Genomic DNA, 141,148 nt, shown 5'->3' with positions numbered 1-141,148 from the left:
GAGAGGCTGGGTGGTCATCTATCTGAGATGCTCTACTGCAGTGTTTTTCAACCTTGGCACCTTGAAGAGGTGTGGACTTCAGCTCCCAGAATTCCCCAGCCAGCCATGCTGGCTGGGGAATTCTGGGAGTTGAGGTCCACACCTCTTCAAGGTGCCAAGGTTGAAAAACACTGGCCTAGAGAAAAGATGGCTGAAGGAGGAATATGCTTGTATTTCCAGGTCCCACTGGTCGAAAGAATAAAGATGGCTGCCACAACAGGGCATTGAAACTCTGTTTTTTATGCATATTGCATGTAAATAAGGGTGGGGCTTTGATGGCATGGGTGCAGACACCATCTTGACTTTTTTGACACCCCTAAGAGAAGAGCAGGGCCGCAGGGGAAGTAGCGGAGATTCAAACCAAGGCAAGATTCTCGGGTGACACAGAGAGGAGGAAGAACAATTTTGGTCATACAACCCATAAAGCCAGTTGGGTGACCTTGGGCCAGTCACTGTCTCTCAGCCCTAGGAAGGAGGCAATGGTAAACCACTTCTGAAAAACCTTGCCAAGAAAACTGCAGGGACTGGTCCAAGAATCTGACACATTGAATGGATTAAAAAAAAAACTTTAATGTTGATACTGTGATTATTTAGGGATGGATTTTTCTGAGATGGCAGGCAAGCAGTTCCCAACCTCCTTGTCTTCTGAGCTTGCTTCTCCATCATTAAACCCGCTGCTCCGCTCCACCTGCATCTCCGTCTGGCTGGTCCTCAGTTGCTCCATCCATCAACCACCGTCTTCCTTGATTTGTATCCCCCTCCTCTGCCCACTCTTGCCAAACTTGATCTGCAATTCTTTCTGTTGTAATCACCAAGCTGCCTTCTTGGCCCCTGAGATCTCAATGCCCCGCTCTTAGCCTGTGTGAGAAATTGCTTCTGTATTCTCAGTGCACCAAGCTAAAAGTTTTGTCTCTTTTTTAGGAGAAAAAAGGCAGTTGAAGAGAAAGGGGTGGTTAGAACTAGAATGGAAACCCTCCCCTGGCTAAGGCTGCCATCTGGTTTTAAAGGTATGTTTTGGGTGACCCAGGATGCAGCGGACCAAGCGGTATTTAAAGACGTCACCCCAAAGAGTGGGATTTTCTGCCCATTTCCCCCCTTTCCGTTTTTAAAAACTTTCTCAGTGTGTTAGGTCCATTTTAGCCTTAACATATTTGTTTTCTTTTGTCCTCTACCCAAAATTATATCACTACGTCTTTGGCGGCCTACCAAAAAATTCCAGCAGCAATTAAAACCAGCCTGGGGAATTTAGGTGGCGCATAGATCATCTAGTCTAACTTCCTTCTTTGTGCAGGATCCAACACAACAGCGTTCTTCAGCCTTAAGCCACACAACAGCATAGCTCAGGGTTTCTCAGCCTCAGCAACTTTAAGAGGTGTGGACTTCAACTCCCAGAATTCCCCAGCCAGCATGTTGGGAGTTGAAGTCCACACCTCTTCAAGTTGCCAAGGTTGAGAAACACTGCTCTAGGCAAAACATATCTGGATCCTTCAACTGTTCCTCAAATGCTGGTTTAGGACATACCAGGGATCTCCTTCATCCTCTCCATCCATCCACCCCATCCTTTGCCTTCCACTTCCCTCCATCTTGCAGAGCAGAGCAGAGCCATTTTTCTCCCCCCACTTACATCACCTGCCCAGACTATGCGAGATCCTCCTCATTCACCATCACATCAAGGACAAAGTCAACCTTGATCTGGATCGGCGCCCTTTGCAGTTGGTGGCCTCGTTAACAGTCTCCCATAATCATCTTTCTTTCGCTCTTTCAGGCCATATTTCTTTATTGTTCTGATCGTTATTGTCCTTGAAATGTCTTTCATGATCTGGAGCAAATTTCTCACTGCCTGCTGTCCTAGGGTTAATCTCTTTAATTTCTCTTCCTTCGTCTTTAATTTTCTCTAATCCCGAGCCTGAGAAAACACGGCTATTTCTCTTCTTCCCCTTCAACTCTAAGTTCATTAAACGGGTGACGTTCTCTTTGTCTTCTTAATATTTAACATTAATCCAGATGTTTCACTTTCCTGCTTTCAAAATAGCACTTCTAATCTGCGCTTGAGCAGTCAGTGAAACGAAACCATTGTTATTCAGCCTGACTAGAAACAAAGGATGTAATTTGGCAGCTCTATCTGCATTTTATATCATTTATATTTCTCTGTTTTACGACTCTGTTCTTCTTCCACACCTTAGCAAAGTAGTTTCATAATGTAGTGATTAGTTTTAAATGTTTAATCTTTTACCACTCTAGTGCTTGTATTTGTTGCTCCGTCTAATTTTTATTTTTCATCTTATTTTACTCCCTTCCTAATTTAATTAGACACTTTTAGGCATTTTCATGTATTTCCATTCAAGCCTCTTAACATAAAAGACATACTTTTCTGGTCAGCAACCATAATTAAGATGTTAACGTCCGTTCTAATGTTTACTTGCTTTCACTAACAATGGGGTATCATCTGCTATCTCAAATTTTAAGAAGGTTAACCTCCAGTTTTGATTCCAGCTGTCATAAATTCCGATCATTTCTTATAAGACATTCTCTGTACAAGTTAAACAGATATGGGCACAACAGGCATCTTCAGTGGCATCTGGGGTGCAGAAAGAACATTTACAGGAGGCACTCCTGGCATTGCACATGTGTACAAAAGGGGAAGGGCTTGGATCAGGATGCCAGGCGCACCAACTTCAAGGTTTTGACCCCTGCCCCGCCAACATCCCTGTGCATCCTTGTCTCCCACCTGTTTTCTAGTCTTCCTTTTTTATTTATTTTATTAAACTTTCAAACACTCCCAGGCCTGGCGTCAGAGTGGCGGTGGAGCCCCTACTGGGTTTTATGTATTCATTTATTTATTTAATACATTCATATGGCCGCCCATCTCATACACATGACGCCAGGTGGCTAACAGTTAAAAACAGAATAAAACCATTGTAAAAGACAAGCGAGTTTTAAAAACGACAGAGATAACATAAAATAACGTAGCAACCGAGAACACCCAGGGAACACAACCGAGGCCGAGCTCACCCGTGCTATTGGGGCATCAGGCTTGATGGCAAAACCAGGCTTTTGATGTCTTGCAAAAGGGCAGCAGAGTCAAGGCAGTCGGGGCGAAGAGCTGCTGCCGAGGGAATGGTCAGATAAGAAAGGGCATAGCCCACAGCTGCATAATGGGAGGAAAAAAAGGCTCAGAAGGGACCCTCCCTAAGTTATTGGGCTGTAAAGGAGATGGTGGGAAAATTGTACTGTCAGACTTGCACGATTCTGTCAACATGAAGTAGAATTAGCTCATCTGGTCGTGTTTCCTGTCTGGTCTACCTGGGAAGGCTGACAGGTAGATAGCCTGGCCCCAAGCCACGTAGGGCTTTAAAGGTACCACCAGTACCTTGAATGGCTCCCAGTAGCACACCAGTAGCAGCTTGCAGAGCAGGGGTGTCCCACGTGCCATGGACCGGCACCCCTAACTGCCCACACTGCCTCATTTGGCGCCAGTTGAAGTTGTTGTCATTAATATTAATTTATTTAACTCCTATTCATTTAAATTGATTGGCTGCCCAGCTCCAATGAGGTCTTCAAATCTGTTGACGACTCTTCAATAAATTCTTCAGATTTATGGGCCGCCCAGCTCCAACGGATTCTTGAAGTTACTCTTCAAGGGCAGCCCCATGTAGAGCTCACTGCAGTAATCCAAGCAGGAGGTGACTAAGCTGGGTTTGCTGAGCTGTTACATATTGGGGAGTGTTGTTCTGGTCTGAGCAATTATATGGCTTTTAGTGTGTTTTTAACGGGCATTTAATATATGCTTTGGACCTGCGTAGGCTGCTTTGGAATTGGAGTTTAGCCTCAACAAATCCAACTATCCATCGATTACAATTAACATTTCTTTGCAGGAAAACACCTTAGCATGTTACGACCTTATATATAATCTAAAGAGCAACCCATCGATATGACTATTTCATTTAATGTGTTGCATGAAATGTATTCATTCGTTCGTTCGTTCTTTTAAACAATTTATTTCACCACCCATCTCACAAATGGGTGCTATTTTTTTTAAAATCCATTCAATTGTGTCCGATTCTCCGAGGCTGCCTGGACAAGTCCCTGCAGTTTTCTTGGCAAGGTTTTTCAGCAGTGGTTTGCCATTGCCTCCCTCCTAGGGCTGAGAGAGAATGACTGGCCCAGGACCACCCAGCTGGCTTCGTGCCAAAGGCAGGACTAGAACTCACAGCCTCCTGGTTTCTAGCCCGGTGCCTTCACCACTACCCCAAACTGGCTGTCATCTATCTATCTATCTATCTATCTATCTATCTATCTATCTATCTATCTATCTATCTATCTATCTATCTATCTATCTATCATTCTAATCAATTTATCTCACTGCCCATTTCACAAATGGGTGTTATAAGGCCAGCTATGTGTGGAAGAGATTTTTAAAAAATAAACAAACAACCAAGGGAACAACAAATGCAGCATGCGACAAATAAAGCCCTTTCTTGGTGTGCGTGCGTGCGTTTTCCCGAAGAATGCCCTTGAATCCAATGTGCACTCACCCAGAACATATCACAGCAGGCACCAACACACACTCACCTTCTCGACTGATGCTTGTCCAGGAGGGGCTCCAACAGGGACTTGACGTGTTTTACAATCTGCCACAAATTAAAATTCTTGCAATGCTCCTATTTTTATAGCAGCAATGACTACCTAGGAAGGAGGGAGGGCGGTGGAGCTGCTGCAAAAGGCTCTTTTGCTACAAATGCTGCCTGCATTTATGTCACAGAATGAACGGCCATGAGGGGTTGGAAGGGACCTTGGAGACCATCTAGTCCAACCCCCTGCCCAGGATAGGAATCCACCACCATGGCACCTCTTCCATTATTCCATGGTTACAGTCTTCTTCCTCCACAGATGGCCATCCAGCCTTCGTTTAAACACCTCCAGTGGAGTCCACCACCTCCTGAGGCAGACTGATCACAGAACCCTAGAGTGGATGTGTTAAAAGGGACCTCAGAGATCGACTAGTCCAACCCCCTGCCCAGGGTAGCACACCACCACTACAGCTTCCCCACAGGTGGCTGTCTAGGCTGTGTTTGAACATCTGTAGTGAGGGACAGTCCCACTTATTCTGCCCCAGATCCCATGGCACTACAGGTAGTCCTCGCTTAACAAGCAGAATTGGGACCAGAATTTTGGTTGCTAAGTAAAGCAGTCATTAAGTGAATCTGACCCAATTTTGTGACCTTTTTTGCAGCAGTCGTTAAGCAAAGCATGCAGTTCCCCATTGATTTTGTTTGCCAGAAGCCATCTGGGAAAGTTGAAAATGGCGATGACATGACCACGGGACACTGCGACAGTCATAAATGTGTACTGGCTGCCAAGTGCCCAAATCATGCTCATGTGACTGGGCGGTTGCTGTGACGGTCGTGTGAGAACCAGTCGTAAGTTGGGTTTTTTTCAGCACCATTGTAATCCTAACTGTCACTAAACAAATGGTTGTTAAGTGAGGACTACTTGTAATTTAAAAGCAAGAATCCCCTCTCATTATTTACACATGGCTTGAAATGAGCATTGGGTGGTGGCCAAAGCTGATATCAATTTTTTCTGGGATGCTAAAATCCAAAAGAGGAACGTGAAGACCTCTGAAAGGATTTCTTTGAAAAACGGCAGGCCTATTCAAAGCGAACAAGCTGAAAGTCATGCTTCTTTGGTACCAAAAGAAAATGTAGACTTCATATGTACAATAATGAGATTGGAGTTGGCAGTGACGGATCACGGAAGGGATTTGGAGCTGCTGGTGGAAAACTCAATGCAAACATCAACCCGGTGCACGGCTGCTGCGAAAAGCAAAATCCTTGCTTGGAATTATTAGGAAGAGAATTAAAAATGAAATTGTCAATATCATTATGCCTTGATATCAATCTGTAGGGAAACCACCTTAGAGTGCCGTGTCCAGACTGGGCTGCCACACCTGAGAAATGCAATTTAGGGCTGGAAAAAATGCAAAAAAAGGTGGGGGTTAAGCAAAATGATTAGGGAATGGGGCAGATGCCAGCCAGGAAAGATGGAAAAGTCTGGGGCTTTTCTCGCTTGGGGCAAAGGTGGGGAAAGACAGACATGATAGAGATATAGAAAATCCCACATGGTGTAGGAAATGTGGATAAAGAGATTTTCTCTCCCTCTTGCATTGACTTAGAACTAAAAGGATCAAGCTTTAAAACTGAATGAAGAGTTAAATTACAAAATTTGCCGTCACCAGTCCTGAATGGCCCCCTGCGCACTCTTATTTAGAATTTACATGGTGGCTTACTTAACTCCCAGCTTCTGAGGACAACCGGCAAAGGAGAGAGATCCCCTTTTCTTACATGCAATCTCCTGAATGCACTTCTTGGCCACAGAGGGACAAGAATGATGACCAGGAAGGGTCCCTGGCCTGATCAAACCCCACCAATCTTCTAACAGTCCCTGTTCCCTAGCCCATGATGGCATGTGCAGTGTCCACAAGCTACCATTAAACCAACTTGGCATGTCACCTCTTTTTGCAGGCGTGGGCATAGTATGCGCTTGGGGTCTGAGTGGAGGACCATCTCATCTTCATTAGGGAGATGCATTAAAAAAAAAGCATGTTGAATGGCAAGTGAGTGATTGCATCGATCACAAACTACCAAACCCTGGCAGATGGATGGACGGTTGGAAAATTCAACCTTGCAGAGAACATTTTGTTCTCTGCTGTCTCGCGTGGGGTGGGAAGGTGGGCAGCCATTCATGGGGTTGGCTCGCACCTTAGAGAGAATTTTTTAACCCCTTGGATTTTATACTTATTTATATTGTATTTTATATTTGTAAATTGTTTTTTTATAGGATCTTAATTGTTTATTATTCTAGTTTTAATTTTACTGTAAACCTCCGAGAGTCCCTCATTGGGGGGAGATGGGCGGTAGCAAAATTTGAATAATAAATACATAAATAAATAAATAGTAAACATTTTCATCCAGCTTCCTGGAGCTCAGCAAGAGGACAATTAGGTGGCACCCAATGGTCAGGAATCCATTACACGCCTGGGATTGGCCACCTGGAGTCGTGGGACAACTGATGTGTAGCTAACGGGGAGGAAATGCCAACAGGAACACCATTTGCAGGTTTAAATTTACTGATGCATAATCTGAAATCCTCGCCCAAATGTTTCGAAGGAAGGTTGCACTGCCCATCAAACCAAGCTATGAGAAATCAGGAAGGGAGCATCGGCAGGGTCTCCTGTCCTTTTTTTAATGAAGTTTATTAATTTACTTTAAGCTTACACAACTAACAAAACAATCTTTCAATTTGAAAAAAGAACTGTTAAAAAATTAGGGAAGAGACAAGCCAGGACAAACCAAAAAAAGAAAAGAGAAAGAGAAAAAAAATCAACCTGATATTCATACTTATCAGTAGCCACTGGTTTGCTAATGAATACACTACTATAATATGATCAGGACAAAATATTATTGCAAAATGTCACACAATCTCTGCCACGGTAAGACATATTGCTGCATCCTTTGATTAGTAGAAAATACTGCCTTTTCCAGAACAGAGAGATCACACGTTTCTGACACTTGTTTGACCTCTGGAATAATATCACATTTCCAATTTCTCCATGTAATTCTTTCAGCTGCGCCCACCTGCTTGATACAACCATAATGCCTGATCAACTGCCAAACGCTGGGTCTTCTGTCCTGGTTGGAGGCCACTTGTACGGTAGAGGGGCAGTTTGGTGGACCCCCAATTCTATTTTCTGCTTTTTGAACGTTTGATCTTTTAACCAGCTATGACCAACCTTCCTTTAAACTCAGGGTACAGGTAGTCCTCACTTAACAACCATTCATTTAGCAATGGTTTGGACTTATGATGGTGCCGAAAAACCCAACTTACAACCAGTCCTCACATTTACGACCATAGCAAGCTCCCCACAGTCACATGATCACGATTTGGGCACTTAGCCACTGGTTCGCATTTATGACCATCACAGCATCCCATGGTCATGTGATTGCCATTTTCAACCTTCCCGGCCAGCTTCTGGTGAGCAAAACCAATAGGGAACCATGTGATTCGCTTAACAACCACATGCTTCACTTAATGCCTGTGGTGATTCGCTTAATGACCACCGCAAAAAGGTTGTAAAATTGGGTCAGATTGGGTTAATGACCGCTTTGCTTAGCAATCAAAATTCCAGTCCCAATTGTGGTCGTTAAGTGAGGACTATCCATACCTCCAAACAGAAGACTGTCTGCTAGGACAAACAGCCACCAAGTGACGTCACTGCATTAATAAACAAGCATAAAGACAAAGAAAAAACACTGAAAAAGAAGAAACAGAAGGTTGCCCTTTGGGCAGCCATACTCCAGAATAACTTTTCCCAAGTGTGCTAAAAGGCCGAGCTAAATGACAATATTCAGCTGACCTTGGCTGACTGGAAAGGCAGGGGTGGCCCTGCTTAGTACTTGGATGGAGACCACTAGGAGAGCCCAGGATTGTAGACTAGGCAGGAAAATAAAAAAACCCACTCCCACCACCTAGTCAGGCACCACACACAACAGACTGGTGAGGCGGACCAATCCAAAAACGCTAAGACCATTCCCAACCACCAATCCCCCGAGACTTTCCCAGAAGCCTCCAATCGCCAACCAACCCCGCCGAATTCCAATTCCATGCAAGCTATAATTCCTGTGGTTATTCCCACTTCTGAAGCGTTGCACTGAGGAAGCCTCGCTGGAATGCAGGGAGAAACCTCTGCAAAAATCGGGATCTCTGTGTCAGTCCTGACCTCACGGAGCCCAGAGAACCCCGACTCAAAATATGTGGAAAACAAGCTTTGTGGAAGAAAGTGTATAATCACCAGGAGCATCATAAAAGCCCCCAAAATTCATAAATCGCATCCGCCAAATGCAAAACGAAGCTTCTCTTCGAAGACCTCCAGTGAAGGGGACATATTTTGGAGGTCTTCTGGTTAGCCATCTTTACAAAGTGCTTCTGCAGTTCCTGCCCCAAGCAGGGGGTTGACTAGATGACCTCTGAGGTACCTTCCAATTCTATGATTCTATGCTAAAGCGTAACTCAGACAGCAGGTTTTATGAAGAAGAAACAAAATGTATTGGCAAAGCAAGAATGTGATATTGGCTGAACTGCTGCTTGGCGCTGGCAGCTGGATTAGGACACATCTTCTACCTCAGCTGTTTTATCTGAATTTTAAAGAAAGGTTTAATACATTCCTGCTTTGTGAGTATTGAACATCCAGCGTTTGAGGATTTGGGCTAAATTACAGATGCCGGCATTTTAGTTACTCGAAAGTGGAAACAGGTAATACCTTCTGGATTTGCCTGAGAATTCTCTTTTAAACAAAACTGAAAAGATGACAGGATGATTGAGATTATTTTTAAATCCAGTCATTATATCACTCTGCTGGGTTATAAATGGAACACTGACGAAAGATACAGAAATGGTATATCTAACAGTAACTGCAAGAACAACCTTTCATTTTAAAGGGACAAACGTTGAAAAAAACCCCACTACACTTGGACCAAGGCTTCAAAAGAATGTGGGAAATTAAATTTGTTACATTCAAATACATAAAGCATAATTTGAATAAGGGAGAAAGAGACCCCTCGCTTCATTGCGCCTACCATCTTTTATCTTTCCTTTTTAACGTTTTATTGATTTTATTGTAATTTCTTTGATTGTTGTCAGCTGCCCAGAGTCGGTGAGAGCCGGGGCAGCATAAAAGTTCAATTTTTTATTATTATTATTATTATTATTATTATTATTATTATTATTATTATTATTAAAGAGAATACAGCAAAATCATTTAGAGGGAAATGGAACGTATATACAATATTTGGCTTCCTGAGAGCTTCAGCCATGGGGCAGTTTAAATAAAAAAATAAAAAGAATAGATAACATACAGGAGTGAAGGCAGTCCAAAATGTAACACATCTGTAATGTGTGCGTGTGAGTGTGTACCCCACACCATGTATATATAACATAAATTAGTGTTTTTCAACCTTGGCAACTTTAAGATGCCTGGACTTCAACTCCCAGAATTCCCCAGCCAGCATGCTGGGAGTTGAAGTCCACAAATGCTGGCTGGGGAATTCCGGGAGTTGAAATACCTCACTGGGGTCTTCAAGATGCTTGTCTTGGGGCTACCCTTGAAAAACCTCTAGAAACTCCCATTGGTGGGAAAAGTGGTGGCCTAGTTGCTGACAAGGGACAGGGGCAGGGACAGGGACAATATGCTGAAAAACCCATGGTAGCTGCCCATTTAAACACCCTATACAATTCTGGGCTCAGCTCAGATTGTGGTTTGGACCTTCCAAGGCCCTCAGTGGCTTAGGACCAGGTTATCTGGAGGAGCACCCTTTAGATCTCCACTGCCCAGATCTTCAGATCATCGAATGTGGTCCTCCTCCAGGTTCCCCCACCAAGGAGGTGGGTGCCTTTTCTGTGGTGGCACCCCATTTATGGAATTTATGGACTGCCCTCCCTCGTGAGACTGAACTGGAGGCTGCATTAGCATCATTTTGGCACCCGGTGAAGACGTTTCCATCTTCCCCGGCTTTTGAATTAGCTTTAAATTGCAGTTCAGTTCCAGCTGTTCTAGTCTTCAAACAACCCCCTTGCAGCTGCCTAGTTAGCATGGTGTCTTTGTTTTGTTTTGAATTGGGTGTGTTTTATCTCACATTGTATTTTTTTTTCTTTTTGGGGTGTGCTTGTTGTAAACTACCCAGGCAGCTTCAGCTATTGAGTGGCTTGAAATTTTTAATGAATGAATGAATGAAGCCCTAAAATGCTTAGAGATAGATTATTTTGGGGCTACCTCTCCCACTGCAATTCTTCCCAATTACTCCTACTTATTTTTCATATTTTTATTACTGCCCATCTCCCCCACTCAGATTCTTCCCGTCTGAGAATGCCTGCCAGAAACTCAACTATTAGTTACACACGGCAGGGCCTTCTCTGGGGTGGCTCCCAGGCGGTGGAAGGTAGGCCCCAAGAAAGCATGTTTTGCCTCTGTTTTCCACATCATTCAGATGAGAAAACATGTCTCTTTCTCCAAGCATTTGATTCTTAATTACTGTAAAGGTTGTTTTATTTTTTAAAGGTTTCATTGCATTGTTGACGGTTTACACTCTTGTGTTTTTTATGATGGAAGCCGCTTCAAGTGCTGGAATAAACCTACGTTCAAGAAAAAACCCCACCATAAATGAAATTTGCAGCCCAACCCTCCTTACAAAGAGAAATGACTTTGTAACGCAGGCAGCCATTTCAGGGCCCAGTGTATCCCATGGCTGATTTTTCAGAAAGGCAAGACAGGATCGGAAATGTGTGCTTTTTAAATAATATATCATCCTGTCCTCCAAATCAAATTCCCAGGATGCCTTACATAAAAACTGACGTAATGAAACAACTGGTTTTACAGAGCACAATTGGAAAAATCCTGCCAGCCGAAGGGGGAAGAAAGAAAAACTGTCTGATAAAAACCAGCCGTAAAGCCACAGCAAGAAATCAATGCGGGCCTCCAGGAGCCACAGGCCTGGTGTGAGGAGAAAAAGACCTTCATCTGGTGCAGGGAGATCCAGAAGGAGAAAACCAGCAGGGGGACGAAGCCCACGTCAGGCCAACCTTCATCAGCAGAAGTTGCGTTGTTGGCCTTTGTCCTGAGATATGGCTGGGGATGATGGGTGTTCCATTTGCATTTGGGTAACACTAGGTTGGGGAAGCTGCCATACAAGCAGGCTGGGTTCAAGGAAGACGAGGGAGGGAGGGAGGGAGGAGAGATAGGAGGGAAGATGGGAAGACAGATAGATGGATGGGTGGATGGATGAAAAGGGAAGAAAGAAGGAGAGACAGAAGAAGGGAGGGAGGGAAGATGGGAAGAAAGAAAGAGAAAGAGAAAGAAAGAAAGGGAGGGAGGGAGGGAGGGAGGGAGGAAAGAAGGAAGGAAGGAAGGAGAGGGAGAATAAAAATAGATGATGGAGAAAGAAATGAATAAATGAATGGATCAGATAGATAGATAGATAGATAGATAGATAGATAGATAGATAGATAGATAGATAGATAGATAGATAGATAGATAGATAGATGATAGGAGGATGGATGGATGGGAGAGAGAGATTATATAGACAGATGATAGAGATGGAGGGAGGGAAGGAGGGATATAGATGATGGAGAGAGAGATGGATGGAGAGAGAGAGAGATGAGAGAAATATAGAGGGAAAGAGATGGGTGGACGGATGGACAGACATGGGAGCCTGGAAAGGACCAGCAGGAACTGGGGTTGGGGGGGCCATGCCATCAAATGTTATTTTGGGGGGAGAGGTGCACCCTTCAAAAACAGAGTAAGAAAAAGAGAGAACACAGGAGCCCGCAGCCCTTTAGCAACCACGCGGCTGGAAGAGGCCTCCAACCACAGATCCTGGCCCCGCACCCGGCCCCGCATCAGCCAGCAAGGAAGGGCGGCCGATTCCAGGGACGTTTCTAAGGAGGAACAGGCCGGACTCAGCAACCTTCCGACGGCTGGCTGCCCCGAGGCTGATTACAAGCTGGGTTAGCATCCATCTCGGTTGAGGTCCTGGAGGGCTTCATGCCTCAGGCCAACCAAGTGGATTTGGTGCAGCTGCAGTTCAGCCTCTCGAGTGAACTCAAAAACCCGGTTACTGTAATTCTTTAACTGGGTTAAGCAAGGGGCACGAAGCAAAGCCTCTCTCCAATGCCCCCTCGAAGACCCCCAGGTGGGGATCCAGCAGCCCTTTTCAAGGAGCTGAAACAGCACTGTTCCAGAGATCACGGTCAGTTTTCTCCTTCCAAAATGCCGGACGTGAATTCACCGGTCGAATTCCCAGGAAGGCAGATTCTTTGTAAATGGGCAGACAAACCTCCGGACCGTAAGAGTAGCTGATGCCCAGCTCAGGACATTGGTGAGCCTGCCTTCCCTGAACGCATTCAAGCAAAGGTAGACTGCTCCTGTCAGGGATGCTTAGCAGGGGGTTGGTCTAGATGACCTCAAGGGACATCAATGGCCACTTCTATGCTGGCTGGGGAATTCTGGGAGTTGAAGTTGCCAAGGTTGAGAAACACTGGCCTAGACCTAGACTAGACATCCCGTAGGGGCAGGGAGGGGGACCTCTGTAGCTTGCTTTATTTATTGATTTATTGATTTATTTCTGCAACCTGTTACTAGCTTCATTCATCAGAGCCCTTCTAGGTGAGGAACAACATTAGAATATTCACACCCGTGAGAAAGCAAGCATCAGAAACAATAAAAACAAAAAAAACCATATCTATTGCTATTTTACAGGAAGGAAGGGTCCCAAGGCCTCCTAAAATGGAACGTGGCTTGCCAGAAACCTATTTTTTTTGCCAGTGTAGACACAGCAATCCTCCTACAAGGTTTTTAAAGCTAGAAATGCTCCCAAACTCCACATTACTATAAATCCAGAACAAGTCACAACGTCCCCAACATCAAGGGCTTTCAAAAAGGTTATTTAAACATTGGAAGTCTCTGTAAAAGTGAAAATTTTATGTAATGTAAAAGAGACATGTGCACACCCCCAAGGAACACACCTCTGTGAGAAAGGCTGCACAGGGGCCATAACAGAATCAGAAGAGGACATGGCCAGAGTCTCTACATTTAAAAAAATATACAGCCCTTATTTGGTGTTTAAAAATGGCCTGTAAACCTTTGCTACAAACATCACCAATCTCAGTTTACTGACTGGATCTTGTCCCTTTCTGATGCAATCCTATGCAAATTTATTCAGAGAGAAAATCCTATTATGTTAAATGGAATTGAAAGCCCCCCATGTGGGGGAGATGGGTGGTGATAAAAATATGATTGATTGATTGATTGATAGATAGATAGATAGATAGATAGATAGATAGATAGATAGATAGATAGATAGATGTAATTAAGTAAATACATAAGTGGGCAAAGAGTAAGTAAATAAGGAGGAACAGCACGCACAGCAGCATTGTCCTGCGGGGCTGACTTCTCTCTGAATCTGATCTGGATAATTTGGGAGATGGGCTTTTTGGGGCAGAAGGACAGACAGTTCCCGGGGTCTGTTACAACTGATGTCCCTCATTCAAAGAAAAGTGCAGATGCCACTTTCAAAATCCAGAAAAGGAACCAACTTGGGAGTTTTCAGAAATGCTGGGTTCGCACAACTGCTTCACCTTTAATGCATTGCCCTTTCACACCACACCCTGAATCGCAACCTCCTAAACCCAGGTAAACAGGAATCGCCTTCAGCATTGGGTGCCAAGGCATCGATCAGCTATTCGATTTGCCCGGCGCGGTTCAACTGGGGCTGGGCTAGATGACCTCCGAGTTCCCTTCCAGGTCGACCGGCTGCCAAGGCCCTGCTTGTTGCCGTTCCAGCTAAACTGTCTTTTTCTGCAGCCTCAGGAAAGTCCTTGTCTGCTGGTTTGGCTAAATTCAAAAGCACGCCTTAAAAAAAAGAGAAAAAAGGGATATTTTTCCTGCACGCTTCGTTTGCTGCCAGGCCGAGGGTGCATGATAGATGTCACCGTTACCCGGTGACCTCCAGCGGTGCCAAAAGACAAAGCCGGCTGTGCCCAGCCACGGCGGCTGATGGCGTCCCCTCCCCCCGTCAGCCCCCCCCCCCCAGTCTCGGAGGAGGCTGGAGAGCGCTTGTCTTGCTTAATGGAGATTCATCTTCCCGCGTTACGGTTTGCTGCCTCCCGCCATAACTCATCGCGGAGACAGGGAGAGAAGAAAGACCCCCCCTGCAAAGCCATTAATAGAGCAGCCCCCCGCCCTGCTAAGAAGGAAAGAGGCCAGCTTCCAAAGAAGCTGTCGTGCGGCGGGCTTGACAGCGAGCAAGCCGGTTCCATTTTTCCTCCTTTTTTGGCAACAGATTGGAAAAGATTTTCAACAAGGAAACCCGGTTGGAAACCTTTCAACAGAATGGGGGATGAGGGGGTGGCAGGGGGGAAGAGAGGATTTCTGGAGACGTCCGGAGCTGTTCAGAACACCCGCAAAGCATCATCCCCTTGAAGCAGTGACTTCATCCTGAGAATGGCATTCACACAACAGCGCCAGCCCTAAACGGCAGGGTCGCTATCCTGCAGGATGTGCCAACCCATCAAACGTCTTTTCAGCTTGCAGTGCAAGACCCTGAGCTACAACCTACGAAGCTGTACTTTAGAGGGTTGTGTGAATGCAGCCTGGGTTTAGCCTAACTTATTTTAACCCCAGAAAATCAGGAATCCGGTAGCACCTTTTTTGACTCACAAATTCCACTATAGGCAGTCCTTGCTTAATGAGCACAATTGGGACTGGAATTTCGGTTGCTAAGCGAAGCAGTCATTAAGCAAATCCAACCCGATTTTACGACCTTTTTGTGGCAGTCATTAAGTGAATCACTGCAGGCATTAAGCAAACTACATGGTCGTTAAGTGAATCACGCAGTTCCCGATTGATTTTGCTTGCCAGAAGCCAGCCGGGAAGGTTGAAAATGGCAATCATGTTACTATGGGACGCTGTGATGGTCATAAATGTGAAGTGGTTGCCAAACACCCAAATTATAATCAAGTGACAGCGAGGACACTGTGACAGTTGCCAGTGTGAGGACTGTTCTCAAGTTGTTGTTTTTTCCAGCACTCTTAAGTCTGAACCGTCACTAAACGAATGGTTGTTAAGCAAGGACCACCTGTAAAACAGCCCCTATTTAGTGTTTAAAAATGGCCTGTAAACCTTTGCTACAAACATCACCAATCTCAGTTTACTGACTGGATCTTGTCCCTTTCTGATGCAATCCTATGCAAATTTATTCAGAGAGAAAATCCTGTTATGTTAAATGGAATTGAAAGACCAGAAAATACTTTTAGTCAAGTCTTCATTCAGCTAAGTGTCAGTGGCACATTACCCACTTAAGCCGTGGTTTATTTTAAGCATGCTCTGAATACAGTCCAGCTGGCTAGGTGCATTCAGTCCTAAACCAAGATTTAACAGACCAAAATTGAAGATGAGGTAATACACAGAACCAAAACCACTTGGGGACTGAGCCTATTAGACCTTTAACAGCCTCCACTGAAAGCCGCAAGACCTTGTCCTCACTCCAGTTTGTGCTATCGAAAGACACCACGGAATTACGCAAGGCGCCATCGCTAAAAATTCACCCCAAGTCTCGCTTCTAAAGCTCTGCAAAGCTTTCGAGCAAAGGCACCAGCCCTCAGAATATTGTTTAAAAAGAAATTACACCACCACCACCCCCATCCTCACAAACCAGTTCAAGAGACCTCTCAAATGCTCCTGCTAGTTCTTAGAAAATTACCATAGACGCCTACAATCAGAAGGGACCACAGAGGTCATCTAATCCAGCCCCCTGCTCAGGGCAGTCCTCGTCTGACAGCTGAGCATCCGGCTTCTGTTTGAAGATTCCTAGCGAAGGAGAACCCACCACTTCACGGCATGCAGCTTGTACGAGCAGAAATTTCCTCCTGATGGCTAACCTGCCAGGGACCAGAAGAGAAATTTATACTGCTCGGTCGCCATGCAAGAGCAGATGGAAAAGTGAGGTGGCCTGCAGAGAAGTCTGCGCAGCAAACAGGGGGCCAAGATCTGCTCTACGCCCAGGTAGATATTGCCTCTTCCCACTGAACAATGTCTCCCTTGTAAGCCCCCAGGGGCAGAGGCCTCCTTTCATAGGTTTTGCAGAAATCCAGCCTTCCGGGCCTAATTTTCACAGGCAAATGACTGTCTTTGCATGGCTGTGCAAAGACGGTCGTTTGCCTGTGAAAATTAGGCCCGGAAGGCTGGATTTCTGCAAAAACCTATAAAAGGAGGCCTCTGCCCCTGGGGGCTTACAAGGGAGAGGTACAAACAGACTCAAACCCAAGAACAAACGTTTTTTAAGGGACAGCCCCCTCCACCCCCGCCCCCAAAGCACAACCCAATGAAGTTTAAATGTGTCAAGTGGCCACGGAATAGTGCTTGGAGGAGGAAGGAAAAAGAGAAATCTGATGAGAGACAGGACAGAGAATCCTGGAAAGAAACCTCGTTGCCCGATGAATGGAGGAGCAGCTCGCACGCTGCAACACTTTGCTGCAGCCCTTGTGCCCGGGGCCTGCGTGAAATACGAGCGAATCTGTTGTTCCTAGCACGCCTGGGCTGTGCTGCCAGGTCACCCGGCCAGAAGCCAGCAGGGAGGGCCGAGGCCCGTTTGGTTCAGAGCTTAATCACTCCGCGTGTCATCCCTGCCAAAGCGTTCCTGGTGCAGATGGGCTCCAGATGGTCTGGGAACTCAGGGGCCACCGGGAAACCAGCTTGTTTCATCGGACTGGTTAGCCAGGCGAACTGGGAGGGAGATTAGGAATGGCCAACCTTTGGCCTACCTGCCTGGCCCCTCCCGCTGCTGGGGAAGATGGAGCTGAAGAGGAACGGCTGTGGCTGGGCTCATTGGCTGTGGCTGGGCTCATTGGCGCGAGATGCCCTCAGCAGGCTGCAAGGGGAACTGGTTGGCTACCAGGCTGCCCTAAGCAATAGGCAGGAGCCTAGCAACAACCACGCAAGGCTGCAACTCCGAAGATGGATGATGCGCAGGGTGGGCTGGGGGGAGGTACCCAGCTCGTTCTCCAAGGCCTTTGGCCACCCCAATCTGCAGGGCAAGTACAAGATCATCAAGCACACATCTGCGACGATACTGCATCACCCCTGTGCCCGGCTGCCAGCTAACAGTGGTGCACAACACATACCGCACTGGAAATCCTCCCAGCTCGAAGCAGTCTCCGTTCCAAGGTTCAGACAGCTGTTTAGCCGCCCCACGAGGCAGGCCAGGCCAGGAAATTGACTCCATGAAAGCTAAAACAACTTTGATTGCGGCAGGCAGCGATAAGAGAATCTTGCAAGCCGGAGGGTGCTGAATCTCCCTTTCCTTCTTACGCTTCAGTGAATTAGGGAGGCACGTGGCCACCAATCTGCACCTCGATACTTAATTTAGAATTTGCAGGACAGATACCAAAGAAGGAGAATACTAAGGGAGGTGCCAGGATGGAAAAATCTTTGAGAACAGTGTTTCTCAACCCTGGCAACTTGAAGATGTGTCGACTTCAACTCCCAGAATTCCCCAGCTGTCCATGCATCTTAAGGTTGCCCCAAAACACTGATTTACATATAAATGGGGTGTGGGGTGTGCATGCACTACAGATGTGTTCCATTTTGGACTGGCTTCACTCCTGTACGTTACCAATTCTCTTTAGTTTTTAAAAAACTTAAACTGCCTCATAGCATAGGCTCTCAGGAAGCCAGTTAGTATATATACATTCTATTTCCCTATAAAATTATTTTGCTGTATTCTCTATAATAATAATAATAATAATAATAATAATAATAATAATAATAATTTATTAAACTGTTATGCTGCCCCAGCTCTCAATGACTCTGGGCAGCTCCCTGTAGATCAGTGTTTCTCAACCTTGGCATCTTTAGGATATGTGAACTTCAACTCCCAGAATTCCCCAGCCAGCCACGCTGGCTGGGGAATTCTGGGAGTTGAAGTTCATGTATCTTAAAGTTACCAAGGTTCAGAAACACTGCCATAGATACTTGCAGGGCCAGGGGTCCTTCCCCAATCTGCCACATCAAGCCCAAGCGACAGGGACAGTCTCCAGAATTTGACTCACAAAGTTTTGTAGACCTGTAACTTCTGCCCCCACTCCACCCCCAAAGCTGCTTAGCTTAGGCATCAGCAAGGGAAGGTGACTTAGTAATGAGGATTAAGCGTCAAGCAAAAAGAGGTAAATAATGATCTAACCAGAGTTAGAGCAGAACTGTTACCTCGCACCGCACAAGAGTATATCAGCAGCACTGACTTGTCTAAGCAGGCTCTCTTCCAGGGGTTAATTTAAAAATGCAAGGCAATCACAGGATAAGGTGCCTGTTTGATTTGCTTCCAAATGTTATCCTGTTTCCCAGGACTTAAAAATCTTTCAGCCCCCTTTGCCTAGGTAACAGTTCTTGCCTATTTCCATCAAGCTCACCTTCCTCTCTAGACTGTTCCCACCTTCTGGAAGTGTTTTGATGATATTCCGGGCCTGTCCTGAGCTCAACATGGTCCACTGGGGGCTCAAAGCCCCCATTTTGACCTCAAAACACTTGTGGAATGGCCAAGGCAACGTTCAGACTTCTGGGGATCTAGGAACAACTTCTTCTGAAGCTGGAAGAACAATACTGAATTAGAAACAGAATGTTTTGAACTTGAAACCTTTCAAATTGAAAAATACTTTGCACCTCCCTACCGGCCAAGACCGAGATGAGCTACATCCCAGCGGCATCTGCCAAGGGGTGGATTCATCTCCTGTTAGCTAGGGCAAGGTTGGGTCCCCTTTGGGTAGCTGGAGACTGGCAGTACCCAAATGCTTCACACTGGAAAATACTGCAAACTCAAAACACCCCGTTACACGTCCAGAATGGCTAGTCCAACCTTATTGGCAGTGTTCTGATATTTTCTGATCGATCTGGGGGCATTCTCGGCCCAGAAGTGGGGCTGTTTCAAGCTCAGGACAGTTCCAGAATGGCAGGAATATTCTCACTAAGGTTGGAATAACCTTCTTTGAACTTGAAACTGCTGTTTCGAGGGCAAAACCTTTCAAATCCTAAATATTCTGTGTGCCTTTCCTGCAGATCACGTTGAGGATTTTAGGAGGGCAAAGGAGGATGAGCTGTGTTAACATATATGGGTGGCCCCAACAAGTGTGTGTGTCATGTCAAAATCTGCAAGATGGCAGACATGGTGCTGCAATCAAAGCCCCCCCCCCTTTTGCGCACACATACAGAAGCAACAGGGCTTCAATTCCTTGGCCATCTGCTTTTTCTGAGTTTGACAAGAGAACGTGTTTCTTTTCCCATTTATTTACAAGGCTTGCAAGCCATTCCAGTCAAAGCCAACTCTGAGTAGCTTCTGTGATTATTAACCACACCAGGCCTATTTTACGGCTCACGTTACGACTTTTCAGCAATATAGTTTTGGACAAAGGAGATTGGAAAGGCTACCAAAAAGGGATGGGGGCTCACAGGGGATGCCGGCATCCTTGTGGCCATCCCTGATCTGCAAAAACAGAGAAGTTTCTTGTTTGGGGAAAAGGTCACCTGGCATCAGCCTGCGACCTCAGATTCTCATTTCAAATACGAAGTTGAACAGGTGAGAAATAAACAGCACGCACGCTCACCCGGCAATCGTTTATTAGGTTATATGCTGATCTCGCTTGAGAACACAGGTGGTTGAATCCATGAACTCTGTGGTCACGGGCAAAACTCTGGGGAGCTTGGGATTTATTTATTACCAACTGCCATGAGCAAGACGCAGGCTGGGAAAACAATGGGACGCAGGGGATTTAGCCTCTGTGCCCACCATTTCCCCAGCCTAGAAAGGACAGCCTTCTTCTGAAAAGCTGCTGTTTAAAAAAAAAAAAAAAAAATCCACGCAACCAGGGTGAACTCTGGCATCTTCTCTGCTTTGGAACAGGCCCATCTGATAGACCGAAGCAGGACTGGTTTGCTCCAAATGTTTCAGGTCCATTAAAGTAGTTTCTCAACCTTGGCCACTTTAAGATGGGTGGACTTCAACTCCCAGAATTCCCCGGCCAGCATTCTGGGAGTCGAAGTCCACGCATCTTAAAGTGGCCAAGGTTGAGGAACACTGCATTAAACAACAGGAAGAGATTGGGGGGAGGGGGGACGAGTGAAGACGGCTGTTCTTTTCATTCAACTGAGACCGTCAGAAGGTACTTCAGCAAGAGCTGCGCTAGGAAATGCTTGAGGGAGGGCACCACTCTGCCCACCATCTTCATCCTCGAAAAAGTAACGGTCCTTGTTGTACTTGCTGGTCACAGGGGTGACGGTGACAGGCATCAGTCTGGACCAATCGGGCATCCTGGATTTCAGCCAGCACCCCACAGGACGAACGCCCCTCTGCTCACAGGCCGTTCAGAAGCAGGGGGCTGGAGAAGGTTTCCTCGCAACCTCACAAGCCTTCCTCGTCCCAAGAATTCAGTCGCTTTTGCTGTCCTCGCTGTCGGAGTAAGTCCCCAGAAGGCCGAGGGAAGAGACCCCCGTGCCCGAGCCAGGCGGGGTCCCTGTAGAAGTGCCTTGAGCACTCTGCTTCCCACCTCCTAGAAGATTTGAAAACTCAGCTGTTGCAGAAAGGCACAAAGGAACTTGGACCACTTCCCAGATCCTGGACGCTGGAGCCCATACGCCCCGCCCTTGGGGAAGACAGAAGTTCAGTCCGCCCCCACCGGGGCAAGGGTGGGCAAGGCGAAGGGCAGAGAGATGGCCATTTAGAACTGCCTTGCCTTCACAGGGGTTTTCCAGATGTGTTGGCGTTACAGTTCCGATCGAGCCCCTTAACGCTAACCCAAAAGCTAAATTCTCATCACGTTAGCCAGAGTTTCGGCAAGAAACGGGTTCCGTTACAGCGTCTTGGAAACTAAACAGGTACGCACTTTAGTCCCACTTTAATCAGGGAGAAGATTAAGGTGAGGCCTCCTTGATGCCTTTGACCCTCTTCCTAACTGTCTCTTCCCTCAAGGGGAAGTTGCTACCCACTGATGAGACACAAAGGGAATCTCCATCTATTCTCGCTCTGCAAAGGTTCACCAGCATCTTTTCTGATTCCCAGGCCCAGAGAATGTCATTACAGGTAGTCCTTGCTTAACAACCACAATTGGGCCTGGAATTTCAGTCGCTAAGCATTGCAGTTGTTAAGCAAATCCAACCCGATTTCACGGCCTTTTTTGTGGCAGCCATTAAGTGAATCACATGGTTGTTAAGTGAATTCATGTGGTTCCCCTTGATTTTTCTTTCCTGGAAGCCAGCCAGGAAGGTCAAAAAAAGGTCGATCGCGTGACCACAGGGACGCTGCGACGGTCTTGTGAGGACCAGACACAAATTGGTTTTTCAGCGCCGTTGTAAGTCCGAACCATCGCTAAACGAATGGTTGTTAAGTGAGGAGTACCTGTATATCAGCAAAAGTCCAAAGCTGAAGACCCAGAAGGACAGTGGGAGGATTCTAGGCTAGAGAAGGCTAACTTAGTGAGTACAGAAGCTACCACGTTCGGCCAATGTTGTGGGCACTTGGTCAAAATGGCTGCAGGGAGAGCTCGCCTAATCGCACAGCGCCTTGCCTTCTGGCCAATCCCAAGACTCAGATTTGCTAGAATGCCACCTCCCATCTACTCTCCTACTCGCATTTCTCCTTTTCCTGGACAGGTAGAAATGCTTCCAAACCAAACACTGATTTCCCTTCTAGCCTACAGTTCTGGAATATCCTGGTACTTTCCCTTTCAGTCCCAATTAGCTTCCAAATTCAGAGTAAACCAGCTGCGTGCTGCCATCTGTTGAAACTAGAGCAGCTAACACCCTACTCACTGGAGGAGGTTGATCAGAAGTGGCCCATGACACTTAGCCCAGCACTTTTAAGGCCCCAGAGTAGTGTTTCTCAACCTCAGCGACTTTAAGATGCGTGGACTTCAACTCCCAGAATCCCCCAACCAGCTATGCTGGCTGGGGAATTCTGGGAGTTGAAGTCCACCCATCTTAAAGTCGCTGAGGTTGAGAAACACTGCCCTAGAGCCAATGGTTTCTGCCTGCCTACTCCAGGTCCCCTCTATCCAAAGTTGTCACCTTGTGGGTCGGAGGAAGTGTGGCTTTTGTGTCACAGCCCCCACCCTCTAGAACAGCACCCCCCTCCCCAAGATAAGGACAGCGCCCTCTCTCCTAGGGATCTGGAAAGTTCTTCAAATGTGGGTTTGGTCCCAGGCTTGGGGCTAATGTATTATTCTATCTGGGGGGGCTCCTGTCTTGTTGGATTTCTGTTGTTTTTAAGATGGATTTAACCTGGACTGTACGTGGGGTTTTTTGTGTTATCTGCTTTGATGATGGTTTGGTTTGGTCAGCTGTCCAGAGTCCATTGGAATTGGGTGGCTACGATTTATGGCTTTGATGATTAGACCGGACAGATTATAGAAAGAAGAGTATTATGATATAACTGTTGAGAGAGAGGTTAAAGTATAATTGTACTTGTAACTGTTGTGAAGAAGATTGGAAGCCCCTTTGCATCTTTCTTCTTTCTTTTCTATTTTTCTTCAACTTCTTTCCCTTTCCTTGCACTTTTTGCTTTGATTTCTTTCTTTTTCTTTTTTCCTTCCTTACTTTTTATTAGTTTGTATTAGTTTGTGTTTTCTTTTTTATAACTTTCAATAACAATCATATTGAAAAAAAGGAATTGGGCGGCTGTAACAAATTGGAATAAATACAATAATAAAATGCAGTAAATAAAGCTGGCATCAGCCTCTACCAGGGATCAAAGCCACCCCTTTTTTAACTGCTCGCCTCCATCTTTTCCCTCTGCAGCCCCTTGTCCTTCCTCCTCCCCTGCTGCGGCTGCTTTGTCCTCCTGACCTTGTTCTGACGGCGTATCCTGGCTTCCTGCTCCATTGGCCACCACGGAAACCAACTTCCTTTTGGCAGTCACCAATCCTGACAGTTTTGTCTTCACTGAGAGCGTTCCCACTCCCCTCTCCCAACTCTCCAGCTTCTGCTTTTTAGCTTGCGGCTCTGAATCCTGAGACGGAAGCAAAAGACACACTTGGGGTTTTGCTGAAATTCCAAATTCCCAGGCTTGTCGGGAAAGGACTGGGTAGGATCCTAGGACAAATCTCAGCCCATCACTTGCTTTGCAGCTTCCTCAAGCATCACTCACAGAATCACAGAACAGAAGGATTGGAAGGGACTTCAGAGATCATCTAGTCCATCCTCTGCCCAATGCAAAAATCCACTATTATAGATCCCTGACAGATGGCCATCTGGCTTCTATTTAAACACCTCCAGCAAAGGAGAGTCCACCATCTCCCAAGGCAGCCTAGAGTGGAAGGGTTGGAAGGGATCTTAGAGATCATCTAGCCCAACCCTGTGCCCATTGCATATACCCAACAGATGACCATCCAGCCTCTGTTGAAGCCCCTCCGGCAAAGGAGTGTGCCTTACCTCTACTCCATTGCTGAACAGCTCTTACCATTTGGAAATTCCTCCTGATCACAGAATGGAAGGACTAGAAGGCCCTTCAGAGATCATCCAGCCCAACCTGCTGCTCAAAGCAGATAGAGCCCCCATGAAAGTGGGACAATCCTTCTTCATAACGTCACCCAACCTCTAGTGTGACCCTCGAGGGCTCTTTGCGTACCTGCTGCAAGATGTCGGTGGGCTTCCCTTGAGCAAGCTGTTTTGGGGGAGCTGGCAAGGGGTCCTCCTCCGAATCGGAGTCTTCAAGCAGTCTCCTGCTTTGGGCTTGCTCCAGCATTGTTCTGGGTGAGAAAGAAGAGGAGGACACAGACACGGTCGGCAACTGACAGGGCAGAGCGAGGGGAGTGAGTTCAAGGACACCAGGTGTAGCCATGACATGCTACAGGTAGTCCTCAACTTACAATCATTTGTTTAATGACGGTTCAAAGTTACGACGGCCTCGGAAAAAGCGCTCTGTGACCTGCACTCGCACTTATGACTGTCGTACCACACCTATGGTCATGTGCTTGCAATTCAGGCACTTGGCAACCAGTTGCAGTGCCCTGTGGTCACGTGACCACAATTTACAAGCCTTTTTGCCGGTTTTCAGCAAAAAAAAGTCGATCGGGGAAGCTGGATTCGCTTAACAACTGTCGTAAAAATGGTTGTAAAATCAGGTCTGGTCATATGGTGAGTCAACTTACGACCTCAACAACTTACAACAGAAATTCCAGTCCCAACTGTGGTCATAAGCTGAAGACTACCTATGTCTAATCTTCAAACAGTTTATCTGCAAATATTTAGTCAAAATCCCATAGATCCTCCCTAGCAGTGTTTCTCAACCTTGGCAACTTTGAAGATGTGTGGACTTCAACTCCCAGAATTCTCAGCAATGCCCATGCTGGCTGGGGAATTCTGGGCATCGAAGTCCACACATCTTCAAAGCTGCCAAGGTTGAGAAACACTGCTATATATTAAGACAAACATTTGACTAACTGATGCTAAGTAACTGTTCCGACTTTCATACAAACCCGACTTAAGGACAGACTTCGGAACAAAACTTGTTCTTAAACCAGGGACCTGCTGTAGTCCCACAGGAGGTATCAAAGGACCCCAACGTAAAATGGCAAGAGCAGATCCCAGGGCAGGATCCTCGGGGCTCACTTCATCTCAAGCTCGTCCTCCTCCAACTCCCGCTGTTTCTGCTGTTCCTCAAACTCCTTGTACTGCTGCAACATGGACTCAAAGTCAACGTGGGCCTGCCGCTGGTTGAGTTCCTTCAGCTCCTGCAAGTTCTCCAGAACTTCCATTTCCAGTTTGGAATCTTTGGTCCTGTTCTCCAAAACCTGGAGAGGTAAAAGCAGAAATGTGTTAGGACTTTGGAGGATAAGGTGGCAGGGAGCGAACAAGGGCCAGAGAAGCGCAGTGGGACATCGACTTTTTTTCAAGGTTCACTTTCCCCTTGTCTCTTCCTCTGGTTCCTCCAGAAGGGAGAAGGAGAATCAGCAGGGACATATACTGGAAAAAAGTATGTTTGGGCTAAAGATCAGGAGAACTTTCCAGATAGCAAGACCGCATGTTGCTGAAACAGATTCCCTCACTCCTTCATAGAGCCACCCCACCTGTGAAACTGTCTTTAAGAGAGAGGGCTGCTACATCACAGCTTCTGCTTTGTGCCAGGGATTTGGCCTACAGATAGTCCTCGCTTAACAACCATTTGTTTAGTGATGGTTCAGACTTATGGCAGTGCTGACAAAACGATCTGCAACCGGTCCTCACACTTACAACCGTCACAACGTGCACACGATCAAAATTTGGGCACTTGGCAACCAGTTCACATTTACGACCTTCACAGCATTCCATGGTCATGTGATCACCATTTTTTACCTTCCCAGCTGGCTTCTGGCAAGCAAAATCAGTGGGGATCCATGTGATTTTAACGACCACGTGGTTCACTTAACGTCTGTGGTGATTCACTTAATGATGCCACAAGAAAGGTCATAACGTTGGGCCAAATTCACTTAATGACCGCTTTGCTTAGCAACCAAAATTCCTGTCCCAATTGTGGTCGTTCAGCAAGGACTACCTGTACATGACCTCTAAGATACCTTTCAGTTCAATGGTTGGGTTCCCACTGCATACCAAACGTAAACTTACCAAGCATGACGGGGTCACACGCTTGCCAGAAAACAATTAACAAAACCACAACCAAAAGCTCTGGACGTTGCCCAGACTCACTGCAGCCATATAAATTTGATGAAATAAATAACACACACGCACACACACACCACATTACCATGTTGAACAAACGCAGCCTGAAGTCTTTTGACCTGGTAAAGCTTCTTGAATGAACACGGCCTATAATTTTATTATCTGTACAGCTCAAGTTGTTCTGTTCCCCAGTTCCTTCGTCTGGGCTTCAAAGAATGTCTAAAACAGTGTTTCTCAACCGTGGCAGCTTGAAGATGTGTGGACTTCAACTCCCAGAATTCCCCAGCCAGCAAGGGGACATCACATCTTCAAGCTGCCACGGTTGAGAAAAGCTGGTCTAAAAGCTTAACCACACACTTGCCGATCTATCCTAACCTACACTGGAAAATCAGAGCTCTTCCTTCCCCAAGCCGAAAGAAAGCCAAGTTACATTTTTCAAAAAGCAGCATTCTGAACGCGCCACCCAGTCCTGATTTTCACTACCCACCCCAAACCTTTACAACAACAACATCTGGAAACCAATTTGAACAAAGGAACTACAAGAATAGATAAAAACAACTGAGCAAAGAAATCCAATCCTCTCAAGCACCCAGTTCTTGCTCTCCCAACGTCTATTCCGAAAAAGGCACAATAGAAGTTCCTTTCACAGCACAGGTCAAACACCTTCATGGGGTTGTTCAGCTCTTCATCTTCTCTTTCTTTCTGCAAACGTTTTTCCTCTTCCTCCAGAAGTTTCTCGGCCTGGAAGTTTCGGGTGGCTCCGTGCTCCATGGCGTAATCTGTGTTTTCAGGGTCTGTCTGAAGAGGGAACGGGACAAACGTCAAAGTTGTTAATTCTCTGGTGTGTAAAGTGGCAGGGTGGAGCCAAGGGCCCTTCGTTTTAGGATGAGCTGCTGCTCTAATCAACGGGGTGAGTCAAATATGGATAGCAATAAATGTCCTGCATAAATATTCCCATGTGCTGTGCGCAGAACGAAGTGCAGGTACCCCAATTTTGGAGATGACATGGGTTGTTAGCGGGGAGATCTTTTTTGGAGCGACACTCTTGATTTTGTACATGTGTCATACACCAGCGGGAAAGACCAACATGGGCTTGGGGGCACCCACTTGGTCCCTACTGGGGTTCTGGCCCAACCTGCCTTTTATTTGTTTGTTATCTTTAAAGTGCTCACCAGTGTCTTTAACTTCCCCAAGCTGTTGACGGCACTGAGGCATTTTTAAAGAAAACACAGCTCGATGCTTGTTGTACAGAATTTTCTAAGGTACCCCAAAGATAAGCTAATTAAGCCCTCCAAAGGATTTAAGACATTTGGATGCAATCAATTTAGACAGGATGCCCAGGGTGGGTCAGATAAAGAACCACAAAATATGAAAATTGTAACACTCTCATGACAGCTTCATGGCCAGGGAAAAATCAGCTCTTGGCTGTGATCAGCAAATTATTTTCCCCTTAAAGGAAGACTAGGCAGTTGTTTCTTTTTCATAATTAATTCACCTTTAAAATGGTTGGGTTGTCTGAGAAAATGACAACAGAAGCAGAAGAGTTTATTAATTTTGCTCTTTAGAACAGGACTAGTTTACCTTCAGAGCTGCCTCCCTTCCAGGTAGGTATTTTTGTTCAAGAAGAAATACATGTTGTGGCCTTTAGTGCTATTCATGTGGGAAGACTATCCATTCATAGAACAAGCCCAACCTACTTTGGATCGTCATGAATTCATCGCTTAGCCGCCCTTTTATCAGCAGCTGGTTCTGGTAAAAGGCACTAGCTTGGATTTTAAATTATTTTTTACAGGTAAGGTGTACATGTGGGGAGGGGGGGAATAGGTTGGGAGAGGAGAGAGACTTAAAGAGGCTTTACCTTGAACGTGATTTCTGCAAGGCAGCGGGTGCATTTGATGTAAAACCGGAATATGGGAAGCCCCAAGTATGATTCATTCTGGACCGTCTCCTTCCGGGCATTAAATTTTTTGCCTTTGTAAATGTACTCACCACAGGTTTTGCACCTAGAAGATTTAAAACACAATTCACGGACCTCAAGAAATGCAACCTCTCATTCTTAATCTGCTTACAGACCTTTTGAACCCTCACCATGGAAGTTTATGCCACAACTCACCATGTGGGCTCAATCTATTTTCTATTGTTGCCAGACCCAAGTCATGAGATGTCAGCAGACCTCCTGTAATGCTCAGTAAAAGAACACTCTCTATGTAAGAAGAGCATTAAGAAAAAATGTTTTCTTTCTGAAGTGTCTGTACCTGATCCTGATTTTTGAATACAGGGAACAATAAAAGAAAAGATGAACCAAACATTCATGGTGGCTATGTGTCTGCACGACACACTCATGGTTATGTCAATCATGATTTAGATATCAATTCAAAAATATGAGCTAACCATAATGGCTTATTTTGCACAGCAGCCAGCTAATTCATGGGTCAATGTGTTATGTACATCCACCCAGAGCTTTAGGAATCAGATTCAAGAATAGCTGGGTTCAAGTATCACAATAAACCACAACACAGTTTATTTGTAGCTTAGGGCATGACGTGAACCCAATCACTACCAGCATGATGGCTTATTCCACAAACCATGGCTTAGCACAATGTGCAAACCAGGCCAATATGTTTATTTTCTAGCAGGCAGCAGCTTTAACCTTGGAGTCCAGGTATCTGCAACATTCCTTTAGGGTTAAGCAGAATTAAAATTCCTGCACCAGAAGTATCCCAGGATATAACTACAGTGACCATACATCCTTTATTATAAAGGACAGTCCTTTGTTTCATAAAGTTGTCCTTTAGATTCGTTTGTTTTTTGAAAACTAACTCTTGTCCTGTCCTTTGGCAATTTCACTTTTATTTATATATTTATTTATATATCAAATTTATTCCCCGCCCATCTCATTCAGAGAGCGACTCTTACCGTACAAATGGTACCACTTCATGCACCATCTTTCACATTCATGTGAAAAATATGGAAACTGAATTGTCTTTTTAAAATGAGTTTACATACACTGTTTGATTTTAGCTATTTTTATTAGAATATACGTTTTGTAAAGTTTTTCTTGGTTTCGCTCTTGAATTTTCCTTTGTAAAGCAAAGTTATAAACATAAACAATTAACATTTTTTATCCTTATGAACCTCTTTCAGATTTGCCCCTTTTTCAGGTTTGTCCTTTATTTTTTCCAAGAAAATACCATCACCATAAATATAAGTCATCTCATAAACGGAATATTCCCAAGAGAAACAGAATTCAAGCTTCTTACCGCATGTTAAAGGGAGCCATCAGCCGGACCACATATTGCCTGTCCTTTGGAAGTTTAAGCTTAGGGATTTTAGATGGATCGAAGTCTGGCGGGTAGTATTTCTAGAATGCCCCCAAATAAAAATAAAATTCAAATAACTGATCATTTGTTAAAGCCAATTCATTAATACCAATAGTCTGGGCAGCCCCAATACGCCAGTGGATCCCAGCCCATCCTTATTGAAATGGCTAATGAGTCCACTCCGTTCCCCCTTGCGTAGTTTGGCCTCTTTACAACAACCCTGCGAGGTAGACCGCCATCCCCATCCCAGGTTTGACCCTTCCTGGGCACCCACCCCACCGCCCCAGACCCCCAACCGCCCCCAACCCATGTTTTTCCGCCCCTCCCTTTCACTCACATTTAACACTTTCCTCTCCGACATTTTGCCCCTTCGCGGTTGTTCTCGGACGCCGCGAAACTCTCCCCAACCACCGCCACTTCCAGGATTCCCAACTCGTCCCGCCTCCTTCGCTACTATTGGCTGTCTCACAGCCGGCCGGAGCAAGTGTCGCGTCTCGATTGGTTTGCCTGGCTGCCTGTCAACAAGCCCCACCCCGGCCGGCGCTCCATTTCTGCGTCTTTCATCCAGCGCCCCGCATGCGTGTTTGTGTCACGTCGTTTGTCCTTCCCTAAAATACTCCGCTGGGGAAACGAAGTTCTGCCATCGCTAGTTCCGGGGCTGAAGGGTGATAGGTTACATAGATTGAATGGAAGTTATTAAGGGCGTTTAATAAAATATTATGCATATGAAATATTCATTACCTTTATTAAATATTTAATACTTTGAAATATTGAAGGCTCTTTTTTAATTAAAAAGCGGAATTGCTTGGGGGTAAGGTTTATTAGATGCCTGATACTGTTTCCACTGGCAGGACTAAATCCTAAAATAATTTTCACTGCAACCTATGTGAAATACTAATAATACTTATTATTGCTGCATGATCAGAGCTTCCTTCCCTCCCCACAGGACGTTGCTGAGTTTATTTATCTTTTGTCTTTAAGATGTATATATTGCCTTTCCAAACCACTTTATCCCCGAATGGCTTATGAAACGTTTTATTACAATTTGCTTTTTCAAATGCAAACTAAAAACAGCCACTAAATGTAAGCATACAGTGTGGTGGTGTCTCATGAAGGCTGCAAGTTTTCTCGGGATGAGAGCTTGTGGTCTCTCATGAATGTAGGAAGAATGCACAGACACAACTTCCTCGGGATGAGAGCCCCAATTCAAGCCGTAAGCTCTCTTTTATTATTCTTTTACTATAAACATGAAGCTCATATTACAAAGAGCTGACTGGTCTAAATAGCAGTGCTTGGCTCATGTAGTCCTCGTGATCTGCCTCCTGGCACAGCTCAGGTTACAGCTCGTGTTGCCTTGTGAGGAAAGTTTTTGCTATAACCTTATCCACTATGGAAGTTCAAGGAAGGTTCAATGAAGATAAGCACAACAAGGCCACTGCCGTGGTTTGCCAGCCAGCAGGATGCACGCAATGCTATCTACAATACAGTACGTATAATGATGCATGCAAACAGAGAAATGGAGACCATTAAACCAATTCTTTTATTAAATTTATTATACCAACAACTACCAAATTTCTTTGGTGATTTTTAAGCATTTAAGGTATGATGGCCTCCAAGCAAGTGCATCTTCATCCTTACCCAGCAGAAGAGGAAAAAGTCTTCTGAGCTGAAAAGTAACAAACAGCAAAATGACCTTGAAAATATATAGTTATTTTTCTCTGACTGGAGACAAAATTTCTTTGCTATAATATATTCTTGAATGAAGTCCTCCTGTGGCACTACATATTCTTTCTCATCAGGAATACCGTCTGAGTGTGTGCAGAGTTCTCATTTTAAATGAGAGAAGTGATTCTAAAGTAAAAGTATTGAAAAGAAGAGTGCCCCTGAACTTTTTTTTTTACCATAAAGATGTAAATAGGGGAGCTTTCCCTGAGATTATCAGATGCCCTGGATTTTTGCCTTACACAACAAAATGCCTAAGAGGGGAATCAGAATAAAAAAATAACAGGTTTTTATAATAACATTTATATTTAGCAGCCTTCAACTTGCATATTTGTTTGGAAAGGTTTTGTTTGGAATGATGAGAAGGCAAAAGGATTTTTTTTTCATTTTATATAAAAGAAGGCAAATAATAGTTCCGTGTGCTGTGATTAGGAGTACAGGTCATCCTCATTTAGTGACCACAACTGGGACCAGCAACTAGGTTGTTAAACAAAGCAGTCACTAAGTGAAACCCCAACTGTGCTTATGAACTGGCTTCAGCTTTCCTTTGCTTTACAGACCTGTGAAGGTCGTAAATGCGTGCTTTGGTCACAAAGTTACTTTTTCATCACTGTCGTAACTGCAAATGGTCGCTAAATGAGGCAGTCGCTAAATGAGGACTACCTGTATCAGTTGCATCACTTTCCTGCACAAGAGCCAATGCAATCCCAAGCAGCATCGAGAGATTAGTGAAAAAAACAAGAGAAGTCACTCTTGCTCTCTATTCTGATTGGTAAGATCACATCTGAAATATTGTCTCAAAGAAAAATCTGTAAGAGAGAACTTGTGCATATTTTCAACCCACTTACAACATATTTTCCTCTCCCTTTTCACTTGGCCCCGTAGGGACAAGACAAGTTTTGTTTTCTCTACCCAAGCAGGACAACACAGAGTAGCTACGTCTCCAAATTTTATTATGGGTTTGCAAAGCCAGGTCAAGCACATATGGTCATGTTCAGTCACATTCCATGGGCAAGGCCCCAAAACAAAGAAAACCGTATATTTATAATCAAGCCACAAGGAACTACAGAAGTGTAAAAACATGATTGGTTACCAGGAAGCCCAAATGCAAAGCCATGACTTTCCACTAATTCTGTCTTTCTGACCAACTGTCAGCCCTTCAAGGCAGACCAGACCAGGAAATCAAAGTTATGAATGCTAATACTTCTTTTATTATAAGGTTACAATAACAGAATCTTGCAAATCTGAATGCACTTCCCCCCTCCCTCCCTTTATCTTTGTGAGAACTAGGGAGGGTCTTGTCTAAGACACTTTCTCACATTACAGTTCTGCCCTGGACTCAGATTTCTTTTACTCTGTTGTTGTCTTGGTTGCGGCTCTTCCTCCCGTTCCTCAAGGTTTTTCCTTCTGCCCATGACATCAACTTCCTCTTGAAGCCTAACCACTAATAGAGAGTTAAAGCTATGCTTCGTGCTTGCTGGTTAATGGCTGCTATACTTAAAACTCTTGCTATGCTCAGAAGCACTTAAATTCTTCCACAGTTTTCCAGTCCTGGGCACCCTGTTTTAGGAGGAACACAAACTGGAACACGTCCACAGAAGAGCAGCCAAGAAGAGAAGGGGCCAGGAAGGAAACCCTATGAAGAATAGATGATGGGGATGTTTATCCTGGAAAAAAGAAGACTGCTGGGAGGCAAGATGGAGGTCTGCAAGTTTTGGAAAGGCTATTATGTAGAAAAGGGGGCAGAATTGTTCCAAGTTGTTCCAGAAAACAGGACAAAGAAGAGAGTTTTAAATTACAAGGAAGCAGATTTTGGTTGGACTTTAGCAAAAAAAAATAAATCCTAATCTTAAATGCTGTTTATCAACAGGACAGACTGCCTTGGAAGGTGGTGGAGTCTCCTGGGCTCAAGATGATTAAGGAGACTAGAGAGCCAGTGGTGGATTTCTGTACTAGGGAGGGAAGGGGGTTGGACCAGATGATCTCTAAGGTCCCTTGTAACCCTAACTTCTGTAAATGGCACATTCGAACAGTGACTAATATAAAAATGGTATTCCCTGTGACCCTGTATGGAAGTGAAAGTTGGACTTCAAAGAAGCAGGATAGGAAGAGTATTGACGCCTTTGAACTTTGGTGTTGGAGAAGACTCCTGAGGATACTAGGGATGGCCAAAAAAACAAAAAAATGGATCATTGAACACATCAGCCCAGAGTTCTCCCTTGTGGCACCAATGACCAGGCTCAAATTATTCTACTTTGGACACATGCAAAGACCCAGCTCTCTGAAGAAGGCTCTGATGCCAGAGGAAGAGGATGATCAGCAGCAGGGTGGATGGACAGTTACAGCAAGACCTGAAGGGACAGATTATGTTGAAGAAGGTCTATTATGCGGCTTCTAAGAATCACCACCAACTCAGCTAGCTCTGTTGAGAAGTCTGTAATGATTGGAAAGGTGGAAGGAAGGAAGGAAGGAAGAAGAAGAGGACAACCAGCAGCAAGGGGGAGGGACTCAGTTACACGGGCGATGGGGGCACCCTTGGAAGACCTGAAGGACCAGGTTAGGGACAGGTCCTCCTGGAGAAGATCTACCTATGTGGTTGCGAGGAGTCAACACTGACTTGATGGCACATACTCAATCAGTCAATATAAGAAGAACCGGAAAGAGCCAGATTGGAAAGAAAAACCAAGTTTGGACAGGCCAGACTCTGTGGGAATCCCACATCGATGAAGGCGCTGCTTCCACCACATGAGGAAGAACAGCAATAGAAGCTTCCTTGCTATGGGATGCAGGGCTCCGATTCCTCACTCTGGCTTCCAGGATGCTCCAGAGGCCGGAAGACTCCAGGTGCTGTACTCCCCGTTACCCAGGAAGTCCTTCGCGGCCACTTGGATGCGGTATGTTACGCCAGAACGGATCCCGGTCAGGATAAAGGAGGTTTGCTCAATGGGCCCAGTCTGCGGGAGGCAAAGAAACATTATCTGATCGTATCTTAAAATGGAGGCAGCAGTTTGCTAGGAAAAAATTAAAGAGAGGGAAATGTCTTGCAGCAATCTGGTGACTTTCAGCATATTGGACTACAAATCCCATACTTCTTGGACCATATGGTGGGTAGGAATCATGGGTCTATAGTCATACCCAGAAGACACCGCCTTGGGTTAAAATCCCAAATTGTGGCTCGGATTCAAATCCTAGCCCAGCCACGGGACAAAAATCTTAGGTAGCAAAGAAAAACTCGTTAAATTCTTTAAAAACAGCTCCAAAGCTGGAGGATCAGTTTTAGTCTCGCAATATCCGGAAGCTGCATATTCTCATCTTTGAATGAGATGCTCAGAAAGAGAGGACTGACTTCTCTAAAAGAAGACATGGTGAAACCATACCGTCTGGATCGTGCTGACTTTATCGAAAAGCTGCAATGAAAATGCTGTCTGCAGTGTAGAAAAAAAAAGTAGAAAACTCCCTGCTCACAACACAGATCCCTACTTGGTTACCTGGGGGAACACACTCCCCTATCCTGCATTTTTTGCATTTAAGTAGCTGTTGGCTACTTAAGTACAGGTAGTCCTTGACTTACGACCACAATTGGAACCAGAAAGTCTGTCGCTAAGCAATGCGGTCATTAAGTGAGTCACAGCCGATTTTACGTCACTTTTGCCCTGGTCATTAAGCGAATCACATGGTCGTTAAGCAAATCCAGCTTCCCCCATTGACTTTGCTTCTTGGAAGCCCCTAGGGAAGGTCGCAACTGGCAATCACGTGACCCCCAGGACACTGCAACCATTGTAAATACATACCAGTTGCCAAGCACCCGAATTTTGAACACGTGACTGTGGGGACGCTGCAATGGTGGTAAGTGAGAGGACCAGTCACAAATCATTTTTTCCAGCACCATTGTAACTTTGAACGAATGGTCGTAAATCAAGGACTACCTATGGCTCATACCCCAGGGTGGAGAAGTATCTTTCCATCCAATCCAGTCTTTACCAAAACATAAAGGGAAGACTGTGGTATATTGCTAAAATTCAATAATAAAAAGAGAACTTTAAAGATGTCTGCTCTAAGGTAACAGGTAAGGTAAAGGTAAAGGTTTCCCTCGACGTAAAGTCCAGTCGTGTCCAACTCTAGGGGGCGGTGCTCATCTCTGTTTCTAAGCCTTAGAGCCGGCGTTGTCCGTAGACACTTCCGGGTCATGTGGCCAGCATGATGACACGGAACGCTGTTACCTTCCCACCTATTGATCTACTCACATTTGCATGTTTTCGAACTGCTAGGTGAGCAGGAGCTGGGACTAGCAACGGGAGCTCACCCCGCCGCGCGGTTTCGAACTGCCGACCTTCCGATTGGCAGCTCAGCGGTTTAACCCGCAGTGCCACCGCGTACCCTAAGGTAACAGGACGTGGGGTTATTTCCAACCCTCTCACTCACCATTCTGCTAATGCTTGATCCATCCCTCAAATAACGGATCCTGTATTGAAGGGGGAAATATTCTGGGTATAACCAGGAACTAGGGGGTTTCCATTGCACAAGCAACTTCTTTCTCAACCCTTGGATTGGGGAGACCGTCAAGTTTTCTGGAGGGTCTGGCTGGACTAAGGAAAGCGGAGGAGAGAATTGAACAAACAAACAAACAAAAACTCAACAACTGAAACAAAGCTGCCCACATAAAGATGTGTATTGTCTTGGCATGGGGATCCCAGCTGCTAGTCCGTATCCCGTAAAACTGTCAGATCTGCTCCTGAAGGAGGGACAGTTTTATCCATTTTCCACCGGCTTTCTCATTCGCCTACAAGGAAGTCCTGATCGCCAGTGGGGATCAGGCAAAGTGTTAAATAAAAGTGTCAGATCCCCCTTATCAAAGGTTTCACGGAAACCCTTATCGGAGCATCTCCCATCATTTCCTTCTCCAAAAAATGGAATCCGTGTTCCCAGATGGGAGGGGGTGTGAAGTTGGAGTGTCAAGTGGTTTATTATGGCTATGGAGGACATCAAGGTCACGGGGTTGAGATATGCCAGGAATATCATCTGGATGGGAGGGGGGGTGACATGGTTTCATGGGAAGGGGACTAACTAAGTGAGTGTAGTTTTAAGTTAGGTTTGAGCGGGACCTCTTTATTCGCAGCTTGCCTTCTGTACCATTCATTACGCTTCATTAAAACAGTTAAAGGAATCCTAGCATCCTGACTGTGATTGTGTGAATGCTCGAAAAATCAGGTGCTGACAAAAAGGCTGGCATAAATACTTGCATTGCGTTTGAATGTAGATTCCTCCCACACGTGCCAGCAACACCCACATTCATTTTCTATATGCTCTAACCCAGTGTTTCTCAAACCTGTCAACTTTAAGACATGTGGACTTCAACTCCCAGAATTCCCCAGCCAGCCATGCTGGCTGAGGAATTCTGGGAGTTGAAGTCCACATGTCTTAAAGTTGACAGGTTTGAGAAGTTGCAACCTAATCAAATAGGCTAGGTCTGCAGCACACCCAGAGCCCCCCACCCAAAAAAAACCCCTAACCAAGAGTAACACTACATAAATTGTACAAATGCAGCTGCTGGGATTCTAGCCAGCCTGGTTATAAATGGGTTGTGTGAACCTGACCAGTGAATGTTTCTTCTAAGATATTAAAATTGCCGTCGGACGGAATTTCTGCTGCAGGGCCAGACGCAGAACCCAGTTCTCCTGTTTCCTCTGCTAGAGGACAGGCTGTTTTAATGCCCCTACCAGAGGTGAGAGTTGCCGGCAAACTCACTGATCTGATTCAGGAAGATTAAAAAGAAGTTGGTCGCTGTCCCCAGAGGATTCACAGCCGTCACGTTGAGCACATAGGGACTGGTTGAGAACATCTGTAGGGTGGTAATACTGCAACTGTTGTCCCCCGCAACCAGTTGGACGCACTCATGCACTTCTCCCACTAGGCCGTGCCTGAGTTCGCAAAGAAACCTGGGTTGAGACCTACATTCCATAAGCAACCGCTCAAGGGCCATGTGAAAAGGGGGCCCAGTGTCTTCAGCCAAGAGGAGAAGGAAGGAATGAATCCAGAATCATGCTGCGCCTCCGTTCCTGTTAAGTCCTGATCCTCAGTTTTCTCTTGCAGGATATGTAGGATCTGGGGAAGCTCATGGCCCTTAGGTCAAAGCAGACTGCGGCCCCAAGCCCCTCCTTGGCTGATCTCATCAGCAGGATCAGCCCCACCTTGTCCTTAGATGGGAGACCACCATCTCCAGCCAGCATTCATGGACTTCAACTCCCAGAATTCCCTAGCCAGCAGGCATGGACTTCAACTCCCAGAATTCCCCAGCCAACATTCATGGACTCTCCAGAATGCTGGCTGGAGAATTCTGGGAGTTTATTTTATTTTATTCATTTGTTTAGCACATGTTTTCCACCTCCCATCTCAAACACGAGATGGGAGGTGGCTGAAGTCAACTCTGGACTCTCAGTTGAAGTCCCCACATCTTAAAATTGCCAAGGTTGAGATTCACTGTCCTGGAATCATGGGGGCTCCATCCTGGAGTGTTTCAAGCCAAGGTGGGAAAGCTATTTCTCCGGGAGGGTCTGAAGATCCCTGCAGGGCCAGGGGTTGAACTAGAAGACTTCCAAGGTCCTTTTCAACCTGATGATTCTAGGATTGTTTGGTTTTTATCAGTGGCAAGGAAGTGGGGTGTCCAAAAAGTCAAGATGGCAATCACGACCATGCAATCAAAGTCCTACCCCCCCTTTGTTTATACGTATCAGCCCTGTCTTTGCAGGCTCCCTTCTGAACCCTCTGGAGCTTCTCAATGTCCGTCTACAACCCCCCAACTCCAACTTGTGCAGAGCACAATGGAATTCTCACGCCCGGTCATCTGAATACTTCGGTCAACACAGCCCACGATTGCATTGGCCTTGGCAGCTGTTGGCGTCACACAACCCACCTCAACAGAGCCTCCATTTCTAGGAGCAGTCTGCTTTCAAATATAAGTTGGCAGGGGGTGACCAGCCACAGCAGAGAGCCATAACCTTGGGGTAAGCCCTGGGGGTGTCATGAGACCAGGCACACCCTGACCGGAAGTTCTGGGAGGTGCAGCTGGATCTCCCGAGGCATCCTGGGAGAAAATGTCTGGCTACGTCCCACAGCCTCGCTTTTTACCTGTAGGTGGCAAAGAAAGATGTGGGCAGGAGGGTCTTGGTTTCCACAGTCCAGGAGCAATTGACCACTGGGTAGCTAATGGATCTGCAGCGGATCGATGGTTTCTCTGGAGGGTCTGCCGAGCAGAAGCCAAAAAGGTGAGACACACAGATGTGGGTCCCCTCTTTCTTTGCTATCATTAATAATTAGGAGGAATAAACAGAGCCAGATTGGTCTAGTGCAGTGTTTCTCAACCCTGGCGACTTCAAGATTGTGGACCAACTCCCAGAATTCTGGGAGTTGAAGTCCACACATCTTGAAGTCGCCAGGGTTGAGAAACATGGCATGAATGAATGAATGAATGAATGAATGAATGAATGAATGAACGAACAAACAAACAAACAAACAAACCACCTATGCAGCATCATTTTGGCTCATTCCAGATGGCTACATTTTGTTAAGAAAGAATTTGGTGGCTCTCAGGCTTCTACTCACAGCCCAGCTGGAGATGAATCCTTCGCAGGGTCTGCCCAGTGGTGGCATCCTGGCAGCTGTATTCGCCTTCCTGGGCCAAGCTGGCGTTCTGCAAGATGAAGCTGCCGTCTTTTTGCACCCCCTTCAAAACAGTCTCCAAAGTAGTGTGGTTTCTCCATTCCACCCCGGATGTGCCCTCGGGAACAGGGCAAGACAAGACCACTCTGGATGCCCCAAGTTCGGCATACTGAGGGTAGACGGGCCCTATGTGGTCAAGAAACAACAGTGGGGTTAGGATTAGCATCCAACATTTGCATGGCTCATCCTGAACTATGGTGTGCTTAACCATAATATAACTAAGTCCTAATTTGGAGTGTGGCCCTGCAGTGCCCCCTAAAGCAGTGTTTCTCAACCTTGGCCACTTTAAGATGTGTGGACTTCAACTCCCAGAATTCCCCAGCCAGCATGCTGGCTGGGGAATTCTGGGAGTTGAAGTCCACACATTTTAAAGTCCACACATCTACCCATCTTAAAGTCGCCATGTTTGAAAAGCACTGGTTTACTCCCAAGGTTCTTTGTTGAATATGAATCTAGTGGCTGAAAGTTCCAGGGACATTTCCATGTGGGCTGGGGAATTCTGGGAGTTGGAGTCCACACATCTTAAAGTTGCCAAGGTTGAAAATCACTGCCCTAAAGCATGAGGTAAATTAACCTTCAGGGGTGTCTGCCGCGTATGTGCATCACAGATAAAAAGCAGGCGGAGCTTCAAGCACGTCATCTTATAGGCATGCATATATTTGTATTATCTATGTATTATCTATGTTAACTATGCACTACATCCACACCCATCACCATTTAGGGATTCCTCCCCTCCTTTGGGTGTAAAATTCCATCTTGGCCCCTCCTTTGGGAGTGGAACGATCTAATAATGGGAGGAGAACTTAACATTACAATTACCTGTCCAGTTACTTTCGGACAAGATATCCCCCGTATGCGCATGCTTGCATTCTGGTATTATCTTCTGCTGGTTCTGGTTTGTATTCCCTTCCCTTAGCTTCCATTCGTGCCATCTCCCAACTTATACCGATCATGTACTTGTCAGCCTCCCTCACATTCCAACTTATTCTTAGGCATCCTTATCCCCCAGGAGAGCCTTGGAGCTCTTGAGACAAGGAAGCTATTATCTTCCTTGACAATTACAGCTTACACAGTTAGCTGAACACGTACGTTCCTTATAAGAAGGATGCAGGTAAAATTCCGTCTCCACACTACTGGAGTTATGAAGCCAATAATCGAGCCTCCCCCATCCTTCCAGTAGTCCTACCTTCACTGGTCTGAGAGGTGCCTGCATAGACAGTGGGCCAAGACAGCAGGAATATGAGGATGGACAGGATCCACTGCATCTTGAACATTAGGGAGAGAGAGTTTCAAGAATGGCTTAGAAACCAAAGTGGTGTTCCTGCAGGCGACAATTGCATTTCCCTTTCTTGCAGCCGCCAGACATGACCGACGCAATCAGTTTAGACCGGTGTATCTCAGATTCGGCAACTTTAAGATGTGGAATTCCCCAGCCAGCATTCATGGACTTCACTTCCCAGAATTCCCCAGCCAGCATTCGTGGAGTTCAACTCCCAGAATTCCAAAGTTGCCGAGTTTGAGAAACAGTGGCTTAGACGTAGAGTGCTGCTGTTAAGCCAGGGATCTGTGCACTTCCTTTTATTTGGGCCAGGGAATTAATAGGTTTGTTCTGAATTTCCCAGCATCGCTTTGACCCACCATTTTCCAGTGAACAGAGCATCCTGTGCCGAAAGAATTGCAAACGCCACAGATAGTAACAAAGGCCAAGCTTTTAGGATTCCCCCCCCACCCCTAAATGTGGAAGGAGGGGAGAACTCAACGGAAATGTGCTAGTCAAGGCTAGGCTGGAAAAGTCACAACTCTTTTTTTTTAACCAGAGGAAGCCAGATTTCTCTCTTTTTGCTTCATCCCTGTTCTCCGTCCCCCCACCCCCACCCCGCTTTTGTCTTATTTACAGCTTATCTGTGAAAGCATTGCCCATAAATTGCAGTCAATTCTCCGAAGAGGAAGCGTTGCTTCAAAGTTCCCTTTCTCCCCTGTGGCAGCTGCAAGAGCAGATATCCAGAATGGCAAACACAGATGTTCAAAGTCCCTTTTTGCTCTCCTGCATGCACCCAGATGTTTATTTGGGTGTTTAGGCTCCCCTAAACATTTGGGATCACCATTTCAAAAAAAAAAAATCCTGATTGTTACTCTCACAACAACCCTGTGAAGTAGGCTCATTGGCTAGGAAAAGTAAAATCAACGCACCCAAAATTTCTGCAAAGTTTGCTGCTCTTGTAGCTTAACCCCCCCCCCCTTTCACTGGTGGCCATTTTTCTTTCATGCCGATTGTTTTCACCCCTTCTTTTTGTTTATGGATTTTTGGACGGCGAGTCAGGTGGGATTATTCTTTGGCCTTACTTCATTCTCAAACCTGGGGCTCCCTGTCCCACGTTTTGGGGCACAGCTCCCAGATGAGAGCTGGGAATTCTAGGTTTTGGAGTTCCAATGCATTTGGAAGGCACCCGGTTGGGAATGATGGGAGTTGGAATCCCCACGTGTCTGTGGAGGGTGCCAGACAGAGAGGGAAGGGAGGGGAAGGTGAAAAAAGATTGTAGGGGGGGCAAAAGGGAGGGGAGAAAAAGGCATGCCCTCCCCCATTTTTAGATAATCTATGACAGTGTTTCTCAACCTTGGCCACTTTAAGATGGGTGGACTTCAACTCCCAGAATTCCCCAGCCAGCATGCTTTAAGGTGGGTGGACCTCAACTCCCAGAGTTCTCCCATTCATGCTGGCTGGGGAATTCTGGGAGTTGCAGTCCACCCATCTTAAAGTGGCCAAGGTTGAGAAACACTGATTTATCGTAATAGCTTATTGCAGAGGGAACATGGCCCTCAGTTAAAGAAACAAAAGGATTTGCTCTCACCAGCATAAAAGCCTCAGTCTTGTCCTCTGGACTGACTTGTTCATGCCAGCCTTCCTGTATTTCTCTAATTTGGTTTGTCTGTGGCACTGCCCCCTTGGCTGACCCTGGACGGGGCACCAGGACCCTGTTGCTTACCTTAAAATGTGCATCGATCCACCATCAATACTGGGCTAGCAATGCCTTCGACGGGAGACACAGGCCAGTCACAAAACCAGGTGACGGGGAAGGACGAGATTGCAACAGACCATTTCAACACGCCGAACGCTCGTTCTGACTTGAAAGTAAACATTTCTCGAAGGTCCTTCCAAAGAGCACTTGGTGTCTAATTAATTGCCATTATATTTCAGCTTCTATTTCACTCTTGTATTCTATTTTTGTCTTGCACTGTTGGTACTGTTGCTTATTGTCTTCAGTATTACTATTATCTGATATGGTTTATGATTTGGATTATGCTTATTATGGACATTTTCTACGGTTCTATCTACATACTACTGAAACCCTGGTGTCTGTTTGATAGTTTGTAACCTTTAACTGGGCAAAGCAGAGCACCGTAGGGCAACAGTTTTTGAACCAAGGCACCTCAAATGGGCCAACTTACAGAATGCGTCCAAAATCCAGGACCTGTGACTCCCATGAAATAGAAATTTGGCACATTTTATAAAACATTTGATGACATAAAACCATCATGAAACATTTGATGACATAATACAGAATGTCATAAAACATTTCCTGTGGTTAATTCCTGATGTTTGACTTGGCTATACAGTTCAACATGGGCTACTTTCTCTGCCTGAATTTTTAAGAACTTTTCCCGTACATTAGAAGTTCTGCCATTGTTGAAGGCACTGAAGAATCTGGTAAGGAAATATCTCCGAAACGATGACCCAGTGGGTCATGGGTTGTCTAGCCTTGCTATAAACTTGCATGAGTCTTCAGCAGTATACAAACTGAATGAATGAATGAATGAATGAATGAATGAATGAATAAGTGTCAAACGGAATGAATGCATGAATGAATGAATAAATGTCAGACAGTACCTCCAGCCTGCCTTACCATTTATCCAGAAGTTTAATTCTATCATGCTGTCTAAATTGAGATACCAACTTTTACTTTACCTAGAGGGCATACAAATACCAAGAACAATGCTATTGGGAATGGTCTGCAGACTTACTCTGAAAGAAAACAACCCTAAATTTAAGAGGACATCCCTACCCGCCCAAAACGGGAGGGAAAATATTATGAATCTCTGTTGCGATATTCAGCCTTCCCACTTTTACAACGTGCAGCTGAAGTCCTGGAGATCTGCATCCGCTTTCACATATACATGAGTGTGTGACACACTTGCCTATGGTTGGGCAAAACAACAAGAAATATTCAGGGATGAAAGTAATCGTCTGTAAAATAAGGTAACCATTTATGAGTGTCACTGATTCTCCCCAACATCCTCAGATATCCACTGTATTTTTGTTTAATGCAAACCACTCTCACGTTGCTGAGAAATACACAACTACAGGTAGTCCTTGACTTATGATCGTTCAACGGTCCGAAGTTATGACGGCCTTGGCATGGGTGCTTTATGGTCTGTAAAGCACTTCCAAGCATCACAAAACACCACCACCCACAGTCACATGATCGCATTTCAGGCGCTTGGCAACCGGCTCGCATTTATGACCAGTTGCAGTGTCCCATGATCACATGATCGCGTTTTGCCAGTTTGTTTGCCGTTTTCTGGCAAAATAATGCCCATTGGGGAGCTGGATTCACTTAACGACTGCTGTAAAAATGGTCGTAAAATTGGGTCCAGTCGTGTGGTGATTCAACTTACGACCGCAACGACATGGTGGAAACTCTGGTCCCAACTGTGATCATCAATCAAGGACTCCCCATATACACATTCATGCAAAAAAGAAGGGAAAGAGGGCAAAAAAGGCAAGAGGAAGGAGTCGCTCCTCTGAGAATCTGGCAAGTTCAACAGAACATTTATTAAAATCTGTGTCCTGTATACCACTCATCGTAAGAAGCAGGAAGCTTTTTACAACAACCGAGCACTCTTCCTACCATGGAAAAGGGTAGGATCAGGAACCAGGAAGAAGCACATTTCATTGAAACTTTCAACCCCATCTGGGGCAACGATGCCGGCAAGGAATGGCTCAGCTGGAAGGGTTGAAGCTCTGGAGAAGCTCTGGGGAGAAACGATGCCACGGGAAGGCAAGCAGGGTGTTACGCAGTTGGGTAACACGCTTGATTTGCTACCCCACAGTGGTTATCGACACCTTTCACCAGGCGCATGTAGCCCTGCTCGCCCCACTTCTCGGACCAGCTGGGGAAGGAAAGGGAAAAAAAAGAGATTAGCAGGTGAACACCTGGCAGTGCACGGCAAGAACTATGGCTCTTGAACCCTTGGCCGACCAATCCATTCTATGGGCAGCTGGCCCAAATCCTCAGCATTGCCAAGGCTGAACAGTTGTTTTTTTTTAAACATCTGCCAGAAACAAAGATTGTGCAATGGATACAGTTCACGCGTAAGAGTTGGATTCCGGACTGATAAAGATTCAGGAGACGGTTGTTTTACTATCCAGCTGCCAGCTTCTCTGTTTTCACAGTGGTGGGATCTGTCCCTTTGCTGCATCAGAGCAAGGCTGTTAGAAAGCAGATCAGACCATCTCCATCCTCAGGTCCATAGGATATGTCTGGTGTAAACGGGAAATACTTCAGTTGCTGGAATTCTCCCAACGCCATCCCTTTCATCTCAATAAATCTTGTTAAAGAGAACTCTGGAAGATCAGACTCGGAAAGTTCGAGTCCTGCCTTAGGCATGAAGCCAGCTGGGGGACTTTGGGCCAGTCCCTCCCTCTCAGCTATACAGGTAGTTCTCACTTAACGACCACAACTGGGACCAGAATTTCAGTTGCTAAGCTAAGTGAAGCAGTCATTAAGCAAATCCAACTCAATTTTACGACCTTTTTTGCGGCGGTCATTAAGCAAATTGGCGCAGGTGTTCAGCAAACCTTGTGGTCATTAAGCGAATCACATGGTTCCCCATTGGTTTTGCTTGCCAGAACCCAGCCCAGAAGGTCAAAAATGGCGATCACGTGACCATGGGACGCTGCGATGGTCACAAATGCAAACCGGTTGCCAAGCACCCAAATCGTGATCATGTGGCCGTGGGGACGCTGCGATGGTCGTAAGTGTGAGGACCAGTTGTAAGTCGTTTTTTTTCAGCACCATCTCAAGTCCGATCCATCATTAAACGAATGGTTGTTAAGTGAGGAGAAAGGATAACACAAGGGCAATCCACTTCTGAAAACGATGCCAAGAAACTGCAGAAACTAACTTGAAGGCTATATATGTGTGTTACAAAGCATGCATTGCTGGCCCCTGAGATTTTTATTTATTTTCTTGTTTTACCTGTTAGATTTATCTTCTCCCTTTACCCCGGGAAAACACAGCAGCTGACTTGGGGAACTTTTCCATTCTATCTTCACAACAACCCTGGAGGGTGGATTGGGCTGAGAGAGAAGGGCCCAGTGTAATTATTCTGGAACCAGGTAGGAAAGATGGCAGATCCCTTCACAAGTGCCCTGTCTAATCCTCATTCTGCCAGTTAATTTTTATTTCTTTTTCTTTTTTAGTAAATTAAACAGCCAAGTGGGGAAAGAGGCAAAGATCTTTCATGAGCAACAGGGCCCCTTGGGTTCAGTCAGTTAAGGAAGATCCCTGGCTGACTTCTGCTGGGCCAGTGATGGGGGTTCATCCAATCACTAAGCCATAGTCTGCTTAATGATGGTCTTTTGCAGAACCCACAATTGGCTTGGCCCACACCACACCCTAAGCCAACCCCAAACAAACCATGTTATGGCTTTAATGCAAGATGTGAATCCAGGCCCCTTCAGCTGAGCCTACCTAGCAGGATTATTGTGGGAGGAGAGTCAATTATAAACCTCTCCAAGTTCCTAGAGCAACTATGAGTTGCTGTTGTTCTTGTTGCTATTTCACCCCGCCTTTTTCATATCTAACTCAAGGCAGCAAACATACCTAATACCCCTGCCTCCTCCTACTTTCCTCACAACAACAACCCTGTGAGGTGGGTTGGGCTGAGAGGGAGGGACTGGCCCAAAGTCACCCAGCCAGCTTCATGCCTAAGGCGGGACTAGAACTCTCCTACCGCGCCTGATTGGCTCTTGGGCTGAGAGGGAGGGACTGGCCCAAGGGCACCCATTGGCTTTCAATCTAACACATGAATCAGTTTGGCCTCTCACTCTTCCCTAGCCAAACCAGATGATGAAATAACTGAGATTTCACTTAAAGCCCCCAGTATTTGATCTTCCTCCTCCACCCTCCCCCACCTCCTCTTTGATCACCTGTTCTTTAGGATCCAGTAATTTGTGGCCGTGCCACCCTCCTGCGTGGTGTTGTAGCCCACAGCCAGCATGGCGTGGTTGACGTGGTGGCCGCACCAGCTGCTTGTGAAGATACCTGGGCAAAGAAGAAATTCGGAGCAGAGAGAGATGGCATTCCGAAACTGGACAGCAGGGAGCATCTTGCACATCTGCACATGTGCACGCACACATTTATTGTATTTATTTGTTTATTTTATTAATCAAATTTATCACCACCCATCTCCCAAAAGGGACTCTGGGCGGTTTACAATAAAATACATGTGCACGCCCACTCCCACATTTCCATCAGTCTTCAGTGCACTGTGTGTGTCCGGGAAACGGAGCCTGGGTTGATCTTCAGCAGGCTAGACTTGTTTTAATAGTTTGATTTTACATTTTTTTTTATTGCGTGCCGCCTCGAGTCGCTTTTCTGTGAGATGGGTGGCTACATAAATATAACAAATAAATAGACAGACAGACAGGCAGGCAGGCAGGGGGAAGAGAGAAGTTCCATGCCAACAGCCCAAATCCCCTAATCAGACTGGGGAAAAACATGGGTCTGAATTTGATTTGATTTGATTGATTGATTTTTAAAAAAAATTTTAAACTTTATTTTATTTTTTATTGATTCGATTTCGATGCTGCTTGACCCCAATGGGCTCTGAAATCTTAGAAGGAGATTCTTTATTATTGTAGGTAAGAAGCGTGCAGAGCCTTACACAAATCCGTCGATGTGGCTCTGGGGACCAATCCTAACTCTGCAACTTCAGTATAATTTTCAGGTAGTGTGCCTGGCCAGATTATTTCTAAATCCAGCGTGTTGGGCAAATGCAGAAACCCAAATCAGGAGAGGAACCAGTGTAACCCTCCATTGTTTCTCAAAGCCCTTTTTCCCAGTTCAACTGTGATGTGCAAACCTAGATACTCCATGATTTCTGGGCTAGTGGGCCTGTATTGACTAATCAGTCCTCCAAGTAAAAAAGAAAGAGAGCTAGAGTGGCCAAAAAATGAAGTCACCCTATTAGCCAGCAAACTGGCTGGAGAATTCTGGGAGTTGAAGTCCACACATCTTTAAGCTGCCACGGTGGAGAAACACTGCCTTAGGGGATGCATCCCAAACACTGATTGGCTGCAGTGTCCAAGCCACGCCCCCTGTCTGTCCAACCAGGAAGGGGTCCTTGAAGTTATATACACCCGCCAGTACCATCTTGATGCAAAGGCTCATGGGATACTAGTCAGGACCAGGAGTTTTGGGGAGGCGGGGGGAAAATGGGTGGAGTACTTGTATCCCTCCCCAAATATACACACACAAACACGCTACAGCTCGTCCTCGTTTAGCAACCACAACTGGGATCGGCAACTTGGTCATTAAGTGAAGCAGTCACTAAGTGAAAGCACTCCTGTGCTTACAGTATGACTTCAGCTTTCCTTTGCTTTACAGACCTGCAAAGGTTATCAAGGCAGGGATGGGTCTACTTCTTCATGACCGTCGTAACTGCAAACCACTGCTGTCCAAGGCAGTCGCTAAACGAGGACGACCTGATTCTAGCCCACAGATCTGTCTCGTGTCCATCAGGAGCCCTACCGATTCCCCATCGCCCAGCTCTCCTCACCTGACTTATAGAAATGGAACTGGAAACTCTGCGCATCCACAGCTAAGGACACCGGTCCCACCATGGCCACGGCCTGCTCCAGGGCCTCCTCGTTCCCCGCCTGAATCTGCACAAAGGAGGTACAGTTGGCCACCCGGGCCTCGGGGTTGTAGCGACATTTCAACTCCTCCTGCAGAGACGGGACAGGAAGGCACAGGAGGCGTCTGGGAGCCCCTTTCCAGACTTCACACTTCTTATTTCACAGCGGAATAAACTCCAAGAGGAGCAGGAGGCCGAGGGGGCGTGGGCCCGGGGGCCCGCCTTCCAGGTGGCAGCCGCCACGTTATGGGGTGGCCTGGCCCCTGAGATATAGGGAGCCCCCACCTTGCCTGCATGCTGGAAAATAGTCAAAACCACCTTCCAACAGGTTTGGGGGAGGGGTGGCGGACCTGGGTGGTCGCTGCAATTGTTGAGATACTATTAAAATAGAATAATATGACCTTTTAATTGTAATAAGTAGCCTACCGCTCGCCATGACAAGGAGGATGTAATCAGTGAAAAATGGCACCTAAATACAGGAGCAATGACCTCCAACAGGAAGCCCCCAGATGCTCCTCACGGGCTCCATGGCTGGAGAGGCCATGCCTTGTTCCCGCCCTCACCTTCTCCTGGTAAGGGTAGTCGTGCTCCGAGTTGATGCCTCCGTTTTCCCGAACATACTCCAAGGCCTGGGTGATGTACCCTCCGCGACAGCCCCGGTTGCCCAGCTTCCAGGAGCAGTCCATGAGGTTCTGCTCACTCAGGGAAACCAGCTTGCCCGTCTTCTTGAAGAGCAGACCTTCCAGGCCTCCGGTGGCACTGAAGGCCCAGCAGGACCCACAGTGTCCCTGGGAAGACAGCAAGAGCGTGGGAAGAGCCCTGCAGGATCAGGAGGCCAACGCCGGTTGCCTTGGCTCGTAATTGCAGGAGGAGGAGGGGGAGGACATGGGGGGCATTCCATAGCGACGGAGCAAAGGTGGAGAAAGAAAGCTGTGGTGGTGCCAGTTAGCGCACTTGGCGCCGCATCAAAAGACCTAGAAAAGCCCTTGGACACAGCTGGAACGGAGACAAGAGCCACTCACCGATGACAAAAAAAGTCGCATTACTTGGAACAGCCCATACGTTATGGCAATATCCTTAACTATCCTAGACCCTTGGCAAGGATCCAAGCGTTAGAAGTCCCAAATTCACACAGAACTATCTGGCAGGCTGTATAGATAGCGATCAGAGCAATAGTTACAACAAAAATTGAATCATCACCTTCGTGAACATTACCAAGGTGTGCTCAGATAAAGGAAAAACTTCATCCAGTGAAATTAGTCCACAGCTTAACGGCCAACCAATGTTGGTTAGCGTTCAACATGGGTTTTGTATAAACTTAGCCAGGAAAAGCTAGTTGGACTCAGGGCCTGATTCCATTCTCAGAACTTCCTCTCTCCTTATTTAAATCTGTCCTTTATATAGAACAATGAGGACTAGAAGCTTGGGTGGGACATTGGTGCCAAGCCAGATGGACCTTGTTGGAAACCAATTAAAATAAATCAAGTATAACCTACATAGATATTACAGGAATGTCCTACAATGCTGGAGCAATTTCTTAATGCTGGGTTAGAAAGCGGTGGTCACTAAGAATTGATTCTGACTTGATAGCATTCAGCTCTTAGAAATGGGGATTTTTTTTCTTTTTTTTCCTTTTTATTATATTGGTATAAATCTTGACACATTGTATTGTTTCAATACCTTAATATTTATACAGCATTGATTGAAGTTATTGACACTGTATTGTTTAGATAACTTAGAGCAGTGTTTCTCGACCTTGGCAAGTTTAAGATGGGTGGACTCCAACTCCCAGAATTCCCTAGCCAGCAAGGCTGGCTGGGGAATTCTGGGAGTTGAAGTCCACCCATCTTAAACTTGCCAAGGTCGAGAAACACTGACTTAGAGTATTGGAAATAAAGGAAAGAGAGAAGATATTCTGTCACTATTAGTTGCAATTTAGGATATTGATATTACGAGCATAAAATTATTTGCCTTTTTCATACAAAATTGAGTATAATATTAGACAAAAAACTGCTACCGGTCGCATCAAAGTATTTGTTTTACAATAAATATTTCAGTCTTGATGTAATTACTTGGTATTGAAGACTCCATTGTATAATTGTCCTTTCTGTGTTTCTTTTAAGTGGGGGCTGAAGCTGGCAAGAGCTTGGCATGTGGATAAGGAAGGAGGGATGGAACAAAAAAAAAATCTAGCACAGCCTCCAGGTTGCATGTTTTAAATACAATGAGAAAACTTCGAAGTCTAGAACTGAGAACTTGATCTCTGCCACATTCCCTCTGAAATATTCAAAGAACATTTGGACAGAATATTTCATCCTATTTTGCAAGATGCTCTTTTCAGCCACAAGAATGAGAAACGTGGCTTCAGCGACAACAAAGCTCTAAACCAGGATTCCCATTTTGGCCACCGAAATTCTAGCTTGGCTACGAAATCTCCCGGACTCACCTGATCTTTTACAGGGGTGACGTAACCCTTTGTGCGCCAGTCCACTTCCTTGGGCGTCTCCCTTGCGGCTGACTCTGGGAATGAGGCAACTCTCTCTTCGTGCTGTTTGGCCCGATCGGGGTGGAAACCATTCAACATCTGGTTAAACTCCTCATCTGTCTGGGGAAGAAATCAGGACTTCGGTCTTTTGCTTGTTAGTCTTACCTTTCAGCAGGACAGCAGAGCAAGCCGGGGAGAAACAGAGGCAGAGAAGGTCAAAAAGGAAAATGGACTTGGTTGTAAGGTGTCATCAAAGGGAGGCCAATCTGCAGTTCTCTAGACTTTGGCAACTTTGGCAAGTTTAAGACGTGTGGAATGGTGGCTGGGGAATTCTGGGAGTTGGAGTCCATCAATGCTGGCCAGGGTATTCTGGGAGTCGGAGTCCATCAATGCTGGCCAGGGTATTCTGGGAGTTGAAGTCCACTCATCTTCAAGTTGCCAAGGTTGAGAAACACTACTCTGGAGCCACCTGTGATGTCTCCAACTGTAGAAGACCTCTGGATCACACTGCAACCCCACCTTTAAAAAACCGCCTCTGCTTCTTCAAGGACGCCACAATCTCTCTCCGTGATGGAAAACCTGCTGGCCAAGGGCCAGGGAAACTTCAACTCCCTCAGCCTTCATTGGCAACATGGTCAAGGACACTCCTGGCCCACCCTGGTCTACCTTCAAAGGGGGGTGCTATAAGGCTACTTCCTCTTTTTAAATGATGCAGGGGAATTACTCTGACTGCTGGCTAGGATTTATTGATAACTTGGCCAATTGATGGCTTGCTATTCCAGCTTTCCCAGACCGGTGCTGATCTCCTTTTGCACCCCACGTCCACTCCTGAAGGCTGCTCCCCCAAAGCAGCTCCCCCCCACCCCACAGAGGAGTTTACAGTCCCCTAGTCAAGCCTAGAGCCCCTCCTCCTGCAATGGCGTGTGGAAATGAGGAAGAGCCGCAGACTGGACCACCGGTGTGCAAAAGGTATCTCAGCCCACAGGAGGAGAGGGGGCGTGGGAAGCGTCTCAGAAGGGACCCTCTCGAGTTTTCCGGAGAGTAAAAGGAGAGGAGGGGAGGAAGGCTTTCAGACTTGCAAGATTAATGTCAGCCCTGCGAGGTAGTCCAGAGAAGGAGCACTAAATTTATCTTTGTTGTAAGGTGGTTACATTAACAGGATCTTGCAAGACTGAAAGACTTTCTCCCCTCCTTTCCTTTTACTCTCTGGAAAACTCGGGAGGGTCCCTTCTGAGACGCTTCCCACGCCCCCTCTCCTCCTGTGGGCTGAGATACCTTTTGCACGACGGTGGTCCAGTCTGCAGCTCTCCCTCCTGTCTCCCAAGATCGTTCCCACAGACCGTTACACCTTCCCACAGACACAAAAAGCAGCCCAACTCCTGGTGATTTATGCTTGGCAACAAGATAGACATGGGATATTTTTTCTGACTACCCCCCTCCCCGCCATTTCACAGTGGTATCCCACTGAAAGGTTTGACCCTGCTTTGTTTGTTTGAAATCAGCTCGGTCCTGCCAGCTGAACGAGGAAAGACAAGACTGGATTCCTTGTGACTTAACGGACCTATTTTTCCTACTTCCAAGTCATGGAATTTCCTAGTGGCCTCCCATCCAAATATTAACCAGGCCAGACCCTGCTGAGATTCCAAGAGCAGCCCAGGTCAGCTTGGGCTGCCATCTGACCAGGGTTCCTCACCATACAAAAAAGGCTATTATTTTAACCCAAAGCAGTCATGGATGCTACAGTGTGAATATTGCGTGACATCACAGCTCTGAGCCCATCAGTGCTTCACAACTACAAATACCATACAAAGTCTGCCTGGTTACCAGATCACCCAAGTGGTTCATAGCCAGCAGGAAGCTGTGTTTCCCCTGAGCTGCCTCCAAATTGTGCTGTTCAATTCTCCACAAATTCTTCTCCCAAACCATCCGACGGAAAGTTTCTTCCTCCTGTAAAGACACAACATGCCCATCACGTGTTTATAGACAGAATCTCTTCTCCCAACTCCCGCTCACCTCAAGAAAAAACCCAAACTTAAGGAACACTTTAATTTAAGCCCAGTTTCAAGGACAGGCCAGGATCCATCGGTCTGGCAAAAGAAGCCACAGCATTGAAACCAATAGATTTCACTTGCAAGATCTCCCAGCGGACATCCCTCCTGGGTTCCTAGCGGCCAAAATAATTTTAAAAACAACGAGGTGTGTAATATCTCAGAATGCTGCTGAGCAATGCTGCATCCAGAGCATTGTGGGGAATCTGGGGGGCACCTGCTGTTACTTTAACCATGCCTGGTGGGAGATTTGTTCTTTTGGGCTTGCAAGATTCTGCTAATGCAGCCTTGCAATAAAGTAGAATTAGCTCATCTGGGCGTGCTTCCCAAATGGACTACCTCACAAGGCCAACACAAACTCACCTCAAGATAGTCCTTGGCGTGGATTTCTTTCCATCCCTTCCATGCGCCTTCCAGGGCCAGATCCATGGCGCTGCAGAACACCTTCAGGAAGACCAGGGTGGTCACGGTGAGCCAAAAGACTGGCGGCATCCCCTCTGTCTTGGTGGGGATGACAAATATGGTGGTTAAGGATGCTCAAAACTGGAACATTGGGGGAGCACCATGTCTCACACCCAGGTCAGTCCATGACTTCATTCCCTCCCAAAATGCTGCACTGGGGGTGTGCTTTGGCTGCATCTGCAAGAATCTCAGAGGGGGTAGGGACCCTTGAGCCCATCAGGTCCAACCCCCTGCCCAGGACAGAAATCCAGATCGAAGCTTCCTGACAGACATCGGTTCCAGCCTCCATTTGGACACACCCAGTGAAAGGGAGCCTGCCATTTTTCTGGCTCGTGACTCAGCTTGCAGCTCCTCTGAGTGATAGGGTCAGCCCTGCAAGGTAGGCCAGCTCAGGAAACAGACACTGCAATGCCTACCGGAATGCTACTTTAATGTCATAGGGTGTAAGAATGGGATTTGGAAAAGCAGGGCCGTTTACTTTCCCTTGTTTATCTCGTAACGGTTCGGCCAATGTTTCTTCATCAACATCATCTCTTCAGTTCTCCCCAGACTCTAAATTCAGGTGGAATCTCCCTTCCCGTTAAGTTAAATGCATGCCTCTGGTCTTGCTCAAAGGCCTGGAATTCAACCTCCCTGCAGGTATTTGCAGACGTCATCTTCTCTCAAGGCCAAACACCTCCTCCAGTTCGGCTCCCTTCATCACCATCCCCACTGCAATTCCCAGAACTTGTTCCAGTTTCTCTGAGTGTTTCCCCAAGGGTCAGGCTGAGAACTGGCAACCGGAACCAGAGCAGGATTTAACCCAGGCAGAATGAAGAGGAACTACCACCCAGAGTTGTTGGGAATTGGGTGGTATACAGATGCTGCTGCTGATGCAGGCCACCCTTACATCACATCATGGTCCTGACTCATATCCAAGCGGAGATCATTTATAATTCAAAGCCCCCTTTCCCTGTGCGACTGCCCAGGGTCACTGGGAGTCAAGCAGCAAATACATGTAATATATTATTGTTATTATTATTAGATTTCTTTCTCTCCCAGATAAAAAGTTTTGCATTTGCTTCAGCTAAATTTCATTCTGTCCTTTTGAACCCATTTCTCTAACCCAGTGTTTCTCAGCCGTGGCAACTTTAAGAAGGGTGGACTTCAACTCCCAGCATTCCCCAGCCAGCATGTGATATCATGTAACCTTACTTGTAACCTTGATGTAACCTTACAATAATGTAAAATTTGTTCATCTGGGTGGGCTTCCTGGCCGGACTACCACTACCTCAAAGGGCTGGCAGACCCATTCTGCAGCCACCTTCCCACTGCAGACCAGTTCTGTGGTTCTGCTCCTCCCAACATGCACACGGGTGCGCACATGTGCGCACACACACACACACACACGCACCCCACCCCGAGGAAGCAAACCTTGCCTCATCAAGTCTGTAGCAATTCTAGGAGAAATAGAAGAAACCTTTTTTGCAAAACATCCAGTTTCCAAAGTTTATGGTGTTAAAAGGGGTGGGGGGAAGAGTTAGGATTAGAGTACAGGAAACCTTGTCCCAATCCCCCCCCCCACAAGTGGTCTTCATGCTGTGTCCCTCCCTCCCCGCCCCCTTGAACATTTTGGATAATTATAACCTCCTGATTTTTCGGCTAACGTTAGATCAAGCACCCACCCCCACGCATTGCCCTTCGGATCAATTCCAGGACTCGTCCTTTGAATCCCTCTTTCATCTTCAACAACTTGTATTCACCTCAACCTAAGCAGGTGATCCCTCTCCATCCGCAGGACACCACCTGGGGAAAAACCTCATCAACTTTTGTGGGGACATGCTAGGAAATAAGCAACTCCCCCACCCTACCCCAATTCTGCCATGATGTTCACGTCAATTTGTAATTCTTAAAAACTTCTACCATAACCCCATCACCACCAACCTACTCAGCACTTTGGAGGGCTGTAATGCACAAGAGGGGTGTGTGTGATCAAATGAGATGGCTGGAAGGGGACATGGGGCAGCAAGACAAGTATATCAGCCAAGTGGAGCTTCCAGAGGCTGGGGCAGTTTACCCACAAACACCAAGCGTTCCCTAGAGTTTCACGGGAGGCTCCTGCTTTAATGGAAGACGACAGCACTCCCCTGGCCAAGCAGGAGCTCTGCACCCCGAGTTATGGCCCATTTCCCCACTGCACTTACCTCTTGCTGGCAGAAAAGGCTAGAAAGAGAGATTTCTTCTGCCTGCCTGTCTCTCTGGAACAGAGAAATCACCAGGACTCCTTCCGGACTGTCTACCCCAACTTCCTTTCATTTGCCGTGTCTCCACCTGCCGTGTTTTGCAAGGGAACAGCTGAAAACCACAAATTTGCGACATGGGCCGAGCTTCCATGCAGCCTCTGGCAAGAACCCAATGCAGCGCAGGATGTGGCTCTTCTTGTGGTGACCCTGAACACACCGCCTGCTAACTCGAGTTTTCTCACGAAGTTCAGGGGAGACAAGGTTGACGGTCCTGCATCTCAGCAAGAAAACTAATGCACAGGGCTGGGAAGAGACCGGCTCGGCAGCCATGCCTGGGAAGAGGATTAGGGACCCCAGCGGACGGTCAGTTGAACACCTGCTGCAGCAAAAAGGGCCAAGGCGATGTTTGGCTGCACGAAGAGCCGGGGAGGGGAAGCTCCACGGCACTCTGCATGGTTCCAGCTATGGGAATGGCACTTCAGAAGAGATGGGGGAAAACTGGAGTGGGTTCAGAGTTGCCAGAAGAGGTGGGAGAACTTACACATTTGCTTATTAGACTTATACAGTCGCCCGTCCTATATACGAGAACCCTGAACAGCTCAGTGGGATCGCTGCAACTTAAAAGAAATAAAAACAGCGCCACATGAGCATAACTGACAACAATGTCAATATCGTCAAGTTTAAGTGTTGAAGTGGAGAGCTTCTGCCATTTAGGATTGCCATCACGGATAAAGGCCTTGGAGAAGATACTCAGATGCCGGGATGTGTTTCTACCCCCAAAGATCAGAATCGTGCAAGCCGTGGTATGATCTGTGACCCCCTATGGCAGTGTTTCTCAACCTTGGCAACTTCAGGATGGGTGGACTTCAATTCCCAGAATGCCCCAGCCAGCATTTGTGGACTTCAACTCCCAGAATGCTGGCTGGGGCATTCTGGGAGTTGAAGTCCACCCATCTTGGAAGTTGCCAAGGTTGAGAAACACTGCTCTATGGAAACAAAAGTTGGACTTTGGAGGATAGGAAGAATATTGATGTTTTTGAACCTTGGTGTTGGAGAAGACCCCCGAGAATATTCTCATATTTTGGGCGCATCATACAAAGATCTAGTTCCTTTGAGAAGTCCGTAAGGCTGGGAAAGGTGGAAGGAAAGAGGATGACCAGCAGCAGGGGGTGGACTCAGTTACAGTGGCGATGGGGGCACCGTTGGGAGACCTGAAGGCCAGGTTGGGCACAGGTCCTCCTGGAGAAAATCTTAATTGTGAGGTTGCTAGGAGCTGAAAACAACTTGATGGCATGTAATCAACCAACCACACTAACATCAACATTTCAGATCATGACCCCAAGCAAAGCAGCAGTTAGAATGGGGCCTTAGAGGTCACCTAGTCACTCCCTGCTCAGGGCAGGATTGACCACAACAGGGCTTTGCCAACTTTTTCAGGCCATGGATCTGGTTAATTCAAAAAAAAAAGTTTAAAAAATAAATCCCGGAAGCCTTGCTGCCTACCTCTCAGACACCCGAGTGATGAGTTGCCGTGAGCACAAACACCCTGGAAAGAGGGGGGCTTCTGAATGTCAACTGGTCAGCCCACACTTTCCACTGCCCCTGAGAAAATTTGCTACGGCTGCCCCTGGCTGCACTGAGCTAACTTTTCCCCCACCCTTAAGTCTCTTGCAGGCCCTTAAGGTGCTGCAGGAGACAGTTTGAAAGACCCTGATCTAGAGCATCTTGGACAGGTGACTATCCAGCCTGTTGGAAGACACCCCTTGATCTTGTGCTGATGAGTTAAATAGCACCAGTTAAGCTGCATTCCCACATGCACCTTATCGCTGAATTTCTGGACTTGCGCAGGTCACAGAACGGCAAACTCACGTGAGAGGCTAGGTTGGCAAAGGCGAAGCTGCAGACTAACCAAGGTTACGACAAAGCTGTGTGTTACAGAAAGGTGCCTGCTAGCTTTCCCAGCTGGGGTTTAACGTGTTGGGTGTACACTGGTGTTTCTCGATGTTGGGCACTTTGAGATGGGTGGACTTCAACTCCCAGAATTCAAGCTGGCTGGGGAATTCTGGGAGTTGAAGTCCAACCATCTCAAAGCGGCCAAGGCCGAAAAACACCGCTGCACACAATGACACACGATGAGAAATTGAGCAGAGCACCTGTTTCACACAAGGAACAAAGAACCGGGAACAGTTCTGCTATTCGGGAGCAGCAATGAATGTGAGGAGAGCAGCCATATTGTCTCCAGAAGCTACACGCAACTTGCGCGGGACAACTCTAACCACAAGTTCCATCCGGAGACCGGCTTTAAAGCACCGGTTTCGCGGCTGAAGTTCTTGACTCATTCTGGGCTTCCTCTGCAGAGAACTCAAGAGCCTCCTCGATTCTTTTATACCTCTTGAGGTTTGATCAAGGGTTGTCCGGACGATGGAGTTTACATTTCGCGGGACCGCAACTCCGCAGGCTCCAGTCCTCTCAAACGAACTACTCTGATCAGGGCATTGGCTGCCCCGGGCTCAGAAGCCACATAATAATTCCAGATGTCGTTTTCAGAAAAGCAAAACACTCTTTAATCAGGCTCCCATCTAGTGGTGGTCTGGATTTCTGCAAGCCAGATGTGGTAGCAGCTCAGCCTATGCCTGTTTTGCCTACTCTCCTGGAGCAGGAAGTGCTAAAAAGATCTCCAGGCTTTTTTTTGGGGGGGGGGGCAAGAGAGAGAGAACAACCACACAAAAAACACAATGGAGAAAATATGACTGTAAAGCAGGTTAGTGAAAGCATCTGGATTCTGGGTAGAGCGAAAGGCTTTTTTTTGTTCCTGGAGTCCCAGCAAGCCCAAGACGGGGGGGTGGGGTGTTCAACTTCTCTGCCCCCACCCTCAATTAGCCTATTTTCCCCCCCAGGCACGCCACCCTGCAAATTAAAAGGAGCAAGACAAAAAAAGGACCAGTATGCCTCGTTCCAATATTTTAATGAGTCACTACATCTTACCACTCATAATTATAAAAGAATAAGAATCCATAAAAATATTTTCTTTTCATAATACGCACTTAAAGATACTCGGGGAAGTTTTCTTCTGTGGTTCAGGTTCTCTTTTCTTCTTGTGGCGGGGGCAGGATGGTGTTTCTTCTCGCTTTCAGTTTCACCCCACCCAGAGGAAAGCCGGAGAGGGGCAGGCGGGGAGGGCGGGCGCAAGCGGGCAGAGTGCTCCAGAGGTGCAACGAGAGGCGAGCCCCGGCCCCACGGATCCCTTCCCAAACTGCTGTTCATGCTGAGTGGATGCCGCGGGGAGGAGGGGGGCAAAATGCTGCCGCAAAGAGGAGGACAAACAAGCAACATCGGCAGGAAAGCCGGGGCGGGGTGGGGTGGGGGGAGAGACGACGAAAGACAGTCGCTGACCGGCAGAGAACTGAAGCCATGCCTACCTTGCCAGGGCCCCTCCCTCAATGGCAGGACGCGTGGAGACGGGACGGAGGGGGATCGGCACACACCGAGCAAGAGGGGGAAGGCTTCCATAAATAATCTTGCAGCACCAAACAAAAGCCAAAATTAAAAAAAAAAATCCCAGCCACCCTTATGCCCGGCTTCTGGATAGGGACGCAGGGGCGGCTCGCTCCTTTCAAACATGCTGGAGGGGGGGGGGGGAAACAAAGGAGTGGGGCCGGTTGGGGGAGATCCAAGACAGCAGCACCACATGCTTATAAATAGAGCCACCTTACAATTCCCAAGTTCCTGTTCCAGTCAATTTCCAACCCCCCCCTCCATTTCCTCTCCTTCCTCTTCGCTTGCCAGCTGAGCCCACCTAAACGCAGGAAAAAGGTCTCTCGCCTCAGAGGGGGGAGCCAAGCCAGCAACGAGGTGGAAGTGGGGGGGGGGAGACACACACAGAACTCTAGCAAGGAGGGAGACAGACAGGCAGACAGTCAAGGGTCGAGGGGTGGGGTGGGGGAACTGCCCATCTTTTATTTCCAGCACAAAGAAAGTAGCAGCAAATACTCGGGGCAGGGCAGGGCAGGGCAGGGCGGAGAATCAGAAAAGCCCTAAGAGAGGCCGGAAAAACAAGGTTTGAGCTGCGCCACCGTCTGGAAAGCAGGGGGGGCTCCCTGGGGCCCGGCGCAAGGAGAGGCCTGCCCCCGAGGCGTTTTGTGCTCTGCGGTGCTCTTCCTCCGAAGGCTGCCCCGTGGCCGAAAGCAGCAGCTGGCGGGCGCAGAGGCGGGAACCACGTTGGCGTCCGCGGTGGGGGCGGGAAGGGGGGCCCGTCCGCCCTCTCAGAGGTATTCTTGAAGAAAGTGCAGCAGCGTGATTTCGTAGTGCTCCCCGGACTCAGGGCAACGAATACTGTGTCGCTCGTTTGGATAGATCTGCGGGTGGAGGGCAGGGAAGAGGAGGGGGGGAACGGTGAGAGTCTTGCCCCCCAGAACAGCCATGGAGGAGGGCAGGGGTCCGTGGGCTTAACTGCGGGGGGGGGGGGACCAAGCGCACAGGGAGAAACGCGGCCCTGGACCCCCACCCATCGCCTCTCCATCCTATTGCCCCTGCACAGCACAGCTGGGACCCAACCCTTCTGCAACCCAGTCCTAAAATCCCTGGACTGGGAAGCAACCTGATCCAAAGAGATCCCAGGGTGCTCTGCAGGTGCTCAGCGTCCTAGGATCCCCCCTTACTGCGATGGGACCGCCTGGATCCACAGCTGCCTGCCCTCGCTAAGCCACCAACTCTTCATCTCCTCCTTCTGTACAATCAGTGCCATCTGAAGGGACCCTGGAAGTGGGTCTTCTCTGCTTCGGCAGCTGCCCTCTGGAACACCCCCACCCCCGACACTGAGACCCACTGGGTCCCTGGGCCTTGGGGAAGGATGGCTGGTGAGCCCTTGTAAAATTTTGTTCTGTTTAGGGTTTTTTTTTCCTGTACATGCATCACATTTTTTCAGGCTTTTTGAGAGAGTAAAGGGCCCAGAGTTGTTGGGAGCCAGGCATGCTTTAGAGGTATGCCAACCAATAAAAATAAATGTATCAGTATCTTGGCTGGCAGGGACCTGCACCTTACCAACTGTGGTTCTCCTCTGGTCCCACAGGGCAGGACCGCGCCTGCAAAGGGAACATGCCACTCTTCCTGGCTTGCAGCCCCCTCACCTACCTGTAGCTGATATGGTTTCCCAGCCCGGATTAGTTGGGAGATCAAGAAACTGGTATGGAAAAAGTGCACGTTTTCATCCAGAAACCCATGGAGAATCAGCAAGCGGTTGGGCCTGGGAAGAAAACAGAGGCGTGCTCCAGGACAAGGCTTATGGAGAAGCAGGTGGGAGGACAGAGCACTTCCCGGGATAGGCGTGCTCAGACTGGACGCCAGGGATCGGCGGCTCCAGGGAAACGCCAGGAAAGCAGTGTGGGAGGCGAGGCGAGGCGAGGCGAGGTTGAAGCTGTGTTCACACAACACCCTTACCCAGGCCAGTTAAAATCCAGATTAGCACAAAATGCAAAGCTTGTGTTTGATGTTTGGTGCGACTCTGGGTATTTTGCAAATCTAGCTCAATGAGAGCACATACCATGTGAAGCCAGACAATGGGTTCATTTCAGGTTCAGTGTGTTGTCTGAACAGAGAGGCCCAGTGCTCCCCAACCCAGTACTCTGGAGCAGGGTTAGGACTGCAATTCCCAGAATTCCCAGCCAGTGTCACTGTATCTGGAAGGCACCAGACTGGGGCAAGCTTCAATAGTTTCTCCCGGACTTAATGTTGATCACCTTATTTGGCTGATTATAGGTTTTACAACTGACCTTGCCTCGCACACAGTTATTATTAATATTATGAACACACAAAACAGATAAATAAAATAGACATGATAAAGGGCAAAGGAATAAAAACAAAATCCAATCAAATGAATAGCTCCAAACCAATCAAGATTACAGCTTAAAAAACAATAACCGAAGACTAAGTGTTAAAAAATAAGATTATCTGCAAAATGGGATTTCTCACGTGTAAGAGAATTGTCTGCTCTGAATGGAATTGCAGCCCACTGTGGACCATTTTAACTGAATTTGCTTGAAGGGTATCAGAAAGGGCTGCCATGTGGGCTGTATTTATTTATTAGAAATGAATAAGCGTCGCCTTAACATGCTGTTCTAATTGCAGCGGCCCGTGAATTGCTCTAACTAACTTATCTGGGACTTGCCTTTCCTGACGCCGTTAGTTCAAGCGCAACTGCATTTAAAAAAAAAATTCTATCCAGAAATACCACCTCAGTCCCACATTAAAAGAGAGATGGTTTGCCAGGTAAGAATAACGTCTCTTCCAAGTTCAGTCTGACTTTGCGGATGTATTCCTGCTGGCTTTTTGGCAGCAATAAGCTAGTCCTTTCTCACTGCCTTTTCCAAGGTGGTGGCGTTCTGGGGGTGGGGGGCTTCTGAGGCTCCCAGCTAAGGACTAACGGCCTGACTCTACTTGAACGTTTGGCCAGCAACTGCCACTTAACACTGTGGCTGGCATAATCGCACGCACGTCCACCTCAGGGAGGAAGCCTTCTGGACCCTGCGGAAGGCCGTTCCTTGTCCCTCTTCCCCTCTCCGCTATCCCAGAATACTCACTCGTTGGGGAGTTTCTCGACATGCAGGGCCACTGAGCCCGCTTCATAGCCTTGCTGGTTGTTCTCCGGGACATCCATGTACCGTTCTGTGTATCCAGTATCGTAAGCCATCCAGACGGTGACAGGGGCCCCTGCTATGGCAACCTGAGGGATGCGAGCAAGGAGGATTAAATCCAGGGTGGGTTCTTCCGGCTTATACGACACACAAGGGCCAACGTCCTGCTGCCCACGTCAGGCCCAACAGCAAGCCTGTTTTGCAAAACGGGTCCTGCTTCTGCTCTGCACAGGAAGGGCCCTGACGCTCCAACAGATTCACGCAAAGGAGGCTTGAAAGGTCACGATGCCTAGAAATTTATTTTCTGCAATAAATCCTGGCTCAGGGGGAGCTTTCAGGAATGCTGCGCTCTCTACTTATTTCCAAGTCTCCCTCTCCTGAAATCATAGGGCATTAGCTGGCGGGGGGGGGGGGCACGGCAACACACCCCAAATGCACCTCCCTCTTCCATTTTGCTGAACTGGTTCTGTTTCTCTTTAAAAGACCAGACTAATATAAACTTCTTGGTATTATTGGCGAGTAATTTCACTGTTTTAAAATAGAGAGCTAAATCCAGCACTAGGTATAAAGAGGAAATACCCCTCTGCCTGCTCCACTAATGGTCAGCCAGCGCCCTCCATCCCCCATTCTGGACATTAGGATTCGGAACGGCCGGAGGATCAGAGCAACACGGGGAATGTGGCTGTTCCCGAGCCCTTCTCCTAAGGCCAAGAGGAGGTCACCAGGCAGAGAACTCTGTTCCTCTCAAAAGCTATTTTCCAACCGTTCAGGAGGTGTCCTGGCGGGGGGGGGGGGTCAAAGGGCTTCGCCACCCTCTGGTGGCCCTTTGGGCAAGTGGCAGAGCCCAGAAGCACCAAGAAACAGCAGCTCCTCCTTTGCCCTGAGGGAGTCAGATACGGGGCGGGCAAAGCGCAGCGCAGCACCCTTCGGGGGAACGGCTGGGGTTTCCAGAAGCACGGCCAGGACCCAGCTGAGCCCGTGGGGGTTTCTGCAGCCGCCTCGGGGCCAAGCCCGCAAGCCTCACCTTGAAAACGTGGGGCTTGTAAATAAGCCCCACCAGGGAGAGGAAGCCGCCATACGACCAGCCATGGATGGCAACGCGGCTGAGGTCGACGAACCCGTATTTCTCCGCGACGTAATGTAAACCTTCGACCTGGTCCTCGATCTCCACCTGGCCCTGAAGGCGATTGCAGAGAGAAAAAAAGAGAGCGTAACAGATTTGCCTCCTCCTCAGGGGCCGCAGCAGCTGTGAGAGGAAGCACTTCCTTGAGCACTTAAAATATACAGGCCAAGGAAAGGGATTTCGGACTAATTTTTATCACCACCATTTTTTCCCCATTCGCTGACAGGGATGGGGCAGAAGCATACGGTGACGTCACATTCAGGGTACCCTGAACACTTGGATCGGCAAGTATAGGCAGAAAGGCAAAATCTCGGGAAGGGAAGGGAACAAATGTCTCCCAAACAGCGCAGAAATGCAGCAGAACAGTCTTTCTCCCCTGGAGGAACCCCTGAAAGATTTTCCAGGCCTCAGGGAACCCCTGCACATTCAGGCTCAAATAGAGGCCAGAGGTTACAAAATTATTATATTCGTTTCATGGGTAGGCCTGTATAGATGCATCAACAGTGCCCTTAAACTAAAAATAAGGAATGAAACTTACCTCTTTAATGTGAAGTGGCCTGAATTTGAAATAATTTTTTAAATAAATCATGATCTCCCAGGGAACCCCTAGGGACCTCTTGTGGAACCCTGGGGCTCCACGCAACCCTGGTTGAGAAACCCAGCAGCAGAGGAAGGAAGGGGACCTAAAGCGGTGCTATACAAAACAGGCAAACCTCACCAAGGACAGTACTGCTGCAGATTTTCTCATCCTAGCCGGTTCTTCCCACCCCTGAGGGTTCTTGAGCACAGCTGACAAAACAAGGAGGACTAGAAACCTGCTTTTACCCATCTGAATCTGCAGACCACCAAGCAGAGGCCAGATCCTCAGCCTGGAGACAGACGAGAACTTACCATTTGATTCTTAAGCGCTCCCTCGAACTTAAGGCCTCTTTGGCATGAGCCTCGCCCGTCTATCACCACCACGGCATAGCCGAGGGACGCCAGTGTGTTCAGCCGCAGGTACTTGATCCCTTTGAAGGAATTATTCACTAACTGGACCTACGAGGTGGGAGGGGGAGGGAGGGGGAAACAGTGCAATTCCTTTTCATAAGGAAACCAGCTCCTTGAGGCACCCACTTCCCCTTACAATCCTGCTCGCTCTTGGTTTTCCTCTGAGCAAAGTTCTCCTCTGTGCCTTCCTCCAGGTTGCAGACCTGGCCCCGTGTCAGCCCTGTGAGGTAGGCCAGGTCAGGAAACAGACGCAGCAAGGACTTTATAACAGCAGCATCCAGGCGCCCAGCAGAGTTTCCCTCTGTCCCCTCTTATGTAAAGAGAACCGGTGTGCGCGCGCGTTATTTTGAGTTGCTCTCGCACCTTCTTTCCCGAGCCACAACAACTGATTCTTTCTCTCCTAGCCCAGTTACTTGCCTGCATAAACTCTTAGTTGCCCAAGGCAAACCAAGGAATGGTTAATTGCAAGGCTGGGCTCAAGTAGCTAAGGCAATTCTCTTCCCTCTGAACCAAGGTGGGCTTTGAAGAAGCAGGACAGGAAGGGTGTTGACACTCCTAAGCTTTGGTGCTGGAGAAGACGCCTGAGAAGACCGTGGACAGCCAAGAAAACAAACCAGTGGATTATGGAACAAATCAGCCCAGAGGTCTCACTCGAGGCACCAATGACCAGGCTCAAATGATCCTACTTCGGGCACATGATGTGCAGACCCCGCTCTCTGGAGGAGGCTCTGATGCTGGGAAAGGTGGGAGGAAAGAGAAGAGGAGGACCAGCAGCAGGGTGGAGGGACTCGGTTACCATGGAGATGGGGGCACTTTTGGAAGACCTCAAGGACTAGGTTGGGGACAGGTCCACCTGCAGGAAATCTATCAACGTGGTTGCTAAGAGTCAACAGTGACTTGATAGCATGTAATCAATCAATCAATCAATCAATCAATCAATCAATCAATCAACGCAAAACCCACCTCCCTTTGCAAAGACCATAATGCTGGGAAAGGCGGAAGGAAAGAGGACAGCCAGCAGCAAAGTGGAGGGACTCAGTTACAGGGGTGATGGGGGCACCCTTGGGAGACCTGAAGGGCCAGGATGGGGACAGATCATCATCAAGAAAACCTATGTGGTCACTAACAGCCAGCAGCTACCTGATGGCACATAATCACCATCCTCTGAACCAAGGGGCGCCTTACCTGAGGCCCCCCATAGACGAAGAGCACTGTGGGATGCTTTTTCCCAGGCTGGAGGTCATGTGGTTTGTACACCATCCCGTACAGCTCGACATCCGACTGGGTGCGGAAATGAAAGATCTCAGGGGGGATGTAATCAGCAGGACAGCCTGAAAAACATGGGGAGCAGAGGGGGAAAGTCACACTGGTCATCATCACGCCGTGACACCTTGTGTCAGCCTTCCCAGGCAGACCAGACAGGAAACACAGCCAGATAAGCTAATTCTACTTTATTGTAAGGCTACGTTGACAGAATCTTGCAAGTCCAAAAGCACAAATCTCCTGCTGTCTCCTCTAGAGCCCGAGAAACTAGGGAGGGCCCCTTCTGAGCCTCTTTCCCCACCCATTATGCAGCTGCGGGCTCTGCCCTCTCTTATCTGACCATTTCCTAGGCAGATCTCTTCGCCTTGACCTTTTGCAAGGTCTTCCTCACGTACCATTACACCTGGTCACCAAGGAAGATAACCTGGTCATGCAATGTTTCTCTATGATGATCTTGCCTAAAAGATTTTTTCCTGTGAATTAAAAAATGTAGTTTCTGCCTCCTCTGCAGGCATGGAGAGAGAACTGTGCACTAAAGGAACTCATAAAAGAAACGTAAAATCCTGGGTTCTCCAAGCCAAAATCCTAGTGCTATTCTCCCAACACCACCACCATTAATGTCCATCAGGAATGAAGAGCGAGGCAGAGCTGGGCAATCCCAATCTTTTCCCCAGCTCCACAGTCCAACTAGAGAAGCTGGCCCACCCCTTACACCAAAGAGGGCAGGGCAGGGCAGGGCAGGGCAGGGCAGGGCAGGGCAGGGCAGGGCAGGGCAGGGCAGGGCAGGGCAGGGCAGGGCTTGGTTGCCTCTGTGTTGCTGCACAGCCTTGGTGCAAATGGATGATTCCGATGCCCAGCAAGATGTCACTCACTGGCTGCCTCCATCATGCTGGCCCAAAACTTTGGCTGCTTGTGGAGAGGATCGTCATCCGAGCCGCTGAGCTTGTAAACGTGCACACAAGGAGGGGTCCTGACGCTACTGTAGTGACTGATGAACATATCAAAGTTCTGCAGGGAAAGACAAAGTTTAGCGCGCTCAGCATCCAACCCTGGGGACCCCCAATGCTTTTTAACATCTCCCGACATTCCCCTTCCCTGGTTCTATCCATTACCTTCAATCCATCCCTGTATCAATTTTTCTATTAGGACATTGTTCCCCCCTTCCATAAAGTCAAGACTCGGCCCCTTTACGCTTGCAAATATTTATTTTGATGCTCATTGTGCCTTTAAGCCTCTCTCTCCTTCCCTGGTGATATACAAAATGCAGAGTATGAACTACTCAGGACAGGGAAGGTTCCTGGGTTTCTTCAGTTTTCGCTGTTTAAAATGCTATATGCATGGGTAGTAACACCAAAAGCAGAGGCGAGTCATTCCTGCTGTTAAGATTCCAGGCCTCATGAATGAAATCACCTTTTGGTCCTAACACTGTGACTGTAGGTAGGGGCCGTGGTGTAAGATGCCCACGCCAGAAGGGGGAACTGACATGTGTGAACTGCTTGCTTGAGTTACTTCATTTGCCAACGATACGTGTGACATCATCTTGATGCCACCATGGCCTGTCACACACACCACTCAGCGGAAGTGCAGCTAGTTTGCCTTCAGAAGGCCTGTTTACCCACTGGAGCCTCCAGCCTCTCTCAACCTTTTGACCCCGGAGGAACCCCTTGAAATATTTTCCAGGCCTCCGGGAACCCCTGCCCATTCAGGCTCAAATGCAGGCCAGAGGTTACAAAATTATTATATTTGTTTCAGTGTGGTCCTGTATATATGCACTAACAATGTTCTTGAACGAAAGAATGAAACTGGCTTCTTTAATGTGAAGTTGCCCAAATTTGAAATGATTTTTTAAATAAATTGTGATCTCCCAGGGAACCCCCAGGGGCCTCTCATGGAAACCTAGGGTGCCACCAAACCCTGGTTGAGAAACTCTGCTCCACTCAAAAGGATCAGGTGGCTGGTGATATGGAAGTCTATTCTGGAGAGGCTCTGCTAGTCAGAGTAATGAACACTGGCCTGGATGAAGAGACTGACATGGCGTAGGGAAGCTCTCCATTCTGGCCCTCTGCTGGGCTGGACAATCCCCTCCTCTCCTGCCCAGTCAGAGAGAGCAGCCGGGAATCTTTCTTTTGCCGTAGTTGCCAGCAACACTACAATGTGGACTTCTGCTCTGTCCCCAAAACTTCTCCAAGCTGGAGAAGACTTCCAGGTTTTCTTACTCGCCAGAGACTAACAAGCCCTTCTGATTGTCACCACGGAAGGAACACGGACACCTGCCCTCAGAAACATGGCCCTACTGGGGTGACGTGGGTTTTATTTTTCACCAACAGCATCCGGGCGGCCTGGTTGCAACAGTCTGGCCTTCAGACCTGGAGAAACAGACCTGGCTCATCGAGCAGCTGTGGGAGAAGCCCAGGGTGGTGAGCCGCACGACCTCACCAGGAGATTCGTAGCTGACCACGTAGAGGTGATGTTCCAAAGGGGTATCCTTCGTGCCCTGGAAGTACACCAGCTTTGTTTCTTCATTCACCCAAATCTGGCAGAGAGAGAGGGGCAGAGCACACACGAAAAACTGCTTTGAGAGCCAGAGTGACGGGGAGGCAGAATCAGAGTCCATTTCAGGCACACACCCTTAGCTTCAAGGGTGTCTGCAGGGTTTGCTCAAAAACGGCTGCGACGGTGTGACGAAAGCTCTGACGCAGCTTTGGTCACAGCCTTCGTCTGACCTTTCAGACCGTGCCCCGCAGACACCCCTGCTTAGCTTAGCTGCAAAAAGGTACAGAGTTGGCAGAGGGGTGGAACCGAACACTTTCTGGCAAAAAGAGGACGTTTTGAGCAAAGGCTCAACGTTCCGTGGTATGCATTAGGCATCTGAACGCTGCTGACACCTGGGCCGAAGCCTCTGGTCAGAACTTAGCTTCTCCAATCAAGTGGACACACACGGGCATGGTGGAACTCAGCTCCCCGGGTGAAGGATGCCAAGAGGAAACGGGTAGCCTCTTTTCGGCGAGGAGCACGCCTTTGGATGCCTGGAGGTGCTGGAGGTCGAGGGGAAAAGACCAGGAGAAGATGTAGAGGCATGTCGGGGGGGGGGGGGCAGGGAGACCACAGAGGCCTTTGGAATAAAGCACAGGGCACTTGTGCAGGATTCAGGGCTGGACCGGAAAACAAGGCAGGGGTTCAAGCAGCGCGGACAGCCGGCTGGTTGCCGCAGTAGAAAACTATAAATCAGAGCCCAGCAAGAGATGACAAGGACCTGAAATGGTGCTCTCACTGGGAGAGACTTAGTACCTTGTATCCATGCCGGGCCAGAACCTCCCATTCTCCGCTGGTGAGGGCCACTTCTTCCTTGAGGGGGCATTTGAAGTCACCTGAAAGAAACAGAAGACGGTCTGATCCGGCTGCCCAATGCCACTGGTGCTCCGAAATCAGCCATGAGGGCAACGCGTCAGCCAGTTTGCTGGACCGCGGCTTCCATCGTCCCTTGCCGGAACATCCAAAGCTATGTGGAGGCCGGTGGACCTGTCAGCCTTAAAACAAAGCGGAAAGGAGGAAAACCCCTGGAGCGTTATCTCCCCACCGGTGGATGCCCTATTTATAGTGCCCTTGCAACAGGACAGGACGGGAACATTTCCCATTCTGCTTTTTATTGAATGCTCAGACTGGGGGTATCGAGGGAAAAACCCCCCGGATAAAAAAAGCCAGCCAACACCAACCTAGAACAAATGCCGCTAGAGCAAAACATCAGTGCAATCCCAGAAAGAGGGTTTTGCATCTTGGAGTTTTGCAACCTGCAACAATGCTGGCGAAGCAACCTCCCACTGTTGCTCTTTCTAACATTGCACCACTTCACTCGCCCAATACGTTTTTTTAAAATGTTCTTAATGGTGTTTACTGCTTCTAATTCTTTTTGTTGTTATGTTTTTGGTTATTTGTTGTACTGTTTTTTGTTTTTCACTTTGTGCGCCACCCAGAATCACGCATGTGAGATGGGCGGCTATAAAAAATAAATGAATAAATAAACAACCAAACAAACAAACATTTATGTGCGGTGATAGTCCCACATATGTACACAAATACGTACTTAAGAACATTAAGAATCCCGCTGAATCAGCTCAAAGGTCCACCTGCTCCAGGATTCTCTGCCACGTTGGCTTGTAAACATGGAGGCAGGGGGGACCCCTCTTCTCCCCCGTTACTCTCCAGCCGCTGATATTTAAAGCATGCCACTCATTATTTGGAAGGAGGTAAACAGCCACGGACCCATAGCCACAAATCTTCCTTGATTCCTTTGATGTTAATTTGCCATACTTAAAACCATTTAAATTGGTGGCCATCACTACCTCTGATACTAGGACGTTTAAAGATTTGCTCCATGCGTGCGTGCGCACACATGGTTGGGCATTTGTGAAAAAGAAAATCGCTCTCCTCACACACACTTATACACACATACATACTCTGAAACAGCAAACCTGGATGCACCAACCAGATGAAGGAAATGCCGATGTTCATCTGTATAGTACTAAAACTCTTCTGTCTGTTTGCAACCTTTAATTGGGTGAAATGGTGCGTCATACGCCAACAATTTCTGAACCAAGGTACCTCAAATGGGCTGACTTACAGCATGCGTCCAAAATCCGGGACCCATGACTCTGGTGGAATTGAAATTTGGCAAATTTTGTACAACATTTTGACATAAAATCATCGTAAAACATTTTATGACACAATACAAAATGTCATAAAGCATTTCCTGCGGTCAACTCCTGATGTTTGACTGTGCTATACAGTTTAACATGGGCTACTTTCAAGGCAGAGACATGTCTGAATGCCTCCCTGAATTTTTAAGAACTTTTCCCGTACATTAGCAGCTCTGCCATTCTTGAAGGCATTGAGGAATCTGGCAAGGAAATATCTCTGAAGCGATGACCCAACGGGTCGCGGGCTGTCTAGCAGAAGCATAAAACACTTTGACATGAAAGAAAACAAGGGCTTGGTCACAGGATGCCGAACGTACGTAGAGAAGAGCAGAGGGAGCGTGAAGCATTCTGGAAAAGGGCACGTCCAGCCCATGCTGCATCTTGCTATACTTGAAGCATCCATGAGACAAAGGAGTTGATTTGCTTCCTATCGCATCTGACAGTTTTTATGTTGGAATTATAACAAAATAGCAACAACAAAATCTGAATAATAAATAAATAAAATAAAACTAATTGAGCTTCAGATGGCTAACCTAGGACTGCTTTCATCACAGCATGGGAACATCTCTCTTTCTCTACATACACGTACAGAACTTTGAGGATCTGTTAAAACCAGCTTGTGAAAAAACAAGGAACCGCGAACAACGTTTTTCCCCCCACTGTGAGCCAGTGCAAATGAAGGTACCTTAGGGAGTTACTGTGTATTAAAACATCCCAAGTCTGAGCGCTTCCAGCTCTCACCTTTGCTAGGCACGTACGGCCGAGTCCAGTCGTACGTCTTGCGCTGCAGGACGGCTGTGACTCTGTACAGGTGGCAGAAACCCGTCTTGCATTCATTCGCTCGGATAAATGTCAGCTCTTCCTCCTTCTCCTCCAGCTGGGCGAAAGGGTAGAAGATGTCATGGACCTGCTCAGAAGACAAAAATGGCAGGAGAGGCTAAGTATCATCCTGTCATGCGCTGCCTACCTCTGAATAACGTTCAGACGCTGGTTTGCAAATCAGGTTCTGGTTTATTTCAGGGCAGGTACAACGTTGGTAGAAAAAAGCTGAGAGTGACAGGAGCGCGCCGGTGCGGGGTTTAAATACCCCGCGCCGGTCAGCGCCCCCTCGCTCACGGTCACGTCACCCCCCTTTGTCCCATGCGTTGCCCTGCCGTTGGTTGAGGGTTTCCAGGATCGCCCATCCTCAGGTTTCCATTCTTCTGCTGATTGCTTTCAGCTGGGCGATCCCCGTTGTATTGCCGCTGATGGCTTGGGTGGCTCCGTGATTCGTTTAGCTATTGTTTGTTAGCCGTTAGTCGTTGTGGGTTGATGGCTACTTAACTTGTGCCCCTTCACTTATTTCCTTGTCATTGTCATGTGTGCCATTGCGCTGATGACTTTAGCTCAACGGCACTCATGACATACTGCCCCCTTTTCGAATAGTGTTCTCCCCCGGTTTTCTTGGTTTTCCCCGTGGAGCTGTCAAAACGCCACATTTTTTTTTTTTTTTCCAAAGTTCCCGCCGGAGTAGTTGTCGCCCCTCCCTTTGCTCCTCCCTCTACCACGTGCCTTCCCAGGGTGTGTCCATGGTGCGCATGCTCGGGTTCTGACCTGGCGTGCGCATGCTCCAACCACACCCTGTTTGTTTGGCTCAGTTCGGCGAGGCGAGAGGCGTGGCTGGTCGGGTGCTGCTCAGCTCCAGGTAGGGCCCTTCTTTTCTTATTTAGAGTGCGTCGCCTTTGTTGTGTCTCCTGGGCGTTGCCCCCAGGTTGCCCTGTTGACTTGCTTGCCACTCCCCCGCGGCCGGGGGGCGGGGGGAGGGTGCTGGCGATCGTTTGTCACCACCCCGTGGGCCCGGGGCGGGGGGAGTGAGTCCCGGGGGGGGGAAGGTCCACCCAAGTCGCGGGCTTGGGGGGGCCCTTTCCCTTGGGGCACGGGAGGCGGGGGGGGGCCTGCGGGGGGGGGGTTGGTTTTGCTGACCTTGATTGCGGTTTGTCGGGGTATGCCCGGTGAAATGCTCTGGTCAGGTCAGGCGCGTTAACGTTGTGCGCCGCCACCCATTCCGGGTGGGGGAAGTGTTTCCACCTGACCAGATAGTGTAGAGTTCCTCGTTGCTTGCGGGAGTTGAGGATGTCCCTGATCTCGAAGTGGTGTTGCCCGTCGATCATTAGCGGTGCGGGCTGTGGCGTGCTTGGGTGCCATCGGGAGGTGGTTGCCGGTTTTAGGAGGCTGGTATGGAACACCGGGTGGAGTCTCCGGAGGTTGTGTGGCAGGTCCAGGCGTATTGCTACCGGGTTCACTATTTGCGTGACTCGGAACGGCCCGATGTACTTAGGCCCCAGTTTTTTCGAGGGTTGGGTTGACTTTAGGAACTTGGTGGAGAGATAGGCCATATCCCCCGCCTGGAACGTCGGTTGTTGGCGCCGGTGCTTGTCGGCCTGCTCTTTGTAAGCAGCCTGTGCCTCCTTCAGCGCCGCCGTGATTACTGGCCATGCTTCCGCGATCTTCCGTCCCCAGTCGCTGGCGTCCACCTGGGGTTCCGGGGGTTGAGGTAGCTCCGGTATGGGGACGAAGTCGCGCCCCGAGACTACTTCGAACGGGGTTTTCCCCGTGCTCGTGTGGACGGCGTTGTTGTATGCGACTTCGGCGAACGGGAGCAGTTCAGCCCAGTCGTCTTGGTGGTAGTTCGTATATGATCGTATAAATTGCTCTAAGGTGGCATTAAGAACCTCAGTGGCTCCGTCCGTCTGCGGATGCCAAGCCGTAGATAGGGCCTGTTGGGTCCCCGTCAGCTTCAGGAAGGCCCGCCAGAATTTGGAGGTGAACTGTGTGCCCCTGTCGGTCACCACACGTGCGGGACATCCGTGTAGCCTGTACACGTGGATGAGGAAGAGTTTGGCTAGTTGTTGTGAGGATGGGACCGACGTGCAGGGGATGAAGTGGGCCTGCTTTGAGAAGTAGTCCTTCACCACCCAAATGGCCGTTTTCTTCTGGCTGGGTGGGAGGTCCACTATAAAATCCATAGAGATTTCCTCCCATGGGCGGGAGGGTTCTGCCACCCGTTGCAATAGCCCCGCGGGTTTGCCTGGTGCCCGTTTGGCCCTAGCGCACGTTGGGCAGGACGCCACGTAGGTTTTTACGTCTCGCCTGAGCGCGGGCCACCAGAATTGGCGCCGTGTTAGGTGTAGGGTCTTGAGGAACCCAAAGTGTCCCGCTTGCTTGGCGTCGTGTGACCTATGCAAGATCGCCTGGCGTTGCGAGTCCGGGACGTAGATTCTGCCTTCCCCCCATGCCAGGTCTTGCGCCATCGTTACCTTGTCGGGGTTTGCCAGGAACCAGGGGTCGGTTTTGAGGGCGGCGGCGAGGTCCGTGCGCATTCCCCCTGGTAGTTGCGGTTGGCTTCTTTCCGTCGCCGGTTGTCCCGCCGTCGGCTGCGCCGTAGCGTCGAGCTGCCTCCGTGCGCCGCTTCGGGTGGTCACGGCCATCCCCAGTTGCGAGGCGGATAGGACCGTCCCAATGGTGTCTGGGGCGGGCTCTTCGTCTTGGGGCAGCCGGGAGAGGGCGTCGGCCAGGAAGTTCTTCTTGCCCGGCATGAACTTCAGCTGGAAATCAAAGCGGCTGAAGAATTGGGCCCATCGGACCTGTTTTGGGCTAAGGCGTCTAGGCGTTCGTAGGGCCTCGAGGTTCCGGTGGTCCGTCCAGACCTCGAATGGTTGGGTGGCTCCCTCGAGTAGGTGACGCCATGTCTCTAGTGCCGATTTCACCGCGAAGGCTTCTTTCTCCCAGACGTGCCATCGCCTCTCTGTCTCGGAGAACTTCCTTGACAGGTAGGCGCATGGTTTCAGGAGCCCCGTGGAGTCTTTTTGTAGCAGGATGGCTCCCAGGGAGAAGTCTGAGGCGTCGGCTTGGACCACGAACGGCCGTTCTGGGTCCGGGTGCGCGAGGATTGGCTCCGTCGTGAACAGCGCTTTCAGCTTGTCGAATGCGGTCTGGCACGCGGGAGTCCAATTCAGCACTGTGCCTGGGTTCTTGGCGCGTCGGGTGTCCCCCACCCCTTTGGTTTTGAGGAGGTCCGTTAAGGGGAGGGCTATCTCAGCGAACCCCCGGGCGAAGGACCTGTAGAAATTCGTGAATCCCAGGAAGCTCTGTAGTTGCCGTCTGTTGCGGGGCCGCTCCCAGTTTAGCACCGCTTCGACTTTTGCGGGGTCCATTTCGATGCCGTCCCCGGAGATTCGATACCCCAAATAGTCTAGGCGCTCTTTGTGAAACTTGCACTTTGTAGGCTTTGCATAGAGCTGCGCCCTTCTGAGCTTGTCGAGGACTTGCCTGACTAAGGTTACGTGTTCCTCGTGTGTTTTTGTGTAAATGAGGACGTCGTCGATGTAGACCAGGACCCCTTTAAACAGATGTTCATGCAGTACCTCATTGATGAGCTGCATGAACACCCCAGGGGCCCCCGCGAGTCCGAAGGGCAGTACCTTGTACTGGAAAGCGCCTAGGGGGCAGTTAAACGCCGTCTTCCATTCGTCCCCCTCCCTGATTCGGATGCGATAGTACGCCTCGCGAAGGTCCAATTTGGAAAAGACTTTGCCCGTGGACAGGTGGGCGAGCATGTCCTTCACCAGGGGTAAGGGGTATTTGTTGGACAGGGAAGCCGCGTTTAGGCCCCGGTAGTCGGTGCAGAGCCGTAGGGTCCCGTCTTTCTTCTCCCGGAATAAGACGGGGGCTCCGACCGGTGAGCATGCTGGCTCTATGAATCCCCTGTCTAGGTTTTTATCGATGAACTCCCGGAGGGTTGCCATCTCCTTCGGGGTCATCGAATAGATCTTTGGTCTAGGTAGGGGGACGTCGGGCAGTAGGTCGATCCGGCAATCCGTCTTGCGGTGGGGGGGTAGTTGGTCTGCCTCTGCCTCTCCGAAGACCTCGGAGAAGTCGGCGTATTGTTCTGGTAGGTCTGCTGTGGTAGCGGCGTTGTCTTGTGTGGTCGCCTCCGCTCGTCCTACCGTGGGGTTGCTTTTGCCAGCTGGTACTGGTGCTCGATACTCGCCGTCGCCGAATGTGAAGGTGCGGGTCGCCCAGTTGATCCGCGGGTTGTTTTTCGCGAGCCATGGCATCCCCAGGACTGCAATGGGCCGTCCGATGGGCGTGACTACGAACGATGTGCGCTCGGTGTGAGTGCCCATTTGCAGGGTGACCGGCTCGGTTTGTAGCGTGGCTGGTTTCCCTCCCGCTGTAGAGCCGTCCAGCTGGTGGAATGCCAGCGGCGTGGGGAGGGGGAAGCAGCGGAGGTCGAGTTTGGCGACTAGGTCGGGGTGGATGAGGTTTTTTGAGCACCCCGAGTCCACTAGTGCCGCGGCCATGGTGGCTCCGTTGCCGGCAGAGAGTTGAATTGCTGCCAATATTACGGAGCTTTTGTCGTTTCGTTGAGGTGGTCCGCGTTGCTGTCCCACCGCCTGCCTCGCCACGCGTCTCAGGGCAAGCGGGGAGCATTTCCCGCCGGCTGGTCGGGGTCGGTATTGTCCTCTTCTCCCCAGTAAGCGTCCCAGCCCTCTTCCGGTGTCGCTGTGGCCACGGTCATTCGGCGGTGAGGGGGCGGCCCCGGGTTGGGTGGTTTGGGGCTAATTTTCGGGGCGGGCTTGGGCGCGCTGGTCGGCGGTCGGTTGGCGAAGCAATCCGCCGTCTTGTGCCCTAATTTGCCACACCTCCCGCAGGGCTCCCGGTTGAACTTCTTTTTTGGGTATATGGGGCCGGCCATCCCCCCGTGTGGTGCGGGTACCTTTTTCCCGACATAGTTTGTGTCTTCCGTGGTTGTCATAAGGAAGGTGCGGTGCGCGTGTTCGGCTTTCCCCGCGAGGTGGATCCACCCGTGTAACGTTTCTGGGTCGTCGCGGTAGAGGGCCCATTGGAGAACGTCGCGGTTGAGCCCCCTTTTGAAGATTTCCAGCAGGGTGGTCTCAGACCAGTCGCAGACCTTTCCCGCGAGGGCTTTGAACTCCAGGGCGTAGTCAGGGACCGTGCGTGTGCCCTGTTTAAGTCTCTGGAGTGCGCTTTTCGCCCGTACTTTAGCTAGGGGGTCTTCGAAGTAGTTTTTCATCTCTTTGATGAAAGCAGGGAAGGTGGCGAGGGCGGGGGAGCTGGACTCGTACAGTTGGACGTACCAGTCCGCCGCCCTGTCTTGGAGTTTGATCGCCACGGCGGCGATCTTGTCGGCCTCGGAGTCATAGGAGTGTCCGTGCCTCCCCATGAACTCCCTAGCGTTGGTAACGAAAAACGAGAGTTTTGAGGGGGTCCCATCGAAGAAGATGGGGAAGTCCTTTGGGGCCCGGGCGTTTTGTGCGGCCCCGCCTCTCGCTTCCCGGGGTGTGGTGTCGGCCGCCTGTGCCGTCTGCTGGCTCTCCGCTGACCCGTGTGGGTTCGGTGCTTCGCTCGGGGTGTGGGCTTGTGCGGGGACGTCGTTGGGTGGCGCGGGGGGCATAAGCGCCTGGAGCATGGTCCGGAGTTCCGTCAGCTGAGCCCGCATGGCCGCGAGTTCAGCTCGTGCCTCCTCGTCCACAGCCCGCGCCGCCGCTGGGGCCGGTTCCGTTGGCGCGTCCTCGGGGGTGGGTTGCCGGTGGGGTTCATCGTCCCTCCGCCGCGGGTCCGCTTCCTCCTCCGTCTGATGGGTGTCTCCGTCGTCCTCCTCCGTGTTGAGCACCGTGGGGCTGTCGCTCCACGCCCGTTGCTGGGGTGCGATGTGGGGCGCGGGGTCCTCCGCTGGTTTCGGAAGTCGTGCTGCTCCCTCCCGCGGTCGGGTTGCCTCCGTCGCCATCTCCCCTTGGGGTTGGAGCTGAGGCTCGGGTCGGGTGGGGTGGGCGTCCATGGCTCCGGGAGTCCGCGGTGCCTCTGGCCTCGGTCGGTCCTCCTCTGTCTCTTGCCGCGCGGCTCGCCCTCCTTGCCCGCGTCGTTCCGGCCTCATCTTGCTGGTCTTCTCGCCGTCTACTCCTCCCGCGGCTCGTTGTCGTCCGGTGGGGCTCGGCGAGGCTGAGTTTATGACTCTCAGCTTTATGTCATGCGCTGCCTACCTCTGAATAACGTTCAGACGCTGGTTTGCAAATCAGGTTCTGGTTTATTTCAGGGCAGGTACAACGTTGGTAGAAAAAAGCTGAGAGTGACAGGAGCGCGCCGGTGCGGGGTTTAAATACCCCGCGCCGGTCAGCGCCCCCTCGCTCACGGTCACGTCACCCCCCTTTGTCCCATGCGTTGCCCTGCCGTTGGTTGAGGGTTTCCAGGATCGCCCATCCTCAGGTTTCCATTCTTCTGCTGATTGCTTTCAGCTGGGCGATCCCCGTTGTATTGCCGCTGATGGCTTGGGTGGCTCCGTGATTCGTTTAGCTATTGTTTGTTAGCCGTTAGTCGTTGTGGGTTGATGGCTACTTAACTTGTGCCCCTTCACTTATTTCCTTGTCATTGTCATGTGTGCCATTGCGCTGATGACTTTAGCTCAACGGCACTCATGACACATCCAGGCAAATGCCCAGGGATTGGGGGCCAGCAGCAAACCACACAGAGTGGCAACAGGATCTGGGACGGCCTGGATGCGAGTCCCCAGCGCCCTCTTGAGTGAGCCGTCCAAGCCTCAACCCTACCCGCACTTGGGCATTCTCACACACGCTTGTGCAAGGATGGCTTACAGCAGGAGTAGGCAAGCTGGACGTCCCTCTTGATGCCCAGCAGGCTATCTGCCCCACCGGATGTTTTGTTAAACATTTATTTTAAATGTCAAAAAAAGGAAGTGGTATGAGTAAAGCATCAGTCCCTTAACATTGTATTTATCTGCAACAATGCCTTTGGGGTGCACAAACGCTCCGCAAGGATGGCAACGAGAGCTAATTCATCTCCTAGTAAATGGGTGTTTTGCAACGGCCCATGGCCTCCTTTGCAGGTTTTTTGCAAGTTCACCACCCCCGCCCCCCCTTCTCAAAAGGCAAATGTGCCCCCAGACCAAAAAAGGACTTATTTCAATCCTTTTTACAGCGGTCAGGCTTTTCAAAATATTGAAAAACTAAAACATATTTTTAATTCCACGGTCTTATTTAATTCTCTTTTCAAACCATCGAAACTGGTGGGTATTCCCCAACTGCTGGCAACCAATCTCTCCATTCACTGTGTGCTGTGGGCAGGAATTATTTCCTTCCGTCCATCCTGGGTCTCCTGCGCTTAATTTTAATGGGTGACCTTAGACTCTCACATATATCCATGTCTTTCTCTCTCACACACCTACATTTTACTTTTTATCTGCTTCTCATGTTCCATTATTCTGTATTTCTGGTTGATTTTTGTTGATGAGGGTCTGTCGGTGTCAATAAAAATGCCCTTAAACAGAAAGGTTCTTGCCACCCCTTTCTGGACAAGGAAATGCAAAAAGGGTCCCTTTGAGGGAACCACTCCTTGGCATTAAACCAACAGATAACAATCACAACAACCTTGCATGCTAGGCAGCCTCTGCTAGGGCAGACGGGCCTAGACCGCAGCAGTCCTGCCCGCTTGAATACTCTGATGATAGAGCATTCTGGGTTCCAGAGAAGCTTCTTCCCAAGCATCTGCTAGGAGGCAACAAGGCCCAAGCTTAGAGCTTTTTGAGGGCAACACTGATGCTCCATTCAACTTAGTCTCAACTCCAATCACAAGGAGCTGCCCCGGATGACTCTGCAGCTAGCCCAGCCATGCTATGTTCCTCAGTCTGACCATTAGCACTCCCCGGGATGTGGATCTTGGGCACCAAATGGTTGTTCTCCTCTACTTTCTCTCTCTCCCCTCCTTTCCCAGCAGAGATACCACAGCTTGAACCCTGGGCCTTCCAGGTTCAGAGTAAGAATGCTACTTCTAAAAGGCCTGGCCTCTGCAATCCTGTAGTCTTCTCAAGCCACAGGAGGAAGGGGAAGCATCACAAAAGTGGGACGGGGGGGTGGGGTGGGGTGAGAAAAGGCACAATGTAATCTGAGCCTGGCTTACGTTGATCCAGACATTGGTGACTTCTTCATAGACGATGAACGGATGGATGTTCTCAGGCACGGCTTTGGAAAATTCCAGGCGCTGTTCCTCGTTTTCTGGGACTGGGATGAAGAGCGCGGGAGGGAAAAGAATGAGTTGGAGTTGCTGCTGAGGTCTGTCTAGGAACATGGCCCAAGCGCTGCGTGGAAGAGGGAAAGGCAACAAGTCAGAGGAGGAGCCCTAGAAACACTGCAGAGTAACGCAGTAAACTGAATGAAGCCTGGATTTAGTTCTCAAACCCCTCTGGCACAACTTTTCTCATTTTTTTTTAAATTTCAACTTTTCCCATCTTTAGTCACCGGCATCTGGAATTCAAAAGACAGATGGCTTGGGAATGAGGCTTCCTGCCATCCACTGCTCAGAGCAGCTTTGAATTAAGAGCCCTGCCATCAGTCTTAAGGTTTGTCCTGCCAGTCCAACACCTAACTTTTCCAAGCGTTTCGCCAAAATTTCTGAGAATCCAAAATCTGGGCACAGGGGCACAAATCTCACCCAATCATTCCCTGAAAGCAGCATTTGTGGGTATCCTGTTCCTCCAAATGGAGGCAGTTTCTAACCCCCACCGCAGCTGAGGGCTTCATTCTCCAAGAATTCATTGCTGACGGGGGACCCACAGGGTGCCAGAGGTGACCCTAAGCATCTCTATTTAGAAAGAATCCACAGAAGCAGGGGATAAGACAGACTTCTCTGCCGGAGGCCTGGAGAAACGCTGCCAATTACAGGAGGCAAGGCTGGGCTAAATGGATTATAGCCAGACCTATTCAGGAAGTGCCCAGTTCTCATAAGCACTGGGGCAGGAGGGAGCAGCCAGGGATCCCATGAACCAGACCCCAAAACATTGGTCAGAATGGCTGTCTGCCTCTACCTCACCCACACAGATCAGCGTTTCTCAACCTTGGCAACTTTAAGATGTGTGGACTTCAACTCTCAGAATTCCCCAGTCAGAAACACTGACACAGATACTTACTATCTGCCATCTCGGGTCCAACCAGCCCGTGCAATGTACTCCACGTTGGGGAACATTGTAGCAAAGGGGTGCACCAGTTCCTTGTCCCAGGCATGCACAATCTGCAAATATTTGGGGTGGGGTGCGGTTGAAAATAGAATTGGAGAACGTTATAGATGCAACACAATTTACACATCTCTCTGCCAAGAAGTGCCCCCGAAGCAAAAACAATTTGCACATTTGTACTGGAGTAAACTTAACTTAATACAGGTAGTCCTCGATTTACGACTACAATTGGGACCGTAATTTCCATTGTTAAGTTGTTGTAGTCGTAAGTCGAGTCACCACGTGACTGGACCTGATTTTATGACCATTTTTATGGTGGCCCTTAATTGAATCAAGGGTTGTTAAGCAAATTCAGCTTCCCCAATGGGCATTTTTTGCCGGAAAATGGCAAAAAAAGTCGCAAAGCACGATCATGTGACCACAGGACGCTGCAACTGGTCATAAATGCGAGTCGGTTGCGAAGTGCCCAAAATGCAATCATGTGGCTGTGGGAGGGGGTGTGTGACGTTTTGTGACGTTACAGTGCTTTACAGGCCGTAAAGCACCCATTCCGAGGCCGTTGTAACTTCGGACCATCATTAAACGAATGCTTGTAAGTCAAGAACTACCTGTAAAATAAATAAATCTTAAGACTTTGTTTTCATTTATTTAATTTATTTATGAACACACTTTTATTTTTGTTTTGTTATTTTACTAAGTCAAATTTATAAGCCGCCCAAGTCCATCATTACTTCGGGTGGCACACAGTATACAATTAAAAACCAACAAAAAACAATACAGTAATACAAAGGAGCATCTAGAGAAAACAACTGTCGTCACACAGACTGGTTGATTTAATTTTATGTAATGATTTAATTTTTAAAAAGGAGGATGAAGATTTCCCCAAACAAATTAACCAATGATATCTGAGGCTCTTTTTTTTTTTTAAACAACACAGGCAGAATCACAGACCCAAACTTCTCGCCTGAAGCAGCAGGGGAGAGAAGGCAGCATATAAAATATTAAATCCTAACGGCCTTTCCATCCTGCCCCCAAAAGCTGCTAAGAAACAGACAAGTCTCTCTCCTAGAGATGCGCGCTGACAAATTGTAGGAGGTTTTGAAAATTAAAGCTCAGAGCACCACATCAGTCCAGAGCCTGCTGGTGAGAGTACTTTCACTCTTGAGTTGCCAACGTGGTACCCATGGGTGTCAACGTGCCTGCCAAACATAGTGTGACAGTGGATTCCCACACAGGTAAGGAAACCAGTGGCCAGTGTGTAAGCAGGGTCCAGCTGCAGGGCAATCCACATTCCCAGAAGAAGCAGGCCTTCTGGCTGCTTCACTGAAAACACAGGAGAAAGAAAGCTAAAAGTGAATGCTTTTGATTGGGCTCGTCTGAAAGCAAATTACTGGCTTCAATTCTTATGTTGTCACCTAAAGCATCCTTCCTAATCAATCCTGTTAATTAAAGCTCTGAGAGTTTTGTGACTGGGTTGTTCATTTCCAGCCTCAGTGCTGCTACAGTTTTCTGACACACGGCTCCTATCCAACTTTATTTAACTTCTTCTCCTTTAGAAAATGGAATGGGAAACTGGTGTGCTGCAGCGCAAAGCCAAAACTGAAACACGTTGCTGGGTCCCGCATGTATCTGGGGGGCATGTTCAGAAAATAAACATGATGGGAGGCTGAAACCCAAGGCCATGCTGCGAAGTGTGCCCTCCTCCCCAGTAAAGAGACCCCTGCTCCCCCATCCATTCCAGGCGAGGCGGCCCTGCCCCATTCAAGAACAGGCAATGGAAGTGTAACTGTCTGCCTGCATGGAACTGTTTCACCGCCTGGGCGAGTCACACGAAGGCACCCTGGAACTCAGGAAGAAGGGATGAGGGTGCAGGGATCCCAGGAAGGGGTCCAGAAGGCAGGCATGGGTGCTAGTGATAGGTACCCCTACTTCCTCCTTGCCATGCTTGTGCACTGCGGGGTTTTCTCTCTCTGAAGTTGTTTCAAGCCAGTTTGGTGTCGTGGTGAAGGCACCAGGCTAGAACCCGGGAGGCTGTGAGTTCTAGTCCCACCTTGGGCACGAAGCCAGTTGGGTGACCTTGGGCCAGGCACCCTCTCTCAGCCCTAAGAAGGAGGCAATGGCGAACCACTTCTGAAAAACCTTGCCAAGAAAACTGCAGGGACTGGTCCAGGTAGTCACAGGAGTCAAAAACTGGCTCAAAGGCACACACGTGCACATAAATGCTGTTTTACTTTTGCAAACCGGTTAACTCCTCTTCTGCTCAAGCAATGCCCTGGGCAAAATGTGCTATTAGGTGCAGGATTGGATCTTCTCTGCCTGTTCACTGTTTTTACGGCCTGAACCACTGAAGAGTTTGTAGCCGAAGGCAAGCAGGGTCTATGGTACAGCATAAAGGCCAAAGCCGCCTCCACACAGGAGCAAAAAGGGCTAGACTTACCTTCCCTTGGCTGTCAGTTTGAAACTCCGCCAGCTTCAGTGAGATCTTGGGGTTTTTGCTGCCTGAAATGGAGGGTAAAGAGATGCAAAACATAGCGATCTGAAGTTTTAACATCTGCATTCAAATTTTTTTTCCCATCAAGGAAAAATCAGTTTTACTCACCTAGGTTAGCTTCTTTGCGCCTGACAAGTGGAACCTAAGTAGATAATTCTATCGACAATCTCACGCACAATGAAGCATTTTAACTGCATGCCCCCTCCTCACAGGGCTTAGTAGGAGTACCACCTCCCACCATGGAAGAGCCATGGTTAGTTGACTACAAGTAGTCCTCGACTTACAACCATTCGTTTAGCGAGTGAAGTTACGGCAGCGCTGGAAAAAATGGCCCGTGACCGGTCCTCGCACTTACGACCGGTGCAGCATCCCCGCGGCCACATGATCAAAATCCAGGCACTTGGCAACCAGCATGTATTTATAAAGGTTGCAGCGTCCTGAAGTCATATGATTGCCATTTGTGACCTTCTCACCGGCATCCGACACAGGAAGTCAATGGAGGAAGCCGGATCTGCTTAACAATCAAATGATTCACTTAACAACTGTGGTGATTTGCTTAATGACTGTGGCAAAATGCTCATATCGTGACTCACTTAATGACCGCCTCACTTAGCAATGGAAGTTCCAGTCCCAATTGTGGTCGTAAGTCGAGGACTGCCTGTACACCGAATTGCCTAGGCTCGCACACTATGCTACCCCAACCTTGACATTATCTTTCAGTTTAACCAGCTACACATTTTGGATATTAGGAATAAACTAAAATAAAGATGGAAATGCAGTGGATGTCACTCTTGGTTCAGACACCGAACCACACCAGTAAAGAAACAGAATCACTTTGTTTTTTATGGTTAATTTCCTATCAATGATATATTGAGCATGAACTGTACAATGTTGGCAAATTCCTTTGTCTACTTACTAATACTATATTTCTGCATCAATTAAAAAAAGAAAAGAAACAGAATCACAGAATAACAGAATTATTCGGGACCCAACTCAAGACAGTGGCCTCACTCCGGACTTGGTCTTCTTGTCGGAGCAGTGGCAATGTGATCTGAGGGGAGAGGTAGATCTATCCCCATTGTCATGGTCAGATCACGCCCTGGTAGCCCTGAGATCCTCTTGTGCTGCCCCCCTCCGCAGGGAGGCAGGACCCATTCGGTTGGTCCGCCCCCAGCGACTGATGGACCCGGCAGGGTTTCAGAAGGAGCTGGGGGTTATACCTGAGGATCTGCTGCACGGTCCAGCAGAGGCTGCAGCCTGGAATAAGGAAGCAGCTGGGGCCTTGGACAGGATCGCTCCTGTGCAGCCTCTCTTGCCCACCCAAACCCGGCACTCCCCGTGGTTCACGGAGGAACTGTGGGTTTTGAAGAGGGCTTAAGAGACGCCTAGAGAGCCGCTGAAGGAAGACAAAGACCAAATCCGACCGAACACAAGCTAGAGCCGCTATTAAGGCCTACCTTGTGGCGGTAAGAGCGGCGAAACGCCAATATTTCTCCGCTCTTATTGCATCCGCAGAATGCCACCCGACGGCCCTGTTTAAAATTACGCGATCGTTATTAGGTAGAAGGGGCTCTGTCTCCCACCTACAGGGCCATGCGGAGGAGTTTGCTGAACATCTGCAGGGTAAAATCGCTCAGATTCGGTCCAAGTTGGACTCTAAGCACGGGGCAGAGTCTGGGGAGATGCTGAGGGAACGTACTTACCCTGTTATCTGGGAACAGTTTGATCCTGTTGGGCCTGAGGAAGTGGACAGGATCCTCCAGACTGTAAACGCCACCACGTGTCATCTAGACCCATGCCCTTCCTGGCTTGTGAAAGCAGCCTGGGAGGTGACATGTGGTTGGGTCCAGGCGATGGTTAATGCATCTTTGAGGGAGGGAGTGGTTCCGGTTGCCTTTAAAGAGGCACTGGTACACCCTCTCCCCAAAAAGCCATCACTGGACCCTACTGTACTAGACAATTTTTGTCCAGTCTCCCACCTCCCCTTTTTGGGGAAAGTGGTTGAGAAAGTGGTGGCATTACAACTCCAGAGGATTCTGGAGGAAAAGGATTATCTAGTCAGGTTTCAGGCCTGGATATGGGACAGAAATGGCATTGGTCGCACTTATGGATGACCTCTGGCAGGAGCGGAATGAGGGTAGTGCATCCATCCTTGCTCTCCTTGACTTCTCAGCGGCTTTCGATACCATCGACTGTGGTATCCTTTTGGGGCGGCTCAGGGAGTTGGGGGTGGGCGGCGTGGTCTTACGCTGGTTCACCTCCTTCCTCCAGGGCTGGTCCCAGTCGGTGGTGATAGGGAGTGAGAGGTCCAACCCTCGACCCCTGCTGTGCAGGGTGCCGCAGGATTCGGTTCTCTCCCCTCTCCTATTTAACATCTACATGAAACCGCTGGGTGAGATCATCCGTCACCATGGGATCAGGCATCATCAGTATGCTGATGATACTCAACTATACATCTCCATCCCGGGTGAGGTAAGTGATGCTGTGACTGCCCTTTCTCGGTGCCTGGGGGCTGTGGGGGTCTGGATGGGGAACAACAGGCTTCAGCTGAACCCTGGTAAGACCGAGTGGCTGTGGGTTGATGGCTCCTCGGTATCCGGGAAGTTGTCATCTTTAGTTCTGGATGGGGTTGCACTGCCACATTCAGAACCGGTGCGTAACTTGGGGGTCCTCCTGGACTCACAACTACTGCTCGGAGCAGGTGGCAGTCGTGGCCAGGAGGGCCTTTGCACAGGTTGTGCGCCAGTTACGCCCCTTCCTGGATCGAGATGCCCTCCGGACAGTCACTCATGCCCTGGTCATCTCCCATATAGACTACTGCATCGTGCTCTACATGGGGCTACCTTTGAAGAGAATCCAGAAGCTTCAGTTGGTCCAAAATGCGGCCACGCGAACAGTGATGAGTGCTCCAAGATCAGCACATGTAACACCTTTACTGTGTGAGCTGCGCTGGGTTCCAGTTTGCTTCCGGGTCCAATTCAAGGTGTTGGTTACCACCTTTAAAGCCCTACATGGTATGGGGCCAGGTTACCTGAGGGACCGCCTCATCCCCATAACATCGACCCGCCCCACCCGATCATGCAGAGAGGGCATGTTGCGGACCCCATCCATAAGAAAATTTCATCTGGTGGGGCCCAGGAGGCAGGCCTTCTCTGCAGCAGCTCCCGCCCTTTGGAACATCCTTCCCCCAAGGTGAGGCAGGCCCCTTCACTCCTGACCTTCCAGAGGGGCTTGAAGACCTGGTTCTGCCGCCTCGCTTGGGATGGGAAGGGCAATAGCTTTTCCTGGGGGTGGCTAGTGATGTAGAGTCCTCCCTACCGAATGGAAATTTCCCACTTGGATTCCATATTTATATTAATTTATTATTTTAGTATGATAGGTGTTGACTTGGTGATTTTATGATGTTGTGGTTTTAAGGTGAATTTTACTGTAAACCGCCCAGAGTCCCCCTTTTGGGGGGAGATGGGCGGTGATAGAAATGTGAAAAATAATGAATGAATGAATGAATGAATGAATGAATGAATGAATGAATGAATGAAACGAAACAGAATCACCCCTCCTTGCCACAGAAGAAGAGACGATTCTCTCAACTGACTTCCTTCCTTCCTTCTCCTCCTGTCATTCCCCACTGACCTGTCCTGGGATACCGGTATGTATCGGTTTTCCGTTCCTCCAGGGCTGGAGAAGGGACGTGAATCACCTCCACCTCTGATTCATCCACTTCCTCATACAGAATTCGCAATGTCTTCCAGCCTTCAGGTCCTACATGGAAAGAGAGCAAGTAGGAAGACTGCTGTTAAGGCAACTCCCCTGCAAGGAACCTGGGCTGCAAATCTTGGGAGGTTAAATGCGGCAATTCTCTGAAAACTGGCATGGGTTGGCTGCCCCTGTCAGTTATGTACCTGCACCTTTCTAATTTATTGATACGCATCAGAACCTAAGAATAACTTTAGATCTCTCTTGGTCCAGCATTCTGTTTCTCCCTGCTGGCCAACCAGATCCCTCTGGGATGCTCATAAGTGGGAGATGGACACACACACACACACACACCCTCTCACTGTTGTTCCTCTGCAACTGGTATTTGCATACCTGCTGTCCTCAACTCAGAGATAAGCACAGCCTTCAAAACTTAATAAACCTCCACGATTTTACACAATCCTCTTTTAAAGCCACCCTAGTTTATTTTTAAACAAAAGAAGCTAACTCTGGGCAGATTACAAAATAAAAACACCGACACAGACTCAAAACTCTCCCAGACTGTAACACCACCACCACCACCAAACACACAATTAAAACAGCATCAAGGAACCCTAAATGGCTGCCCTCTCACCCCTGAATTAATGACTGAACGTCTGCTGGACAAGAACGTCCCCAATGCCTTTGGAATGGCAGCGTGTTCCGTAACGTGGGAGCCACAATCGTCTTCCAGACCACGTGCCCCTTTTTTTCTCAAGACAACAGGATTGAAAGCAAGCCTTCTCTGGGTGGGGAAGGGGGTTTCTGATATAGCCCAGCCACCACTGTGTCTTGTGGCAATGAATTCCACAAAGCGAAAGAAAGACTTCGCTAGATATGATATGGGAAGGCCCGAAGAGAAAACGGAGAGATTGTGCTCCGTTAATTTATCAACCCCCCTTTTAAAGCCACCCGTTCACGAGGGACTGCATGAAGAGCTTCGTAAGAACATTAAAAAGATAACGTGCAAAACCATGTAAGAATCTAAGAATAGTCCTAGAGGAAGAGACATCGTCCAGGACTCCTGGTGGTCTTGCGGCCATCAATTTTACAGACCACGGATCTGCTGTGTGGAGAAGCACTTCCTGTGCCTGTTCTAAATTTCCTTCCAGTCAGCTTCATGGGATGGCCCTTGGCCCAAGGGTTTGAAGAGAGGGGGAAACCTTCTGCCCGTCCAGCCTCATTTTATACCCCTCTGTCCCATTTTTCCAAACAAAAGAGTCTCAAATGTTCTACCATTTGAGCCCTCAATCATTTTCGTTGCCGTCTGCACTCTTCGGCATATTATTATATCCATTTTCAAACAGAACTGTTTACGGTTTTCCAAGACATTTTCACCACCCGTGATCCAGTGCCAGGCACCTGGAATACTTACCATCTTGGCAAGAAGTGGGACACCACCAGTACCCTGTAAACCGATCAAACTCTTCTTGAATGACAAAGGTGGCCACACCGGCTGACTTGGGGTCATCTAGCACACTGGATAAACCTGAGAAAAACAGACAAAGTTCTCTGAGGCTCCTTATACCAAGCGCCTTAAGACCCTTAACTGACTAAGCCAAACTGCCCAATATGGTAGCTTTATATTGGCTGCTGTCAAGTGAGTTTGGCTGTTGTGCCCCCTATCTCAGGACTGTCTCAGTACAGGAGCCGGCTGAAGTTCAGCTATGTGGACTTCATCTCCCAGAACTCCACAGCCAGCAGGCCCACTCCTAAGAAAGCTGGGAACTGAAGTCCTTCAGTGCCATACTAGAGGGCACCCAGAGGCTGGTCTTCGCTATCCAGCAGTGATCCTATGGGGCTTCAGGCTGGAGACTTCCCAGCTAAAATAAACTCAGGTGTGCAGGAAAAAGGCTGACTTTCCACCAAGACAGTCTCCTGATACCAGGTCAAAATGAGACTATTTAGCCAGAGATTATAGGAATGCTGAGAAAGAATGGACCAAAGCTTGAAGCCGTTATCTCAGAATCAGAAGAACTTGCTATCAGACTTGCCGTTAACGTCATGTTTCCAATCCCATCTGCCCAGCTTTCAGAGAGAGGGACCTGAAATTCCACCTTTGGATACAGATCAGCTGCTCTGCAGAGTATCTCAGTTCGAAAATAAACCCAGGTTCCATGTGCCCATCAGCCATGACGGCATAAGCCCAACACCTACAGGTCAGACAAAGGTCTCAAGGGTACCCCTAAAGGGGGGGAGAACCAGAATCTTCCTTTTTTTTTTTTTGGAGGGCTGAATGTGAACAGGATGTCTTAACCCACATTGCCCCTTTAAAAAAAATGCGCTCACATTTTCTCCTTTTTGGAGAATTTATGTCCAAGGCCCTGCCCACTCAAAATGAGAACACGAGATCCCCAGCTAGACCTCCTGTATCCAAAGGAAAGCTGTGCACCCTTACAAAGCGTGAAGCCTGGACAGTCGCCAACCAAGGAATGCCATATTAAAAAGCAAAGGAAAAGAGCTACCATGGGTGAAATCATCTCTTATTTTATGACTAAGTAGACTAAGGTCAATTTAAGGGAAAGAGAGAGTCATACAATGATCTAACCCATGCTGATTAAATATGGCTAACTGCCTTCCCTGTCTTTCTCATTTTAACAGTCAAACCCCACCACGCATACACGCACAAAGGCATCCCGCCGCCTGGGTAGGTGACCGTGGGGGACAGAAAAGCAAGCATTTGGCAGAGCACGCAGAGATCGGAAGACGGGCTAAGCGTGTATCTGTTTTTGACTTGGGCTGAGACCCAAGTGAAGGAAGGGCTAGATAAGAGGCATAACTATTATTTTTTCATATGTGTGTTTTGGTCAACTTCGGGCAGCAAACACACCTAATACTCCTATTTTCCCCACAACAACAATCCTGTGAGGTGGGTTAGGCTGAGACAGAGGGACTGACCCCAAGTCATCCAGCTTTTATGCCTACGGGAGGCCTAGAACTCGCCGCCTCCTGGTTTCTAGGAGGGTTTGAGCACCCTCACCATGACCTCAAACTGGCTCTGGAGATGGGATTCGGTGTAGGATGGTAGGATCATGCGCAATCTCATCCTTTTGCAGAGAAAAAAAGCAAGTATTCCTGTGAAATCTAAACATTTTCCTTCTGAGTTGGTGATGAGGGAACCCACCAGCGGCATTCGCACAAGAAGCCAAGTGTGCTTAGTTTTAACCTTAGTTTGTTTTTTGTAGCTCAGCCCAGTCTGGCCCAATGAGCTGGGCAAGTCTAGAAAAAGGGTTAAATCAGCAGCCAGATCAAGCCTGTGGTGCGTACACAGCCGTTATATGGAATACTAATTGGAGAGTATCTGCCAAGGCTGGGCTTCCTGTATCCCTGGCAGCCTACCGGGACGTTGTGCACCTTTACAAAGGGTGAAGCTGTCTTGGGCCTCTGGCACAGAAGAGCAGCCTGCTCCACTTAATCCCCTTTAAAGTGGGGAGCTTGTGGGGGGGAACTGCAGACCTCAGTGGGCAAAGTAAATTCTCCACCATTAAGCCACGGGCAAAATGTACTCTCTCCATCATGGTTCCTGCGTCCCCCCCCCAGATACAGAAAGCCCAGATCCCATTGGCCTTTGGGAAGGTCGCAAAGACCTGTCCCCGCCCCCCCCCAGCATCGGGGCCAGGAGGTTAATGACGCTCTGGTGCTTTCGGGTGTGATGCCTTGGTGATGGTATTTTCTCTGCAGGGGTCTCAAGGAGTTTTAATTGATCTGGACTACATGTCATGGTTTTATAGCTCCACTGATTAGACGGGCAGCTTTATAAGTTTGTTTGATAGAAAAATAAGTGAACTCCTGCCCCAGTGCCTTTCCCATCATCACCTCTAGGCCTCCTTTCCACCGCCCAGCTGCTTTCCCTCGGATGCGTGTAATAGAATGAGGTAACGCCACAGCTCTGAACAGGCCTTGGGAATTCCTGACCAAGAGGAAGCGTATCAGCCCGATGGGGACTGGCCCACCTTGTATAGTTGTAGATTTGTTTAATAAAGAAAATAAAAATAGGAAGAGATAGACAGTATGTCTCACTCTGGGGCAATCCGCTGTAGAACATCCCGGCTTCTGTCCCTCAAAGCGAGCCAATTCAAGCATGGGGGGCGGAGGTCATGTACTTTTGGAAGTGTGTGGTCAGCAGTTCCCCCAGGCCCCAAAAGGTAGGCTAGCTCTGGGTCCCCCCTGACCAACAGTACCACCTTGCACATCTCTCTGAGAAGGGATGTGCCTTCCTTCTCATGGCACCTGCCCTCTGGAGCAGCCTCCCCTGAGATTTGGAGGGCCCCAATCCTCTTCGCTTTTCCGAAGCCTGTTAAGACTTGGCTTTTCCCCCAGGTCTTACGGCTTGGAGGTTAGAGGAGCCCCACAGACATGTGTCTACAGGTAGTCCTCACTGAAAGACCACAATTGGGACTGGAATTGTGGTTGCTGTACAAAGCGGTCATTAAGCGAATCCGACCCAATTTACGACCTTTATGCCAAGGACGTTAGGTGAACCAAGGGGTTGTTAAGCAAAATCACGTGGTTCCCCATTGATTTTGCTTGCCAGAAGCCAGCCGAGAAGGTCAAAAATGGCAATCACGTGACCATGGGATGCTGAGATGGTCATACATGCGAACTGGCTGCCAAGTGCCCAAATTGTGAACACGTGACCACAGAGATGCTGAGACGGTTGTAAGTGTGAGGACCGGTCGTAAGTTGGGTTTCTCAGCACTGTCTTAAGTCCGAACCATCACTAAACAAATGGTTGTTAAGTGAGGACTACCTGTATCTTGTGAGTTTGTTACACGATGCCTCAGTTTCCTTCTGTACTGAATTATTTTTAACTATACTTTTGTTATATTATGGGGGTATTTTATATTGTTTCTTATAAACTGTTGTTAGCTACCCAGAGTTAATGTATTTAAGACTGGCGGCCATGCACATTTTCTAAACAAATACAATCAAGCGCAGAAAAACAGACGCCCTAGAGCCACCCAGTGTGCATTGTTTTGCACATCCCTGCACCAAATGACCGAAACTAGACCCCTGCTGCCTTCTGTGCAAGAGAACATCCAAGCCTGGGCCTGGGCAGCCTACCTTTCTGGCAGTAGGTCAGGCGCCGCTCTTCCCCCGTCTCAATGTTCGCCACCCACAGGTCGTTGTTGTTGATGAAGGAGAAGAAGGAAGGGTCGGCTGAGCAGATTTTGGGATCCATCCTGGGCCCCGAGCACTGCGTCTGGATTTCCAGCGGCTTCATGGGAGAGACCTGTAGGCGCATAACGGGCTGGCTTGTGAATTATGTGCCAGGTGAGAAGGGAGAAAGGGTGTTCTCCCTCTCTCTGCCTTTTGGCAGAGCGAGAAAAAACCCCTGCCCGCTTTCTAAGTCTCTTGAGGGGTTCCTTCGATCATGTCCCCCCACGCCCATTCCCCTTTTTGTAGGGAAGCGATTCAAGTCTCTTGACCATTTTGGTCGCCTTGTCGTATAGCTGGAAAAGACGCAGAACATCTTTTTCCAAGCGTGGCGAACAGAACCACACACGGCATTCCAGATGGGGTGTACCAACTAACCCATCTTACTAAAATCTCATGAAAACTTATACCTTTTAATAAAAATGTGTCCCTCAGAAAAGGCGCTACCGGATTCCTCCTGATTCTTTGCCGCCACACACCAACGCGGCTCTCCTCCCACAGTGTTCGCTTTCTGATCTACCTTTGCTCTTACGTGCATTGCTTTATCCTTACGCAAACTGAACTGTATTGCCATTTGACCGACCATTTACCTAGTTTAGTCTGGATTCCTTCACAACTGCATTTGATACCCCCTGCCAACCCAAATAGTTTAGTACAGCCTTTCTCAGCCTTTCGACCCTGGAGGAACCCTTGAAATATTTTCCAGGCCCCGGGGAACCCCGGCACATTCAGGCTCAAATGTAGGCCAGGAGTTACGAAATGATCATAACCGTTTCACGGGTAGGCCTGTATAGATGCATTAACGGTGTTCTTAAACTAAAAATAAAGAGTGAAATGTGAAGTGGCCCAGATTTGAAACAATTTTTTAAATAAATCGTGATCTCCCAGGGAACCCCTAGTGACCTCTCGTGGAACCCCGGGGTGCCACAGAACCCTGGTTGAGAAACCCTGGTTTACCACGAACTTGGGCAGCTCAACTCTTATCCCAAGTCAAGACTATTTACAAATGGGTCCAAAGCACCGGTCCCAGCACAGATCTGTAAGGGCTCCAACCTTTTCCTCCCTTCCATTGAGAACGTATTCCTGGCATAACCCCAATTTTGATCACGGAGGGCAAAGAAGCATCCGTCACGCAAGGATAAGCAAAACCAGCCCCGCGGCTGCTGGGCAAACTCACCATAAACCCATTTTTCCCTCCGTCCCGACAATAGAAGAGGCTGTTGCTGGCCTGGAAGAGAAAGAGGCCGCTCTCCCGGTGGAAGTCGTAGGAGGTGATCCCGAAAACACCCAGGCGCTTGCGTTCCCTTAGCAGCTCTTCTTCCCTGGAATACATCCCGTGGTGCGGAGTCGCCTGGAGGACAGTGAAAGAGCCAGTGGGGGGAAGGAACAGAGCGCTGGCGTGAATTTAGAGTGGCCCAAGAGAGAAATGCATTTCCATTTAAATAAAGGACAATACAGGTAGTCCTCGCTTAATGACAACCCTGTTTAGTGACTGTTCAAAGTTACGACGGCGCTTGAAAAGTAACTTTACGACTGATCCTCACACTTAACAACCATTCCAGCGTCCCTGGGGTCATGTGATTGTGTGATTCAGGTGGGCATTTACAACTGTTGCAGTGTCCTGCGGTCACATGATTGCCATTTGCGCACTTCACTGCCAGCTTCCGACCGGCAGTCAACGGAGAAGCCGGCAGTGAAATCGCAAGTCGCAGTCACGTGATGTCTCGCTTAATGACCAGGGGAAAAAGTGACGTTGTAAGTCTGTCGTGGTCACGTGATGTCTTGCTTAATGACCACATCACTTAGCAATGGAGCTGCCGATCCCAATTGTGGTCATTAAGTGAGGACTACCTGTATCTAATTCCTGATTTGGCTGAAGCACCACAGTGCTGCGCTCCCAGACATGCTCACCTGGAAATGATCCAGCATTTGTTTCCATGACAAGAGCAGTAGGGCTTCTTTCCGTACCTTTTTGGGAATCTCTGAGTACAGGAGAGAATTCTCCCTGCTTCCGTACGGCATTCCTATCGAGGAAGGTTAGACAGACAGAAAGAAGCCTTTTATTTAAACTCATGGATCAGAAGCAAGCCACTTCTGGGCTCTTCATAATCTTCCTTACAACATGTTTAAACCCCGTATTGTTTTTTTAAATTCTGTTGACCAAGTAGGGACACAACGTGTAAGTTGTTTTTGTTAAGTGGATAATTCTAAATATTAACAAGCCCTGCCTAAAAATAAGGTAGGCACGAACTGTACCCCTTTTCCTTGTTAGGCTATTCTTGCAATTAAAACAAACTCCTCAGCCATTTTTTTTTAGATACTGATCCCCTTATTTAGCAAAATCAAACAGCAGATTTGGAATGCAAATTAAATTATTTCTGCAGTCTTTTCCATTTCGGTTTTGCAAGTCTGGCAAAAGCAACATGGCTGTTCTATGAGGTTTTTGCTCTGCCCTGAGGAGCAGCTGCACAAGAAAAAAAACATGGGTGGGAAGGGTTATTTGTGGGAACCGGGCCTTCTCCGTGGTGGTTCTTCTCTCACTTCCTTTTTGGACAAAGGATAAAACTGCCAACATTCGGATATGGCAGGATCGACATGCTCATAGTTCCTTTGATTAACCAATGATGTCTATCATTCTCAATAAGAGAATTTCATCTGGCGGGGTCCAGGAAGCGGGCCTTCTCTGCAGTGGTGCCCGCCCTGTGGAACATGCTGCCCCCGGAGGTGAGATTGGCCCCATCGCTCCTGGCCTTTCAGAGGAGTCTGAAGACCTGGCTCTGCCGCCTCGCTGGGGTGGAGTGGGGAATAGATCTACATGGGGATGGCTGCTATAGACCACTCCTCCCACACTTGGACTGCTTTAGATTCTCCTGCCACTTGGACTTATTTATTTTTTACTCTTATTCATATTATTTATTACTGTAATTTTATACTGTATATTTTATTCATCGTATGATTGTTGTTTTAACTGATTATTGTAAACCACCCAGAGTCCCCCAATGGGAGGAGATGGGCAGGGACAAATTGGATAAATAAAAATAAATAAAACAACCCTTTCTCAAACAGTAGCCCCTGCAATTTCTTTTTTTACAAGTGCTACGGCCAAGCCATCCTGTAACTGCACACTTGATTGTTTTGAATTTTATTTCCGCCTTCCAGGGTATTAACTATTCCGCCCCATTTTGTATCATCGGCAAACGTGATGTGCGTTCTTTCCACTTACTGTATAGGATCCAGGACTGAACCTCGCCGCACCGGCTCACAAACCCCACGCCAGTGTAATAAGGAACTGTGGAGCGTTCCTTGAGTACAGTTTTGAAGCCAGCTCTGTATCCATTAGATCCGTTAGATCTAATGCTGGCTGGGGAATTTTGGGAGTTGAAGTCCTCACATCTTAAAGTTGCTGAGGCAGGGAAACATCGCATTAGATGGTCGTCAGTATCAGCAGCAACACCCCTCAGGTCACGGCAAAACAGGCATCGTGCTTTGCAGTGAGGGTGAGTTTCCCAGCCTTTTGACTAAGATCACACTCGCTCTTAGTGCACTGAATTGCATATCCATGTGGGGGAGATGGGCGGTGTTAAAAATATGATAAATAAATATCATAGATACCTTGCTGTCTATTACAGCATGAGAAACAGAATGCCAGACTGCTATGTTCTTAAACGCTGGCAAGATATACCTTCAACACACAATCAACATTCGCAGTCTGCTGACGAGAGACTTCAAATTTCCAAGTGTAGGCATCTAATTTACATGCTGAAAACTAACAAACAAGGGGTTTGTAGCTGGCAGCTTAACAGGCTATCAGCACGGTCTTAAAGCTTTGGATGGTTTCTGAAACAGGAGAAGAGCCGCATGTAAGCAATGCACATGCAGCTAGTCCTCATTTAATGACCGTTCCTTTAACGACGGTCCGAAGTTACGACAGCCTCAGAAGAAGTGCTTTATGACCTGTACTCACGCCTGTGACGGTCACAAAACGTCACACCTGCAGTCACGTGATCGCAATTCGGGCACTTGGTAGCTGGCCCACATTTACCACCAGTTGCAGCGTCCTGTGGTCATGTGATCATGTTTTGCAATCTTTTTTGCCAATTCCCGGCAATAAACGTCCATTGGGGAAGCTGGATTCTCTCAATGACCTGTGATACACTTAATGACCATGGTGATTCGCTTAACAACCATCATAAAAATGGTTATAAAATCAGATCCAGTTACATGGTGACTGGCTTAATGATCACACCGCTTAACAACCAGTTTTCTGGTCCTTATTGTGGCTGTTAAGTGAGGACTACCTGTAACAGTGAAAGTAATGATGAGCAGAGGGAAGGAAGAGGAGGAAAATGTAAGGTAAGAAGTTGACTCTCCTCCCTATTTCTGGTCAAAGCTGGTTAGTAATTCTAACACCTTTTTGGTTACCTTCAAAAAGCTGCAACCCAAAGTAAGGTCATACCTAGGTAATATAGCCGGTGGGAGTGAGGGCTCGACTCTTCCGTTTTACGGACAAACTGGAAGTCATGGGGTGCCTTATTCACAATCATCCCCGTATACTTCCGGCTGCCGTGAATGATGTCACGCAACCCCTCCCACGAGTGCTTCTCCACCTGGAACTGGGACGTGGCCGCGTCTTCCATCTCTACCGCTTCGGTGCTATCTGCGAGAGCATCAACCGCCGTCATCTTCAGCCTTCCCCCAGAACTGGTCAAGGAGCTAGGAGGAAAAGAGGGGAAAACACAGAGAGGGCAGGAAGGACAGGAGAGGGACAGAAGAATCAGCCTTTTCTGGAGCTTGGGTAGAATGGTGCTGCTTCTCCTGGACTGCACCAGACTGGCAATACAAGGAAGAACCCAACAATTCAGCACAACTCTGGGAGTTGACGTCCACACATCTTAATGTTGCCGAGGTTGAGAGACACTGGATTATACAAAGGCAGGGTGCAAATCTGGGTGCAAAAAAGGGCTCAGCCCCACCGGATCATTGAACTGAACAATTAATGGAAGCTTCCTTGTACCAAGCTGGCTCTCGCTGAGCCACACTGCTCAGCACTGCCTGTTCTCGCAGCTCTACTGGGTTCTAGACAAGAGTGTTTCTCAGTCCTAACCGGGCATGTATTTAACAGCATTTTTAATCCGCTCCAGTCCCAGTGGACTTCGGATGGTGAACACTGAAATAACATTAACCCAGCTAACAAAATAAATACATGCATTAAAAGCCTACCCTTTCGTGGCTTCCAGAGGCACAGTGAAAGAGGACTTCTTCAGAAGATTCTCAGAAGACAAAGAGGGCTGGCACTACCCCTAACTCTGGGGGAGGAGAACCCCACCAAGTGGAAATGCCCCAGACTGAACCTGGAATCTCAAATAAAACTGGCAGATCCTCCACCTTGACATTTTAGCACCTGCTTTTGAAAATGAAGCATATTATGGCATCTTCACAGGTGGGAGGAGACATGGGCCTCCAAGGCCCCAGTAAGGCAGGAGGGCCACTCCAAACTCTCTTGCACTCACAGCTACTTGTGCATTTTAATAACACAGTGTGGCTGCTGAAGATGGTAAGATGGCAAGCCAGAGGTTCAGAATGAGCCCAGGACTCCAAGCAAAGGTAAGCGTAGATGAAAGAGCGCTGATGCAACCAGCCCTTTTTGACTTTTGAGCCCACTAGGATCATCAACCTATTTTTAGGCTGCACCACTCACACCAGTCACATTCCTTCATTTGATTCCTCAAAGACCTCCAGGTGGACAACCGGCATATAAGGAACCAAAATAGCATTCATTACTGCTTTTCTTACTTGCTTATTTTTCACATCAAGGAATCTTCCAACCTGTTAATCCCTCCTTACTCTGTGAAGCAGTCCAGGGAACAGCTGACCATTTTACTGAGGCAGCCTACCCCCCACTCCCCAATACAGCTAAACTGTATCATCCCCGATTGCAGAGTTCTATGGGAACAGATATTCCCATCATCAACTGCACAACTGAAAAAACCCACAGTTCTGCAAGACCAGCCCTAAAAAATCAAAACAGATCCCTAAGGAGAGACTTCAAATCACTCCTTCAGGTGACAAGTGCTCCTGCTATTTATTTATTTATTGACGAAGTTTGCATTTTATTACCCACTACTAACTACTTTACCCAGTTAGTAACCACATAAAACTAAGAAGAAAACATGAAAAATTAACTATGATGAAAACAATGGCAGCCTAAAGATATTAAAAAAAACACTACTCAACAAAGCTAAAGCCTTAAAGGTACTTTCTGCTGTGGGGAAATGCAAGTCTTGTGCTGCACAGATGTAAGTACACCTTACATTTAAAATACCAAATGCTAAAATAGAAAGGCTTGAGAAAATACGGTGCTTTCCACCACCGTAAATGCCACCAGTCCCAAACAGAAGCATGCCACAATCCACAGTGCAACCGTTTTTGCAGACCCCACTCATGCTGATTGCTGAAATGGGACAACAGGATGCTGAAGCTACAAACCAAGGCATGCTTATCTACTATCAGCCACACTGCACACCAGTCACACATCCCCACATCATGGGGCTGTAGCTCACACATCACCCTTTGTCAGCATGGCCATCTCACATCAGGTGGCCGAACCTGCAGCTAGGCTACCTGAAGGCAGTAGCCTGAAGAAAGAGGATGCGCTTGGCAGAACCACTCAGAGTGGAGACAGGTCTGGGGTGGTCCCCAGAGCCAAGCCCCCAAACCCTGACTTTTCCAGAACATCCAGAACAATACTGGGGGACATACAAAAGACAGAAAAGGCACTTTCCAATTTGGGTAAGAAAAGCTGTACAAGTCGCCCAGCAAGGATCAAAGTGGTGAGAAGACACCAAACATCTGTGCATACCGCTTGGAAGAAGGAAAGCAAAATCTCAAGCTTTCGTATAAGCAACAGGCAGGTAATGTTCTTTAGTCGTCCTCCCAAGCCACCGAGCTAAACCGGTCTCTGATTTGCCAAATCTCTCTGTTGTGAAAAAGCCGAACAAATTCTGATGCAGCCTTCTGCCCCCTCTCAGCTGATCCCTGACACTGTCTTCAAGGCCAGGCGTGTCTATGTTCAAAGACCACAGTGTATGTCTCTGTCTCAAGGCCAAAGAAAAGGAAAATAAGGGGGGGGGGTGTTTCCATTATTTGTGCACTCACATGCCAAGGGATGCAAGAACCACCCAACTACAGGCAGTCCTCGACTTACAACCCTTTGTTCAGCGACTGTTCGAAATTACAGCAGCACTGAATGAAGGGACTTACGACTGGTCCCTGAGGTTACTGCCTTTGCAGCGCCCCCATGGTCATGTGATCAAAATCTGGGTGTTTGACAGCCAGCCCGCACTTAGGACCACAGGGACACTTTGACTCCCCCCACCCCCTTATCTCCCCCATCTATGCTCTTCGGACCCCTTGCACTCCGTGGCCCCTGCCGCCCCAGCCGACCTTCGCCGTCTTCTTGCTCCCGCTGGCCAAACATGACCGGCCTGGCCCTTTGCAAGACAGCTTCCGGCTGCATGCGGCTTCCTTCCCAAGGCTGCACGCGGCGGTTTCCTCACAAGACCTGGGGAAGATGGCCTCACGTGGCCAGCAGCTGCCTCCTGAAGGGCCAGGCTGTGCACACCTCATCAGCAGCAGGAGGAGGAAGATGGTGAAGGTCAGCTGGGGCAGCGGAGCACAGGGTGGCAAGGGGGACTGTGGCTGGGCTGGGCCATGAAGCCCCTGAGCTGCAGCGTGGCAAGCAGCCCCAGAGCCATGCGGTTCTGGGCTGCCTGCCGCCCCACAAGGCAGGGCGCAGGGTGTCTAAAAGGGTAGAGATGGGGGGGCCAGGCAGGCAGGGGGAGTTGAAGGGAGGCAGTCCCTTACCTTACTGAGGCTCAGGGCTGGGAGGAACCAAGCCCAGAATGGCTTGGATTGGGGTGGATCCTCAGCTAACAACCGCTGGAATTCGGCTAACAATGGCAATAGGAAGTGCCGGGATTGCTGTCGCTAAGCGATGTGGTCACGTGACATCATGCTTTATGACCGCATTGCTTAGCGACAGAAATTCTGGTCCCAATTGTGGTCGTAAGTTGAGCACTATCCGTATGATGGAACTGAATTAAAAGAGGAACATCCTACCCACAATAAGAGGAAATCAGCATCTGTTTTTGTCTTGGGCTGAGACCCAAGTGAAGGAAGGGCTAGATAAGAGGCATAACTATTATTTTTTCATATATGTGTTTTGGTCAACTTCGGGCAGCAAACACACCTAATACTCCTATTTTCCCCACAACAACAATCCTGTGAGGTGGGTTAGGCTGAGACAGAGGGACTGACCCCAAGTCATCCAGCTTTTATGCCTACGGGAGGCCTAGAACTCGCCGCCTCCTGGTTTCTAGGAGGGTTTGAGCACCCTCACCACGACCTCAAACTGGCTCTGGAGATGGGATTTGGTGTAGGATGGTAGGATCATGTGCAATCTCATCCTTCTGCAGAGAAAAAAAGCAAGTATTCCTGTGAAATCTAAACATTTTCCTTCTGAGTTGGTGATGAGGAACCCACCAGCGACATTCGCACAAGAAGCCAAGTGTGCTTAGTTTTAACCTTAGTTTGTTTTTTGTAGCTTAGCCCATTCTGGCCCAATGAGCTGGGCAAGTCTAGAAAGAGGGTTAAATCAGCAGCCAGATCAAGCCTGTGGTGTGTACACAGCCGTTATATGGAATACCAATTGGAGAGTATCTGCCATGAGGAAAACTAATACCCTAAAGGAATGGAGTAGAAGGTTAATAAATCTGACCTTTATTTGGACATTCTACAGCTGAAAGACCAAAGACCCACTGCCGCTGGATCATGCGCCAAGATTGTGGGAGAATAACGCCATCCTAAGTACAATGCAGCCATGTTGCAGGTTCCCTATGGGATCCCCAAGGCTGTTGAAAAGAATATGTTTTAAAGGCCTCCCGGACGGCTAGCAGCAATGGGGCTAACCTCACCTTGGGGGGAATGACACTGGGGGGGAGGGCTCCAGCAGGAAAGGCCTGTCTCCTGGGTCCCGTCAGATGGAAGCCTTTAGCAGATGAGACTCGCAACACACCCCTCCTGCTGGACCTGATGGGATGGGTAGATGTAATCGGGGAGAGGCCGTCCCTCACATACCCCAGCCCCATGCCATGTAGGGGCTTTAAAGGCCAAAACCAGCACCTTGAATTGTACCCAAAAGCAAACTGGTAGCCAATGCTGCTTGTGGAGCAGAGGCATAATGTGCGACTTCCTAGGGGCACACCGAACTACCTGTGCAGCCGCACTCTGCACCAGTTGAAGCCTCCGGATGCTCTTTGAGGGCACCCCCATGTAGCACGCATTACAGGAATCCACTCTGGAGGTGACCAGGGCACGAGTAACTGTTAGCATTGCTAACCTCTGGTCTAAATCTTTGATGCGCTTTCCCCACCACTGGTAAAATAAACCCTGAAAATTCTGGAAGTCAAACAAACAAACAAACAAACAAAAAGCAGCGGGAGAGAGAGGACCCATTCTCAAAACACCAGGGCTACAAAATTACCTGCACAAATATTTAGTGAGCTGTCTAATTTGAGAGCAAAGCGCTGTCTTTTCCCATCCAAGACCAGAAGTAAATATTATGACAAGCAACCTTTAACAAGCGCTGTAAGGTGTAGCTGCCTGTTCTGGCATTGCATGAATGGACAATCCCCGCTTCATTAAAGGCAAACGCACCACTTATGAAAGTTACCTTCTCCAACTTCCTGCGCTTTCGTTTTCCAGCCGAGCCCTCTTTATTTTCTGCATCAACTGCTAAGCGAGCCTTAGACAGGGTAAGAAACTAGATCAGGGAAGAGAAAAACAGAGTATAAGGGAGGCGACTGCTTAAACGGTTTAGCTAAAAGGCATTTTACTTCACCCACAAAAGCTAAGTGAAAATAGCTCTCTGGCACAGCAGAATGCCTTAGCCAGGGAACATTGGAAACTTTCTTTCTGCTGGAAGCTCCTATACATAACCCACCTTAGGAGAGACCAACTAATACCCCCCAAAGCCTTAGGTAATATCCACCCCCCCCTGTAATTTTTAATGCAATACTAAAAGAAAAATACTATATACCTGGCAAGTAATCCCATACATTGCAAGCAATTAATTTAAATCAATTTTAGGTTGGGGTTCTGTCCCACCCCAGCATATCCTGAAAGACAGCCCTTGGCCCATAAAGGATCCCAGATTACATTAGTATGCAACAGCTTTCCAGAATTTCAGCCAGTATTCCCCCCGCTCCCCCCACCATTACAGGGCAGCACTAAGGACTGGACTGGAGAGTCTCTGCGTGTTAACTGTGGACTCCGCTAGCAATCATAAGAATGAAACTGAACAGTCCGTAGATTCTTCTTCAAGGGGGAGACAACCATTCGGAAATGCTTGAGAAGATCTGACGTTTTCTAATTTAATTGGGATAGAACAAAAGTGCCACCTCCCATAATCATCCAGCTCCTAAATAAAAAAAGAGGCAAGAGAATCTCATCCCAAGCTGCACATTGAGGCTGCAACATTGCAGGGAGGGGCAAAGCTTATAACTTCATAACCGACATGAATCAGGAACCCCAGATCTATTACAACAGCATCCATCTATCAAAGCAACGCTTGGCCTGTCCTTCTCCATTCCTGCTTTTGTACCAAGTTTAATTCAAATTTAGCCATACAAGGCCTACTGCAATCAAGGATCTCTTCCAACACTGCAGAACCAACTCCCGCCCCAATTCACCAAACTCACCCTGTGGCCTGGATTCACACCCCATGTTAAACCCAGGTTAATGCAACATAACCGCTCTATTTGCATGACAAGAGATGATCCTAAAAATAAACTACTGTATTGCTGCTTCACATGACAGCAGCCTGATTCATACGGCTGTGAAGTTCTGGGTGGTTGGTGATGACAGTACCTAGCTGGGTGATGAAACATCTGCAAGCAAACCATCAAGCTCGGGAGCACCAAGAACTCCACAGTTCAACCCTGAGCTACAGAAAGTCTCTTCATTCAACATACGAAGATCACAGCCAGGTTTCTACCACATACCAGACCACAACCTTCCCCCACCCACCCAGCTTTATGTGCATCTTGTGGAAACCCAGCCAGTAAAGCAGAGGGGCAAGCCAACTTTCAGTAAGCAAAGGAGCTTCAGTTCCTGACAGCTGCAAGTGAGCACCCGGAGCAGTGTTTCTCCCCCTTGGCGGCTTTCAGAGGGGTGGACTTCAACTCCCAGAATTCCCCGGCCAGCACGTCTGGCCGGGGAGCTCTGGGAGTTGGAGTCCACCCCTCTGAAAGCCGCCAAGGGGGAGAAACGCCGCTCGAGACCCAGCAGGAGAAGCAAGGGTCGCCCGAGTCACACGCTACCCTTCCCCAGGCTGCAGCTTCAGTCCAGGCGCGGCGAGGGCAGTCCCAGGCCAGCTCCGCAGCCGCCCATCGCGCCCTCGGCCGCCGCCAAGGCTCCCAGGCGCTCCCCGGCCTCGAGCCCCGGCGCCCGCATCACGTGAGTCCAGGGTCCGAGGGGCGTGGCCACCCTCCCTGGAGGGCGGCCGCAAGATGGCGTGGCCTCTCCCTCTCGCGAAGGGCGTGGCCAGACGCCCCGCCCACCGCGCGCGGGCTGAGGCGCGGCCGGCGCTCTCGGAGGATTGGCCGTTGGGAGCCCCTCGCGCTCCGCAAGGGCGGCCAGCTCATGGGGCGTGGCCGGGCAGCCCCCCCCCCCGCTCCCTCAGGGCGTGGCCAGGGGATTCCTATCCCCACGCAGCCCCCCAAGGGCGGGGCCTTCCTTCCCTGGCAGCCCCCCTCCCGCCAGCCCCGCACTCACTACGTGGCTTGCCGGCCTCCCCCAGGCCGAGGCTTCTCCGCTGTGGGGAAAGGGGGGAGGGAGGGGTCGGGAGGTCCCGCGGCGGTTTCACTCCCGCTCCATCTCCCTTCCTGTGGACGCAGGAGCTCCCGGAAACGGGGGAGGGGGGAAGGGAAACCACCGGCCTCTCCGAGCCTCCCACCGCGACCTTTCGCCCGGAAGCGGAAGTGGCCTCAGCCACCTTGGGAGGTCATCATCTCGCGAGAAGGATGGGTGGGCTGAGGGGAGGGGTTCCTGCCGTTCTCGCGAAAGGAGAGGAGGTTGAAACTCGGCGCCGGCATCTCGCGAGATTTAACAAAAGGCGCGGGAATCCCCGTTTGGAGCTTCAGGGAGGGCCGTTTTACTGAGAATGTGAAGAGGGCCTTGGAGGGTCCTTGGAAGGAACCATTCGGTGAAAATTGGGGAGAAGTAGTGTGGTTGAGGGAAAAGTGTTGGAAAAAAAGAACAGTGCGAGGAAATAAAAACAGGAACTCGAGTTATGTAATGTGTTTTCGTCTGTTTTTGTCTTTTAATGCTCCATATCTGCTGTACTAGAACTATTACAAACGGGAAACCTATATAGGACATTGAAGTTTTGTGTAAAACGAAAATAAAACAAAAGTCTATAGTGTGGTTTGGAACGAACGATTCCCCGAAGGAGGGGAACGGCGGCGTTGGTCGACGTTGCCATGGTAGCGAGCCGGCGTTGCCAAGGTACCCGTGGGGAGGAGCCTGGCACCTGAGGCGGAAGGAACCATTTTCCGAAAAGGGGTGGGTGGGAGATTTCGCCTCCCAGGAAAGGAAAACGGATCAACCCGCTCAGACAGCCGTTTCTCTCTCGTTCCCCGCGGAGCATCTTGCCGCCTTTCAGGTGAGCGGCGGTTAAAGGGAGAAAAAATGTTCCCGACCTGGTTGTGAAGTGGTATGTCCTGCGTTAAGTGGGGGTTTCAATAGGAGCAGAACAAGGCAGGCAAACAGGCGCGGCGTTGGTGGTATAGTGGTTAGCATAGCTGCCTTCCAAGCAGTTGACCCGGGTTCGATTCCCGGCCAACGCAGACTCTTTTCCTCCGGAGACGCGCGCCGACTTCGCTTTCCGTCCCGTGAAGACGCGTCCCCGAATTGCCGCGGGCGCCTCATCTACGTGCCCTTTTAATCCCATTATTTCCCCTCTGCAGGCGCTGCATCCCCTGCACCCCGCTCCCCGTCCTACCGTCCCTCGCCTCGCACCTGCACAACCGGGGCGGCGCCGAGGCGATTTCCCTCCCGCGGCCGCATGCCCACGAGATCCCCCGTGTCGGGGGCTAGGGGGCCCCATCTCCGAGCCTGCCTGGCCCCACGCACAGGGCGAAGTTCAGGGCAGCCGGGCGCTACAAAGCGGCGCGGGCGCGCGGGCGGGCTGCAACTCGCAACGCCGTGCAATTTTGCACCGCGGCTGGAACGCGAAAAAGAAGCTGCAACGGGCTGTTTCCGCCCGGGATTGAACCGGGGACCTTTCGCGTGTGAGGCGAACGTGATAACCGCTACACCACGGAAACCCGCCTGCTACCGCCGCTCCTCTTTCGCTTCCATGTTAAATGTTTTGGGCGCTTCGCTTCTGCAAACCGCGTTTCCCCCCTGCCCCTGTGCGCTCCTGCCGCCTTCCGGCCCTTCTCCCGGGGCATCTCTGGCAGCTCACGAACTCCTGATTGAGCCCTGCCCTGGACTAGGCTCAGCAGGGGTGTTTCCGGGAGCGCCGGTGTCTGTGCTGTGGGTGCCGCTGGGTGGAATGGAACGAGGGTGGCCTCAAAGCATGGCCCTTTTTGAAGGGGTTAAAGAGGAAGAAGACCAAAGGAGTGGCCACAGGCAGGCCCACCGGCCTGAGCACTGACAGTGGAGGTGGAGAGCCTCTGCCTGTTGGGAGTAAAAGATCCCGCAGTCGAGAAATGCGCTGCGGACTTGCACTTGGTAGAGCAGCCATGAAGGCCTTGGAAAAGATTCCTGTGTCTTGCAGCGTCTACTCCAGCGTTCCTCAACCTTGGCCACTTTAAGATCTGTGGACTTCAACTCCCAGAAGCATAGCTGGCTGGGGAATTCTGGGAGTCCACAGATCTTAAAGTGGCCAAGGTTGAGGAACGCTGGTCTACTCAGACAAAGATCAGAATTGTGCAAGCAACAGCATTCCCAGTGACCCTCTACGGGGGTGAAAGATGGACTTCAAAGAAGCAGGATAGGAAGGGTATTGACGCTTCTGGACTTTGGGGTTGGAGAAGACCCCTGAGGACACCGTGGATGGCCAAGAAAAGAAATCGATGGCTCATCAAACGAATCAGCCCAGAGGTTGCACTCGAGGCACCAATGACCAGGCTCAAATGATCCCACTTCGGACCCATGGTGCACAGACCCGGCTCTCTGGAGGAGGCTCTGAAGCTGGGAAAGGTGGAAAGAAAGAGAAGACGAGGACGACCAGCAGCGAGGGGAAGGGACTCAGTTACAGGGGCAATGGGAGCTCCCTTGGGAGACCTGAAGGACCAATTTGGGGACAGATGGTCATGGACAATATCTATGTGGTTGCTAACAGTCAACACCAACTTGATGGCACACATTGATCAATCAATCAATCAATCAATCAATTTCTATCTAGGCAGATGATACAATCCCCAGAGAAGTTCATAATGTTGGGAAGGGTGGAAGGAAGGAGAAGAGGATGAAAAGCAGCATGGTGGATGGACTTGATCTACAGCTGCAATGGACGCACCCTTGGGAGACCAGAAGGACCAGACTGAGGACAGATCATCCTGGAGAAGGATATTGGTCACTAACAACTTGATGGCACATAATCAGCCTGTTTAAAATGTTTTTTTCTCCATTGTTGATTTCAGTCCATAAATAACACAGAACAACTTAGTTCTTCTTGGCCACAGCGTGCAACTGATGCGCTGAGTTAGCAGTGGGAGGATTTTTTACTTTTTCTCCCTGCTTAGGAACACTTAATTTCCATATCTCTGCATATTTCACTTCCTGTTGGCGAGTTGATGTTCTCAGGGCTGTCATCTCTTCCAGTCTCCCCTTCTTTCATTTCTCCCCACCTTCTCTAATGGAGAAAGCTCCATGCCATCCCTAAAGCATAAAGAGATGAGTAGGCCGAATCTTTCTCACCGTAATCTAACACCCTTAATAAAGACAATCTTTTATTTGCTTTTACCTAAGCTCCTGTTGCCATAGGTCTTCCTGCAGCCACGATTTTCCTAACTTGATTGTTTCTCCCTTTCTTCATGTCCCGGGAAGGGGCCGGTGGGTGTAGAAACATCTCCCTTTCTCCTAAATTCATCATCCACTCAAACGCAGCACGGGGAGACCACATACTGGGAAAAGGGAATATGCCGTTCCACAACACAAACTGTAATGCGCTGCAGCCGGATGTGACAGTCCCCAGTCTGGATGGTTTTAAAGTGGGTGGGGGGACAAATTCCCTAAGAAATAAATACTTCTAGTCTTGACCCCTAGAGTCAGCCCTAGCAGGCCTTAGGGAATGAGTAAGAAGCACAAATGGCTGCCCAGCTGGAATTCCCTTGAGGAAGAGTGCTGTTTGGGACGACTTGATTGCCTGGTGACTTTAATCCGCGCAGCTCAACACAGACTTCTGTTCCTCTTCTTCCTTTCTCTCTTCCCCTTCCTTCCCATCCAGTTTTGTTCCCCATGCAGACCTCTGCCTTCCTCGCATCTGGGGTTATGACGTCCTCCTATTCTGTTTCCCCCACCCCTCTTCTGCAGGGGAAATGTTGTCTATGTGTAAGTCTGTCTCCGTATGTGAATCTGTGTGTGTGTGTGTCAGTGGTTTCTGTACATGAAAGAGAACGGTTGGGTATGTCCAGATGCAGGATTCATTAATTTTGTAAATGAGGTACCTTATTTTATAGGCAATTAATATAATGGTTACTAATGCAACATACATATTGGTCCTGGCCTCACTTGCTTTTTCTTCCTTTTTAATTTGGCTTCCAGGACACACACGTGCACTCACAAGTATATGCTCATTGGTTTGTTTACTTGGCTGTCCATGAATTTTCAACTACACTTGTGACCTTCCCAAATCCTCCTGCTTGGGCACCAGGAGACACAGAGGGGTTAGATGACGGCCTGAACCAGCTTCAAGGGTCTTTTCATCATAGACCTTCTGTTCCTAACCAGGATGAAACGTGCACTGCGACTTTCTAACACAAGCTCTACTTTTCGTCCTTGTGTTGCAACCTTGCAATCAAGTACAGAAAGAGTGGGGTTTAAGTTGTGACATCACAGGGCATGTTTTGTTACAATGCACAACTGGACAGGGCATCCTTTCCTGTCTTGTCCTACCTCACTGGGTTGTTGTGAGGTTAATCCCCCAAAGGTGAAAGAGCGATGCCTTCCCGATGTTTTCTTTGAAGGTGCCCAGATAAAAATGCAGTATACTAATGTTTGCCTTGGATTTTCCCTTCAAGGCAAGTCCTAGATTCAGTGTTCACTTCAGATTGGAAAATTCGCCAGCAGAGGTCAGGACGCACGTAGACATCAAAATCTATCTTTCTACACCCAGAAAAATTAAACTGAGGCAAAAAGATAAAACTTCAGAAATACCGTTTATTTATCAATACTTAGAATACAGTTTCTAACCAAAGTTTCTTTTTTAAAAAAATGCAAGTTAACAAACCATTCTCAAGGAGAACATCAGGAATTGCTTTGAAATCCTCAACCTCAATGATAGGAAGCCATTTAAAATTATTATTATTATTATTATTAACAATAATAATACCACCACCAATATTGGTACAGTCCCTCTAAAAATCCACATATTAAAAATGATAAAACAGCTAAACTATAAAGCAGTGTTGTTCAGCCATGGCACCTTGAAGATGGGTGGACTTCAACTCCCAGAATTCCCCAGTTCTGGCTGTCACAGCATCCTGCAGTCACATGGTTGCCATTTGTGACCTTCTTTGCTGGCTTCCAACAAGCAAGTCAATGGGGAAGCCAGCAGCAGCATGCAAATGTTATTTATCTATCTATCTATCTATCTATCTATCTATCTATCTATCTATCTATCTATCTATCATATTTCTTTACTGCCCATCTCGTATTTCAACGACTCTGGGCAAGGTGACAACCTTGCGTAATGTTGGTGTGGGATTCACTTAACAACGGCAACTGGAATGTGCTGCGACTGCCGTCACTAAGCAATGTGGTCACATGGTGTCATGCTTTACAACTGCATTGCTTAGCTTAGCACTGGAAAATTCCGCTCCCAATTGCCATCGTTAACTGAGGACTACCTGTATTGTGAATTAAGTACTGGGAATTTCCTACAATGCCCCTGAGCACCAACTGGAGCATCACAACAGGGCATCAAGGGAGGTGAAGAAGGTGGTTTCCCCTTGTTGTGACACTTATGGGAGTGCAGTCACATAAAGGGACGTCTGAAAGCAAAATCTATCCCTCCTGGGGTCCTGAGTGGCTCCTCACAAGAATGTTGAGGAGCCACTCAGGGCATCCGATGTAATGGGCATCCGATGTAATGGTATGTTGGAAACACCTTGGGAGACGGGGCGAAGAGACGCTGCCAAAGGAACAGTCAGATAAGGGAGGGCATAGCCCGCAACTGCATAATGGGAAGGGGAGGGGCAAGAGGCTCAGAAGGGACCCTCCCTAGTTTCTTGGGCTGTAAAGGAGACAGGGGGGATGAATCTGAAGGGGAGGGTGAGATAATGGTGTGTGGGAAGACCTTGGGAGACGGGGCGGAGAGATGGAACAGTCAGATAAGAGGCTTAGCCTGCAGCTGCATAATGGGGGGAGAAAGAGGCTCAGAAGGGGCCCTCCCTAGTTTCTCGGGCTGTTAAAAGAGAGGGCAGGAGAGTTGTACTTTCAGACTTGCAAGATTCTGTCAACGTAGCCTTGCAGTAAAGTAGAATTAGCTCATCTGGTCGTGTTTCCCGTCTGGTCTGCCTGGTAAGGCTGACATCCGGTGAGCGATTTTTCTCAACAAAACCAAGCCAAACCCTTTCAGTCTCTCTTGGCAACTTGATGACTGTTCCCCCCTCTCTCTTCATGCCCCTGGTTCTCCATAATGAACTCAGCCGGACGCAGAAAAGTTTCTCGTTTCCCAACGGCCAGGCTGATTAGCCCCGGCTGGGCTGAGGCAGCCTCTCAGGCTCAGCTGATTGTGCACCCACGTCCCCCGAGGCAGAGGCCTCCTTGCCGTCCGTGCCCTCGCCGGGCTGACTCCGATTAGGAGCCCAGGACTCTCCTTCCTGAGAGATGCGCAGGGGCTGTCGAAAAGCACAAACCGGAGATGCAGCAGCTGAAGAGCTGTAATCAAATTCACCGATGGTCAACTTCTGCTGTAGTTCCTGGTGTGGACCTGGGCTCTGTTGGGGGGGTTTTAATTGGGTTGTTTTTTTTAATTGTCAGCTGGCTTGGAAAAACTGGGATTTTTAGTGCTGGGATTTTGAAGACTCCCCGCGAGGGTTCCCCAGGAGCCAAGTCCAGGCTTGCAGTGGCCTTACTCAATATGCACCCGTCCATTGTTGTTGTGGTTGTGTTTTATTCTACTTGTAACCTGCTGCATCAAGTTCTATTGATTTATTTGTCGGTCTTATTTCGCTTGGCTCCATTACGACACAGACCCAGCAGTTTACAGAACAGCCCGCAGAAGCTTCAACAGTCGTTCCAAACATCTGTGGTAAATAGAAATTAATCCCAGCCACCAGAAACTAATCCAATGCCTGCCACTGCACTACTGCGTGATACAAGGAACCCTATTGCACTATTGCTTGATAGGAGCGGTGATTGTGAAAATGATACAGAACAAATTAACGGAGCCGAAGAAAACAAGATCAAGAAATAAATACGAGTAATTCAAGCAATTTATTCTTTTGAATTTTTTAGCGGAGTTTATTTATCTATTTATTTAGTTTAGTTTGCTTTAGTTATTTTATAAAATTTATTTATTTATTTATAAAATTCCTATCACCGCCCACCTCCTCGCCCCGCCCCCCCGCAAGGAGGGACTAAATAAATTAAACAGAGTAAGAATGTATGATTTGACCAAAAGCTCACGTTGAGAAATTGGAACTTGCAGGATTCCAGATGTCAAGGAATGGTTGACAGAAATGTGTGATTTATCTGTTTTGGAAAAGGCAATGTTTTCTGCTAATCAAAGGATGCAGCAATATAGGTTACTATGGCAGAGATTTTGCGACATTTTACGATAACATCTTATACTGTACATATTATAATAGTGTATTCATCAGTAACCCAGTGACCATTGGTAACTATAAAATGTAAGGTAGTTTTTTTTTCTTCCTTCTGTTCTTTCTTAGTTTGCATTGTTAATTTGTCTGAGGTTGTCTCTTTTCTAATTTACTTTTATTTTTTTTGTAAGTTAAAAAATTGTTTCCTCAATTGCATATGCATAAAACAAATAAATAAAAGGCTGTACCGCTGTTGAATCAAATGAATGTCTAATTCAGTGTTTCTCAACCTTGGCAACTTTACGATGTGTGGACTTCAACTCCCAGAATCCCCCAGCCAGCCATGCTGGCTGGGGAATTCTGGCTGTTGAAGTCCATGCACGCTGGCTGGGGAATGCTGGGAGTTGAAGTCCACACATCGTAAAGCTGCTGGGGTTGAGAAACAGTGGTGTAGAACACAGGCTTGGCATGCTGAAGGCTCCAAAGCGATCACTTCTTGCATCAAAAAACATCTGGCTGCCGGCCGGATGAACAGCCTTTTGCAATCCGAAATTTTGGAAAGCTGTTGCCAGCCAGAGCAAGGAACACTGTGGTGGACCCAGAAAGCAGACAAATCTGGTCAAAGAAGACTCGTTCCACCCGAGAACTGAGGAGATGGGCTAAAAGCAGGGAAGGTGCTGGTTCTTTTTAATGTTTTTAAAGCTTTAACTGGCTGCAGTCCTCCATCTGCACCAAGAACGTTAATTAAGACCCTCGCTGTTAATGCAGGCCGCTCCTTGGAAGCCGCTTCCATTAAGGGGTAGCTGGGAAGGGCCTGGCAAATGAAGCCATGGCAGATAATCGCTTAAAATAGCTCCGATTTTCTTTTCAGAGTCTGCCTGATAGCCTGCCCAAATGGATGAGACCATTACCATAATGAACTGGAAGACCTGGAATAGCAGGGGTTGGTGTGTTTGTGCGTGTGTGTTTAATAAAAAGACTCATCTCACTTTTTCAGGGTTTAATATTCCCTTGCACTCTCACCTCCCTGTCGAAAAAGGAGAGAAAGAGAAAGACTTTGGTGGCTGAGACTTGAGCAAAAGGTGCAAGAATGAAAAATACCAAAGCAAAGAAACAAAGGGAAACCTGCCCCCTTCAAGAAAAATGGCAAGAAGAAACCAGGACAGGGGTCGGGATAAACAGTAAAGGAGGGGGAAGAAGAACCAAGGCTAGAAATGGGGAGCGATTAATCAGAACTCTAGCCCGATCCAAAGTGGGCAAAGGCCACCATCCCAGGCTGGCCAGGTGAGAAAAGGTTCACGCCATGGAGCCTTCTGAGCATGTTGCTGATTTTTATTTTTCCCAGAGGGCACCAAACTTTTTATCCTTAAGGGAAGATCCAAGGAAGAAAACCGGCAGGTGCCAGTGGAAACTATGACAAATTTTTGCGCCTGCCCTCCAGTGTTCCCCAGTCATTCCTAAAATGATAGCGTTCCCCACTCATTTCTAAAATGATGGCATTCCCTGGTTATTTATTTATTTTATTTGTTTATTTTTCAAATTTCTATCACCGCCCATCTCCCCCCAAAAGGGGGACTCTGGGTGGTTTATTCCTAAAATACTGGCATCCCCCAGTCATTCCTAAACTGACAGCACTCCTTGGTCATTCCTAAAATGATAGTGTTCCCCGATCATTCCTAACATAACAGCATTCCCCAGTCTTTCCTAAAAGGTGACAAATAAACAATAAAACAAGTCATTTTTTTTCTTCCAAAAAAGAACAAGAGAAGCAAACCCAAAGAATAAAAGGAATGGGCAAGGAAAGGAATGGAATGCTTTAAACAAAAAGTCAATCTCAATCAGAGGTATCCACAAAGTATGGTCAAAAAAGTCAAGATGGCGGTCACAGTGATGTGACAATGTCCTGCCTGCTTTTTATATCCATTCGCTTAATACTTCTCTCCAAGCTAATGAGTAGCCATTTCTGTGGATCTCTGAGCGTGGTCATTCAGCCATTTTTTAATCTATCTAAGAACTGTACTATCTAGCCCATATTTTGCATCTGATTAACAAGGTTATCACAAAAGCCTTTGTGGAATGCTTGTCTGAGGTCCAAACATATTATATTGTAGCCAAATTATTCTCTTAGACTTAGCGTGGCAGATGAATGAGGCCATGGATTTGTTTAACATAGCATTGTTTTGATAACCTGAGTTTAGGGATTAACATGTTGTGGGAAGACAGCTGAAGTATGCCTCCGTGCCCTTAAATTCCCCCATCTGATTTTGTTACTCTGTTTTTGCCTGACATGGCTTCTGCTCCAGAGACTGATTAGCCAAAGCAGTTCTTCTCTAGGGTAGTATTGGGTCTCCAAAGTGCAAGATAATTGTTGGAAAGTTGCTAATAAATTTATGAGAATTCCATTTGTGAATTCAGTATATGTCACTGTGAGAGGCACTGGGGCCATGGCAGAAATTGCTGTTCCTGGTTTTTTATCCCTGTTGCAAAATTCATGAAGTGTCTGCTGGGCTGGCGGATAAACACTTGCAGAATAAAATGGTTGATCCAGATCGGGAGAAGCAACAGAAGAAGACGCAATGAATATAGCAATGTCATGAGTTGTGGGCAAAGAACTGCATCTAGTCACTGGCAGTTCTAAACTTGAAAGAAGTTGCAGGTGGATCCCAGGGAACCTTATGAATTTGGTTCAGAAATAACGCCCAGTGGGATCACTGGGATGTGTTCCTAGGTAAATGGCTATTAAATCACAGCCATTTAACAAAGTTTCCTATTGTTCAGGGGCTTCCCAGTGGAGGTCAAAAACAGCAAGATGGCAGGTGTGGTGCTGTGACTGAAGTTGTGCTGTCAACATCTACCAAGGAGGTGAGGCTTTGATCAAATGACACACCTGTCACTTTGCAGATTTTGACCCTCCCCAGATGCCCTTGACATTGTCTCCTAATGGGATATTTTAATGAAATGGAATGCAATGAAGGCAGCAATCAAATGCTTCCGATCAAGTGCCCTGAATCCTGAACCTTAAGGCAGAGGAAGGTCACAAGGTACTGTCCTTGGCTTTCACACAGAATGCCAGCCCTTCAAGGTAGGCCAAGTCAGGAAACAGACACCCCAAGGATTCCAGGAGTTCTACTTTATTGTTGTAGGGTATAACCAGAGGATTTGAAGGACTGCCAGATGTTCCCTCTGCTCCCTCTTATACCAAACAGAATCAAGGCAGGATTATTTTGAGTCTCTTTGTTCCCTCATCTTATGGTTCTCCTAATGAAACTTGCATTTCTTTGTCAAGGCAAAGTCTCTTCATTCCTCTGCAGAGAATCATAGAGTTGGGGGGGGGGGGAGACCTCAAGGGTCATCTAGTCCAGCCCTCTGCAATGGGCAGGAAAACCAGTTCAACCATCCACCAGAGTGGCTCTCCACCAGCTCCATTGGGATCAGGAAGCTGAACCAAAATATCCATGAATTATTTTTTATGAGGTTTTGTTAAGTTTTCTGCTTTAAATTTCATGTTGGCCTTTTTTCCAGGGAGGTCAAGTAGAAGATGCAAATTCTCTCCTCCTTGTGTTCCATTGATCCTTATACGAATGCTTTGACGCTGTTTAGATTGAATGACTGGTCAAAAAAATAAAATAAAATAAAATAAAATGAAGCCATGAGCAGAGGCGCAGCTCGGCTCCAGCTTCCCCCAGAGGTCCAAGCTGTCTGTCAGGGCGCAATGGCAGGGCCCATTTTGACTCCAAGCAAATAGCCTTAGATAGACGCTGTTCTCAAAAACTACAAACCCCATTTTTTTCAGAGGTAAGAGGGAAAAGAATCATGGGCATCGGAGGAGACTACCTGGATTCCTTTTATTTCTAAGGGTTCTAGCCACTTGTGGGTGAGCTGCTGTTTGATGCTCCCAGCCAATAGCTGCCTTCATAATCCAAAGTGCAAAATAATAAGATGTATCCACTTAAGACATACAGTATCAGCAAACTGTGTGGAACCTATAGGAGGGAGGGAAGGGAGGAAGGAAGGGAGGGAGGGAGGGAGGAAAGAAAGAGGGAGGGAGGGAGGGAGGGAGGGAGGGGAAATGGAGAAAGAGGAAGGAAGGAAAGGAGGGAGGGAGAGACAGAGTGAAGGAAGAAAAGGAGGGAGAGATGGAGGGAGGGGAGGGAGGGAGGGAGGACAGAAAGAGGGAGGGAGGAAGGGGAAATGGAGAAAGAGAAAGGAAGGAAAGGAGGGAGGGAGAGACAGAGTGAAGGAAGAAAAGGAGGGAGAGATGGAGGGAGGGGAGGGAGGAAAGAAAGGGAGGGAGGAAGGGGAAATGGAGAAAGAGAGGAAGGAAGGAAAGGAGGGAGGGAGAGACGGAGCGAAGGAAGGAAGGGAGGGAGAGATGGAGGGAGGGGAGGGAGGGAGGACAGAAAGGGAGGGAGGGAGGGGAAATGGAGAAAGAGAGGGAGGGAGGGAGGGAGGAAATGGAGAAAAAGAGGAAGGGAGGAACGAAGGGAGGGAGGATAGTAAGAAAAGGTGGGAGGGAAAGAAAGGGAAAAATAGATTTTGTTCCACATCTATTTCTCCTGTAAACATTCTAAAGACATTTACGCAAATATTCGCATACATTCTCCGTTTACCATCTGAGGAAACTGAACAATGGGAAATTTTTTAGCATGCCTGAAACTTCAAAAAAACAAGCCTTTGTTTTTAATTTGATGTTTAAACTGATAAATTTATATGGCTGCCCCTCTGTTTATTTTTCTCTTGGTCAGCTTACAGATCAAGAGAACAAAATGAAACAGTTAGAAATTAAAATCCAAAACCATGGAACAGAATAAAAGATGCAGTGTGGGGGGGAAAAAAGAACAACCAGCGTTCTTTCCAGGGCAAGCACTGCAGCCTGGAGCAAAGATACTCTGAATTATAACTCTCCAACCCCGTGATGTTTAACTAGTCTGGGACAGGTGGGTCTCGTAGTCCCAGACACCTGAAGATCAGCTTCTTGGTCACGCTCCAGGCAAACGAAACAGCGAGACCAAGGTTTGTTTAAAAGAGCTGGTTGGGAAATGGGGGGGGGGAGGGGGCAGAGGGGTTGCTCCAAAGATTGTTGGGAAAATTCTGGGGTTTTCTGAGTTTGGGCCAAAAGATTAAGCCCCCCCTGTGCCCCCCCCCCAGTCCATCTCCCTGGCTTGGCTAATGTTACCTTTTCGCTCGGTGGCTGGCTGATCTTGGGTAGGTCCTGAGGCGGTTGCCGTGGCAATGTGCAAAGCTCAGCAACAGGTTGCTAGCCGCCATCACGTGCCGGGGAATTAATCAGCCAGTTTGCAAGAAACAGGTCAGCAAAGGGCGAAGTCCGACTCAGGTGCCCCAAACGTGCACCAGCTTTGCCCCCTGCTCTGTCTCCCTCCCCTGTCTAGCTTTGGTTGCTAATTACCCAACACAGAGACACCAAGGTGGAAAACAGTTCCCAAATAATTAAATGCTCAACCCTGACATTTCGTTGCTGGCTCACCTGCCTTTCGAAGGCCTTTGTCCCCTGGAACCAGAATCAGGCCATCTCCCGCTCAACCCTTCGCCTCCACTGAAAAACAAATGTGGCCACTGCTAGCCAAAGGCCACCGCAATCCAGAATTTGAGAATTAAAGCAAAGATAAAAACAGATCAGTCATTCCCTCATTGGGGAAATAAAAATAAAAAGGGTCGTTTGCTCTCCGGCATTATGCAGAATCTTCAATCTCCCAACTTCGGATTGCTGAATGGAGGCCCTTCCCTGAGAAATAAAGTAAGGTTCCAGTCCTCATGGTGCTGAATTAAAGGGCCAATTGAAATAAGCTGCTTTGTTTAGTCCTCTGGTTGAAGGCATCCTGTTTGGGGATAGCTGACCAATCCAATTCCTATTTAAGAACAAGACAAGGCATCTGAATGACCAGTCTGTAGCTCACTGGCCCTCTTCCTTATGACTGTGCTAAACATTTTGTTTCACTGCAAATAATAAGCGTTAGCAGAGCTAAGCAGTAGAAGCTCAGTCCAATTTAATATATGGTTTGTTTTACCAGGAAAATGACAAGGAAGACTTACATGACACTAATGCCCCGTTTCCCAAGTACATCATCCTTCAGAACAATCCTGCGAGGTAGGCCACTCAAAGCCTTGCTTATAAAGAAGGAACTGTGTTTGTGGCAAGGGGGTGGCATGGAAGGTTTGTCCCAAAGATGGTTGACTCTGTGCTCCACCAGGGAGATCCAGAACAAGAATTAAGGCACAGCTGGATTGCTTTGATCCATATCCTAGCTATTTGAAAAATCCTTCAAGATTCACCAGATGTGTGCCATGTCTCAGGATTGGTAAATAAGAGGCACTGCGGGGATAAAGAGCGACCCCCCAAAAGCTGGGTTGGAATTTAGGATCTTAGCTGCCCAGAGTCACTAGTTTGAGATGGGCGGCAATATAAATTGAATAAATAAAATAAATAAAGTAAATTTCCAACAGTGGCGAATTCTCTTCAGGAGCTCAGCAGTGTAAATCCATCATCAGTGTTTTGGTCTAACATTCAGCTCTGCTGTTGATTCATTTCTGCCCTGTCTGTCCGTGAATGGGAAGTAGCTTACTCACAAGCAGCCCTTCTCCTCCTTCCCATTCACCGGGAGACCAAACACAGACCCCAAATGGGATCAGCTATTAATTGCATTACATCTAGATGCATAAAAAGAAAATCTGTGGATGTCCAGTTTGTGGCTCTTCTAATGAATAAATCATTCTTCTGGAAACCAGAATTCTCCTGCTGTCTTTCAGGTCAAATGAAGAATATTGTTAGCCTAGGGAACTCATCACACACACACAAACATGCACACAAACATGCACAGACACCGCCACCATCATCTTTGCCAGAACAAATGCAGAATTCTGCTTTGTCTCCATGCCAAAGGTACACCAAGCAGGTGGAAGAAGGTGCAGAAAAAGGCCACCAAAAATATTCCGGAGAGACTTCTCGACATCCGGCTGAACTTTAGCTGGCTCCCCGTTCTGCGCAGTTGGAACGAATGGGGTAGAACTGGTTGGCTGCAGGCCGGACTTTAGCTCGGTCCTGTGAGCTAAACAGCCTGGGTCTTTTAGGGTGGAAGATGAAAAGGCTCACAAAACTGATTATCTGGGCCATTTATAAAGCACTTCATAGCATAGAAACATTGGACGGAGATGCTGTGTGCTCTGCCTCCCACTATCCTCTTCTTTATTATTTATTTGAGCGGGTTTTAATCCCCCTCCCTGATTATTATCGTCCACTACAGCAGCATCATTCAATTCCAAATGAGACCGGATGCGGCATCGGGCTTAGAAATGAAGCAGGCAAGACAAAACAAAGAAAAACAGGTGGAGGTGGGGGAGATCAGCTTCTTCAAGGCCGGAATAAATATAACCAGGCATTTCTATCTAGGTTTTGTCCAGGCTGGCTTTCCCTCCCTGGTGCTCTAGCTGGAAGAACAAATGGTGAAAAACATTGGAAAGCATTTGCATTTTGCTTTCACACCTAGTCTTTTTTTTGAACCCAGCAATATCCTCTGTAGCTGAAGAGCAGATTTCAGACCCACAGAGGAAAGCAGTTCACCACAGAGCATCTAGTTAACCTCTGGAACTCACTGCCACAAGAACAGTCCCCAAATATTTCTATTCTCTCAGCAATCCTTCCTTGTACCAAGAAGTTCATTCCTGGATACAATTTAATACATGGAAAGATCATACTCAGCTTTCCAGAGTTAAGATACAGGTAGTCCTCACTTAACAACCATTTATTTAGTGATGGCTCAGGCTTACCGCGGTGCTGGAAACTGACTTGAGACTGGTCCTCACACTTACGACTGTTACAGCATCCCCCCAGTCACGAGATCACGATTTGGGCACTTGGCAACCAGTTCGCATTTATGACCATCGCAGCATCCCGTGGTCATGAGATTGCCATTTTTGACCTTCCCGGCCAGCTTCTGGCAAGCAAAATCAATGGGGAACCACATGGTTCGCTTAACAACTGCCACAAAAAAGGTTGTAAAATTGGGTCAGAGTCACTTAATGACTGCTTTGCTTAGCAACCAAAATTCCAGTCCCAGTTGTGGCTGTTAAATGAGGACTACCTGTATTCCTGATCTTGACATCTGAAGCATGTTTGGAGAACCCCCCAGAATTTCTCATAGGCAAATGCGGACCTCTGGTGATACTTGCTAAGAGAGATCCAGCAATCCCTCATTCATATAAGCTTCAGGAAGAAAAAGGTATTTTTATTCTGACCAAGCTGGGGCCACATATACTGTTTAACACAGAAATGCACATTTTTCAACCCCTGTTCACCAAGGGGTGGGGGTTATCCAAAAAGTCAAGATATTGGCCAAAACCACACAATCAACATACAACATGGATTAAAAAGGGGTAGGGCTTTGATCACCCAGCCGTGGCCACCATCTTGACTTGTTTGACCCTCTCCTGTAGATGCCCCTATTGAGTGCCAGGCTTGGCCTTTAGGGAGCAAAATGCCCCCTCCTAAAGCTGGTAGCACCAGGACAAATTAGGAGAAGCCACAGTAAAAGACAAAAAGTTCAGCATAAATCACATGAATTCAACATGGTTAGTCTGATTACATGGTGTATTCCCCTTCTGTCACATTAAAAGTTTGATGGAAACATCTGGAGAAGATCCAGGGATGGTTACACAGCAGATTTAACTGGTTTGAAGGGAATAGGTTGCCCATTTTCTCGGGGCATTTAATATGCTGTGTTTTGTTTGTAAATACTTTTCAAGATTTTTGGCTATAGCAATTGAATAAATAAATAAGATTTAGTCCTCTCCTCAGCGCCCTTTACTCATAGGATCCAGATCTTGCTTCTAGATCCAGATTTGATGGTTTATTTATTTCTTTAGCATGTGGGTACAGCACAACAACAAAAACTCTGCGACAATCTAAAAACAATCAAAAATAAAGTAAACGGATGAAGTAAACGGATAAAATAAACAGGTAAAAACCAAGAATGCGGGAGAACAAACATCCCTTAATCTCATACAGGTTCTCCCTGGGGTCCCCAAGTCTGGTTAAATAATCATGTTTTAAGGGCTTTCTGGAAGGCCCTTAAAGGTTTATTTTATTTATTTATTATTAAATTTATGCACCACCCGTCTTACTATCAAAGCAACTCTGGGTGGTTTTGTAAGACTTGATTTATTTACTTATTTATTCACCAGACAAATAAGGCCATCCCACCAAACCATGTGATTATGCATTTGAGCCGCTTCACCCACCAACATTGGCAGCAGATTCAGAGAACCCCACTTTCCATCCAGGTTGGGAAACTTCCAAGTTTTCCCTTCCACCTTGTTTGTTGTTTATTCGTCCAGTCGCTTCCGACTCTTCGTGACTCCATGGACCAGCCCACACCAGAGCTTCCTGTCGGTCGTCAACACCCCCAGCTCCCCCAGGGACGAGTCTAGAATGTAATCCGTCCACCTTGCCCTTGGTCGGCCCCTCTTCCTTTTGCCCTCCACTCTCCCCAGCATCAGCATCTTTTCCAGGGTGTCCTGTCTTCTCATTACGTGGCCAGAGTATTTCAGTTTGGCCTTTAATATCATTCCCTCAAGGGAGCAGTCTGGCTTTCTTTCCTGGAGGATGGACTGGTTTGATCTTCTGGCAGTCCAAGGCACTCTCAGGATTTTCCTCCAACACCACAGTTCAAAACCATCGATCTTCCTTCACTCAGCCTTCCTTATGGTCCAGCTCTCGCAGCCATATGTTACTCCGGGGAACACCATTGCTTTAACTATGCGGACCTTTGTTGTCAGTGTGATGTCTCTGCTCTTAACTATTTTATCGAGATTTGTCATTGCTCTTCTCCCAAGGATTAAGCGTCTTCTGATTTCCTGACTGCAGTCAGCATCTGCAGTAATCTTCGCACCTAGAAATACAAAGTCTTTCACTGCTTCTACATTTTCTCCCTCTGTTTGCCAGTTATCAATCAAGCTGGTTGCCATAATCTTGGTTTTTTTGAGGTTTAGCTGCAAGCCAGCTTTTGCACTTTCTTCTTTCACTTTCATCATAAGGCTCCTCCCTTCCACCTATTCACCTTGTTTTTCTTTCTACAACTTTGCTGGGAGAGCCCCATAGTGGTCAAGGAATGGTATTTATTTATTCATTATTAGATTTATATCCTGCCTTTATTTGGGGTCAGCTCAAGGCGATGTATGTAGCTGATGCTCCCACCTCTTATTTTCCCTGCAACAACAACCCTGTGTGGTGGGTGGGGCTGAGAGAGAGGGACTGGCCCAAAGCCCCCCATGCCTAAACCAGGACTAGAACTCATGGCTTCCCAGTTTCTAAGCCAGCATCATTGCTGCTACACCAAACTGGCTGTTCATATCTATGTTTCTTAATTGTTTATTTTATTTATTTATTTATTTATTTCTCAAATTTTGCCACTGCCCATCTCCCTCAAAAGAGGGACTATAACGGAATATGATGCCCATTCCTGTTTGTAGTGGTTGGCACCTTGCAAATAACCCTCATATACAAAGATACCAAAGTGTACATCTTTAGAAGTTGCCCAAAGTCTGGGCCTTGCCATGGTTAGGTATCTGTGGCAGATGCACCCAGAAAGTCCCACCCAAGAGCTACGAATGATGGCATGGGAATCCAGGGCAGAAGTTTAAGGCATCCTGGTCCTGATCTGTTTCTGTCAAAGCACGAGGAACATATGCCCCACTTTCTTGGCTCCCTTGTTTCTCCCAGGGATGCAGAATCTGGGTTTTAATTTGGGACAGTGTTTCTCAACCTTGGTAGCTTGAGGATGGGTGGACTTCAACTCCCAGAATTCAAGCTGGCTGGGGAATTCTGGGAGTTGAAGTCCACCCATCCTCAAGCTGCCAAGGTTGAGAAACACTGATTTGGGATGTCTTCACTTTGAGGTTCACACATTACACTAAGCCTGAACGGCATTCATACATTACACTAAGTCACTTGATGTTGGCTTAGCAAGTGGCTGGCCAGCCACGTTTTATGGTTTAGTGTCTTGTGGGAAGCCTGCCAAATATGGCTTCTTGTGCAAACCAGTGGGAGAGATGTGCAAACCCCGAATCTTGCCAAAAACCCTCTGCAGAAGCCAGACAGTGGAGGAACCGTGGGCATCTCAGGTCCTCTCTGCCAAACCAGAACCAGATTTTGAAAACTGGGCCGCAGAGGGACGCACCCAGAGCGCTGGCCGCAGAGCTGGTCCCTTGCCGCCCACCCGGGGCCGCGGGAGCCTCCAGGCCTCTGGGGGACCTTTGGCGAGAGAGTGCGTCCCCGGCGGAGGCTGCCTCCTGCGGTTACTATAGAGACACTAATGTTGCCATTAGGACTGTTTACCAGGCTGAGCAGCGGAGACAGATGGTGGCCGCCACTCCACCTGAACTTCATTTGATGTTTTCCTGCCCAGGCTGGGATTTGGGGCTTGGCGAGGATTAGAGAGGAGGGTTAAAATTTACACATCTGTTGTGAATCTGAAATCTGAGCCTCTCCTCCAGGTTAGGGGGATTAAGTGGCCCAGCAGCAGGCAAGGTCTCGCATGGAAACAGGATGCTGGAACAGCCTTCCTTCTCTGCTCCTTGTGGGCTTCAGAGTCCCTGGCTCTAGAGGGAGGGAGGGATGAAGGGAGGAAGGTAATGGAGAGAGGGAGGGAGGAGGGAGAGACGGTGGGTCAGAGGGGAAATGGAGAAAGAGAGGAAGGAAGGAAGGAAGGAAGGAAGGAAGGAAGGAAGGAAGGAAGGAAGGAAGGAAGGAAGGAAGGAAGGAAGGCAGGCAGGCAGGCAGGCAGGCAGGCAGGCAGGCAGGCTGGTTCCCAATTAAATCGGTTCTGCATTCCGAGCCATAGGGATCTGGCTGAGTTCACACGACATATTTCTATGGTTAATGAATAGCACATTGGTTTGTTCCAGGAAAGAGTCCTGGGATCACACAACACCCTGAAACACCCAGAATCTCAGAAGTTCAGCTTGCACAATATGCTAGGCTGAAATACATTCGTTTACTTCAGAATTGAGGGCAATACATTTTAAGGAGAAGGACCAAAATTCAGTGAAGAAGTGTCGAATTCCTATGCAAAAGATCTGAGATTCAGTTCTAAAAATCTAAAGAAAACTTAGGAAGATGCTCCTTGAAACTTTTGAGAGCCAATGGTGGGTTTAAGGCAGATCCCTGACAAAGGTGGGTGTATGGATACATTCACACAACACGCTTGCCCCTAAACCCAGACTAACACAATGCGTTTGCTGGTTTTCCAAAATATGCAATGCCTAAAGAAAGAACATAAATAACTGTGTCATTGAAACCCTGCCCACTTTTCACATGGCTTGGAGAATACAAAGCATTCAAAGTATTTTCTGTAGTTACATGCTGGTCTGCAAACTATCCAACCCTCTTTGGCCAAGTCTAGTACTGTATGTTGCGTGAACAGGACCAAGGAGAGCAAGAGAGAGTGCACGTGTTTGTAAAAAAAGTCCTAAAATTATCAATGTAATCAGGCCAATGGCTTACTTAAGTGGCAGCATCTGATTGGCCCTGGCTTATCTTGAGAAAGTTAAGCAGAGCAGGACTGGTTAGAGGAAAGGAGACCACAAAGAAATGCCTGTATTTTTAAAAATGGCAGTGGCAATCCATTTCTGTCGTCCTGTTGATTGATTTAATGCAATGCCACTGTGCTACACAAACTGTAATGAATTGCATAGTGCTATGTGTAAAGCCAGACACCTGTCAACAAGCCATAGCTTTTTGCAGTGTTTCTCAACCTCAGAAACTTTAAGATGTGTGGACTTCAACTCCCAGAATTCCCCCGCCAGCATTTGTGGACTTCAACTCCCAGAATGATAGCTGGGGCACTTTGCTACCTTCTCCTTTTTCCAACTGGGGCCATCCACCTATTACTGAGAAGCCCACAAATAAAGGGTAAAGATTTTTGCCCACTACTGCTTTCTAGCAGCTTGTATTTGGAGGTAGACTGTCTCTGTACCTGGAAGTCCCATCTATAAAGGATCTGGTAACCTATGATAGAATCTTCTCCATTTCCTTCCAAAACCATCTGAGCCAATGGCTTCCTGCACCTCACACCTTCTATAAATGAAATGCATGTTCACTCGTGTTTGTCAGTTGGCCGTTCTTTAATCTTCTTCCAGTTAACCTCACTGGGTGACCACAAGTCTCAGTCTTCTCAGAGGAGACAAAAATCTCCATTTTCTGTCTCTGGAGAAAGAAAAACTCAATCATTTCTGGAGCAACAAGTAGGATTAAACAAATACTTAGTACAGAATTATACAATTGTTGGGCTCATCATCTGACAAAGTGGTTCCCAAGGCAGCCAGGGCGGAGTTGAGTGCAGGAAGAGAAAATGGGTGATGGCGTTTCTTTGATGGTGTTTGCATGGCCTGAATTTTAAGGAAGAGCTCAAGGGGAGAGAGAGAAGCCATATTTTGCATAAACAGGGAATCTCAAAGAAACCACGATAGGCTTGCCTCTTATATCCAAACTGAACAGACAGCATCGTGTCTTGGAGACTGAGCCCTGCAGCCCTCTAGATCTGCTGGATTTCAGCTCCCATCATTCAACTGAAGGAGAAAAGAATCCCAACGGCTTAAATTTTTCATTTTGGAAACTACAGATGTGGAATTCCCATTTGCCTCCTTTACTGCATCTTTACAAGAGGGTTCCTTTGCACCTTGAGCCTGTCTGCCTAAATTCCTCTTTCAGAGAGGAAGGCCAGTTTGGCTCCCTAAAATTCCATCCCAAATTGGCCCCTAAACTCTCATTTTCAAAGTGATGGAGCAGGGGGCGGGGGGAAATGATCAAATAGATAGGAGTCACTGTGTGGGTTATTTATTTCCTGCCATTCAAGAGAACCGAAATGTTATATTCAGTTCAATCCAAGGTTGGATTTTATTACCCATTCATTTATTTGTTTCTTTATTCAAATTTTGTTACTGCCCATCTCCCCCAAAAGAGGGATTCTGGGCAGTAACAAAATTTGGCTGGGCTTTCTTTGCTTAACTTTTTTTTTTAAACTAGGGGGGCAGTAGCTCCCATTAGGACACACCTTAGCCCTCCCACCAAGGACATAACTGCTTTAAAGGGTCTAGGGCAGATTTCTACCCATTTGGAAAGTTCTCTAATCTCTTCATTGGTGCTGTTCCTAATCCAAACCAAACTCCCCAGTGGAAGGTGATTAGATGTTACTAATCTCTTGTTAGAGCAGAAAGGGGTGGATTAAATCTTGGCAAGGCTAATTACAATGATTGCCTCTTAAGCCTGCCCCCACCCCGCCTCCAAATCACCATTTCTGTTCCATTTCTTGGTGAAGGTATCACCACTGGGCATCCATGCAGGTTAAAAAAAGATAGCCATGATGTGATGAACTATGGTTTGCTGAGTAACTACACTGGCTGGTTCACACATTAGTTAAACCAGTGTTTCTTCTTGATATCTTTAAGATGTGTGGACTAATCAAAGCGAATATTTGTAGCTCAGGGTTGAACTGTGGAGTCCTTGGTGCTCTCTGAGCCTTGCTGTTTTCTTGCAGACGTTTCACTGCCAGACTAGGCAGCATCTTCAGTGTGAGGAGGGAGGGGGCCTTGCTCTCAGCTTATAGACCGTGGCTTGCCCTGCTTGTGTTGGTGGGGGTGTTGCTCTCTCCTTGCGATGTTCCTTGATTGGGCTGTTGTTTGCTGCTTGGTTGATTGACTGAGTTGATAGTTCCTTGATGAGGGTGTCTTGTGCTGTTTGATGGTTCATCTGGTCTTAATCCTAGTGTTGGTTTTTGCCTATCTGGGTGTTGATTGCTGGCGAGGGAGTGTCCTGGCCGTTTGGCTTTTCTATTGTCTCTTCTGAATGGTATGTAGATGTTGTTTCCCTCTATGTGTCTGTTGATGGCTGCCTTGTCTGAGTTCCAGGAATTCCCTGGCGTTTTCGGATGTGACTTGGTTTAGGATGCTCACCGTTTCCCAGCTGGAAGGGTGGCTGAGTCTGTCCATGTGTTGTGAGATTAAGGAGTTCTCATCGTGTCTTCTGACTGCCAGTCGGTGTTCATGGATGCGCTCTGTGTAGACTTCACCTCTCAGAATTCAAGGGATTCTGGGAGCTGAAGTCCAGACATCTTAGAGTTGCTAAGGCTGAGAAACACTGAGTTAAATCATAAACCATGATCACCAAGCCACCATGGCTGGGTGTGTAGCCCCTTACGAAGCCCAGTTTAAATCAATCACATGATGTCTCTTTGCAAGGGTCTCATACACAATCCTGCAGAGCCAGTAGAAGGAAATGGGTGTTGGGGGGGGCAAACTGGGGGAAAGGTTTAGGACTGCAAAATCCAGACCACCACTAGAGGGCACCAAAGAGACCCTTTGTCATCATCTAGCCTTCAGCTGCATTTTAACAGCCTGGATCTTCTACTTAGAGAAGGATAGGCCAGGAAGAGGACCCGAAAGGGACCTTCAGAGCAGATCAGCATGAAAGGGGTTTAGGACTTTGGGCTACTCCTCATTGCTGCCAGAACAAACAGCCCTTTGTTCCTTGAGTTGCCTAAAAAGCACGCTGACATTAATTGCCCTGTCTTGATGGCTGAGCCCTATACTGTCTTGGTGACCAAGCTGGTAACAGATACTGCTCTTACAGTTTTAATGCAGGACAAATTAAGGGCAGGAATTGGTGGATTCTCTGGCTGCGTTTCCTTCCCACTCGGCATCACCTGAAAAAACTCTCTTTAAGATGTGATGGGGCAGGATTGGATGACTGTGGGCAGAGGAGTGGGACTCTTAGCCAGCTGCCAAGTTGCCCCAGTGATGGATCTCTAACATGGCCATCTCCCTCCCGTTTCACCCCCATGTCCTTCCTCTGCTTCCCCAAGCTGGTAGTCACACTATATTTCTCCATGGGTTTAGCGCTCTTCCGGAAAAGTAGTACCTGTTCAGAAATAGCTCGAGTGGCTGGTCACCAGCGTGATGGAAGGATTGAAAGGAGCAGGGGGGATCTCCCTCCCACTTTACGCCACACCATGTAGGGTGGCTGTGACCTGTCCCTGAGGATAAAGGAGGAAACAGACAGAACCCTTGTTAAGATCAGCCGGAGATCTCCCAAATCTTTTCCTGCTCAGGGACAGGCTAGTGCCAGCAGGGTAGTGCCTGAGAAAAAGGAGGAGGCAAAATGGGTACCACCCTGTAGTATTAAAAGATGCGTGTCTGGCCACATGCATCCCTTATTGCAGCAGAAAAAATTAATGCACCCAACGGGCACTGAGTGAGCAACACACAGCTGGCAGCATCTGGTTCTCTTTCTTGGTTTAGAGAGAGTTCTGGGCAAGGGTTCTCTCCCACAAGTGCTAGTCCTGCTGTTTTTGTTTTTTAAAATAAAGACCCATGTTTAACAAACAGGTGTGTGCTCTTTCCAAAAAGCGATACACCTGTGTATATAAGGAGCCTGCACTGCACATGAGAGGCCCTTGGAAAGTCTTGGTTAAGCGATACACAGACAGCTGCCTCAGCTGGGGCTAGATGTCCAGCTGCAGCTCGAGTGTAAAAGGCAGGAGGTCAGCAACAGGGACCATACTGCAGGTGAGGTCTCTACCGAAGCCTTAAGTAGCCAGGAGGACCTCTGCCGATCCCATCCCTTAGCCAAGTCTTCCCCAGCATTGTCCACAAGCTCTTATAGATCCTTTGTATGTACAGGCAGAACCTGGGAGGAGAGTGGAAAACCAGAGGGGTGAAAATAAAAATTAAGCTTCCTCCAAGAAAAAGCAAAAGTGACTTCAGGCAGGCCCGTCCTTTCGAAACGGCAGGCAGGGCGTCGGTGAGCTGAGCTGGGCAGGCTGTGAGGCTGAGCCCTGGATTCCACCACGCGGGGGGCAACAGTGGCGTTCCTGACCACAGGACTCTTCCATGCCTGCCAACGACTAAACATTAGTCTCGAAGAGGAAGAGGGTGTCTCTGGCTACTAGGCATCAGGGCTCCTGCCTGTTGAGGATCCAAGCAGAGTAAGAGTCACCCTCTCGTCTTTCTCATGGGGTCCCCATTGTCATCTGATTTACAGAAGGGGAGGGGGCCCTTGGAGTAATCTTATGGGGCAGGGGAAGGGCCCTGCAATAGAAGGGTGGATGGATCCATGAGGTACCACCAAGTCAGGGTCCACAGGGAATGAAAAGTTCGGGGGAGCAATTCACTTAGTTTAGCCGCTCCATCGGTGGCCTTGAAGCCTCCCCCCCCCCCGCCCATCTTCCCCAGACCTGTTGCTAGCGGCTTTACTCTCCTCGGCTCCCCGACCCCACCCCGATGGGAGGAGACTCTTATTCTGAAATCCAGGCTCCAATCTATGATGTAATTGTCCCTTTGCCATAGTACCAGAGAGAGGGTGGGCAGCCAGCAGCTGATTGGTCTGCATTAAAGGGGGGGAGGAGGCAAAAAGGCCCAACTCTCCTATTCCCCCCCAAGCCCCTCCCAGCTGTCTTTCTCATAGACTATAAAAAGAGGATCCCGTAGCCCAGGCTGCTTTCTGGAGATCCCCCTGGCAGAGGCTGACTTTTAAGGGACAGGTGAGAAAGTGGATTGCTTTTTCCCCAGCAGGGTGAGAGGGGACTGGGAAGGAGGGAAGGAGGGAAGGAAGGTACATAGATGGGTATGGGAAGGAAGGAAGGAAGGAAGGAAGGAGGATGGGTATGGGTAGGAAGGAGGGAAGGAGGGAAGGAGGGAAAGAATGGGTATGGGTATGGTATGGGTGGGAGGGTGGGTGGGAAGGAAGGAAGGAAGATTCAGGGATGGGGATGGGGATGGGGATGGGGATGGGCAGGAAGGAAGGAAGGGCCATTTTCCAAAGCAACCCAGCCACATTCTCTAGTGCAAGGCCAGGCAAATACTAGGATGGTTTTGGGGTTGGGAGGGGGCTGAATATGTTTATGTCCATGTGATTTTTTTTTTAACCTGCATCCCAAACCCAGCCACATCTAGTGTCTGAAGCAAAAGAAACTTGCTTAACCTGAAAGCAAGCCAAACCCCAGAAAACGTTTGTGGGGTGGCCGGAAGAACCGAACAGAGTTGTTCCTTTGCACCCAGGGAAAGCCCCGCCTGCCCCCCCCCCCCCGAGGTTTCATCCCAGGGCCATGTTCAGGCAGGGGTCTTGCTCCTGGCTCCAGGGCAACGAGGTGTAGTCCTGGGACTAGCCCACCTTCTCCCTTGCCCTGTCCCTCCTGGGGGGAATGTGATACCCGCAGACTGTCCCTCTTGGCACCCAGGGTGACAGGAGGAGAACCTGTTCCTAGTTCAGTCCTTCCTTCCTTCCTTCCTTCCTTCCTTCCTTCCTTCCTTCCTTCCTTCCTTCCTTCCTTCCTTCCTTCCTTCCAAACCAGATGACACATCTCATGTCGCCTTTCTCTTTTCATCTAACTTACTCTGCCAACAAATAGCACAGGATTGGTAGTTTGTCTCTGAGCTGCCCAGGGCTCTCTCGGGCTCTCCAAAATGCTGGGGCCCTGGAGCAGAATACCTCATCCCTTTTTTCCTTCTGTTTCTTTCTTTTTTTAATCAATCCACCCAGGTAAAGAGAGGGGAGCTTCTGTCTTTGATTTTCAGAAAATTAAGAGTTGGGCTATTTAAGTATCTATGTGTACACGTGTGTGTGTGTGTGTGTGTCCGTGTCCGTCCAGATGTAAATAATGCACCTATATTTGCTATCGCCCTAGAGCAGTGTTTCTCAACCTTGGTCACTTTCAGATGTGTGGCCTTCAACTCCCAGAATTCCCCAGCCAGCATGCTTTAAGATGCGAGGACTACAACTCCCAGAATTCCCCAGCCTGCATGGCTGGCTGGGGAGTTTTGGGAATTGAAGTCCACACATCTGAAAGTGGCCAAGGTTGAGAAACACTGCCCTAGAGTTAATCTTTCCCTCTTTCTGTCACTAAGCTGCTCAGATTTTAATTCAATAAGTTTCAGGAACCCTGCCAACTGCACATCATTTTACAAACCATGATTGATTAAACTAGGGCTCGGTGAATGAATGATCTCTCCTTCAAATCCATCCTTGTCCCACCTTCTACTCTACCTATTTATTCTTCTGTTAAAATATTCCCCCCCACCTCAATATAGTGCTAGAGAAAGCTAACAGAAAAACCAATATCTATAAGAAAACATCATAATGAAAAGGTTAAAAGGTAAACCTGAAGGACCAATATAATAAATACATGTCTATGAGAAATAAATTGCCACATCCGGATTAAAACCTAATTTGGAAGAAATCAGCATCCTGCAAAAATCCTTCTAAGTACAAAAAATCCTTTACCTGCCAGCACAGAGAGGAGAGACAGAATTAACCAGCTGTGTCTTGTGCTCCTACCCAGACAATCTTGGATAGGAATATATGCTCTAAAATAATATAACTGAAGGGATTATCTGTTCCCATACACCAGGGTTTCTCAACCTGGGCAACTAAGGCCTGTGGACTTCAACTCCCAGAATTCCCCAGCCAGCTGGGAATTCTGGGAGTTGATGTCCACAGGCCTTAGTTGCCCAGGTTGAGAAACCCTGCCATACACATTTACCTGCCTCTAATCCCTTCCTCCAAATCTTCCTTTGTGTAGCATCTTACATTGTAAGCATGGTGGGGCAGGGACCTTTCCTTCATTCCTAAACTAGCCAATTTTGTTTTTTGCAACAAAACAATTAACCAATTATCCACCACCTTAAATAAAATAAAGAGCCATTCTCAAAGCATGTGCATTTATCACAGCAGGGGTTCCCACGGACCAGAGAACTCTCCACTAAATCGGGTTGCTGCTACTTATTTTATGGCATTTAAAGTATTTTTTAATCACTCCCCATCCCAAGGATTCCAGGGAGCAGGACACCGGCATATCAAAATGTTTGTGTCCCCACTGAAGAGCTGTGGGTATAATGGAAGTCCCATTGACAACGCCGTTTGTATTCCAATTATTCACATGGTTACAATGCAAAACCATTTTGCGTTACTGCAGAATGCAAACCAACCGATGCATAATCTATATATCTTAATTAGCATATGCCTTTGGGGATGAATGGCAGACCGATTGAAGTAGAACATTAGATGGAAAGGAGACGAAGGCTTCCGGAATGTCTAAAGGGTCTTTTCAGCACCCTGGACAGCTCCCATAGAGCAGCGGAGCTCGAATTTCTTAAGCAGAGTGACCGCCCAGTCTTCTCCGTGGAATACAAAACCCATCATCCTCAGAGGACACCACCACTGGCTGGGATGACTGGGGGAAGGGATTAGGGACTTTACTTCTATGTTACAGGAGGACTCCCGGTCAGGCCAGACTAGCCAAAGACAGTCAAACTGTGTTCTCGAACAAATACTCCGCTGAAACTGTTTCACTGTTTCTGAAAACTTTCATCCCCTGGGGAAAGGGGCTTCCGTTTTTCTACTTTATTCTCAGGCTGCTTGAGAATTTCTTTAGAATTTCTCTGGAAGGTTTGAGCTTACTGGCTTGTTGGAAGCAGTGGAGGGAAAGTCTTTTTGGACATGGTTGTTTTCCAAAGCCTCCGGAGTAGCTCCCTGGCTACTCACACGTTCCAGTCTGGAAAAGGCCCATGGGAAGAATTCTCTCCTGAGTCTCCCCGAGAGACTGTAAGAAAGCCAAGGAGGCTGCAGTGGTCGCAAAGGCTGTTCACACACGCCCCCGGCCCATCATGCCATTCAACAAGAGAAGAAACAGCCACCCACCCACAATCATTTCCCCCAAATGCTTCCTTTGAAAGAATGTCTAAAAACAATCCCTCTGTCATCAAATTGAATAGAATGGGAGCTGAAGCTGGGATGGAGGGGGGGGGGGATGAGTGGCAAATATCTTGCCCAGCCCCCAGTTCTTCCAAGGTCTGTTTGGCTCAGATGGATACATCCAGACATCTTCTGCACAGCTTAACTTTTGCAAAAGTGTGTGGTTTTGTTAAATTTAGGCTTCAAGCATCCTAAAGCCACTTGACAGAGGAGTTGTTTCTTTCTTTCACTGATTGATTGATATTGCCTCTTTCATTCAGGAGCTCCAGTTGGCATACATAGCACTCTCTCCTCCCATATTTCCCCTCACCACTGCGAGGTGGGTCCGGATGAGTAACCCAAAGTCCTCCAGGAGCTTCTGCAGTTGAGGAGGGACCAGAGCCTGGGTCTCCCCAGTTCTAGTCCAACCCCTTCCTTGATTGGCTCTTGGGCTGGGAGGGAGGGACTGGCCCAGAGTCAGCCAATGAGCTTCTGTGGCTGAGGAGGGACTAGAACCCAGGTCTCCCCATTCCTAGTCCAGCCCCTTCCCTACTACCTCTGATTGGCTCTTGGGCTGGGAGGGTGGGATTGCCCAGAAGTCAGCCAGTGAGCTCCTGTGGCTGAGTGGGGACTAGAGCCCAGGTCTCCCTGATCCTGGTCCAACACCACTACTCCAAAATGACTCCATCCATCCGATTTTAATGCATTGCACATTAAAAGATGGGCAGAGCTTCACCCGCAAGTCGCAGCCACCATCTTGACTTTTTACCATAGTCTGCAGACACCCCTCACTGTGACAAAGTCAGCTGCCCCAAGCCCTACCATGCTGGCAGGACTTACTGAGCCTAAACCATACTGAACTCCAGTCTTTATCTATCTAGCTTAATCTATGTGTGGACTTCAACTCCCAGAATTCCCTGGCCAGCATTAGCTGGCTGGGGAATTCTGGGAGTTGAAGTCCACACATCTTAAAGTTGTAAGCCTAGTTAGGCTTACAACTTACTAACAGGAGTCTAGCTTCCTCTTGCTTTAATTGTATTCACTGCAAATCAAGAAGGAGAAATTCTTCCTCGCTTGTGGCCAGAGGGGGAAATGAATTATCTTAGTCCAAATATTCTTTTTTTTTTCCTCACCCCTCCTGGAGCCTCTAAAATGCTAACTTGCTCGTCCAGTTTCCTCTTTCTTCTGCACCCTCCTCCTGGCCTCAAGACGTGTAATGCAGCCATTGATGTCCTGTCAAGAAAATACAGCCGCTCATTCCCTATTTGCAGGGCAGGGGAGAGGAAAAGGGGAAAAGAGGAGAGAGATTGGCATTAAATGGACGTAGGTGAGTTTACTTGTAGGGATGAGGACTTGTACCACACAACAAGATCCAAGCAAACAAAAGGGAAAAAACATATACAAAATTAAAATCATATCATCCCAAAAAGAAACAGATTTTAAAAAAAATTTAAAGAAAAATAACCCCAAAGGAAAAAAACGAAAAGAACAAAAGTTAGCCATAAGCTACCCATAAAACTAAACTGAGAATACCCAAGTTTAACCCACGTTTAGCTTAGAACTAAACTAAACCCAAGCTGGACTAAGATAGTTTTGGTTGGCTTGTGAAACACAAGCAAGGTCAGGCCCAGCTGTGCCTCTGGGGAGAGAGGGTGTCTCAAAATGGGGGCCACCACAGAGCAGGTCTGTTTTCTGGTTCACATCACAGGACCTTACAAGGACCTGTTACAAGGACAAGCAGACTGGATTTTGGCAAGGCTGGGTATATCCTGGGGCATAAAGAATATTTATCATGAATCCTTGTAACTGTAGGAATTTTTCTCCCCTAGAACACAGGCCAGGAGAAATGATGGTTGGGGAGAGTGAACTGTTGAAACATCCATTTTACTCTCCTTCTTCAATTTTATTTATTTATTAGTTTAAATTTATTATAGATGCCCAACTCTGGTGGACTCTGGGCAGCATACAAAACCAAACAAAACATCCATAAAAGTTGAAATGTAAAACCACACAGACCACCCAGTCTGAAAGGATCTAAAAGTGACACAAACCAAACAAACAAACAGGCCCCCCCTAAATACAACAATACATTAACCCCAGGCCTGGAACCAAGCAAGGTTTTAAGAGCTTTCTGAACCTGGTTTGTGCGAAAGAAGGGGCTTGGCCTCCCAAACATGCAAGGGGTTCCTTCCTTGCGGTAGACACGTGTTGGTCATGCTTCATCCACCCCCAAAAATGTCAGGTTTACACAACCCACTTACTGGCTCACTCACTTTTAGGCTCCAGCTGGAAGGATTAGGGGCATCCACGGCAGGGGTCCAAAAAGTCAAGATGGAGGTTGGGATCGAAGCAAAGTGAAAATTTGTAGCTCAGGGTTGAACTGTGGAGTCCTCGGTGCTCTCCGAGCCTTGTTGTTTTCTTGCCGACGTTTCATTGCCAGGCTAGGCAACGTCTTCAGTGCGAAGAGGGAGGGGGCCTTGCTCTCAGGGTTAGGGTTAGGGTTAGGCTTATGGAGAGCAAGGCCCCCTCCCTCTTCGCACTGAAGATGTTGCCTAGACTGGCAATGAAACGTCGGCAAGAAAACAACAAGGCTCGGAGAGCACCGAGGACTCTACTGTGGGATTGAAATCCTACCCAAAGGTGGGGTCTGATCTCACAGCAAACATCTTTGCAAAGCACATTTACTCACCATTCGCTTGACCACAGCATGTTCTCTTAATTGATGGGGTTTTCATGACTTCCTAACCCCTCATAAGCTGGGTTGCCATAATACACTAGGCAAAACAGCAGATGGCAGGCTTGGAGTCCAAGATTCTGTGTGAACAAGGCTGGTTTGAGATAAATCCTGGATGGCCTTGTTTGCCAAATCTTTAGTGCCTCTGATCAGCAGCCATCCCTTGTCCCTTTGAGATCCTGGTTACTTTAACCCCCAAAGGTGGACAATGATAGGTCTCAAAGCCCTCGGCTATGAGACACTTACAGAGGCACAATGGCACAATTCCCAAATTCCCCCCTCTTCTTCGCCATCTCTTCAACCCTTTTGCCAAGCTGAGATACAGGCCACATTCCCACAACATGCTAATCCAGATGAGGGGAAGGCCTGCAACAGCATTCACACAATGTGCTGAGCGGCTTGTTCATTTTTAACCTTAGTCAGGGTTCTGAGGGGGGTGGGTGGGTTGGTGGTTCAGTGGATTAAGGCTAAATCAGCCCATTTGGTAAGTTTACCGTTCAAGGCACGAAACTCAAGAAAATAAGTTAAGACTGGTGTGAAGGCAACATAGCGAACCCATTTTCTTTGGCCCATGTTCCACACGGGAGTCCTACCTCCTTAGCTGAAAGGTGCACATGAGTCTTTTTAGGGTAGGGTTAGTTTAAAACGCTTTCTCAGAGCAACAGAAAACCATCATGCTTCCTTTTTGCAGTGCCCCACCTGTTCTTACGCTGCCTCTTCATCACCTTTTTCCTAGCCTAAATTCCTGCAAGCTTTCCTCTTAAGCCTTGATCTCCAGTCCTTGTTTGGAAATGGGAAGAGCTGATGAAGGGGGGAGAACCTTCCCCTCTTTTGCATCCCGTTACTCTGGTCAGAAACACATCTGCCAGGGCTAACGGACCTCTTGTGGGGTGGCAGGGGACTGTTTTGAGATTCTGAGAATTGGGAATTCTGGCATGCTTGTGCTAAGATGGGCAGGCTGGCTTCGCACATCACCCTTACTCAGATTAAGATAAAGATCCAGTGGGTGCATTTGCATGGCAAGCTAAGCTGGGGGGGTGTTAACCTTGCTTAGTTCTCCCTACTGCATTGGTCAGCTTGCATTAGGCCCAGGGTCAGATAGACAGACAGACATGGATGGATGGGTCAAAATAGATAGACAGACAGATAAAATGGATGGATTGATAGATAGATTGACACAATGGATGGATGGGAGAGAGAGATGGAGGGATCAAAGATAGTTAGAGGTAGGTAGGTAGGTAGAACAGACAGTCAGACAAATAAAAAGGGTGGATGAGTGGAACAGATAGATGTTGATGACATGGGTAGATAGAGATAGATAGATAACGGAAAGAGAAAGATGGATGGATCAAGATGGATGGATAGATAGAGACAGACAGACAGACAGACAGACAGACCAAAATGGAGAGAGAGAGAGAGAGATGACTCATTTTGTATTTCAATTTTTTTAAAAAAGATCTTTGCTGTGATGGGTTAAAAGGAGAGAGCAGATAGTCCTGAGACTTTCAAGCAGCTTCAATAAAAGTCAGATGAATTCTTAGCAGCAAACCCCTAATTCGAGTGTTACGATGGAGCGCAGGCTTCCATTACCCCGTGATTGGCAAAGAGCATGCTTGTGCAACCAGGAAAGGAGAAAACCTTGTTAGAAATGCCCTCCCCTGGTTGCAAGACCTGGCCACCCAGCTGGGCGTCCTTAAAGGGCAGAAATGCCTCGTTTCCAAATGGGAATGAAATTTGGGGCCTCTCTGGGAGGCAGGCAGAAAGGGAGGGGGCACCTTCCTTTGGCCAACAAAGCCACAAATATTCTTTATGCAGAGGCGATAGCTGGTGCAGGCAGTTCTTCAGCCTTTCTGACAGGTTAGAATCCAAGAAAAACCATAGAGCTGCAGGGAACCTCAAAGGTCATCTAGTCCAGCCGCCTTCCATTGCAGGGAATGGACCATTCATCGATGGTCCTGTAGGCTCCACTGAAAGCAGTTTTGGCTGTAGGGTGACTGACTGACTGACTGACTGACTGACTGACTGACTGACTGACTGACTGATTTTCCTCTTTGGGCTGGGTGTGAAAGGGCCTGATTCATTTTTGGGCGTTGTCCTAGATATTTCTTGATTGTCTTTGACTTTGAAGATTCATGTAAAATGGGCCAGGAGAAGGGCGGAGTGTGCAGAAATGTCTGCCGCACACTGAGGGAACCTGGGGAAGGCTGCAGTTCAAGTGATAGAGTATATCCCCTGGAGGCAAAAGATCCGGGATTCATGTCAGAGTTGAGAAAACAACCTTGCTTGAAAAGAGTCACTTCCATCGTGAGATGGGCGGTGTATAAATTTGATAGATAGATAGATAGATAGATGGATGGATGGATGGATGGATGGATGGATGGATGGATGGATGGATAGATAGATAGATAGATAGATAGATAGGTAGATGATAGATGGATGGATGGATGGATGGATGGATAGATGGATAGATGATAGATGAATGAATGGATGGATGGATGGATGGATAGATGGATAGATGATAGATGGATAGATAGATAGATGATAGATAGATAGATAGATAGATAGATAGATAGATAGATAGATACCAGAAGAGAGAGATTGCCGATTAAGCCTCTGCTGAGCCAACACTCGTTCTGGGGGAGAGACGTCTAACACAGTCTCCATATATTCCTATTTACAATTCCTATTTAAACAGCCTTTATTTACAACCTTGGAAACTAGGAAGGGCCACAGCGGAATGTTCACATAGATGATAGCTAGACAGATAGACAGATAGACAAAGCCTCCTGGGCTCCTATCCCATTACAGATCCATGTTTTATTGTTTTTATTTTCTTCCTTGAAAATACATTACTTCTTTTTCTTGCAAGAATATGAGCACTTACTATTTAAAGCACAAGGCTGGCCAAAGCCACACACACAGCTCCACCGTGTCTGGTCATGGGTCTAATGTTACCCAGCCATACCCCCGCTAAACTTCTGGAAAGACAGCAGTTGGTAAAATTTGTATTTTTTATATTTCAACTGCTGTCACCACCCATCTCGCATGAAGTGACTCAGAGTAGGGAGGAGGAGGAGGAAGAGGAGGAGGAGGAAGAATAGCAGCAGCAGCAGCAGCATAGAGTCATCTTGTCAAGCCCCTCATCAGTGAAAAATCTAACACAGGGTTCCTCAACCTTGGCAACTCTAAGCTGTGTGGACTTCAACTCCCAGAATCCCCCAGCCAGCAAAGCTGACTGGGGGATTCTGGGAGTTGAAGTCCACACAGCTTAGAGTTGCCAAGGTTGAGGAACCCTGATAGAACAGACCCACGTCCATCCAGCCTCTGTCCAGTAAATGAGAACTCATTTCATCATGTGGCAGCCTGTTCCTCTGGCAAATAGCTTACAGGAGGGGGAGGGGGAGGGAATAAATTGTAGAAAATGCACCAAATATTTCAGTGTGGGATATATCTTGCAGGACATCAAGCCTGCATTCACACCCCATTGTTTAACCATAAATTAACTAATTTTCTTGCATCAAACCATGTACTGAACCATAAACCAAGCTCACATAGCTGACAAAGGCAGAAAGGATACGATGGCCCGGATCCTAAGCAAGGCCAAATCTTAGCAAGCTTTGCACGTTGGACCAATAGAAGCCCCAAATGTGGCTGCAGAGGGAGTTTTGGAGAAACGGGGTATTAGCAGGGCAGGGCTGAGACCCCTCCCCAAGGCCAAACATTACTGCCAGTCTGACTTGACCGGAAGTTGTGCTAAAATTCAGATGCATTAAGTGCAGATTTGGTGGTTCACAGTTCTCACCAAGGAAGACTGCAATCGCTGACAATAAGTGCCATGGAATTCGATGGGATTTGCTTCGAAGTAGGTATTTATTCAACAGCCCAGAAGGAGATGGACAGGTTAGAAGAGACTCAGAGGGGGGCAACAAAGATGGCAGGGGGATTTCAGGACCTGCCTTTTAAGGACAGGCTGGAGGAACTTGGAAACTTCAGTCTGGAGTAAAGAAGGTGGAAGGGGGGCCTAATAGCCGGGTTTGTTTGTTGGTTGGTTGGCTTATTTATTTCTCTTTATTCAATTTGTACACTGCCCGACTCCCAACCATTCTGTCCAGGCCCATCAAGGAAAGATGGGCAGGAACTTTTTCCATGGCCACCAGAACCAAGGCAAGAAATAAGGGGTGGGAATTTCAGCTACCTAGATGTTGTTTTAATGTAAGGAATGGATTGCTGAACCAAATATCTTCCCGGGGCCGGGTGGGTAAGATCTGTATAATTAGGGAAGAGTTTACCTCTGGGGATTGCGGATTTTCCACCTCAGGAGAGTTTGGAGAAGAGGCTGAGCAGCCAGCCAGCTGTCAAGGATGGTTGAATGGGCTTTCCAGCATACCACAGAGGGTTGGACTGGATGACCTTTGGGAGTCCCTTCCAACTCGCCACTTCTAGGATTCTGCCATTCTACGCCCTTCCAAGCAGGATTGTATTGCAGGGAACCCTCCTGCATAAGCTTCCATTAACCACTACACAGCCCCTCCCCGGGGGGAAAAAGGGGGGGGAGGGGGAGAAGACAATCAAGAGGCGACTTTCTAACACCTTCTGTCCCCCTCGAGAAACGCCACCACTTTTTCAGACGAAACACCCCGCAGCGGTTGATTCGCCGACTGCCTTCCTTTCTTCTAAAATTGCCCTCCTCTTCTCTCTCTCCCCGAAGGACGCACGTCCTTTCTTCCTCTCCTTCTCCTTCTCCTTCTCTAATATATAGATATCTATAAAAAGTCGAAAATTGTAGCCCAGAAAGGATGAAATTGCTCTCCGACAAAAGAGACCATCAAGAGCCCGTCAATAACCTGTCAAAAGGCCAAAACCAGCCGCGCCCCGCCCCGCCGCCTCCCCAGCCCGCTCTCCAGCAAAGTGCCCGAGCGGGGCCGGCGGCGCTTTCGGGCAATTAAGCGGCGCGCGCCGCCTCGCCTCGCCTCGCCTCGCCCCGCGCTCCAATCACGGCCTTTCTCTCCGCTCTCTGGGGGCGGGGGGGCGGGGAGGGGAGGGGAGGGGGAGCCGAGCCCGACGCTCCGCTGCCTCCCCGGCGACCCGCTCCCCTGCCAGCGCCGGTCTGGGCCGGCTCAGGCCGCGGACCCCCGCGGGGCCCCAAAGGGAGGGGGCCGGGGGCGGGCGGGCGAGCGAAGGGCTGGCAGGGGCTCCTTCACCGGCCGAGGCCCCTGGGCGGGCGGAGGAGAGAGCAGGGCCGCCTGGGCCCCTGGACCCCTGGATCACCCGTAAGACAAGGGGGGTGGGGCGCCCCAGGCGCTGAGCTTCCCCCCGAATTAACCCCGTTTGTGTGTGGGAGTTCTAGTTCGGTTCAGTAATCTCTGGGCCTCTTCTTTGAGATCTATGCATCTAAGCCCTATCTCTATCTATCTATCTATCTATCTATCTTGTCCATCAATCCATCCATCTGCCTACCTACCTATATACCTACATACTTGTCTTGTCTATCTATCTATCTATCATCCATCTATCAACTTACCTATGTATCTACCTATTTATCTATCTATCTACTTATCTATCTACCTATCATCTAGTTACCTTCCTAGGTAGCTGTCTGTCTATTGACCTATCCATTTACCCACCTGCCCACCTTCATGTGTCTGCTGTCTCTCTACCTGTGGACCTATCTATCCATCCATCCATCCATCCATCAATCCACCTACCTATCGACCTTTGTTTGTTTAGTCCGCTCAATCGTGTCCCATTCTCGAAGAATGCCTGGACACTTCCCTGCAGTTTTCTTGGCAAGGTTTTTCAGAAGCGGTTTGCCATTGCCTCCTTCCTAGGGCTGAGAGAGAGTGACTGGCCCAGGGTTACCCAGCTGGCTTCGTGCCCAAGGCAGAACTAGAACTCGGACCCTCCTGGTTTCTAGCCCGGTGGTTTCGCCACTACACCAGACTGGCTGGCTACCTACCTACCTGTTTATCTACCTACCCATCCATCCACTGACTTACCTATGCATCCACCTACCTATGTACCCACCCAGCTATCTATGTATCCCTCTTTCCACCTACCCAGCCTTTTTGTTTAGTTTTTCTCTTTCAAATGTCCTACACCTGAAGTTGCATAAATGACCAACCTCACAGCAAATCTCAAGTCTGAGCTTATAAAGAGCATCCATTTAGAAAAGGTGGGGCTGTAAAATACCTCCCACACACACACGCACACCTCCAGATGTCCTGTCTGAGAGAAGCTAAATTTACGATGAATTGGCCACAAAATGAAATAGCTGGGACCAGTGGCGTTCAAGGTACAATTAAAATAGTTGGGGGGGGCGCTGTGATGGTTTGATTAAAACTCTGTTTTTTACATGTGTGACAAATGGAGCTTTGATCACACCGACATAGCTGCCATCTTGACTTTTTTGACCATAGCTTGGGTTCCCTGGTGGGAGCAATGGTGGAGAGAAAGGTTAGGAAGGCATTCAGAACGAGGCTTATTAATTTGCCAGCTTTCCTCCAATAGATTGTACGGCTGTTCTTCTGTTCCCCAATTTGGCTGACCCACCCCCCAGCTGTCACGGACAAAGCAGTCCGGCCCTCAGTGAAACTTTAAAATATTTTAAAAGTCTTTGAAAAGCTGCTTGTTCTGTGTGGCTTTGAAGAAACATGCTGGATAAGTGATGAGGTTATATAAAGAACGAATGAAACTTACGTCTTTAATGGGAAGTTGCCCGAATTTGAAATAATTCTAAAAAGAAATTGTGATCTCCCGGGGAACCCCTAGTGACCTCTTGCAGAACCCGAGGGTGCCATGGAACCCTGGTTGAGAAACCTTGGACTGGACAGACGAGAGAGAGATGGGACAATAAATGAAAAGATGGATTTATCCAAAATAAAGATATGCCCCAGGCTCTCCTATTTTCTCTGGGGCCCTGATGAACACAGCCAGTCCTCTTTAGCCAAGTTTCTTCTCTGATCTCTGGCTTGTTAGCTATGTCACCTGCCCAATTGGCTTCTTCCTTAAAACCATCTCTCTGCAGGGTGAACCTGGAGACATTCTTATTAATCGATGGTGCACCTGTGAAAGAAAATACAGCATGAGATTTTTGTGCAACTGGCTTAGATTATCAATCATCCTGCTTTGGGCAGCTAAACAGTGGCTTGGACAGCCAGTTAAACTAAGCTTCTCATTCTTGGACAGCTGAAGGGTTAAGGATGTGGCTTGGCTCTCTTCCTCAAGCAACGCGCAGGGCCTGTGTTTTTTCCCACGGATTCTCTGGCTCCCTTGGGTTGGGGAATTCTGGGAGTTGAAGTCCACACATCTTAAAGTTCCCAAGGTTGAGAAACCCTGCCCGATGAG

The 141,148-nt window shown here is 48.1% G+C and overlaps 4 protein-coding genes, 1 long non-coding RNA gene and 2 other non-coding genes across 13 annotated transcripts; 1 reads left to right on the top strand and 6 right to left on the bottom strand.

Moving 5' to 3' along the window:
* Window positions 1-20,232: 20,232 nt before the first annotated feature.
* On the bottom strand, window positions 20,233-30,036 carry YJU2 (YJU2 splicing factor homolog). The gene is made up of 8 exons (XM_063290931.1): window positions 29,942-30,036; window positions 29,545-29,645; window positions 28,143-28,287; window positions 26,948-27,082; window positions 25,238-25,419; window positions 24,255-24,375; window positions 23,474-23,636; window positions 20,233-21,183 (listed from the first exon to the last, which is right to left on the bottom strand). Exons 1-8 carry the CDS (start codon window positions 29,963-29,965, stop codon window positions 21,062-21,064), a joined length of 993 nt encoding a protein of 330 aa, XP_063147001.1. The 5' UTR covers window positions 29,966-30,036; the 3' UTR covers window positions 20,233-21,061.
* Window positions 30,037-31,818: 1,782 nt separating this feature from the next.
* On the bottom strand, window positions 31,819-42,215 carry EBI3 (Epstein-Barr virus induced 3). Of its 4 annotated transcripts, none has more exons than XM_063290929.1 (7): window positions 42,027-42,215; window positions 40,229-40,307; window positions 38,926-39,168; window positions 38,452-38,566; window positions 37,072-37,244; window positions 35,749-35,912; window positions 31,819-34,280 (listed from the first exon to the last, which is right to left on the bottom strand). In XM_063290929.1, exons 2-7 carry the CDS (start codon window positions 40,305-40,307, stop codon window positions 34,128-34,130), a joined length of 927 nt encoding a protein of 308 aa, XP_063146999.1. In that variant the 5' UTR covers window positions 42,027-42,215; the 3' UTR covers window positions 31,819-34,127. The 4 variants fall into 4 exon arrangements, with proteins under 4 accessions (XP_063146999.1, XP_063146998.1, XP_063147000.1 ...); XM_063290928.1 differs by lacking the exon at window positions 42,027-42,215 and adding an exon at window positions 41,892-41,909; XM_063290930.1 differs by lacking the exon at window positions 42,027-42,215 and adding an exon at window positions 40,938-41,045.
* A 1,636-nt stretch (window positions 42,216-43,851) lies between these two features.
* Window positions 43,852-55,260, bottom strand: LOC134488471 (procathepsin L-like). The gene is made up of 8 exons (XM_063290922.1): window positions 55,140-55,260; window positions 52,858-53,037; window positions 52,271-52,393; window positions 50,408-50,566; window positions 48,525-48,749; window positions 47,884-48,052; window positions 46,253-46,367; window positions 43,852-44,211 (listed from the first exon to the last, which is right to left on the bottom strand). Exons 2-8 carry the CDS (start codon window positions 52,984-52,986, stop codon window positions 44,112-44,114), a joined length of 1,020 nt encoding a protein of 339 aa, XP_063146992.1. The 5' UTR covers window positions 52,987-53,037; window positions 55,140-55,260; the 3' UTR covers window positions 43,852-44,111.
* A 2,859-nt stretch (window positions 55,261-58,119) lies between these two features.
* DPP9 (dipeptidyl peptidase 9) lies at window positions 58,120-103,316 on the bottom strand. 4 transcript variants are annotated; one of them, XM_063290923.1, is made up of 21 exons: window positions 103,117-103,312; window positions 101,015-101,104; window positions 95,741-95,997; window positions 93,196-93,308; window positions 92,462-92,635; window positions 91,192-91,360; window positions 87,503-87,616; window positions 86,026-86,154; window positions 82,339-82,400; window positions 79,857-79,957; window positions 78,851-79,028; window positions 70,619-70,784; window positions 68,472-68,551; window positions 67,564-67,716; window positions 66,056-66,191; window positions 65,106-65,251; window positions 63,822-63,968; window positions 62,832-62,984; window positions 61,754-61,896; window positions 60,309-60,420; window positions 58,120-59,533 (listed from the first exon to the last, which is right to left on the bottom strand). In XM_063290923.1, exons 2-21 carry the CDS (start codon window positions 101,068-101,070, stop codon window positions 59,441-59,443), a joined length of 2,682 nt encoding a protein of 893 aa, XP_063146993.1. In that variant the 5' UTR covers window positions 101,071-101,104; window positions 103,117-103,312; the 3' UTR covers window positions 58,120-59,440. The 4 variants fall into 4 exon arrangements, with proteins under 4 accessions (XP_063146993.1, XP_063146994.1, XP_063146995.1 ...); XM_063290924.1 differs by lacking the exon at window positions 101,015-101,104; XM_063290925.1 differs by lacking the exons at window positions 95,741-95,997; window positions 101,015-101,104; window positions 103,117-103,312 and adding an exon at window positions 94,967-95,035.
* Window positions 103,317-104,117: 801 nt separating this feature from the next.
* On the top strand, window positions 104,118-104,189 carry TRNAG-UCC (transfer RNA glycine (anticodon UCC)). The gene has a single exon. It is a non-coding gene; the product is annotated as a tRNA-Gly (tRNA).
* A 407-nt stretch (window positions 104,190-104,596) lies between these two features.
* Window positions 104,597-104,669, bottom strand: TRNAV-CAC (transfer RNA valine (anticodon CAC)). The gene has a single exon. It is a non-coding gene; the product is annotated as a tRNA-Val (tRNA).
* Window positions 104,670-123,451: 18,782 nt separating this feature from the next.
* Window positions 123,452-133,935, bottom strand: LOC134490946 (uncharacterized). Its single transcript, XR_010067263.1, has 2 exons — window positions 133,760-133,935; window positions 123,452-123,552 (listed from the first exon to the last, which is right to left on the bottom strand). It is a non-coding gene; the product is annotated as an uncharacterized LOC134490946 (long non-coding RNA).
* Between the last annotated feature and the right edge of the window lie 7,213 nt (window positions 133,936-141,148).

The sequence above is a fragment of the Candoia aspera genome, chromosome 1 (genome assembly GCF_035149785.1).
Source record: "Candoia aspera isolate rCanAsp1 chromosome 1, rCanAsp1.hap2, whole genome shotgun sequence".
NCBI lineage: Eukaryota > Metazoa > Chordata > Lepidosauria > Squamata > Boidae > Candoia > Candoia aspera.
Note: the sequence above shows the minus strand (reverse complement) of the source record. Positions and strands in the feature narration are given on the sequence as shown.

Excerpts from the sequence above, each read along its gene's own strand:
- DPP9 (XM_063290923.1), bottom strand. The coding sequence starts at position 101,070 with ATGCAGAAAATAAAGAGGGCTCGGCTGGAAAACGAAAGCGCAGGAAGT. Across the intron at positions 66,192-67,563 it reads ACAGCTGCTCGATGAGCCAG|AACTTTGATATGTTCATCAG; the intron begins GTCTGTTTCTCC and ends CTTTCCCTGCAG. Across the intron at positions 62,985-63,821 it reads GAGCGCTTAAGAATCAAATG|GGCCAGGTGGAGATCGAGGA; the intron begins GTAAGTTCTCGT and ends AATCGCCTTCAG.
- LOC134488471 (XM_063290922.1), bottom strand. The coding sequence starts at position 52,986 with ATGCCGCCAGTCTTTTGGCTCACCGTGACCACCCTGGTCTTCCTGAAG. Across the intron at positions 48,750-50,407 it reads TCACCCCTGTAAAAGATCAG|GGACACTGTGGGTCCTGCTG; the intron begins GTGAGTCCGGGA and ends CTGTCTTCCCAG. Across the intron at positions 44,212-46,252 it reads TACTGGATCCTAAAGAACAG|CTGGTCCGAGAAGTGGGGCG; the intron begins GTGATCAAAGAG and ends TTCCTTCCCCAG.
- YJU2 (XM_063290931.1), bottom strand. The coding sequence starts at position 29,965 with ATGTCGGAGAGGAAAGTGTTAAAT. Across the intron at positions 28,288-29,544 it reads ATGGCTCCCTTTAACATGCG|GTGCAAAACCTGTGGTGAGT; the intron begins GTAAGAAGCTTG and ends TAAATCTTCTAG. Across the intron at positions 23,637-24,254 it reads CCACCGACATCTTGCAGCAG|GATTCAGAGCCGCAAGCTAA; the intron begins GTACGCAAAGAG and ends CTTCCGTCTCAG.
- EBI3 (XM_063290927.1), bottom strand. The coding sequence starts at position 40,316 with ATGTTCAAGATGCAGTGGATCCTGTCCATCCTCATATTCCTGCTGTCT. Across the intron at positions 39,169-40,228 it reads CACCTCTCAGACCAGTGAAG|GGCCCGTCTACCCTCAGTAT; the intron begins GTAGGACTACTG and ends TTGACCACATAG. Across the intron at positions 38,567-38,925 it reads GATTCATCTCCAGCTGGGCT|ACCCTCCAGAGAAACCATCG; the intron begins GTGAGTAGAAGC and ends TCTGCTCGGCAG.